This window comes from Pomacea canaliculata, linkage group LG8 (genome assembly GCF_003073045.1).
Source record: "Pomacea canaliculata isolate SZHN2017 linkage group LG8, ASM307304v1, whole genome shotgun sequence".
NCBI lineage: Eukaryota > Metazoa > Mollusca > Gastropoda > Architaenioglossa > Ampullariidae > Pomacea > Pomacea canaliculata.
The window spans coordinates 5,216,721-5,333,334 of NC_037597.1; the positions used below are offsets into that span (position 1 = coordinate 5,216,721).

Here is a 116,614-nt window from a genome sequence, read left to right on the forward strand (position 1 = left end):
ACATTAATTCAGATACATCGATGATCGATGTCGCCCACACACGGGGTCAGATTTTTTCCCCTGCGGTTTTGCTATTTGCGCAGAAAGTAGGACATCATCATCATCATCCATCATCATCAATAATCACACCACCACCACCATCATCATCATAATTCATCCATCGATATCATCACCATCATCATCATCTCTTACATAAAGGGGTGATGAAAACTATGGAAGCCGGGGTGTCCAGAGAAATTCTTTCACCCCTTACTTCTCCCTTTCCCACCTATCCCGCGCACACATACACGCCGGCCAGTCCTGAGAACAGATACTACTTCCAGATATAGGTGTGCCCCGAAACGATGTCTGAACTTCACGATCTTTGATGCAATGCAAAAATAAATAAATAAATAAAGTATACGGGATTTCCTGGTCAATTTCTCATGTCAAAAGTCTCATTACCATTTATTATTGATCGTATCATCACGATCGGCTTCGCTGTAGACATCATCAACTGTATACTGGTCTCCGGACCATGAAGACACCGAAAACGAAAGTACATAAAAAATTATGTATTGAAGAAAAATACTTTGGGACTAACCATAAGGCCGATAAGAACTATAACTGAGTAGGAACGCTGACCAAGAAAATTGCGTATCTTCGTTATTTAATTATACTTATTTATTTTTATTGGGCTTTATCCAATAGGGTGCTGCAAGGAGTGTGAATATGCGTCTGCGCATCTGTGTGTGTGTGTGTGCGCGCGCGATGTGTTGAGTTTGTGCTTATGTTCATATATGTTTGTTCATGCTTGTTTGCGTGTGCGTATGTATCTGCGTGTGAACATTTGTGACTGTGTGTGTGTGTGCGGGCGCGCGTGCCTTTGGACATGCGCATTCTCTGGATTATGACATCGTCCCTTGCGTTCCCTTTACCTTCCACTGCACTTATTCTCCTCGATGATCCTCTGGTGAAAGTCGGAGAGTTCCCGACCTGTCCAAGAGGCTGAGGTAGCAGCTACCTCCGACATTAAGAAGGAAGCTGCTGCTTATATTGTCAACTCCTTTTTCCACCTCTTACCGTCTGCCTTTTTGTGGAATTGTGCAAGATGTGTTGACCGAGAACAAGTGCACTTGAGCACCTCTCAAGGTCAGGTCCTCTGGGGGTTTCATGCTCCTTCTGCGCCTCTCTTTGGCTCTCCACATTGTCAGAAGCGTTCATCTGCGAGTCTTCGGTTTCATTCCGGGTCATCGACCTTCATGGTCCACGTCAGTTATAGCTGTCAGTTAAGTCTATGTATCGTTTTCTGGACACACATTTTCTTCATCACAGTCACTCTATGCCTCTCCTCAGGTATCATGGACTAAGTCTTGTACAAGCACACAATTCTAATTTTGCACGTGCAACAATTTCCACCTTTATAGAGAGATGGTGCAACGTAAGTAGCAAGTACAAGCACTTGCCGTGAAAATATTTGACAAGGAAAGGCCTATCCTGAATCCGAAGTCCTATGTTCACCAGCTTTAATTATATCCACAGCAAATGTCCAGTCTTTACCGAAAGTTTTTTCTTTATAATTTGTTTGACATTAATTTTCCAAACAACAAAAAGGAAATCCCTCCTCACCACCACCACACATGCACAGACACAGGCGTAACTCACCACCAGATGAGGGGACACTACTCTCACATCGTTTGTAGCAGACGAACATTTTATGGCGGGTGGGGGAAAGAAAGGGAAGCACAAACGGAAATGGTAACATAATTGCTTGCAGCTTCTTAGACTGCCCACAAGGAAGTAAAGAAGATTGTCAGAAGCAAAGTAAAACTTCCTGTGTGACTCTAAATTGCCGTTTTTTAAAAGGCTGCTGAAAACCGTTTCATTAATTTCTCGAATACGGTAAATATTTACAATACTATGCGCGAGCATCAATTTATCGTATTAAGTATTGTTAAGCGCAGTTTGTAGGATTGCTTAGAATTTATAAATAGTGCGCCTGGTGCGTAGTTTGCAGGGTATAGATATAAATGACTGTGAAACATTTGGTCGCTTACCTGTAAGTGACGGAAACTAGTGAAAGATTCAGTACATTCGCTGTTCTTTGTATGTGTGTGTGTGAGAGAAAGAGGCGAAGCTAAGAAGTTGCAATCATTTCCCAATATATCATTTGCCTTTTTCTGCTTTAGTTTAAAAAGAAGCGCTATTCCTTACTATTTAATTATTGTCAAGTTTGACATTTTCCTAATAACCAAATTCTTTTGATTTCAGTTTATTTTAAAATAATAAAAGTTATTGCCTTTATTTTGTAAAATCCCTTTATGTATTTGTCCTTTACAAAGTGAACAAGTATTTTTATCGGTGGTGACCAGGGCTTCGATCTTTTGCTTGCCTGTCTCAAACCCTATACACTGTCAACAATTTCAAAGTGCATAGACAACAGACAACTTATATATTAATTGTATGTGTTCATGCTGTTTGTTGATGCAGACAGTTTTCTTAATTTTGGAGTGTAAGCAGTCACTAGGTTAAGATGAGCAGAATATACGATGACCAGAAACTAAAGAATTTGCCTCTCATTACTAAACTGTGGTCATCAGTTTGGACTCCAGATACATGGACACGGTAAGAATGACTTAAAACTATGAACAAGTATGGTTTTACATGGTTGACTGTTTAAAGTGATATTTAATCATAGCTCTGTTTTCTGGTTACTTGGAGTATTTTTAAGTTTTACTTCACAAGCACTAAATTTTTTTGTTATATTTATGTTTTGAGTGTCTCTAATCATGAATGCTCATGAAAAAGTATCATTTTCATAATTTTTTAACAATAGTTTTATGCAACTCTTTATGACCTATTTTCTTTTGTTTATTTCAAAAAAAAAATCCCTGCTAGCATGATCATATTACCACTGAATAGGAGAGACTGATTGCCTGCCCCTTACCATTAATTGTTGTATAAATATATGCTTCAAGAGTATTAATATCATCTAAAGTCTTTTGAGCATGTGTTTAAGCATCTAGTCTGTGATTTTGCAGTTAGCAACTAATCAGTGTGTTTTTACATCCAGGTCATTTTTTTCCATTTCAGAGATGGAACAGGTGTTCTGTTAGAAGGGATCATTCAGTCTAGACACAGAGTATGCATCAGTGATAAAAGTCAAGAAAAGGTCAGGATTGGCCAATATCTGTATTTGTTAGAACTTTTTCATTACATTTTTTGATTTTTGCATGGTTCAGAAAGCAAGTTAGTTTAGATTCTGTTCTTCAGATATGCATTTTGACTAGTTTTACTAGATGTAATTATTCTGATGTTCTTAATAAATCTTATTTTTCAGTTAATTCATTCATATATATATATATTTATAAGTAATATAAATCATTTTCACTTTTATTTTATTAGTTGTTCTACTTTTGTTGCTTCAGACACGATATTTACTTTTAAAAGTGAAACCCATCCGTGCTCATCGACGTAAATTTGATGCCAGTGGCATAGAAATTGAACCAAATTTCAGTGAAACAACAAAAGTGTCAACAGGGTATCTGAATTCTTCATACAGTAAGTATACCTACACAAGCCCTGTTTAGGAGTAATGGATTAGGGTAAGAAATTCCAACTACTGAGAATATACAGGGAGAGCAGTATGGATAGCATTGAGAGTAACTTAGTTCATAGGCCATCAACATTTCTGTAAACATGAACAAAAAGTGAGATCCTGATATGTTCAATCAACCTGATTTTGCAAATGAATGTTTATTTTGCAGAAGTTGCAGCCAAGGGAACTACTGACTGTTTATCTAATCAGGAGTTGTTTTCACTCATAACAAAGCCAGATCTGGATGCAGTGACAAAAGAATTTTCAGGTCCAGACTCTGTATTGCTCTGGTTGCCTGAGGCTTTTACTGAAAATCTGGAGATAGAGTGTGAAACTAGCTTTAGATTCAAGACCCAAGGAAATAGCCCTTTTGTGGGTAAGCAGAAGTTTCACATATAAGCATTTTTTAATTCATTTGTTGGCAAAATTCTTCCAAGGAGGACATGGGAATTAAATACTGAAGGTAAACCTAATTGCTGCAACAACAGTAAAATTTAAGAGGTTGACCATGTTTAGGGCACTTGATTTGAAAGGTGGAACCTGACCTTCGATCCCTACCTTGTCTCTGGTGAATTGGTGACACATTACTGTTAGGTGTGCAGATAGATTGTTTTTTCATTTGCAGGCTCAAATCAAATCCAGTACACTAGCCTTCAGCATAAGGAACCTTCTGAATTAGACATTAAATAAAATTATTTTAAGATTGTACAGCAGAAGAAAAGAAAATTGTGTGGCTTTTTGCAAAGTAGTCTAGGTGAGGACAAGAAGGTGTTTTGTCACAGTTTGATTGTGTGTAAAGATACTTAACTAACCTGCACTGAAAGAACATTTATCCATAAGAGTTTCCATTACATAGACTATTTATTTGTGACTTTAGCCTCTCTGACAAGAATGGAGGGTCATTGGAGTTCAGTCAGCAACTATTCGGGTGGGGAAGCAGTTGGAGGATCTTGGACAGACAAAGTTCTGGCTGCAAAAGCCTCATCAGTGGAGTCATCTGACAAAGCTGGAGATGATGTGATTGGAGATGATGAATGGGTATATCTGCACTGCTCCACTAAACTACCAGCAACATCAGAAAAAAATTAGTACTTTATACTGAAAAGGGAAAAGATTGTATCCATTCCAGAAATATGCATGACCAGATTGTAAGACACTGGGTTAGGGTTGAAGGGTTTTTGTATCCATCTGCACTCTCTCATGCATATTATTTAAGATTCTATTCAGGGAACTTCTTTTAGGCATTAATAATTACTATTTACTTGTTTAGGTGAAAAACACATTACTTTGGTATTTGCTTAACTGGATAATTGAAAATAAAGTCATTTTATAATTTCTGTCCTCTGTGCAGGATGACTGAAAGATTTATTCGAAATGGTGCTGGATGGAAGAGGCAGAAGGGCAGCAATGAGAACTTGGACCCATTGGTGCATGCTATTCGACATTATCATAACAACAGTTTGTATCTATTTTGTTAATATGCACATTGATCAAATATATTATACAGTTCAGTTGTATATACACCGGTATGAGCATCTTCCCTCTGTTTCCAGTTCCCTTGTTTGCATAAGGATCAAGCTGAAACAGATCACCATGACTTCTGCATTATACTTTCGTGCTTTTGTTGGTTTTAAAGGAGTTATTAATCTCCTTGATATGTGCTTTCATTAACCATAAAATTTAGACACAATCTCTCTTTGTCCTTTAACTGCAACCAGTTGTAGGGGGAACATGATGAGAGGCAGCTATGGTGAAGGTGTGCCAGTGGGGCCTAAACTACGCCTCTTTAGCCTGACTACTCCTTAATGTTTGTCAGCTACACTTTCTTTCGTTTCCTGTCCACACACCTCTGGAGGGCTGTCGAGTAGTGTCATCCCTAGTGACATGCCCAAACCGAACCAGTTTTTGCCACTTGATGGTGGTGAGCGTAGGTTCCTGGGGACTGACTAGGGTGCCAACTGCATTGCAGACATTTTTTTTCTCTAAAGGTATTATAGCCCATTACTAAAAGGCAGCAGTGGAAAAACATATTCTGTTTTTAAAGACCATTATGTTCACATGGATTTCAAAACTGCTAGCATGCATATCTAATGTTCTTCACATTACAACCCATTTTAGAGAAATGTTTTTTCTTGCAAGCAGCAAGAATTGATTTCCATTTAGCACCATCCTATAGCTTGATTCTAGTTAATTAACTCATGATATTGATGTAAAAAGTCTGTGTGCTTGCATGCAAATGCCATTAAAGTCACATATGCTTAGACTTTTAAATATAATCTATTGTCCAAGGAATAAACGATTGTCCGTAAGTTTTCAAATGTACAAACCAGTTGTTCTTCTTATGGTGGCTTTTAATGAATGCTTGTACAGGACTGTAGTGAATAATTGTATGCTATTGCTAGGTAAGAAGTGGCTTGACAGGAGTAAATGAATAACAATCACATCACTCTTTTTTCACTTTCATATTTTATCAAATAAAGGGAGGTATATGCTGCATTGAATAAACTCACAACTTTTTTCTTGGTGAAGACTACCAATCACCATTGTTCTTGTGCCATTATTTGACTAAAGATGTGTCAGCTTGCCAACTAAACAACAGCTAGACATAACCCGCAGAATATCAGGCAAATATATGATATTTCTTACATTAGTACTGTGAAAAGCAATGCAATTTCAGCACAACTCTGCTTGGTCTTCTGCTTCACTTCCATTTATGTGGTTACTCCTACCCCTCCTACTCTCACACACACACACATCTTTGTTTTTCATTTTGGTGACAACCGACAAGACAACTGTATATTTTTTTGTCACCTTTTACTTGTCAAAGATACACCTTGTATTTCCTGATTATGCATTTGCACCATAAACTTGTTTTTGCTAAGACATAAGACTAACCATCTGGATTCAGATTTACAATCTGCCAAGGTGCATTCATGGTTGCTTGAAAAATTCTCCTAAACTTTTTAAACAATATGAAACAGAGGCACAGCTAAACAAATAGCACAGACCAATCAACACTAGACAATAATTTAGCATAGGTACTGATGGGTTTCTCATCTTTGTAGAGAAATCTGATTTCAAGAGCATAGATGACTTTTGTCCCATGGCCTCTACAGCCGCTTAATAATACATATTAACAAAAGTGTTGGATATATTTGTGTTTCTACTTTTCAAAATCTTTTACAGCTGACTGGACTAGACATGTATGTACATAATAATACATCCACACCATCTAAAACATATATAGCAAACTTTCGTCCTGATAAATCAAAAAGATTATTTCCAACAGTATGCAGAAGCATGCCCCATTACTCCATGAACTACTGCTACTTGCAACGTACTCAGAGATTCCCAATGAAAGACTCAGACATGCATTTTTTTGTTAACAATTCTTGACAATAAGCTGTCTTTCCTGTTCAGTTCTAAAAGTATTTTTTTCAAATTATCTGACAGCATATTTATTGTATTCAGTTTTATCTTGGCATAACACCATATTTGAATCCAAGAGATATTATCAAGACAGCTGCTACATTCACAGAAGATCAGTCAAACAAGAGGTCTTCATCCCTGTCATCAGCCACAAGGTTAGGAACATATTCTTCTTCCATTTTAAGCTGCTCCATACGAGCTGTCTTCAGCTTTGCTTCCTCTGCTCTGACCCTTGCTTTCTTGTTCTGGATTTTCTTCATCCTGCATCACAGCGGGCAAGCAAAGATAAGTAAACAAAAATATTCATAAGGGATGTCTTGAAACAGTGCACTCTTACTCTTTTTTACCTTCAGTATTTTGTTTTGAGGTCACACACCTCAGTACAGAGCATATAAATCCTGGATAAATTATTAAAGGGATTAAGTGCTTGATACTGACACTCTAAAGTCTAAACCATATCCAAGCTAAACTTCTGGTTGCAAAACAATCGCACATAAAACACAGTGTCATACTGACAACGGCCACAATGCCTGCCTACTCTTTCATGAGAAGAAAGAATCTGACTCTAATCCATGACATATGCGGACCTGCTGGACAAAAAAAAAAGTGTCAAGTCATGCTGCGATACTGTAAGCAGTTTTGCCAACTTGCTAGCATGAGCTTGATTTACAGGTTGCAATATGCAAGAAGTATGAAAAGCCGGCAATCTACTGCATACTAAGAACTCTAAACAGACTTGTCTTAAGTGTGTCATACCTTTGAAAAACCAGGGTGCATGTGGATAAATGGCTTTGTTTGTGTGAGAGGATCTGTATAAATTCTACTGCCAGTCCAACCCATATCGATGCAAGTCATACTGAAGAAACCAATTGAATTTTTGCAGTGACATTTTTTTATACTTTCCACACAGAGATCGTTGGTTTGAAGACTGTTTTAACGATGATTGCCGTGTACAAACAAGTAGTAGCAACATTAAAACTTAATGTAATTGTAACTCTATCCTCTGTCATGCCATTATACTCCAATTTGTTCAAAGTTTCATTTCTGCATGATCTCTAAATTTAGGATGGTAGCCTTTTGATGACTCCTCAGGAGACTGACAGCTCAGAGATGTCACTCAGCAAGACAGCATGTGGCTGACTTAAACCACTTCAGACCAACATTTTAAACAGAACTACAAACAAGCGATCATTTTTCAACAAGAAATTTTGTTTGCATATGATTCAGAACACTAGCACATATCGTTTAAGGCTTTAAGCCCTACTTATCATTTGACTTGCTTTACTTTTTAAGATCATTTTTAAGATGTCTACCCTAAATAAAAACTATTGAATGTGATGTTTAAAAAAGTGCAAAATGAACTGAAAACATTCTTTCAAATACTAGAAATATAAACGAGTATGGATTAAACAGATCATAAGAAACTTAAGCATGCTAATGTTTTGGTAAGATTTAATGTTATTTTACTATCTTGTAGTTTTTCTGCATTTTTGAGGGGAAAAATTGTTTTAGTTTGCTACAACTTTCAGCTCCAAAGGGAAATCATGGAAACTTCTCAAGTCTTCTTCATTTTATGGAATAATTTCAAATTACTTAATGATGCAACTGCTAATAATGTTTTAGGATTTAATTTTAAGCTGTGAAAATGCACTGCAGCTGATCACTACCTCAATGTGTAATGCATTTCTTTAATTCACTGAGGAACTTGTATCACTCACCTGAAAAATTCTTCTCTCTCTTTTTCTTCCAACTCAGTCATGATGAACCGTATAGTTCTCTGAATCTGAGGAATGATCACTGAAAGACACATGAAAATGACTGTTAATAAGTCTATATGCATAGTCACATAATAATTCTTGCCCAACAATTAAAACTTTAATAAAGGACTTAAATATAACAAGTTATTTTTCAAAGTCGTTGATGATAACTGACTTTAAATATTACAAGTTAATGAGTTATCACCCATATAAAAAAACAACAAAAAAATTCTTCTCTCTGTGAATATTCATCATTATTACAAAAACTGGTTTTGCAGAGTTTCCTGTCTAAGGAATGATACTGACCATGTTCAATAGCATTGACACGGCGATTGGTAATCTTGATAACCTCATCCAGCGTGACAAAGGATGTCTGGAGAGAAGCCAGCTCAACTAGCAGTTCAATTGCCTTGGTATAGTTTTTCTTCAGCTTGTCGATTTGTTGTCCACCTCTTGCCAAACCATACAGCTCATATGCTGTCATTGAAAAGATTTAATTATTACAGGACCAGAACTCTAGATATTAATATATGAAAGACAGAAAGTAATCACACCAAATCCAGGTAAAAATTTGCGTTCTCAGGCATATATATGGATAACATATCTATGTGACAGGACTATTTAAAGTGTCTCTTTAATTAACGCATGTTTGTGACACAACTAAGATGATAAACGTGATTCAATGATTTGATGAAATAAGTCAGTTAAACGTTATATTAGGAGTTAAAGTCGGTGCATCATAAAGAATTTGTTCTGCTTTTGAATGCAGCAGCTTCTTTCCTAAAATAGCTAGTTCTTTAGGAAAAAAATTCTCCAAATTAGTAGAGAAATTTCTCCCCGTTAGTCTAGCTGTTGATCAACAGCAAATGCTTAGGCCTACTATAACTGGCATTTTTTCCTGTACCTAATGATTAATATGTTGTGCAACAGCTATTCATTATTATTATAGATAAATCCTTCTGCTCTCTCACATCCAAGCAACCTTGTTTTCGGTCTCTGTTTTTCGGTCTCTCTCTCTCTCTCACACACACAGAGACTTACTATCAGATCCATCTTGGTAATGCTCAAATATGGGTAAACTGACACCTGTATTTATAAAGAAAACCAAATTTGAACAATTTCCAAACTGTTACATTTGTTTACATGTTCAGAAATTATAACATTATATAAGATAAATTTATTATTGTTTATTACTAAATTAAACATTGGAAAATAAAATAAAAATCACTTTAAAACCAAAACTACTCAATATAGCTAAAATTGTTCATCAAATAACAGTATTTTTACATGCCAATGAAAAGGTTTAGCAATGAAAAATATATGGGCTCCATATATTTTATTAAAAGCTTTGCATAATACTAACACAAAACAGAAGACTGCTTTCAATGCTACAGTTTCCCCACCTTTCTTCACTCCCTTGGCATAGAACAGACTTTACTTTCTATTAACACTTATTTACAACAAATATTGTGAAAAAAGGAAGCTTTTACAGACCAGCTATGTTGTCCTTTTTACTCTTCACTTTGATCTGTGCCTTGGTTACATTCTGAAGAACCATGTGATTAAAATCACCAGAAGTGAATTTAGCTTCTGCCAGTGAGAATGCTGCCTGTTTCATGACTTCTCCCATAAGCTGCTTTGTCTAGAAAGACAAATGGTGTTTGTTGCCATGTTGCAGCTAAATTTTTTTTTTTAACACACTGCAGTATTTCATAAAAATCTCATGAAATCTGGTTATTTAATGCTTTGCCATTTCTTCCATTTTAAAGTACAGGTTGAATACATGAACATCATGCAGGTTAATAAACTAACTATTTTATAGACAAAAATCTTTTAGATTTATCTTAATGAAATGTATCCAGTGGCTGCTAAACAAACCTCAATGATTTTTTTCAGGATTGCTCTGAATCTGAGGGACAAAGCATCAGCCTTCTTCTTCAATAGACGGTGACCTCTCTCAGCAGCTTTTTCCCTTACCTTCATGCCTTGTAAGGCCCTACATAATTAGAAACTTGACTTAAAGCATGTGTACCGTTAGAAATACAAATATTTTCTATAAAAGGCAATAATGCTGCACAGGTCTCTGGCCTAAAATAATGTCTCATTATACTTTATTATATATATATCACATCAATGCTAAAGATGACACAATAACACTAAAGCCCAGTAATCCAAAGATTGGTAAGGTAAATAATCACAATGAACAAGAAAAACATTTTATACAGTCTACGTTATTCCAATCTACTATGGTCTCAAAAGTGTTCACAGTGCTTTTAGATTGTAAATTCTGATGGACGATAGTGCATAAATATAAAGCATTAGGAATTGTTTTAATAATACTAGATATCTTAAAAAACCCCAGTAAACTAATGCAATGCTTTCAGCTGAATATATTCTTTACGCAATTTATTTTTAATGAAATTATGCTCGGCAATCAAAATAAAATGAGTAATGATATGGGCGATAGCTGTCTGTGTTTGGGTTTCTTCACACATGATTGCATCGATTCTTCGCCCTTCTACAGATCAAGTGTTTAGATAAAACTGTTAACTTAAGTTTCATCTGTAAAACTGTAGTCGCTATTTTATACTATTTCTTCAAGAGAATAATTAAATATCAATGATATGTTTAGATCTATTGGCTCAAACTTACATTCGAGAAGGGAAAACGTTGAGCCTGTCTCGCGACGACATCTTGCTTTTTTCAGAATCATGTGAGTGGTCATGTGACTAGAGGACTGCCTTCGGCATAAAGGGACGCTACACAGGTCGGCTCCTGAATAGCATTTTCGCTTGCAATAAGTTGCTTCCCATTGACCACTACGAGAGTTTAAAAAAAATATATAACAAGAAATTCAACACCCCCTTAAAAAAAAAAACAAAAAACAATTGCGCTGTAGCTGGGATGTAGTGGTGATGATGTGAATGTACGATGAAGCATAATTCCCAAAGCTGTTGCTATTATTTTCTAAAATAGGTCATTTCCCGTCAAAACCACTTATAAGAGCAAGGGATATATATATTTTTTTCTTTCAAAGTATTAGATATTATGTTTGGGTAGGAAAAGTTTTATGAATATAAAGTCAATTTTAAAACTTAGAACATATGCAGTTTGACAGTGTCAGTGTCTGTTACTGTGTAGTGCCTTTACTGATGTAAAATGTGTGGTAAGGGGAGGGGCTGGCAGCAACTAAGGTTATATCACGGCAAACAGCCGGCCTTGTAAACAGAAGCCACACGCAGGTCGAGAAAGAACAGTGTGCCCGAGATGAGATCTGAACCCAAGGCAGACCTCTCTAATGAATTGGTATTTGTGTGAAGGACATAAATATTCGAGACAATATGCGGTCGGATATTAACCATTTTTCACGCTTTTCTTGATTATTTTCTCTTTGGCTGTTTAATTCCCACCCATGCACCCGTTTCTCTCTCTGTGGGACATTGACCTGATAGCCGTTTTCAGCTACACCGATTATGCACACATCTACCTGTTTTATTGACCATTTGATAAAAAGTCTTCCCCATACACATTGTAAACCTGAGACCTGTAAAACAGCGCCGTGAATAGACAGGGTTAGGGATTAAAAGAAAATCGGAGACAGTTAATGAAGTATAGTTAAGGGTACAAAATATCATCGAGTTAAGACCAAAATCAGCCGTAAGAGGGGGAGAGCATGACAAAAAGATGAGACTGGAATAACCTTAGTTATATTGTAATATGATAGTGCGTGATGCTGTTAGCAGGAAAAAAGGACAACCCGTGGTTCAAAATTCGATTTATTTTCTTGCTCTCCATCTTAGACGACGATTCCGTTGGGGAGAATGAGTCGTCAGCAGACGGCAAGAAATTTGATGTTTGTAGTTTTGGTTTGCTCTAAAATCTAAACAATAAACTAAGTGTTCAAGTTTATTTCTGATTACCAAGGATTAGCTTTCACAAAAGCCTTCAGTAAATGATGCTCGACTTGTATTTCACGTTGCAGCTTCAAAATATACTTTCTTGTACTTCTCATGCTTTGTATAGTCTTCTAAAGCAGCAATCATATCACGGGAAATCACGTTGGTTTTCGCGCTGCGTTAACTGTTAAAATTTTGTAGGATGAAGAGCTCAGAAGTGAGGAAACAGTAAGAGAAAATTAAAATTGAAATATTCAATCAACAATTAAATACCAGCACCACACACACATGTACGGAACAGGGCCGCCGAGAGCCATCACGGGTCCTGGGGTAGATGACCTGGCCCCGTGTAATTGTAATCGTGTAAATTGTATATTTTCCCAGTATATAATAATATATTATGCTTACAATTCGATTGTCAATAACTACATTTCCCTCAGTAATGTAATATAGATGGAAATCATCAGGACAAGTGCACAACCTAAACACAGTCACAGGCACACATACATGTTCGCGACTTGCATTCCAGTCAGTGCGTGTGCGTGTACTCTCCATTCTCATATAATTTATTACACTTTGTTACCAGACACCCTTAGAAAAAATCACGTGAACTTCTTCAAAATCAGTATAAACACATTCCTTCTACAGCCTACAGGCATAACGAAGGTGGTTCTACAGCGAACTTTAGAGTCAAGTGTAGCTGCTTCCATATCTATGCTCAGCAAAAGTATGATTGATTCGGTAATATCTCGATTTCACCGCTAGTTTAAAGAAAGAAAATTCAGCAAACTTGAGCGGGTAACGGCACACGGCGTGTCGAGTTAGCGCGAGGCCTCGCAGCATTTTTGCCGCGAGAGGGCGCTGAGGCACCTGTCACAGGTGTATGGGCCATCGGTAGGAGAGGGCCGCCGAGTGTGAACACACGCCGCGATACTGTGACTCACTCCTTGAGCCATTCGCGCACGGATTTGCATTGTGGAGACGCTTCGAGTGCCCGGCAACTTTTTCTTCCAGTTCAGTGCATGTTTGCATGAAATTTTGTGGATGAATTTGCATTCTCCCGCCACGCAGACGTTCTAGCGAGAATTTGTGTTTGGGACTACACGGAATAACGGCGTCGTGGTGTGCGCGCGAGCTTGGATTTAGTTGAGCGAAGCAGAGGTGAGTGAACTTTCTGGCATTGTCAGTGATTGCCGGCTTAATTATTTTTGAAATGCGTGCATAAGTTTCAGTTAGAGAAACTCTAACAACATGTTATGATTGTGCAAGTGTAACGAACTGATTGGGCTTCAACTTCTGATTTTCGTCGGTCTCCGATCTTGAACTCGGTGGTAATAGGTGTACGTACATTGTACGATATTAATGACACCGTCAGGTCCGGAATATTCCGTCAGGTCCGGAATATTCCTTCAGTATTCCGTCCCTTTTTCGTCTCTCTTGGGTAGGTTACACTCCCATTCAACCTCCCACCCCAGCACACACACACGTAAACTCGCGCGCGCGTCTTCACGCACCTGTGAGTGTTTGTCGGTAAGTTCGACTTCTTGTACCCAGCGGCAGCCTTTTGTTGTGACTATGTCTCTTATTTAGTAACTCTATGACTTATCACATTTGTACGATTGTTCTTTGAGACATGTCGCACGTGGCTTAACCCTCCCCGCGAAATTTGGCATCGAGCTGAAGTAGTTTTCTGAAACTTCACATGTCGTTTAGCATCTGCCTGACCTGTGTGACCCACAACTTGTGGCACAAATAGTCTCACGGTCAGAGAAGGACACCTACAATGGGACATGGTTGTAAAGATCACAACTGTCTGCTATTTAATGATAATATTGCCGTGACACTCCCTTCCGGTAATGGACACTCCCATTTTATTTCCTACTGGCTGCTTGGGAAAGGCAGGGGAAAGGCAAAGCAGGCCCGGTGCCCTTTGTGTGAGGGGGTTAGATCACTGGGAGGCAGTCCCCGGAAGCATGAAGCTAGGTCTCGTGAAATGTGCTTTGGATTATAACACATGTAGTTGTTATCATTGATGTTTACATACTTCAACAAGGAAAGAAACAAGAGAAAGAATGTGCGAGGTGGTAATGAGATAAAGGCTAGTTTTGATGAATTTGAAAGGGAAATTATTGGAAAATGTCTTACACACATGTGCATACATATATTAATACACATAAACACACATGAACTGTGACTTAGTAACATGTAAGAAATGTACTATAATCCAATGCATATGCATAGATTTGTTTATTGGTTTACTGTTGTAATGTTAATAAATTTTGTATACATGTGCCAGCATGTGTATGTACTTGTATGATCACACTGTTGAGAACAACTTGAACTTTCTACTACCTTTTATTTTTAGATTCATCCTAGAGAAAGCTTTAGTTACACATGTAGAATTTTACTTAATATGTATTTTAGCTCAGATTTAGAAGGGACATGACTTATTATTCTCATTATGTACTTTAAAAATTGTTTACAAAGGCATTAATAGTTTCTGCATGGTCTGTGTGTGCATCTGTGTGTCATATGTGTGAGCCTTTGTAGATACACCCCTCTTTTTAAACTAAATATTCTCAGTAGGCTGCACGAGACACTACTATTAAGCAGGACATTTGAAAAGGTCAAGGTTAGAGACATGTAGACTGCTACACACTTCCCATGGCGGTTAAAAAAAGGGTCTAGTACTCTAGCAGAATGATGGCCTCTTGAACTTATCAAAAAGTAGACTCAATCTGTGGACTGAAGTGGCCATCCCTGCCTTCCTGATTAGTACCCACTATCTGCATGTGTGACTGTTTATCTTAGCTCTTGACAACCACTAGATGGGAGGGCACATTCCAGCATCACTTGTTGAAAGGGAGGATACTAGTTCTTGTATGGCTGGTCTGAAGGGTCAACTCAGCAGGGTTTCCAGAGATACCCAGACACCCGGTGGAATCTAAGCTGGTCACAAGATAAAGATTCAAAGGAGACCAAGCTTGCAGTTAAAACCATCAAATCATATACTTGAAATCAGATATGCAGCTCGCTCTCTCTCACATACACACAGACAGACATAGTAGGTTGTAAATATTTAAAAGCTGAGCTGTCACCATCAGAGAGGGTAATAAACGCTTACAGCCAGGACACAGAACATTTTTAGTACCCAGGATGTAAACAGTTTATTGGTTTCTCATTCAGAGGTGGCTACAGTCAAAAGATAATATTTGATATTTTGTGTAATATATTCCTCGCAGTCCATAAAGGTAGCCGATACAAGTCGAAAATACAGCCGCGTTCGCTAGCTGACATGCCGGCTGCGCAAAATGTAGGTGTGGCCTGCGGAATGGTGGAGGACTGTAGGTGGTGCTTGTGAGGTGGGGTGGGGAAGTACTGGGGGTAAGGAGGTGAGGTGAGGGATCGGGTGAAGTGACACAGACATTGTTTTGGAGCGCATGCGTACTGACAGGTACGAGAAAGCAAATCATACACATGCAGGAGCGACAGGGATAAAGCAACATTCCACGCCGCGTCGATTGAAAAGGTCCGGGTGGATTGTGATTGTACCCGACCACAGCTTGCCTGCCGACGAGTGACAAGTACTGCTGAGTCGTTCTGTTGGCTTCAATTACCACTCTTGATATGCGTGTTTTGGAGCCACCACATGTTTTAGTTGTGGGTCAGTCTACGACCAGTCTAGATGTCGTTAACCTGCGACCTTGTGGTGAACTAGGCGCTCGTTAGTGTCTTCACGTGTGTCGTACACAGAGTCGGTGGTCAAAGTGCGTGTTCACCAGTCTGAAAAAAACGTTGACATCCACGTGATCTTAGCAGGCAACGGCTTGCAGAAGAATGGCTGGAGTTCGATCAGGGTTGATAATGCCTCTCTCGATCGTTTTCCTTTCACATAACTGATGCCTATAAGACCAACACCCAGCAGGTACGGTTGTACTGCGTAGATGGACCTATCATCAGCGTGATGGTAATGCTAATGATGTTTAGCACGAGCACTCGTCATCGTGTATGTTAGTAATGAGGATGACCAATCATCAGGGTGTGCGAGTAGGGCACCACGTCAGTGATGACAATAATGAGGATTTATGGGGAATGAGTAGGCCATGGCAATGGAAGAAAACATTTGAGTCCGTAATACTTTTGTGAACTACCCGTTGTTGTAAACCCTCGCACACCACCTCAAGTTTACCTGTCATAGGTACTGATTGATACCACTCTCCGGGGCCGTAAGGGTTAAAGGGGATGGGCATTTTACAGGAGCAGTCTGTGGAGGAAGGGGTTTTTTTTTTGGCACTTCTAATTGTCAGCCAGCCACTGATGGATGAACGTGGCACGACGCAGAGCTTGGAGGGGCTTGTGAGCCGAGCGTGATTTAAGAAAGTACATCGCGAGGGTGTTAGGAGGGGCGTGACTTGGAGCAGCTATGGCTGGCGTCACAAGCAGAAGTTTTACCGCCCTCACCGAGTGGTCATTCGCTGCCTGGAGACTCTGCCACCTTGAGCTGTGTCGATGAAAAGGAGAGACAATTAGTCAACCTGCCATTCGTCATGACAGAGAACACAAAGTCAAAATGCTGCTGGTTCATGTTTGTTCCCTCTCCTATTTTCTCAGACGCTGTATGCGTGCATGAACACACGTGTAAAATATTAGGTTTTAATCTCTGATCTTTGGCATGGTCAGCTGCAGATTGTGAATTTATCGTATTAAGTCCAGATTCTTAAAATATGTGTTGTACCACATTACAAGTGTAATAGCTCACCATAATCTCACCGGGTGTTTGTGTTACTGTGAGCGCCACCTAATCCTCCCTCCCTCCCTCCCTATATTTATCAGTGTTGATGATTGCTCTTTTATCGTTGTTACCAAGGTAGGTTCGTCGCTTGCACACTCGAGACTCTGCTCTTAAACTGTCAAACTTGTTGTTTGAAGTCTCCGTCATCGGCAAGAAACTCGACAGAAATCGAAGCTGGTCACAGCTGCTCCTTATTTCGCATATCACACGAGAGGCTCGTAGCATGAAACTGATGTCTAATGGTCAGTCACTCTAGTCACTCACATCCACCCTTACCCGGGAAATGATCTGAGCACCGATCATCACACCCGACTTTGTATCAACTGTGCCAGGGAGCTATCTGGTGGAGGAGAGCAACAAATACATGGCCACTTGTAATTCCTTGATTGCTTAATAGCACGTGCGAGGGAGGTCGTTGACATCTCGTGCCCGGGGCTGGAATTTCCTGCATTCCTGGCTCGTGGAATACCAGAGCTGTGTGGACCGAAGACCAGTCACAGACAAGTTCAAGGTCAGATACGTGGTAGATAAAGAAGAACACCGAGATGTGGCTGTTGGAATTTTAATTTAGACATAGGTAGTAGCCAAATTCATTAGAAAAAATTCTTGAAAACTTATATCGTTCACACTTATACCGATTTAAATTACTTCTCCGAATTTGACAAGTTTTTTTTTTTTTTTTTGGGGGGGGGGGGGGAGAGGGGTTGTTTACACTCAGTCTGATGTATAATCTGTTTTTCTCACGAAGCGCAATAAATAATAGAGATTTTTCTAGTCCATTGTTTGTCACGGATTGATTTTACAGATGAGTTCAGCTGGTCTTGCATTGTCGCCTTTCAACTGTCGGCGAGTCTGAGTAACACGTGTAGCACTTCGATCGTGCCTGGTTAAAACCCTCGTATCCAACCCCTGACCTCAGCCTTAAAGCCAAGCTCATTACTTGTGGGCCGGGCAGGAAAATGGTTTTGTGAATCGGGTTAATAATACCCCCACCACGGTCGCCAGTGTCGCAGATGTTCTTGATACTACTGCAGCGTTTCTTGAAGTTGCCTTCTAGTGTATTCATTCCTGCGGAAGAACAAACTGCGAAGAGCAAGTCAAAGAAACCATAAAGGACAAATTAAAAAGCCTAAAAGGGTGTCAAGTATGGAGTGTGGTCGCGAGGCTGGCTGCGCAAAGACATTAGCCGTGTTTTGTCCACAAAGTTAGATCGCGCCAACACTGACGAGGGCCGGCAAATCCCTCACGTGCGCCAATTATCCCTCTGACAGTTTTGAGTAGCAGCGTCCCCTAGAAGCGCCTTAGCTCCCCTTGTTCCCAGGGCAAATGCCGCCTCGCTGCCACCGTGTGGGGCTCCTGTTTGAGGAGCCGTCTGCTGTGTTTGTACGATAATGGGAACAGAAGTTGAGGGCGAGCGCTGGAAATTGTTTCCTTGCGGGGAAGAAAGAGACACGAGGGTGGAGAAGTCTCAAGAAAAGTCTTCGTTTTGATAATGGATGACACACAGGACTTTGAGCAAAACACAGAATGTCCGCGAAGACATTTTGATTGGCCACGTGTCCGCGCAGTCTCAAACAATGAAATGTTCGAAAACTTGTCCTGTGTTTTATGAATGCAAAGGATTGGATTTTAAATAAGGATTTACCTTCATATTTTAAGGAATCTACAGTCAAAGTTGTGGTCAAAGTGGAACAAGCTCCAAAACGGAAAGAAATCATTTGATCGATTTCTTATCGCCTCCAGCGAAATGCGGAAACTGCCGTCGAACGTTTTACCTGTCGAGGAGGAAGGATTTTCGGGACGACCTTGTCCTGTGTCCATGCTGAGGGTGTTCTTGCATAGAAATGATTAGCAAACTATCTTTCTCTTTATCAAGGTCGCTGTTCATAACCAACATTTTTAATCTCATGAGCTTTGCTAGATTGGCTTTTTTGTCGCTTTAGTGACATGTTCAAACCTATATGTTCATAGATAAAAAATATAAAAAAAACTTCGGTGACTTAGTCACAAATGTTTTTTTTAAAAGCAAAGCAGTTATCATTAAAGGGCAACTAGCCAGAAGGAATGCGGTGCTTAAACCATATCTGACTGTCGTGGGACGTAGTAAAGATAGTTTAAGACCCTCGTTCCCACAAATCTCCGTTGTGAAACCTGACCCAGAATATTATTGATGTGAAAGGGACTCGCCCAGACCCACTGTTCGCGAGAGAGGGGATAAGGTGGAGGGATAGTGATGGCCATAACATTGCCAGACGACAGTCTTGGGGAAGCCACGTGGGGGTGCGGCGTCACATGTGAATGTGTGTGGCGAATTCCCCGCACGCACCCGCCAGTGGCATGTTCTGTAGGACCAGGCGTGACTAAGTCCTCTTTTCGCCCCTCCACATACCGAGACCTGTCCCTTTGAATATGGCCATGTACAGTGGTGCTTGCACTGCCCCCTCCCGCTCTTTCTGAAAAAGAAGAAGCCGCAGTTGTCAACAGCGTGTTGGGACGTCAAGGTCGCGGCCTGCCCTGCCCTGCTCCCCCGTTCCGCCCGCAGGCACTAACGTGCTGCACGAGATTCATAGAACGTTTGAACGAGGGCTGCGTGCAGTGAATGAAGTGCTCAGCGCGAGATTACCGTCATACCCTCCACAGGTCGATTGACTGCAGCAATGGGAGGAGTGTTCACTGCTTTAGGAACGCATTGGGGGCTAACAGTTCTGACTTGAATATTTCTCCGTCCTTTTTTTCTCTGTCTCAGTCCATTGGCTTTTGTCAGATATTTTTAGCAGCAAAAAGCACATGGTCTTTAGGATATATATATATAGATGAGTAATATATTTCAGTTTAAAACATGAGATCATTCTCAATGTGTGTAAACATCAGCTTGTCAGCCAGTGCCAGGGGTCGACTTTTGTTATGCACCATCGCTGTTGATGCTGCAGCTGGTGTTGATATTAATATTCGCGTGGTGTTTGACCTGTTTGAAACTACAAGATCGATATAAATACATCACCAACGTACTTTAATTTGTCTTGATGTCAGTGTCAAAGACTAATTAGTCCCTTAGTGTTGGGGAATGTTCAATGTGTTTTAGTGCGCGCGTAATGAGAGATGATGGGGAGGTTGGCGGGGAGAAGGTGAAGGTGGTTGAGACGGATATGTAGGAGTGAGAACAGGTGTAGTATGGCAAAATGTTTTGTCACATGAACCAGCAATGTTACTTCCTGAAAACAGTAAGTGGTTTGTATAGTGGTGTGACATTTCTCACAGTTCTCATGTTTACATATCTTGTTGCTCGGACCTGCAAGAGAACATTTATTTATCGCAATCGATCTTTTAGTATTGTCTTTCTGTGGTTACTGACTGACAGGAGCACTTGCTGCACGGGAAACATTTACACTAAAGACCCGAGCACACACGCATGACATCAGTATTATGGGCCAAGACTAAACACATCGATCTGTGCATTTTCTAGATTGGCACTCGTCATGTTAAGCTTATTTTCGTCAGGAAGACATTCGTAATGGTCGGGCCTGACCGAGGCTTCGTCGAGACGAGATCGTTATCTCTGAACGTTGCGCGAAGTCAGAACAAAACGTACAAGCGCCATCTACAGTCAGCCAACGGCTACCCACCCGCATTGTGTCGCATGATCTTACACCACACCCGCCTGCATTCCACACATCTAGGTTAGGTCATATCGCTGTTTGCAAGTGGTTAGCGGCAAGAAATTCGTGATCGAGACATGCGCAGCACGAAGGGTAAGTTATCCTTGTCCGGGTGAGAGAGCTTATACCTGTTCTGATCATACGACACTTGCGGCGACTCACGTAGGTAGGTAGCTAGGCATGAAGTGTACACGCCGTGGGAGAGCCACTTTAAAAAAAAATTCTTTTCCGGACCACTTTAATGGCCAGTAAAGAACCCTGTGGCGATATTATTTTAGGAAGTCCATTGTTAACCCTCTTAGCCCGACATTAAAATATCGCATTTCAATGACGGGCTTATAATCGAAGCCTGTGAAGACGACAGTGGGTGAAGTTTTATATTATTATTTTTATATGTATATTTTTTTGCTGCTCTGAGGTAAACACTAGACCAAGATACCTATACATTTTTAGAATGGAGAAAACTTGTGATTTGCAATAAAAATAAAAATTGCCTTCCCCGTGCTACCCGGCAAAGCCACGATCGTGGCCCATCGAGGGCTAAGAGGGTTAAACAGGACTAAATTTTACATGTTTTAAATCTCCTGTTTAGTGTGCTAAAATTAGAGTTAAGATTTATTGCAATAAAATATTCGATGCATTCTAGAAGCCACGGCAGACAGTGTTCACAGCATGGTGGTCCATTGCCTCAACAGGCAGTGACGAAAGGTCGCTTTACTCCTGCAGTGGATGGTTGATTCCAGTCTGTCAATAAATATCGTTGGCCAGAAGACAGTTTCAGTTCCTAGGCTAGTTGTCTTGTGGTTTGTGTCATGATCAGAGGGTCAGGTCATGGCCTGTAGATGACGCATCGGCGGCGTGTGATTTTCACTTCATAAATTTCACGGCATAAACAGAACTTAGTGACATGCACAAACAGGACATACATACAAATATCTCATGCAGACCTTTGTCGAAAGGAACCGAGGATAATCAACTGGCATTTTTTAAACGCATCTAATTGAGGTGTAGATCGGTGTGTCACATTTTCTGTCCTCGCTTCCCACGCTTCGTCAGGTGTGTGATGGAGATGACCCGAGTTAACACGGCTGTGAGATAATTTTTTTTTTGTTTACTTTATGATGAGACGGATGTCGGAAGAAACTCCCGTTGGGCATGTTTCGTGTCTTGATTTTCATGGCAGCCCTCAGCCTCCTAGCCTGGTGAAGATTTGTGTTCGCGTGATAATGGCCGACCTTGCTCTCCTGTCGGCAAATATGATGCAGTCAAGGCCACAGCTAGTTCAAACAGACGGTTCCCCTCTCATATTGAATTGCTTTATACTAAGGTCGTCTGAATCAATACGCGTGTCATCGCCATGTCATCCGCCCAAATATGAAAGGTGAAGAATGGGATGAGTGTGTGTGTGTGGTGGGGGGAGGAGGAGGAGGAGGAGGAGGTATGACTTCAAGTCTTTTTCTCCTGAACCGATGTTCACTATGTCATATTTTATTACGAAACATCTTTATAACTTTTCCCTTCCCTTTGTGGAGCAACCATTCGTAACTATTTCGATACTCTGTCTCGCAAAATATCACGAGAAAGTTCACGATAAAGTTCACGAGAAAGGCAGTGATCAGATCACCGGAAGAGCATGCAGTCCTCAAGTGCTCGCCATTATGTGAGTTGTTCTTTCGCGCCACCAGACCGTTTATTAAAAACACAAATCAGTCCTGAGCTGAGTTCAGCTCGCATTTCAAGTGTCCATAAATTTCAGACACGAAGCTGGACCAGGACTTTAGATGGTTCAATACTTGGTGTGTTGCAGGGTGAGTTCTTACTCTGTCCCGAGTTGTACTCCGCTGCACGATGGGACAAGTGTATAACAAGATGTCTTTCTTCATGTGTGATTTCTTTTTAAGCGAGACAAATACAGTTTTTCCACGAGATTATTATCATAATTCCAAGAATGGGAAACTCCAATGACATATCTGGGGTGGCGGGTCGTCGTCGACCGCTTATCCCAACACACCCTCACCGTTTACTTACAGCTCTGTCCTTTTATGGTTGGCGAGCAAACGTGGGGGTCGGAGGTCACCGGTACAGTGCGGTTGCAAAGAGCACAATGAATTCATTTCACTCGAGGCACATCGCGTTGAAGACTTAGTCCTATGCCGAGCGTTTAGCGAGGTTGCATGTCGCACTTGTCCGGGGATATCCTGTTCTCTGTCAGGGAGGATTCATTATGAGGGAGGACAGGTGGACCACCCGGTCCGCATTGCTATTGTCGGTTTGTAGCCTAACGGGATCACTTTCAGGACCAAGTGTCTAGCTGACTACAAGGCACTGTACCTCGCTACACATGCGAGTTTTTGGAGAAGATACGGTGTAAGCCTTTAAGGTCTGGTGACAGTGATGGAACTCGACCACTCTCAGACCCGCACATACGCGTGTCAGTGTTATGGTTCAAGTCTAAACACATCTATCTCAGCATTTTTCAAGTTTTTATTTCACCTCAGCTTTACCACCGCCCCTGACATGTAGTCTTCCTGATCCTTGGGAAGTAATAGGAAGTTGAACAGGTACCACAGTTCAGGCTAGGAGTGTCAATACGCCTAATGACATACGATAGGCCGCCTGGGTGTGTCAATACGCGCAAATGACAAATACCACAGTCCGGCCGACAACAAAGAGAGAGGGTGTGCCTGTGTGCATGAGGTCATTTATTTTTACGACTAATAATATCAAACAGCTACCACCATATCATTTGTAGACCAGATTTTATTTCAGTTACCTAGCGGTTAATCAGAATTTGAAAGTTTTGTCACCGTTCTCGTATTCGTTAGATTCACCGTAAGTGTAACTGTCAAAGGAAGTAAAGGGCATCCCGCACGTGAACAATGCAAGTACGCGCACTCCCTCCCACACACAAACATTTACATTTCCTCATTCCCGTTAGGTCGGGACCGTTATCGACGTTAACGCACCCACGCACGTACACTGATAATCGACAAGTGATCAATGCAGAAGCATCTACTCTGCATATCGCATGCCAATGGCGGACTTGTTTCTGACGAAGTAAGGGGCGTGAAAGGGATTCGATTTAAACCTTTGCTCTCTAACGCTTATCGACCAAGAAGTTAAAAAAAAAAAAAAAATCCGCGCTGTGTTGATGTAAGCTGTGAAGACTGTGTGCATGTGTTTGAGGAGTGCTGTGGGAGGTGGTCGATGCCGCTTGGCGCCAACATGTGTCATAGTCATTCAGCCAAGCCTGTAACATTTTCTCTGCGTTGTGTATTGCACATTCATAGGCAAGGTCCGATAGACAGTGGGTACAGTTAGGATTGGCATCGGTGAATGAACTGTTTGACCTGACAGCGCGAAGGTGCGAGGGGAAACCCCACCAGCATACTGTACACTGAGTACACTGTACTACATGTTGAACACTAATTGGTCCCAGTCCACTCTACACCGTGTATGTGGAGCACCCTGTCACCAGTGTACTACTGCACGCTGAGTACACTGGACTCCACGCTTGAGCCCTCGTCCGCTAGTGTACTGTACACTAAGTACACTGTACATGTTGAAACTTGGCTTCTCGTCATTTCTTTCCGAACAAGCAGTCCGCGATAACAATGATCGCCGTAATAATGAGTGCAACATGTGGTGAGGCCTGCTCCACAGAATACAGCTGCTGGGTGTCAGACGACACCATCAAGGCCTGCACATAAACACACCTCGCTCTCAAGCTCTCTCTTTCTTTCTCTCACACACACCGACTTTAATAATGTACGTTCAGCAAATTTCGGGTCAGCAGATTTGTCGAGTGCCTCTAAGAAGAGTTCAGCACGTGCGAGATTCTACATTTGTACGGGCGTTTCCGTTCATTTCGTGAATGGCGATGACCTGGTTATATTGGTTTTTGTTGCGAATTTTGCATTTGCCCGTCACCAATAATCACATTCGCTACCGATGAATTTATTGATGACAGTCGAATGAATAAGAAATGCTCTCCGCTCGAGCAAGAATTTTTACGCATAACCTACAAGTCTTTATTTCATGGACTTTAATTTGCATACTTCGGCTTCGAGGTTAACGAGGACTGTCGAGGTCGCAGAGGTCACAAAGCTGTTCTCGTGTTTGCCGTCCAAGTTTTATTGTAGTGGGATTCTTGTGGTGTAGCTAAAAGCCCCAGTAAATGCAGGTGTCAACCACACCCAGACCATCATAAGACAACTAATGTTACTTCTGCTTATCAAATTTACAATGGTGTCAACGTGTGAGTTTCTGTAAAACTTGAAGGGTATGGCGATCTCAAAAACTTTTCCTTCAGTGTCTGCATGGAGTAGAGTAATTGGAGGCCAAGAAACTGTCAGTAGTTTTTGTGGAAACTGATCCTTAGGAAAAAATACATGCCCGAGATTTATTTACCGATTGGAACAAATGCGAGTCCATGAGCTTTACCTGCGGGGTCTAGTTTTAACCGTCACTCTCAATTTGCTCAGTGGGATCATATTCGACACTTGTGTTAAACATGGCGTCACGCATGCCACCCGAGTAAGGCATCTGTGCCTACCTGTTTCTAGAAATCCTCAGTAGTTGAACACATATACGCTTTCGGCGATCTTAATTTTTCTCTCTCTCTTTCTCTGATTTTGCTCTTGAGTTAATCGGTTCATTAAATTTTTATAGGCAAATTTTCATTCTGGTTCGGCTGAGAGAATGATATACTTCTGGACATGTTGCTTTTCTTTGTAAATCTTCCATCATAACACTGACACTCTCAGCCTATATCCCACTTTAGCAGAAGCAGTCGAAGCTAGTTTCCGCACGGCGACGGCTGACATGCATTCAGTGGCAATACTAACCGACGAAGAGGGGAGACTCACAGTAACCTACACGTGCAGCTCGTACCTCCGCTAGCAGCTTGAAACAACACGAGGGCCGTTGATTCCATCAAGGGGAGCAAAACTTGGATCAAGACATCGATTTCACGTAAGGGAGGCAACATAGGAGTTATTTTTGGTGTCTGGACAAGGAAATGGCGTGGTTCATCGACATCAGTTTTTGTAACGATCGGTATATGTCATCAGCTCCTTTGTTTCTGCCATCCCTTCCTCTGTTCCCTCTCACTCACGTTTGTCAGCAAGGGGCACTTAGTTCCCTGTGATTTCCTTTCAAGCTGTGTGCAGATTGGTTGCACGTGTGGCACCAAGGGACGACACCAGTTACCATTCCCCTCCCCCTCATGGCGGTCTCTCGCCCCGCCGTTCCCTCGCGCCCCCGGTGGTACACACCTTTGATTCCAGCGTGACGAGAACCACGGCCTTCCAGATGCCATTGTGCCTACGAATCTCGAACTTTCCACGTGTACTTTTTTTTAAAACTCTGTGCAGCCCTACCCTCACTCCAACTGGCGGAAGTAGCGGAAATGGAGCCGTGGGGCCGAGACTTGTAGCAGCTGTGCTGCTGCCTGAAAGGTGGCAGGTTTTTTTTCCTTTGAGACGTTGTATGGGACATAGTGTTAATTTGCCTCGCAGAGAGCCAGCCGAGTGTTGCCATGGTTACTGCATTATAATTTACCTTTTTGGTCTGTGTTTGTGTGTTAAAAATAAACGCTTTCTTCATATCCTCCACCCTGTGCTCCTGTGTAATAGAAGTTTGAGAAGCTGTGTTCTCGTTTATTTCGCGAACACTAGGGTTTATCGTCATGACAGGGAGCCATTAACCCCTCTAACGTAAAATATTGCAAACGATTTTTTAAAAAAGGTATGAGAGGGTAAAAACTGAATGTAGTATTTGAGTTTTGCATCTATTATAAGAATGGAAGACGTAACAGTGGTTTAACTGTCACTGTCATGTAATAGGAATGGAGGACTTGTCAGAAATGGCTTTGCTCGCTTTTTATGTTGTGCTCCTCCCTCAACACCTTGAAAAAAATTGAGCGGATTACATTTCTTAGGCTAGTTAGTTTTTCCGACAATTAAATATCTTTTTCTGTTTAAAAAATTATTTATAACATTCGCACGTCTTAACAGTTGTATCATAAGTAGTATGTGTTAAAATGACAAAAACATTTTTCTGGCTACCGTCGATATCATACAGTGACGAGGTTTCAACAAGAATCCCGTGAGAGACGAAGGGAGTGGAGGGGACTTAGAGAATCAACCCAAAAAGAGAACTTATCAGGTCAGGGTTGTAGTCAACAAACCATGTTTACCTCATTTCGCCCTAAGCTGGTCTAAAACAAGACAACAGCCGGCGACAGTCGCGTGCTAACGTCAATATTTTCTAACGGACAAACCAGCAACTTCATTATCTCGTTATCACCTGGACAATCGCAAGACAAACAGTAAGCACAGAAATGTAAGCATACTCAGGTCTCCAAGAGTTCAGAGGGCAACAAAACATTCCACAAAAGGGGGTTGGTCTGCATTGTCTTAGAAACAATCACAAGGTGATCGCGCTGTGTGGTGAAGTGCGGTAGAGGCAGAAGTCAGATTTATTCCCTCGCCAGTTCGGCTGTTAATGAAGGATGTTCGTGGACAAATCGTCAGACCTCCCAAAAGTTCTAATGACCGTAACATTCGCTCCAAAACCATTGTTTCATACGACTACACAAACGACTTTTCCAGACTTGTGAAAGGACCTGCCTAGCGAGGGTTTTGCTGATCATACCTCTAAAGGACATTGTTAGTTGGAGACGAATTGTCGAACAGCAGGACAGTCATAAAAATGCCAAATTAGTTTTACATCAATGTGTTGAGAAATTCCTTATGCAGTTTTTCTTGTCCTTCCGAGCTGTAACAACAAGAATGTTGCTCGGCTAAACACTAGACGATGTCTAACCGAGGAATGTTTATGATGACTATAACCAACTGAGTAGCCAGCGCCGCTATGCTGTAGTAAAAAGCCCTCTAACTGACTTTATCTGCCTTACTGTTCGTTGTTGACATGCGAAGAATAATTTGCCGGTGTGTCTGCCATGGATTAAAAAAGAAGTGTGCATTACCTTCTATCCCCTCAGGTGAAAAAAATCTTTAGTCCACCGAGGGCCATAAATAGAGTCACAGAATGTTTCTCCCCGTTTGGCTTTTATGGTCGTTCAGGGCGGGCTTTTTGTGACCACATTCTTTTCCCTTTGAAGCTGCGAATAACTGGTGGTAACAAAACTAACACGTGTAGGAGAAGAAGCCATGGGAATGCTGTCTGAAAGCCAGGATGGCAACAAGGACTCAGACTCCACATTCTTGTGGCTTGACATCAACATCGAGCATCACCTGCATGCAGTCCACCGGTGCCGGCCCTAGTTTTGTTTTCCCACTGACCCTTGTTCTGTGACATTTTTCTCATTTGACCGTTACAAGTTCGTATATGGAATATGTATATGTTTCTTTTCTATATTCACAGTACGATGTTCATTAAACGTCAAGGGGTCAAGGTTCGTTAAATATTTTTCCATATCGCGCGAGGACATCTACATGTTGAGAATCTACGCCCACCTGCATGTTGTATAAATGAAATAAAAAGAAACAAACAAACCGCACCCATTGTTTTCGCAGGCAAATGACACTACCAATGTAGATAACATGTATCCTCTGTTCTGATATAGCCTTGTTTATCTTTGCTGCAGGCCTGTGCACGTGACCCCGATATGAGAGGCTCGATGTAGCGTGGTGTGGGGTGACCACCTGCGAAATGGCCAAGGAGACAGCCAACTTCGAGAAGGGTCGCATCAAGGCCCTACAGGACGAGCGAGTTTTCATCCAGAAAAAGACTTTCACAAAATGGGCCAACGCCTTTTTGGAAAAGGTGAGATAACTGGGAGATAACACTGTAGGTGCCCCTGTCCTCCTCAAGTACAAAATTTTTCTAAGTCTGAAGTTGACATTATTGATACGGACATGCCGAGTGAGATCTTTAAGTTTACTCGTCTGACTTTCTCTTTTTCTTTTTCTTTCTTTTGTTTTTTTTTTTCAATCATTACCCTTATCGATTAGTCCTTGAACACTTTCCCGTATCCACTTCTTATGTTCCCGCTCTTCCATTCTCTCTGTTGTCTCCCTGTCTGTTCGTTCTTCTGTCTCCCTTTTCTTGGAGATCAACCTGGTTATCAGTCAAAGCTGTTATCTAGTGAATTTCTTAATAATCAACTTTTTTATCAGTCGAAACTGTTATCTAGGGAATTTCTTGTTGTTGCCTGTCTGATTGTTTTTTGCTTTAGATGTTCTTAGTTTGTAACTGCCGTAGATAGTTTCTTCGTGAATGAATTGAACCGAAGTACCTAACATCAATCAGCTTTTCATTTCTTATCAAACAGCAAACGAGAATACAGATGTATTTTAAACCGTGCAAGTTGTTCACTAGGTTTTATTAACCGTCGTAAGTCTTATCTATGTTTTATCGGCTCGTAAAAACTCATCAAAACTGTACATTCAGCAGAATTGTGAAACAAATATTTTTAAAAATCTGTTGCACAACTCAGCGTGAGTTGCAGTGCACTGATGGCTGCTGTCCTATACTGATTATTTTTGTACATACAGTCTTATCTAGCACCGTCTGCTGCCAGTGCCCGTATGTGTGATTTGCACCATCTGTCCCGCGGTGACCTATGACCTCACTAGGTTTCTGTCGACGTCTGATGTTGAAGGCTTTTCTTCGCCTCCTACACATTTGACAGTTTTTCCTGTCTTCATATATTAGAGAGGTGTTTGCATCGTCTTCACACGTTAGAGTTTTGCCCACTCATCAATGTTCGTTACAGGTGTTAAAGGCTTTGTTATCGTCGCTAGATGCTAGATGCACCTGTCGTTCCATTCGCGATTTCTTTCCTCTGCTAATCCCAGCTGGTTGTCGCCTGCTACACCTCAGGCGAGTCTGATCTGACACTGGGGGAGAAAAACCAAAGGAAACCCCTCGCGCGTTCAAAAAACAAAAATCGATGATAGCCTGTTAAGCACGTGGTGGTGGTTGTTGTGGTTGTGGAGCTGGCAGCATTCAGACGGCAGGTGTGGAATGCTGACAGCCCGGCCTTGTGCTTTGAGCGCAAATGCAGTGCGACAACAACCGCCCGCCAACGGCCAACTTTTGTAAACAGCAGAGAGCACATGCAAGCTTTGCTTGGGTTGTCTTCCTTGTGCTGGGCTTGACCCCTGGATCGCGAGTACAAGAGGGCCTAATGTTACCCACGTGACAGTTGACCTCTAGCTGTCTTCCTAGATTCCTTCTTTGGGTCCTTTTCTCTCTTGTTTTTTTAACATTTCCCTCTTCTCTCTTCCCCTCCATCCCTAACTACATTTGTGTGTGCGTGAGAGAGGTGCAGAAAATGAAAAAGACGGTAAAGAGAATTAAAATAGCAAATAAATAAGTTCATTTCATTTAAAAAAAATGGAAATACAGGTTTGTTTGTTTTACACAGAGAACTAGCTTTTTATCATAACCAGACAATCATGTCCTGTTGTGGTGGAGGACGTGGTTTAGAGAGCACGACTCTGGAAAGAAAACAAATATTTCTGGCTGCTGCTTTGCATAACATGTTGAGCAAAATTTACAAAACATCTCCAGTCAGCCGACAACAGGTTTGCTGGTGTTGTTGACACGAGCGGCATCGTCACATCTACACACCCCCTACTTACCCATCCACCCAACCCACCACCTCGTGTACTTAGAAATCCAGCACGAGTGCAGTGATAAAAGGACTCGGGTAGTGTAGCAGGCGAATGAAAGCAGAGGACAGGTCGGGTGGCCTTGCTTGTTCTCTACTGTGAGCGTGTACAATGGAGACACGGTCATCGAGACAGTCGGCTGTCATGTTGTTTGTCATGTTTTGTCATGTTGTTTGTCATGTTGTTTGTCGCGTTGTTTGTTATGTTGTTTGTCGTGTTGTTTGTCATGTTGTTTGTCATGTTGTTTGTCATGTTTACTGATGTGTCTGCCAAAAACACGCAAAATATTTATTAGCACACCCCTCCCTTTCCTCACCTGGCCTGTTTCTCTGTCGTTTGTGTTCGTGCTTACACGAGCATGCGCGCGTGCGCAAGTGATTGAGTGAAGTTTGTAGAATAATTCTAAATTATTCTTTGACGTGAATGAAATAAAATTCCGAATTTCTCACCCACCCTACAGTTTCGACGAGGAGAACTTGTCTCTTAATGCCATAGACTGGTCGGTTGAACAGGTCGAGCTTTAAACGGGTTTTTGACAGACTATACAGTACTGGGTGGATTATCGGTTCGTCTACCCGTGTTTTAAATGCTTGTTGTACACGAATGGATGGCCAGTGACAACAATTTTTTTTACACAAACTGGGCGTATCCATCCCACACCATCGCAGGTAGACAATCTTTTACTTTTAAGGCCGGAATGTTACTGCCTACTGTATTGACAGTTATGAGGAATCGTGTTCTGGCGGCACCATGAAAGTGTGGTTGTTTGTGTTTACCACTCTGGCATTCATTCAGTGTGTGGCAGTGACAGGTGTAAGCTATCCAGCCAGCTGGAAGGGAATGCTGGGTCAGTTACAGACGGTGGTCCCCGTAAACAACTCTGTTCTCTGTGACAATGACAAACTGTACCACAGGACTGATGTGTCATAATCAGCGAGGACACGACACGTGTTTCACCACAGACTTCTGTGTGCAGTCAAGCGTGTCCTGGAAGCCCGTTCCGTGTGGCTGGGAGGGATGGAATGGGGGAGAGTGCCGGTGTGCTTCATGGCCCACAAGTCTTGGCGCTCCATACTTCAACCCCTCCCTCCCCTCGTCAGGTTACGTCTCGTTCTTGTCAACCCTCGCCACGTACAAAAGGGCACAGCAGGGGTCGAGGCTGGACATTTCTAAAAAGTATAAATTAACGGTAGTATTGTGTCGAGGGGTTACACTAAGATTATTTCAAACATTTGTTCCTTCCCCTTCCCCTCTTCGCTCGTTCAGCATTCAAGGATTTCATGTCCTTGGAGTAGTGGATGTCATGTTACGAAGTTCAGGTTCAAAAGTCTTCTGAGTCTACTTGCTCCATTACGATTTTGTCATTTTAAACGAGTCTTCAAGAGTCTGTTAAAAATAGCCGGGTGTCTTTGCTTATGTAAAAAAGTGACACTTGCCTCCCCTTATGCTCGTCCCATATTTGCCATGATCCGTTTCAGTTACATTCCTTGGGAGGTGTGGATTTCCAGCTACTTTGCATGTCACGAGCGTGATGTATGCATAGTGTTGTAGCTTGTGGAGCTGGCAGGTCAAGGGTGACCGATTGCGCCAGCTCCCTTGGAATATGCTTGGACTAATGCTACGTGCGGTTTGATGAAGGTATAATGTACATTTCGTTAAGGTGACCACACGTTTCGGGGGCGAAAGCGGGACAAGTGCCGATGATGGTGTCGTCACCGTCAAAGAACGCCGAAAAAAGTGATTTTTAAAGACAACCGGGACATTTGATGGACTTGCCAGAAAGCCAGAAAGCGGGACATTGGGCGTCCTGCCCGATGAGCAGGCGGGACACGAGGTCAAAAGCGGGACTGTTATCTCCCCGCCACAAGGAGAGCGGGTCCTCAGCATTCAAACCCCGAAAGACGCCAGTACATGGCGAGAGGACAGGATACATGGTTTTTTTTTACAAACCCACACGGACTACTTTCCCTCTCAAAAAATGGTGACAGACAGCAAACCCACATAGCGCAGTAAAACATCACACCCTAGGCTTTGTAGAATTTGATTAGAATACATTTGTTGAACTACACATATGTCTGCATCTCAATAAAAAATATTTTTACACCGTTACATGTGTCCTGGACACTCGTGGTCTGCCAGATGGCGCTGTTGTCATATCCAAACAAACAGAGGTTGGCCACGTCCACCATTACAACTGTGGTATTCACTGGGTGAGGCGCATGCATGTGTCATGGGCTCCAGTGATGGGTGCGTGTGCACACAGGAAACCCTTTCAATATTTTCTTTTGTAAATTATTTAATAAAAATCCCTTTTGGCCACGGAGGCTGTTAGAAAAGCGGGTGTTGGTCGCAGATTGAGAATTCATGTTCCCTTGATGATTGAGGCAAACACCTTTAATAGACAATAAACCCCATTCTTCTCTCTCTCTTCGTGTCTCTGTCTCACTCATAAAGCTGAATGGAAGAGACACTTTTGTCGGTTGTATTTTTTAAAAAAAGCAGGCTGATGTTTGTGTCTCGCTTCACTGCACATTAGAGGTCACGCAGCCGAGGCTAAGACGATGTCTGTCCACAGCTTGCCAAGCTGGCTAAAGCAAAAGTGTCAGAAGTGTAAGAAGGAGAGTTCTATTTTCACTTTTATTATCTTTTTTTGTGACCAACTTTCCCCGAACCTTTAGCCGCTTCTTCATTCTTCACATACATGACCATTTCATCTTCAAGATTTTTTGACAAAAGATGAGGTTATGTTGCAAACTCAGCTTGAGGTCAAAAGGTCATGTAGCATGTCTTTATAGACATTTTGGGTGCCTTCCACTTGTTCTCAGTTGCCTTCATCCACGATCTGCATATTTTTTCTCTCTCTCGACTTCCATCTCTGAGTATTAATAAAGAGACCGTAACTGGTGAATATAATTTGTTGCAGCACATTGCTTCGTGGACTGATTTTGTTCAGTGTAAATTTTCAGAATACATTTGAGAATCTTTAGTTTTCTAATTTATAATTTTCGTATATGTTTTTTTTATGACCACAGACATGACTGCACATCTTTATCTTTTAATTTTCGTTGAATTCCTTTCATTAGTTTCATAGACCCCTGCGCGATCCCAGACTTTGCAGGTGAATGGGAACATCCTGCGGTCCACTTGCTCGCCCCGCTGTCTGGTGACACTTGTCCCATCAGGCCTGTGTCTTTGGCACGTGCTTCCGTGTAATGGTGTCATAATCGTGGTGGGTTTTTTTCCAGGCGCGGATGGAGATCCGAGACCTGTTCACAGACCTGGCCGACGGCAAGATGTTGATGAAGCTGCTGGAGATCATCTCCGGCGAGAAGCTGGGTACACCCAACAAGGGTATCATGCGAGTTCAAAAGGTCGAGAATCTCAACAGGTGCCTCAAGTTCCTCGCCACTAAGGTATTAAAGTTGTTGCAACAAAGTTTAAATGGATTGTAATCCATTCATTACTTCATGCAACACACCACCGCTGTTACAACTTTTAAGAGCGCGTTTGAGAATGTTCATTGTACGGGGATGAGTACTGTGTAGGCAACGACTTATATAATGTTTCTGCTCTGATTCATCATTGGTTACTTGTTTGCAGGTGTATTTTGAGAACATCGGCGCTGAAGATATAGTCGACGGAAACCCTCGCCTTATCCTCGGTCTCATTTGGACCATCATCCTGCGCTTTCAGATCCAGGAAATTATAGTGGATGTGGTGAGTCGAATGTTTCCTTCAAATAATAATCAAAAGTGTGCTTTTTGAGGTTTATAAATAAAATTGTTCTCATTGTGAATATTTAAGTAATAGCTGTGGGAGATGACAAACAGAGAAGCACCCAAAATAATGGAACGAGTGTATATTGATTCAGCTAAATCAACTTTAAAAAGGTTATTACAATAATTGCTTCAACAAACTTTGGAAGCGACTATGGTACTGTTATTTTTTAATGTGCAATTAAAATACTTTCTTACCCCGTTGTGTGGATGGTGTATTTTCATTAGTAACTTGGTCAGTACTCTAGCGATTTAACATAATCATGTTGGTTCTTCTGTCTGTCTCAATTTAAAATTTGCTTGCAGGACGAGGAGCAAGACAACAGTGAAAAGAAGTCAGCAAAAGATGCACTTCTGCTTTGGTGCCAGAGAAAAACAGCAGGGTGAGTGGCAACACTTAAAATAATAGAGATTGGTGTCTGGGATTTCCTAGAACTAGTGTGTTGGGGATTACCATGTATGACTGATTCCCTCGCTAAGAACATCTGACCAGCCTCTCAAGACAGAAAATCAATCGACACAGCTTCCCTCAGAGCAGAACGATCGGCTGCTGAATTATTTAAACACACCTGCGTTTGTTTGTGTCGGTGATGCATCTTACTTCGGAAGTACCTGGCTGTCAGTGAGGCCGAGTGTCTGGTGAACTGACACGGTGTGTCTGCAACATTTCCTCAAATGCTGTAAAAATGTCGAAGAATGAATGTCGTAAACAAAGCAGGTTGTGGTTTATGGATGTTACAATGAGGCCCACGGCTGTCGCGGCCCGCTATCGATACAGAAGCAGGTGAGAATGGAAGACATTACCTGTCCAGATTTGCCTTTGATGTGCGCGAACAATGCCACCTGATCACAACCGTCTTACTGGTCCTCATATACACAGTGTGTAGTTTTGTTGCTGCCCGTGTGTATAGTGTGTAGTGTTGTTGGTACCCGTGTGTATAATGTCTAGTGTTGTTGGTACCCGTGTGTATAATGTGTACTGTTGTTGGTGCAATTTACATGACGCGTGCTGATGTGTGTGCTGCTTGTTTCAGCTACCCTGGTGTCAACATACAGAACTTCACCACCAGCTGGCGCAATGGACTGGGCTTCAACGCCCTCATTCATGCTCACAGGTATTAATGGCCGATATCGTGTCGGTCAGTGTGATTGACTGACATTCACATCGAGGCTGTAACCCATGCAGGCTGGTCAAGCCGACAGACCTGACCGGCCACAGAGCAAGTGGGCGACAACTTCTGATGAATTTCAGCTCAGTTCTTTAGTTGATCGTGACATTCATTGCAAGTATTTACACATAACCTGTCAGATACATTCCTAGATTTGTTCATATTGTCTTTGTCAGCTTCAAGTTTTAAATCAGGTAGAAACAAAGACATTTATCCTCTATATAGCAACAACTCAGAAAAATAATTGCTAAGAAAAAATGTGATATGATGCATATTAGACATTCTTATGTCTTGATGGTCAAGAGAAACTAAGCTGCAGCAGCTTAGCAGGACTAGTTGCATCAGGTACAAACGGTTGAAGGTGCTTCACAAACATGGCCTCCATCATACGAGCTAAGTCAAGAAGAGAAGAATACGTATTCCTTGTTTAGCTTGTTTAGGAGAGAAAAGTCGAGCATTCAATTACACCCACATGCAAGAAATATTGTGTGTGTGTGGATGTAACTAATATGACAGCAGGGAAGTGTTTCTCTGTGTCCCAGCGGGTCATTTTGTTCTTTGGTGGGTAGTATTGCCAGTAGAAGTGCTAACACGCTAGTCTGGTGAACAGCTGGCTTTAATAAAGTCGATCTTTTTCAGACCTGACCTGATAAATTATGACCGGCTTGAGCCAAGCAACCATATGGGTAACCTTAACAACGCCTTTGATGTGGCTGATAGCCAGCTGGGAATACCCAAAATCTTAGACGCTGAAGGTAAAATAAAAGAGTATTTGCTGACATGAGCGCTTTTCAGCATAAATCTGACTTTAATGTGTTTTTGTGTCTGTCTGTCTGTGTGTCTAATATGCGGACATAATACTATACTCGTCCCCTTCCTTCAGGTATTCACTGCTGTCTAAGATTTTAAGTCACACCTCACAAGACCAGACTAGCTCAAAAAAACAAACAAATCAAGCAACCAACTATCCAACATATTGAGCAAGAAGACAAGGAAGAAAACAAAATTAGTCGAACATCTGAATGATCCCACTGATATTATCAATTTATTTATTTCATTATTTATTTCCCAGATGTGGACGTGAACAGACCTGATGAGAAGATCATCGTGACATATGTGGCATCATACTACCATTACTTTGCCAAGATGAAGAATGAAATGACTGGAGGCAAGAGGATTGCAAAGGTAGGCTGTACTAGCAAAAGGTGTATGTATACATATATTTGTGTGTGCGTGCGTGCGTGTTTGTAGGTGATAAGAAGACGAGGAAGAATCAGCAGACAGCCAGTCACCTGCAACACTTGTCATAAAGACAAAATATTCGAGAGCCATTGCAGGATATCGTTGAGCAGACAGATAGAAACAGACAGCAGGTGGACATCTTGGACACTAACAACGATCCAGCTACAGCTTGCGAAAGGCATCGCATTCCTTTATTTTACTTTTTTCATCATATTTCACCTTATTTCATTGGCTTATTTCACCTCTGCAGAGGTGTGTTGACAGGTATCTTCGCTCATAAGCGCAATGCAGATGTATACAACACAGGCGTTTACTTTGAAATTCAGATCAGTCTTCGGCTTCATTTGCATACATAGACGACTGCGGTAGGACGCAGGAATATTGCACCTGTGCAGTTATATGGTTCCGCACCTGATCGTTTGATAGTAAAGGGTCTTCTCTTAAAAATATTGATAAAAAATAATGGAGATTAATTACACGCTTCTACATTGTTGAATACAAAGAATGATAATCGCCGTGGACAGTTTTGCAAGTAAAGTGGACCTGAATGCGGCGAACACCATGATCAAAGGGTTATGGAAGCTTCGTGCATTTAGTTTACATCTATAGTTCACCGTTTGGTGAGGGGGGTTGTGGGGTGTCGCGGTAATGTGCCCTTGGCCTCTTTCGCCCACTGCTGACAGCGCGCGCGAGGTAGAGGGTGATGGGGACGGACGGTAAGAGATTTAACGCTCGGCTTTACATTGAGTAGATGTCCATCGCCGGTTCCACCCGGAAATTGGCATTGATTTCACTTGGGCCCGTAGCTATAAGGTGAGAGCTAGTCGTTTCCTCAGGGCGAAATCGGGACCTCGAGAAGAAGCATCTTGTTTCCGGTTATCAAGTGGTGTCCAGACCCTGTGGACACTTTGTTTCTCTACTTCAGAGCACCTTTGTCACAGGTTTATATCTACGGAACCATGGGTAAAATATCTTCGCTGTCTGGTCACCGCTTTGTAACTTCGGAAACAAGACGCTTGTCCGTGAGTTCCCCATGTTACCCAAGGGTAGCGACTTACCCTCGCCTCATAACTACCGCCCCTGCAGAGACCAGCATGTCGCTGGCAAGTCAGTTGACCGAGCCATGGGGACGCAGGGTGCTTGCACTGACATCCCAGTCAGACCTGACCTATTGGACCTCTAGCGCGAGGCAGTCGATGAATCGATTTCAAACGAGGAGAACTGTTACCTTGTTACATCACTCGTCCTGATCCTCGTGGACCGGCTACGTTGACACGACGGGTGGCTTCGTGTTACACCTGCCTACCACATCAATAGAAGCGGATTTAGCATAATATATTGTTCTTGTCATGGTATCGCAAGCGGGTACACACACACACTTACACTTACACACACACATATTTATATACGCATACGCACACACATTCACATTGTTTCTTCCCTTGTGTTACACACAGGCACGCGCGCGCGCGCACACAGAGTTAAAACAACTACCTGTTCCCTCAATTTCCAGCGTTCAATAAAAGCATGTTTTCGGATCCTCATCGCAGTCGCCAGGGGTGGTAGTGCATCGTGAATTATGCCGGCGACTAGAAATAAACAGGAGAACCAACTTGGACTCGAATGGTAATTGCCGTCATCAAAGCCAGCCGCTGGATAGACTTGTTCAGATAACTGGGCATTTACTGCTGGCCTGTTAGCCTGCTCCTTGACCCGCAGGTCGGGGTTCATAGCAGATAATGCGTTTAGGGAACCGATTTACGTCACGTGTCCTCCTGTTACAAACGAGTTAACTGCACCACCAAAACTTGAAGACAAGGGGATGGGTTATTTTAGTGAAGGGGGTTGTAGAATAAGGCAGCAAGAAAATATGAGGGATTACACGCATTTACAACTGCTGGGTGACACGGCTCGTTACCTGCGCCATCATGGCGGCTACTGCGTCAGAAGACAAAAATGTTGCACGAGCAGAGGTGGCCGTTGGTGTAGCCCGTACTGCTCGGCACCGTCAACCCTCCTGATGTTTCCTGGGAACCTAAGCACCTCAAGGCAGCTTTGTGTGTGCACCTGCAAGCAAACGATCCGCGTGTATTAAACTGAATCATAATCCACATTGCGGAGATGAGGTTGTAGATGTACTGATGTAAAAATATCTGCAGTCTTTGATCCACCCTGCAGTCAGAATAATGATGTCAAACCGAAAACATGTTCAGTTGGTTTGTAGAATAAGTAGTTCAGACATTAAAAAAACAGCAACAAAACCCCAAACTATTATTGATGGCTGGGGTAGCCTGATAATACTAGCTTGTCGGTGGGTGTAGCATTGAACACAACGGGCCTTTACTGTGCACGGTGCAGGCCGCTTAAGCCTGCTGCTCAGAAAGAAACATTTGTTTTGAAGAGTACTGTCAATAAGGGGCCGAATTTTCCTTCTTTCTTTGTCATAAATTTGAAACTGTGGCTTGGGGAAAATCATCGGGTTTTCCAGTCAGCGGAGTCAGTTTCGCCGGTCTCTTGACAGCAGTGTTATGTGGCCATTTTCTCACAGCGGTAGACCGCAGGACCATCATTAATTCCGCACTGAATATTATGGATGAGTACACATGTAGCTCTAGTCAGCCTCTGGGAATAATGCTTTCGAGCTCTTATTTGCAACGCCTGCCATGTCATGACAGTTTCTGCAACCCTTATGCACAGCTCCGTCTGCTCGCCGAGTATGTTCAGCGGTGCGTGACTAGGTTTAACACTAGCTGCTAAGGTCCACTGACCATAAAAAAGCCTTCAGCGCCGGTGACAAAGGAGGGAAAGAAACGTGCCAGGGTTATTTTTCAGATTCTGAACGAAGGAGTGGAAAATGGGTATAGCAGGGGAGCAGTGGGAGAGGACAGCATGTTTATGACCTTAACCAAGCTTCATGCTCCGCTCTCCACTTTCCCTAGCATCCACCACCCATTGCCTTGTCTTTTCTGTCTCGGCGTGTAAAAAAAAAAAAATATTAACCACTGTTCAGCATATGATTTTTTTTTTTAGGTGGTAGTGGAGGACCAAACCAGGGGACAAGAAAGACAAGGGCAGCTAATGTGTAACGCTTTTAGCCTACACTCAAGTGTTAACTTCATCTTCAGTCATACTTTATGCTACTTTATGTTACAGAAAGACAGGAGAATTTCCTTAACCTCCGATTATTGTGGAACAAAGAAAAGAAATAATATTTTAGACATGCGTTCACATTAGGCATGTGGTTTTAATGACATATAAAAAATAGTTACTGCAAACTTTAGAAGATAAACTTTTGTACTTTGGAATATGGAGAAAATTTATCATTAGTGGAGTGTACAACACTGAAGGATGTGCAGCATCGTAACCTTGAGGAGAGATAATCATTTGTGAACTGTAGGGTATCAAGCTGTAGGTACAGCTGTGCAGTTTTGCATGTCACAGTGACATTGTATCAATGTTTACCAAGTAACTTAAGGTGTGTGTGTGTGAGAGAGAGAGGGTGAATGAGAGACAGTTGAAAGTGGGAAATCATAGACCATTTGTTCTTTTGAAAATATTGATATTGGTGAGAAATACAATATGCAATATGCATATTTTTTATTTTTATTGTGCAGTCAGACTGAGCTTGAAAACATAAGACAATCTCTTTTGAAATGTAAAAAACTAATCTTCAGCCAAGCAGTCCTTGATATCCTTTATCTATTTTATAAATGGGGAAAAACCTAGCTATATTTAGCCCACTTCCTCTGATCTATCTCCCTGGAGTGGCTGTCCATGATGGTATTTCCAGATCCATAAAAGCCAATTATCATCATTTGCCTTTAAATGTTCTCTTGACATGTAATAGTTAGGGAGTAGAAGATTAAGGCAGCAAAGTGCTTATTAGTCAGATTGCATAAGTGATGGGATAGTCATGGCAAATTTTGTGATGGGAAAATCTACTTGACATTTCATTCCATGATTACTGTCATGCTGATGTGCATGTTTTTGTGTGACCATTTATATTCATGAATATACATGCTAACAACATATGTGTGTTTCTGAGAGAGAACTAGAGAGAATAAGGCATAACATACTTTAGAGAATCTCATTTATTCCAGTATTTTCATATCATTCGCAAATGTCTGTGCTTGACTCAGACATTAACCTGAAAAAACAACTCACTGTGTCCAACACTAAAAGTCTTTTGCTTTAAAACGATTAATTCCTACTGTTATTAGTATAAACTTAAACATTTTACGCGTGCTGTATGCAGCTATTACTGCAAGGGAAGAAACTGAGGTTGTCTATCTAAACAGATATAAAAGAGTTATGTACCTTTACCTGACAGTGAAGGCCATGTATTACCATAGGCCATATATAGTTACTTGCACAAGATTTTTATAATAATCTGAAACAGATTCTTTTTTAATTAATGATTTAAAGTCTATGATACACTTTTATATTCTATACAGTTTTGAAAAAAGTTGCACAAATCAAACAGCTGCTGTTTTGAGAATTTCTTTTGTTATTGTGTCCATGCAGTTTTTTATGTCATTAGGTTCGATTTCTGTGCAGTGATGATTTTGAATTTTTTTAAGCATAGATTTTTTAAATGTTATTTTATTATGTGTCTCTGTAAGGAATATATATTTTTTTTAATTCTGGGCCTTCTCCCAACCACAACTTGTAGAAGACTAATTTATTCCTGTGGGAAAGACTGAACTCATTTATTTCCTATCCTGTCTGCCATCAGTTAATTGATGCATATTCATGTTGCTGAAAACAAATTAGTTTTAAAACCCAGTATAAATTAAGCTATATTCTATTTCAAATTAAGTTGACTATCTGCTGACAGATTGTGGGCATCATCAAGGACTTAGAAAAGATGCAGGATGATTATGAGGCTCTCACAACTACTCTACTCGAGTGGATCAACAGGACAATTATGACACTGAATGACCGAAACTTGCCAAACTCCCTGGAAGGCATTCAAAGAGAGCTGCTAGAGTTTAAGAAGTACATGACTGTTGAGAAACCACCAAAGTATGTTTTTTTGTGTGCCTTCTGTGATGTTTTGAGATATCTGGAGACTTTTAGACGTAATAATTTTAGTGGCAAGATTGCAGGGTTAGTGATTGCTAAAATGAGAGAAAAATATTGTTTTGGAAGCTGTATGTGCATTGTCAGTGTCCACGAAACTGACAAATATAAGAAGGCATTTCTTGGGACAGGGTTGATGACCTCATCAAACTAAAATGTTTTTATAAAGTTGCATGGTGATTCTGTCATTCATCTTAACAGATCATCTTAGCATGTTTTACAAAAGGTATACTAGCAAGGCCTGTGTCGACGTTTAAAAGATTTCTTGGACACATCCTGGAAAATATATGTAGCAGCAAATAATGAAAAATGTACAGTTTGAAATGTAAGGATCATAATAACCCTTATCCTGACATTTTATTTTCAGATTTGCTATGCTTAATATTCTAGCAGTTAGCAATGTATAAATGACTGTTCATACTACAGGTATCGAGAGAGAGGGAACATAGAAGCCCAGTACTTCAATATTCAAGCTCGACTCAAGGCAAATGGTCAGAAGATGTATGTCCCACCTGAAGGCAAGCTCATTCATGACATTGAAACAGCATGGCTGAAGCTGGAGAAATGTGAGCATGGACGAGAAGTAGCACTCAAAGATGAACTCATCAGGTACATACTGATTTGGTGATGTGTTTGTCCCATGCCAGGTGTTGGTTATGTAGTTTGAAGTCTTGTTGAAAATTTGAAAATACATTTAAAGAAATGTACTAAGTGCGATAGAAATCTTCGGAATGGTACATATTTTCATGTCAATATATGGCTTACCTGATTTCAGTACGATTTGAATTTCAAAGTTTTTTATCCAATGAATTACCTTTTTTGTGCAATCCTTAAGGCAAGAGAGACTTGAACAGCTGGCAAGAAGGTTTTCCCGAAAGGTAATTATGACTGCTGTATGCTACTATTGCTATTTTGTTTACAGGTTTACTGTGTAATAAAAAGTAATTATGAGTGGTTGATATTTATTCTGCTCTTTTTTAAATGGTTAGAAATTCAGTTTTACAAATACAAACAGCAGTAAAGCAAATTACAAATCACTTTCAGATACAGTTTTTTAGCAGTAAAGTTAAAATCCTAAAACTGTAATAAACATGTTTTGATGCTTGTGATAATCTTCATTTGAATGTAGTTTACTGGTTTAAATTTGTGTTGATCATACTTTAAATCTTGTTGAGAGAGAACATGAGCTTGTGCATGTGCTATGATATTACCGGTTACAAAACATAATGTGTTAACAGGCAACCATCCGGGAATCGTGGTTAAATGACATGGAGCAGATACTTGAAGAAAACATGGTTTGCAACAATGCCGCACAGACTGAGGCAGCCGTCAAAAAACACGAAGCCATCAGTGCTGAGATTCTAGCCAGGGTAATTCTTACATTTCTCCAGTTGTAACTTCTTTAAGCTTGCAATTTTTAAAATTAATTTTAAAGGGTACATCTTAAAACAGTTGTGATGCATGCAGAAGAAGCGGTATTTTCTAATTTACATCTGCATCTTTCATACTGTCATCTAATTTCATGTGTCATTTTTGTCTTGATCATATGCAGCTTAAGATAATTATTTGTAAACACAGACATATGAATTACTTTAATAAGCAAAATCACTAAAGACTGATTTACTAAAGGAAATAAGTGGTCTGAATGCATGGTGCTAGGGAGAGGGAAAGGTGAGAAAGGGATTATGAATACAGAGATTCCAATACAAATGTCTGTTCCAGTTCGGACATAGCCGAGAGCATGTTTGTGGGTGATATTTTGAAGTGCAGGTGAATAAATCATAGTTGATTTGAGGAAGAATATCTTGAAATGTTTGTGCAGAAAGACAGATTCCGGGCACTCAATAATCTGGCCAGTGAACTCGTGCAAGGAAATTTCCGTGCCAAAGAAAAAGTGAAGCAAAAGTAAGTTGCGCATTATCCACATATTGGTTGATAGTTTGTACATGCTACATATTTTGTTGACCGTCTACATTATGACAGCTAAGTTGTGCCCATGCATATATTTTCACTGGGATACAACAATATGATAACTAAGCACATCGACCAGTTTCTGTTATTATTAAATTTGCAAATGACAGATTATGGTATGTGATCTGTTTTTAGGATGGTGTGTTTAGTTTTACAAAATACCTACATAATGAACCATTATATGGATTATATCTTTTTCTAGTATCATGTCTATTTAATTAATGTATACTTCTTATAATTAAGAAAATAGTTTCTTAAAAACTAGGAAAGTGCTTATTGATCTTCTTGACTTCTGTATTATAAAACTAGGGCGAGATAGAGCCTGTTGTCCTCACTTGCTTCACACAATGTTTTCCAGAGACGAGGAGATCATGGCGCGGTGGAAGCAGCTACTGGACAAGCTGGAGGGACGGAAGACAACACTCGCCGGCTACAACAGCCTTATGGGCATGTTTCGTGAAATCGAGTCTATCCAGGAGGAGCTGCGAGAAGTTCAGGTGCACCTTCACTACTTTAGTTGGAAACTTCTAAATTTGTCCAACGTTTGGTTTTGATATAATAATATTTCAGTTTGGATGTCATGAGTGGCAAAATTTTATATGTAATTATTTGTCATTGACAAAGGAGTGTGATATTCATGCATCCACGTGATGGAGGGCAGTGAGAGGGATTGTCCTTAAAATGAACATCAGCACCTCGTTATTTTCTTTCATAATTGGTAATTAGTATGTCAACATTCATTCTTGTCTACATAGGGCAAGGTGGCAGGTGAAGACTACGGCAAGCACCTGCAGGCTTCGGAGGACATGTTGGTGCAGCACAATCTGCATGAGGCCCAGCTGCACGCGCTTACTCAGCGTGCCCGCAAGCTGACCCGCCGGTCGCAAGCTTCACTACAGCAGGCGCCCAGCCTGGACAAGCGGCTGGATGCCCTCAACAGCGAGCTGAGCAAGTGAGCAGACTTGTTCATCTTTTGAACACTATGAAAAGCCATCTTTGTGTTCATTAAGTTTTTGTCAATTTAACTGTTTTGTTTTTGTATGCCATTTGCATCTTCAATGTAAAATGGTTTCGCGATTGTCACACAGAGTGCAGGCGCAGAGCGACAAACGCCGGAAGGGTCTGGAGACGGCCCAGCAGTATTACCAGTTCCTGCAGGACACAGAGGAGGAGGACCGCTGGGTGGTAGAGAAGATCGAGGCCGTTCGCTCACCTGCTGTGGGCAAAGACCTCAGCAGTGCTCTCGCCATACTGAAGAAGCATGAAGTGGGTGTACTCCGCAAACTTTTGTGAATGTGTAAACAGCATGTTTAGACATGTCTAGAAGAAGTAAAATCGTAATCAAGCACGGGTTCTCCTGGAGTTTTCATAACACTTCTATGTATCCCTAGATACCTTCGTGACAGAATAGCTGATACTGAGATCATATAATTATTCTATAATTTTATGGTGGTAAAAACCCATCTCAAAGTAAGACCTACACCCACATGACCATCGTCAGCAGGAACAAATATGCAGTGTATATGCATGTATAGAATGCCATACTTGCACATCTACTTGAAAAACTTCAGTGTTAGCCTTATCGTCTGCTGTTTGGCTCAGGCTCTGGAGGCTGAGATGCAGGGTCGCTGGCCGCGGTGTGAGGCGATCTGCGGCAAGGGACAGGACTTGGTCAACCGCGGCCACGAGGCCCGCCAGGAGATCGGCTCGCGCATCCGGAACCTGATGGACAAGTGGAAGCACCTTCAGGAGGGCGCCACCATCCGCCGCACGCGCCTCGAGGACGCCATCGAAGCACAGCAGGTCTTGATTTCCCACTATTGTTGTTTAGGGGAAAAAACTGCTCTCAGCACGATTTCATACAAGGTTCGGCTAAAGTCACTTTGAATTAACAACAAAGATAAAATGTTTTGACTACTTGTTCGTTGTTGCAGTATTATGCGGATGCTAACGAGGCCGAGTCGTGGATGAAGGAGAAGATGCCGTTAGTGTGTAGTGACGACGTTGGCAAGGACGAGGCTGGTGCACAGGTGAGTGGTGCGACAACTCTTCTTCCTGACTGCTTCCTTCTTTCTCTTGTCTCCCCTAAGATCTTCAGAGGAGTTTGAAGTCACCGATGTGTGTAAATACTGACCTTCACCGAAGAATTAAAGGTGGTTGTAAAAGAAGGCTTAGGCTGCTAGAACTTCCCTGAAAATGCTGTCCAGTAATTTTATTCATTGCCGAAGGTAAGAATCTATAATAATTTTAGTAATAGAATAATGTACAATGTAGCCCGTGAACTTCTTGAGCATTTGAAATCGTCGCTTTAACTTTCTGCGGGGTTCTGAAGTAACAACAATTTAATATCTCATCGACTAATAGTGGCATGGGCATTCATGGGTACACTTGCATTCTTCACACAACTGATATTAGGTCTTGATGTTCCCATTTTTCTATATTAAACAACTGTCAATGTGCGTGCTTCTGTGTACTTAGGGCTGCTGATCAAATATTAACTTACCTGCGATGCGCAAGCAACACCAGAAACAAAATGTATTTGTCATACATCTCAACAAGCTGAGCTGTCAATGCAGGTGCTATGAAGACCTTTGAAGTGAATTCCCGGTACTCATTAATAACCTCCATACCTGCAGGCGGCTGGCCTGATGGCACTCATTTAAAATTAAACTAGGCAGAAACTAGACAATAACTAGGCAGAAACATGGCGGGAAACAATCATTAACTCGGCAGCTATATATATATATCCTGGAACTTACAAAAGTGAAGGTTTGTTTGGAGAGTTTTTGTGAGATGTGCTTGCTACTGAGAGAGTATGTTAAAGAATCGTGCAGTCGTGCGACGGGGGAGAAAATACCCTCGGTTAATTAAGATCGAGATCGAGAGTATCAGTGCACGGTCTTCCGTGTGCATGCAGGCATTATGGGCACCTTGGCTATTTCAGTCACTCATCAACAGAATAAGAAGACATCAGCACGTGATTAGAACATCGAAGCAGGCTGTTCATCACCTCAGTCGTTTGATCTTCTTCTTCGTGTAAAACCTGAAACTTTGTGAGCGCCAACTGACCATGCCAAGTAAATAACATGCACAGACAGGAAGGACCAAACGGGGGCGAGAGAATAAAATATCATCGTCGATGTCAATGATTTGCTGGAGCCTCACATGCTAGATGATTATACGAGGGTTATTTTTGGTGTTGTGGAAAATAACAGAAAATATGTCCACACAGGTAGAGCGCCACTTAACAGTTGTAGACTAAACGGTTTTAGAAGGCTGTCGACATTTTCCTCTAGTTTCCCTGCCACTAGAGGCCCTATTAAGCCAGTAATAGTTCTAACACGTGGAACAGGGAGAGTCGTTATCACCCAGTCGCTATTTGTGGTACTTTGAGGAAGAAAATTAGTCTTCTGAATGGCTGACAGGTTGAAATGTGAAGCAGCGAGGTGGGTTTTTTTTTCTGGCGAGAGCGACAGTTGATCGGCCGGAAGCCGTGGGAAGCGTGGTGAAACTGATAGCTCTGTGGCATTCAGTTAAGAGACTGAATGGTGACAGAAAATGGTCTGTCTTTGTTTCTGCAAGGATTACATAATGATTTATCTGACTGCCAGGTGTTACAGGCAAGAACCGGACACTTATTAGTTCTTTTGCGCTATTGTTCTCACGCGCCAACCTTTCTTTCCTTCCATTCTTTCTACGAACATTGCAGCTTATATCTTCGTCGATGTCATCTTTACTAATATACAACAACGATGACCATAACACCTCTCACCATCTCCAGTCTTTCATAAAAAAGGAATAAGACCTACATGAACATGCGCAGTGACAGATGTAGAAAACGATTAATAAATAAATCGATAATAAAGCCGGGTGAAAGATGCTTACCAGCAACCAGATGGCGACAGTCCACTTGAAAACAACCAGCAACCCGTTACAAGCAGTTGGTTTTATTTGTGTGCTTACTGTGGACGGTCACTTGGTAATTCTTGTCATGTGTTCACACCACACACGGCTGTTGTGGATAGCAAAGAATGCGGCGGTTAAACGGTTGCTAGGAGAGAACTTGTGACACTGCAGCTGAGTATTTAGTAGGTGAAAATGATCGATGACAGAGTTGACGACGAAGATGATACGAAGATCACTAGATTTGATGTAGAAGGACGATTCCATCTACGGCAAGCAGGGGTGTGGCACGTGCATTGTCAGGTCAATTATTTGAAACAAGCTTAAACATACACATCGAATTAAAAACATGGTTTTTCGTGCACTATTGCCATTACATCTGGCGGATCTTGTTTTCTTCGCTTTTTAACAGCGAGGCACTTTGCATCCATTTCCTTGATTAGATTGAAAAAAAAATGTCCTGATGTCTGTTTTCGAACTATTGTAATAAAACTTTGCTTCTCGTCGCGCATCGTTTGCCTTGTATGAGGTTCAGTGGTGATGCGGTTAAAGAGGACATCAACAGTGAAACCAGACTAGAAGTTGATTGGGTTTGGTGATGGGGATTGAAGTGACAGTTGTTTATCAGGATAGTGCAGCCAGCCATACAGACAGCAGTCAGTCTCGCCAGCCCCTCATGTCATGTGATCAGGGACGTTAGGTCATCGTCAGACCAGGCGGAAAGCGAGTTGATTGGAACTGGCAGGGAGAGGGCAAACACCTGCCATGTGATATTTTTCTCTCGTGTTGTCCTGGCTGTCTCGTGTGTGCTCCACCTCTCATATTTCCTGCTAGCAAGTTCATCTGTAGGTCTTTCTGACACTTCCTTCCCCACACACTGTCTACTTCAACTGTATATGCGTGCCTAGAGCTACATGACTTGCAGTTATTGAATCTCAACCACTTTGCACGCGCGCGTGTGAAGGAAATGGGGGTTTGTGAGAGTGGTTCAAGAGAGGGTATGAATAAATCTTGTTGAACTGTTCCCCACCCTATATGCTAGTTTTCACCGGTATGTGTAGCCAATGGCAATGCAGCTAGTACTCTACACTCTGCATGTGAACAGTCGAACAATCCACCCGAATTAGAGCTTCTCGTCGTCGTCGTTGTTGCTGTTGCACATTTGTAAATTGCACTGTCACAACATTAGGGTTATGGTCTGAGCGCTAATAATAATAATACGACCAGTAGAAGTTTCACAACGAATGAAAACAGTGAAAGCTCGACATGATATAAAGAATTGTAATATAGAGATATTTTATTTTATTTATTTTAAGCAGATGGGCATTCAGAGAAACAGTGCCAACACTAAATATAATCAAAGAGTTTGATATAACCGATATTTTAGTTTTCAGAATACATTAGTAGACTCAAGTTAAGTTTCTATGACGAGTTGGTGTCAAATGTTGCAGGCACTCTTGTCCCGCCACAACCGCCTGGACATCGACATCCGCGCTTTCAACACCGAGATCAAGAGACTGGACGAACTGGCCATGCTGATGACCAAAGCCGCCAGTGAACACAACGTAAGGGCTCGCGAGTCACGTGCTCCATGGGGAGACCATCGTGTTTATTTTATTCCTATCTTAAGCCGACATCGGCTGACAGCCAGAACGAACACGCAGACATAATGTTTGTGTTCACACTAGTATTTCTTTAAGTTTTGAGTTATTGAAAAAATATGTTAAAAGTGCACTCACGTTCATTGTCTCGCGAATTTTCGTTTGCTCACACTTTTGAATCCCCGCGAGCACACTGTGTAGAACCTTAGGGTTACTCCCCAGTTGGACGGTACCAAAAGAGACAGGAATAATCACACTTCGCATCTCTTGGAGAACTACGGGGCCGGCAGAGGGCAGGGGTGATAAGTGATTCCTGTGTGGTCTGTGGGAACCAAGACCGAGAGTGATGGAGCGGCCAGGATGGAGGGGTGTAGCCGGGCAATAATTGGTGGCTGTTAGCTGTGTGTGAATGAGGGGGTTGTTCTGAGACCGGGTACTTGAGGGTTGTTACAAGACGAACATTGTCCGGAGAAAGGATTTACGGTAATATAACAGGAGATAGACTATTTAATTGTGTGTGTGAATGTTGAGCGAGAATGTTCCGCGAGCTCATTAGCGAGGGAGGTGGTAGGCGGGTTTCATAGATACAAGGTCTTAGACGGCTCTCGTTTTGAACTACAAATAATGTAGATAAATATAAAAGAACAGAACAGAATGTTTTTGTTAAAAATGTAACAAGCTGCTTATGACTGATGGTGCTTTGTAGGAAAATAAATGGCAGCATCAATGTTTCTTTCAGATTTCACCTGACAAATTCCGGCCGATGGAGAACGGTGAGGAGGAGAAGGAAGAAGAGTATGTGGAGGAGGTGGTGGAGGTGCCGCGGGAGGTGGAGGTGGAAGAAGTGGTGGAAAGAGAAATCCTTCAAGATGTCGTGGAATCAAGACAAATCCCGCAGGTCAAGGCCCAGTACGCTTACAAGGGGCAGGGAATGAAGGTGGACAAAGGGGAGGTGAGATCAATGTTTCTTATTGTACAACAGCTTGCTTTTTTTAAAAACCTTTGTTACTAGTTGGAATGTTTTTGGAATACTTTTATCATAAATGACCAATATTTAAAAAAAGACAGGTGTGAATGTTGTTACATGAACCAGCTGCATGATAAGAAAACATCCTAAATCCCAAACACCCATAGGTTAAAAATATCGATTCAAGCTGAGTGTCTCCAACTTAAAATATTTCTTCTGTGTATAAAGTGCAGTCATCTGATAAATGATAAGGACGTAGCTACAAACAGACTTCCTTCGCAAGCATGGTACACATCCAAGCTTCTAAATAAAAACACACTCCGGATATGAGCAGCTCAAATGGCGGCCCCAAGGGTCTGCCCATAATCAGGGTGCACTGGTTCTAACTGGGAGAATACGCTGCAGACGACAATGGGACGAGCAGGCAGTTATAAGAGTGAAAAAGTGACGTGGACGCCTACTCAACCCATCCCAAGTTTATACTTCACGGATCGTTTCTTACCGCATGTGGACACGACAGAACTTCCGCAGCGTTTCTTCATCGCGTTACGCGAGCTGGAAGTTTCTTCCTGGTCCTGGCTAACAAATCAGCAGTTTCATATTTACTCACCCAGCAATTATAACAGTGAGAAAGCAACAGAAGATGGACGGGAGATGAACCATAGGTAACATGCTCGTGCACGCTCAGCCGACACAGCGTCACGCAGGCACGAGCGTACTTGAGCGAGCACGAATGTATTTGCACGTGGCACAACACACAGAGAGTTCACCGCAGAGTTCAGAGACCAAAGATGTGTTTTAGTTCAGATTGTTCGTGTCGGAGGCGCTCACAGAACGCGCCAATCTCTTTATTCAGTATGACGCATCAGAAGCAGCAAACAAACGTCAGCGGCGAGCGAGTTGTATGACGTATGACATGACATCTGAATGACGTATGAAAGTCGTGATGTCTCTGCTGTATGACGTATATCATCTGAATGACGTATGACTTATGTCATCTGAATGACGTATGACTTATGTCATCTGAATGACGTATGAAAGTCGTGATGTCTCTGCTATATGACGTAAGAGGCGTGAAGGTTTGAACTGTATGATCTTAGATTACTCATCGTCAGCGCGTCAGTCGTCGCGGAGTCAGTTGGCGTCACATGAGTGTCGTGACGGCATCAGCTGTGTGACGTGGAGGTGACGACAGAGGTGGTTGCCGTGTTTCTGTTCCTGGCCATGCGCCAAACCAGGTACAAGAAAGCCTTTTGAAAGTCGCGCCGGCAGATGCCGTAGATGAGCGGGTTGACGACGCTGCTGGCGTATTGGAAGAAGGTGGCGACCAGGTTGATCCACCCGGGCAGTGGCTGAGGGTCACGGATGCTGACTTTGTACAGCTTGGTGACGCTAAAGGGTGTCATACAGATGAAGTAAGCCATCACAACAATCAGGAGACTCCGCACGGCCTTGGAACTTTCGTTGTACTTCGCCTTCCGCTGCGGCAAATAGTTCTGCTCCTCCAGAACAGGAGGACTGGCTTCGCCGAGGGTTCGTATCTGCACGTGGGGTCTTGCCTGAGGGTCGGATCTTGTTGGCCGCACGCAGCACCTGGCTGTAGGCCAGCACCAGCACAATGCCGGGCACGAAAAAGCAGATGATAAATGCGACTACGACATAAATGATGGCGTTCGGCTGTTCCTTGTACCATTGGATGGCGCACACGGCCTCCCAGTAGTCGTACTCGACCCAGTCGCACAGATAGGCGCCAGGCCGAAGGCAAATCCCTGAAGCCAGGCGTAGGCGATGAAGGCCAGCACGCGCCGGCGCGTGACGTAAACGTGGTAGTACAGCGAATGCACGATGGCCACGTATCGGTCGAGGCTGATGAAGCACAGCGTCAGCATGGAGACGATGATAAGGCAGTAGTTGACCCCGCACACCAGCGAACACCAGCCACTTTTCAGCGGCTGCATATCGGCGGCTGTGGCGGCCAAGGACGTTGTCATGACGATGCTAGCGCTGCTGAGGTCAGTGACGCTGAGGTTGACGAGGAAGAGGTTGGACACCTCGTTTTTCAGCCTGTGGTACATGAAGACGGCCAGGATGACCACCGCGTTGCCTAGGAGAGCCACGAGGATGAGCAGGACCAGGAAGAGGCCAGTCACGGCGATCTCGGCAGCAGTGCGCCCAGCGGAAGTGACGTTGTACCCGGTAGCAGTTACCTGGCTTGCGTTCTCTTGAACGTGCCCCATGGACATGTTGGTGACAGTGCTGCAGAGAACAAAGTCGGCAACAGTGGTAGAACGGCAGCTGGCTATGTCCGTTAGAACGACTACCAGTCAATCATCCGTCTACGTGTATTTTTGTCTCGCCTCCCCACTTAGCTCAAGATTCGAGGCATTTTTTTAATAATTTCATTTCATTCATTATTTTTTTCACTGTCTAGGAAAATTGAGATTCTTCGGTTGTCTGATAGGAGTAAGAATAGAATATATACTATCTATATATAACATAATCTATTTCATAAGAACTCACGTGCACTTTCTTTTAGATATTTGTGCACGCACTTTGAGATTTACATCCAATTCTCTGTCACGCATGCATGCACACACATATTGCTCGTTCACTAGCACCCGTTCCATTCCTCCTAGTGTAGTATGCTGTACTGTATGTAGGACGACTCTCGGACAATACTAAACTTATCGGCACCTGTCTTTGCCAGGTAACATGATCTGTCGTCAAAGGAGAATTAATACACGCTGTCAAGACTATCGCTGTGTATGCATGCGTGCAGAAAATAAAATCGTCGTCATAAAAACAAAAGACAGAAAAGCAAACGAGAGCATAACCCATAAAGGAAACAAACTGTGCGATAACCTCATTGGGCACCGAGTGAGTGCCCTCCGCTGGACCAAGGCTGCTGAAGACGGGTTGGTCACACTATGAAGCCATGATGAAAGGTCCTCGTCAACACTCGATCCTTCTGTTCCCGATGTCGATGGAGCTCTCACTTACCACCACTGGTGACCGCCCTCAAGGTGGAGAAGAGACGAATCGACATGCAGAGGCGTGACGTCACCAGGTGGCGCGACGATGTGACGACTTCGATCCTTGCCGGTTGGCCAAGCACCAGCTGTTAGTGTTCGCACTAGAAACTGATACAGATGACTGCCACAGTTTTAGCTTTGCCGGTAGATGCTTTCATTAGGCGCTGTGATGCGATGGGAGGCAGGCAGCTGAAGCAGGACAGTTATGTTCTGACCGTCACGTGCTCTGGTTTGCGGGACTGTGCCGCTGGTCGTTGCATTTTGTTCTTTTTGGGTTCTAGCCAAACTGATGTCAAGCAACAAGGAAATCTGTCGGTGTTACTTTCTGTTTGTGGGGGTGGGGATGGGAGTCAAGGTGGAGTAGTCACCGGACATTCCTTTGTTTTCTTTACCGTGTCGGGTTGCCTTCTGTGATTGTGCAAACATTCAAAATTTTTCAACATCTTCCGTGTTCGTTTCCCACACTGTGAACACGAGGAAAAAAGGCAATGCAGATGAAGGGTCACGAAATAATCCTTCTAGAACAAATCTGCTATTTCGCACCGATGGCCATTTATACGATCTTGAGTACGCGTTCAGCAACGTTGACCTCCACTGAGCCAGCACCAATCATAGAATAGTAAATCACTCTCGTTCACCCACCCGCTCGTGGTCTGTGCTGTATGATCGACACTGAGACACAGACACCAGAAGAGCATCACGACGATGATAACAACAAACGCCCGATGTTTGTAAGAGAATTTTGTTGTTTGTCGAGTTCTCAAAATAATACAGCTATCAGAAAGTTTCATAAAGTTCACCTTTCCCAACATTACCAAGGGATACAATTGGAGAGAATTTTAAAACGTGCTCTTATTTTTAAAAGGTCAATCACACATCATACAGATGTCGCAACAGGTCACCTCGTCAGTACAAACACAGAACCTGCCCATTCTTTGAAGTGGAGAGTCTTCCGCCCTCAGTAGTACTGCACAGTAAGTTCCCCGAGGGCAGACAGTGTCGCCATCTGTCGATGTCAGTTCATCTACAGCGTGCACGCGCACACTGCCACTGTTATACCGTCAGCCTTGGCGGTCTGTGCGCATGCTCAGCCTGGAGCCGAACTCTTTCCTCCCTCTCGCCGTAAGCAGCACCAATACATCACTGGCAATGCTGGATGAGGTATGAGGAGGAAGCCGCGCGCGCGCAAGACTGTGCAATAGTACGCATGCACGTGAAAGCCAGTCATAGCCAGTCGATGGTGTTGAATCCACAAATTACTTAATTGAACCATAAGGAAATTGGCTTCAGATGCCTCCCGTGTGCCGAGTGTTGACCAGAAGCTGTCTGTAGCAGCTGTAGGGTTAACTAACCGTGCGGACCGTTCTACTCTCCACCCATAAAGATGCTTGGGTGTCTCACTGTCTGCTTTCCTTCCAAGACAACGGCCACAGCTATTTGATAAACGAGGGTAAGAAGCATCAGAAACTCATGGGCATCAATTCCGGTATAGATAAAGAGAGAGAAGGTAACCCCTCGGTAGTCTTATTTCTTCCGTCACCAAGGCAACCAGACGTGGCTCGTAACAGGTCATCGCGGAGTTGATGTATATGTTGCCCTCGACTGTCAACCCAACAACAAGAAACCGTTCAAAAGTGAGATAAAGAATAAACAACAAATCTTCCAGTCACTGTGAAATGTAAATTCCCAGGAAGACGGGTTCTCTGCCGCAATGATTCATGGTCACGGAGTCGCCCTCGCCTCAGTTGATTATCGCGCGCTGCCTTCAGGTGCTGCAGCTTCATCGCAGATCACAGGGACTCGGTAATCGACAATCACTTCATTTGTTTACGAGTTCAGCAGTTTACAGAAAGCTGAACTCCCGTCGTGGCGAGGGAGGCACTTCAGTGACCTTTCACCGAGATCAACAGACGAGGGTGGGACTGGGAGACAGGAAAATGTTAATAAAGCGGTTTTTTGATGCTCGCGAAAACATGCGCACGCGCAACACAGGTACGCCGAGTGCACAGGTTATTTCCACACGCAACAGAATAAAGCCTGTAGGCTGAACGAAGAAATAACCGCTGTATATGTTGCTGCTTTGGGTGATATAGATGTGGGTGTTGTAACGGTTTAACATTGTTTAACATGTCACTGTATAAACACGGGTTATTTGTGGGCGGTGTCAGCCTACCTGTCATGCAGGTTGGGGTAGAGGATTGGCTTCTAGAAATTATGAGCTCAACTCGCCAAACATGGCCTTCGGGGCACCACTGAAGGGCACAGAGCTCAATCAGAGTGTTAACGAGGAAAAATAATTTCTGGGTGTTGCATGGTTAACTCGGGTGGTAAGCCTGCTGCATGAGAGATCGCTGGCGGCTGCCATTGTCTTGGTCACTACAACTCGATAGCCAGCATGTTTTCAATATTTGCTAAACAAAACAAAACAAAACAAAACAAAACAAAATCGGGGAAACATTTAATTGCTGTACATTGCCATCAGAATTCCTTGAACTTTACCGTATCCAATAACCAGCATTTATTTCCTGGTTTTTGGCCAGGATCAAAGTTCATTCCTTGATAACAACTAAATATAACCGGGGTGTTGCTGAATCCAAATGACTGTGTTGTTGGCAGGATCTGGGTAGTGAAGGAAATAAAGGTTTGGGGTGGGCTTTCTTGTCCTTTTGGAAACTACGGACCGTAGATATGTAAATTAAGGCGAATTATAAAATAGAACTGTGGGTCATGTTACAAATCTCATCTCGTGAGTAGTGTGTGTAGTCGCTCTTACTGCGCTGTTTTTAACTTCGACATTTATTTCTTCCTGCTTAACACTTAGTCAACCGTTGCTCTACCCCAGCTCCCACCCTAACACATGACCGCAAACAACAGATGTGCTTCCTCCTGAGATGACACAACTGCTAGCAAATCGTTCAGTTCCAGGCATCATACAGTTTACTGTAAGATGCCTCGCTAGCCTTCAGTGGGTAATTAATATCATGCTCTCTGATTTGTGAGTGAAAGAGAAAAAGAAGGCACCTGGGGAAGAGGGTGGGAGAAGGAATGCTGAAAGTGAATGTAAACAACAAAAAAAATCACTTGTTTGTTTTGCGCTCGCCCACGCGCACATGTTGTAGTCTATTAAGGGGATCATAAAGATTGTAATATCGACTTTCAACTTTCATTTGTTTTCTCGGCCCAAGCTTGCCTTTCAATGACACATTTGTGACTAAGGTGGTCACGTGATCACATCGTTGGTGTTCAGTCCGATCTCGATGCCCCACCACTACCTTCCTTCCTCGGTCTGCTCGTCTCATATTTTCTTTATTTTGATAGCCGGAGAGGGCAACCTCTCGGAAAACAAAATGGTGTATTCTGTGGCGGGTGTTTTTGAGCAACCAATCAAGACTCATGGAGATTTTCTTTACAGAAGCGCGAGACTAGTATCTGAGATAGTTGTTTTACATTTTTTCCCACATTTTTTTTATGGTCGTGTGTATTTAGACGAGGAAAAGAAGATGGCTGCTTGCTCGTAATATATAGCCTTAGCTGCTGCTCGGCACAAAACACTAATTTGCAGTTTAGGGGAATGCAATTTAAGGAGGCTAGGGGACTCTTTGGAAACGAGAGAGAAATGAATTAGTGGCACAAACAGAGGATGAGATTGGAATAATTGGAAAATTTTCTTCTTTTAGGCTTTGCGCCGAAATCCGTGAACGGGATGTCTTTATGTCAGTTTTGAATTAGGTTGATTGATTTCCCGAGATTCAACAGGAAATGAAAGGCAAGAGCACATAAGACTCGAACGTCTTTAAAAAAAAAGGCTTTGTCGTTAAAAAGCCATTAACAGATTGAGTGGGGAGACTGATGTTTAATTTTGATTATGTTAAGATTTCCTGTTTCGTTCGAAGCCTCTATGATGTTTTTTAATCATCATCATCAACTTCATCATCGTCATCATTATAGAATTTGTAGAGGGCATTTCCATGGTGGAGGCGAGCTGAGTGCGCTGTACTTGTAAGAACAAGAACCACATCGCACGGCCATTTATTTCTTCCTTCAGGTCATGATCCTGCTGGACCGAACCAACGGCGATTGGTGGCACGTGCGCAAGGCCGACGCTACGGAGGGTTTCGTTCCCGCCAACTACGTCAAGGAGGTGGAGCCTAAGGTGGCGCAGAAGGTCGTTAAGCGCCCGTCAAGGTCCCCGAGCGGGTCAAGGTGAAGAAGACAGTGATGAAGAAGGAGGTGGTGCGCAAGAAGAAAGAACGAGTTCCCAGTCTCCGGAGAGCGCCTTCAGGTAGGAAGAGGGTTTTCACTACGGTTGACACCTTTTCTTCTTTTTTTTTCAACTTGTTCCACTCCGAGAAGGCAGTTATAACACGGATATCAGATTAACGAATATTGTATGTGTGACTTAAAAAGAAAATGCCATTCAAAATATTAGCGGGGTGGACAAAATCGAAATTAAAACATAATTTTTCAGTGTAGATTAAATATATGCTGATGGCATTCATACTATTTTCAATATGAGTAGTAGCTTCAATAACCGGGATCGAACCAACTTGCTTTTGAGACTAGCTGTCTTTTATTTATTTTTTTACAGCTCTTTGAGCCTGCGTTTTATGGTGATAAGGGGTGGGGGAGAAGCTCTATATACATCCTCTTTATTATTACTTCAGGAAGCTAAAGAGCTTTTCTGCTTTCTGACAGGATGAAGGTTTTCTGTCTCCGATTATACATGTTGATAGGCTGGACTATCTTGAAAAAAATGTTCGATTGCCATACTCCCTGACTATAGGAGTATGTTTCATCTGTCAGCTAATACCACGAAAGTCATCTGTCACTACCTTTACTGCCTGTAATGAATGCGATGGAGGCTTCGTCGAGTATTTCTTCTTGTTTTGAACTAAGTAGGACTGATTCTCGGCTTTGAGACAAAACTATCTTGTGAGTATTGCAAATAGGTAGCACATGATGCGTTGCTTCAGACTATTGTTGCTGAGAAGGGACTGAAGATTACTCATTTCCACCATTAGCAGTAGTCTTTGTCCTCGGGGGCATGGGTGAGTGGCCATCAGGCAGGCCGGGGCAGGGCGATAGATCGTTAAGTAGTGCTGTAGAGCTGCTGGTGTTATGCTTCATCAGACGGAGACATGAAAGTAATTTTGAAGCGGTTTCGCTTTTTTTTTCTTTTAACTTATGACAAACAGAATGTTTTCTTTCGAAACTGGAGCAGTCTCCCTGCAGGCTCTCAAGGGAGCTTGGTCCTAAAGGCTGTGAGCATGTGCGTGCGTTGGTAGAGAAATGTTGCATGACGGGGAAAGATTTGGGTCTGTTTAAGGTCTTCGGAGGAAACGGATGTGATTTTTAAAAAATTACCCAGATTAACCTGAGAAGTTAAAAAAAAAAATGCATTGGTGCAACGGTTTTGCCTTTCTCCGTTACTGTTGTCAACACCGGTAGGTAAAATGTTATTTATAGAAAACTTGTGATTATAAGCTTCGTGTTAGTCATCAGAGCTTTGTTATTGATCAGATATGCTGTTCAGTTTACAGGAATCTTATTTTGTAAGAATCCTTTTTGCTGTGCAATATTTGCACAGAAAGTCTGTTGATTTTCTTGTTTCCCCATGATCAGAGCCTTTGGGTAAAAGGACAATAACGTGTAAATTATGAGGTTTTGTTTTTTTTTTTTTTTGTTATTGTTGTTGTTGTTTTCTTTTGGCGGGGAACTATCACAATCATGCTAGAGATCATTATCAGTCCACCCTCTGTGTGCAGCACGCTCTAAGACCAACCTTCACTTCGACAAGGAGAATGTGGAGACACGACAGCGCAGCCTGACCACACAGTATGCCAAGCTGGCCAAGCTGTCACAGGTGAGTGGTGTGTCCAGTTCCAGGTGATTCCACTGTATCCTTACACCTCTCTGCTCATCTGATGTATGTACAGTTCATCTGATGTATGGACACTTCATCTGATGTATGTACAGTTCATCTGATGTATGGACAGTTCATCTGATGTATGGACAGTTCATCTGATGTATGGAAAAATATATAGTATACAGCCGTTTCCTTTGCCATGAACCTGATAGCGGCTGTACATACATTATCTAACAACAGACGAGCACACGGGTTCACTAGGTAGAGATACAAGCATTCACACGCGCGCTCGCATGCATGCACATATACATGCAGATAGACATGCTTCGTGCGACAAAATGCGTACTTCGTATTATATGGAGGCAAGGTCCGTGTGCAAAACTTAGTATGGTGATTGCGAGTGTTTAAACTCTGTTATTGTGGAGACTTCTTCCTTGTTTCTTGACTGCTCATGGGCAGGCGTCGCTGCCTCCTAATCCATATTTGTTATCAACTGCAGCTTTTTGCCGCAAACAGACCTTGGTCAGGCGTTGGGCTGTCCGTGGTTGCAGGCTGACACGCACACACTCACCTGAACTCGAACACTGCCACCTAGACATGGTGGGAGGCAAGTGAAGGGAGGGTGGTCACCCGCATGGCAGTTATACGATAGTCTTCAAGGCGCGTGAAGGGCGTGCTCAGGTTCTGCATGAGGTGCCAGAACAATTAATTTACGGGCGGCTGCTTTGTAGCACCAGCAACCATAATCGTATAATTTTCAATCATTTCGACAGCCAGTCTCAGTCAGCACTCCCAGAGTAAGCTGTGGAACCAGACATTCATACCTTCCATTAATACATCGTTATTGGTATCGCTTCAGAGGTATACTTCTGACAGTTAAACAAATCGCTCAAAAGACACCCAGCGGTTACGGTCGGTTGAGATTTACTGAAAGCTGACAAGAAGGAAATAAATAAATAAACAAAACCGCACGCATTTGACTTCAAGCAACGATCCACTTCTTCATTAATATTTACACTGCTTCTGAGAATTAATTCTGTTGATCTTTTGTTTTGTATTGGTAATGTGCACTGTCACACATTAGCGCTGCTGAGCGCAGCTCAGTCTTTGACTACAACAGGAGTGGATGCTCGGCTTTTGGGGGATAGTTGGAGGAGTTCTCTGCTGACAGTGAACGACCAAGCAAGACTTAACATCCCCCTCCTGGTTCCTCCACCACTGCGGCAACCAGACGATTTGTGTTATTGATACCTACTGTCGACGACCGTCCACCGCGCCGCCTGATTAATGTCGCCTCGGAAGTGGGTGGTGGAAAGGAGTCTAGTTCATGCGCTCGCTTTGCAAATTGATTGCGAGTGGACGGTCGGAAAACATCTCCCATGCCTAATAGTTGGTGTGTGTGGGAGAGACGGGGCCCGTGGTGAGGGACACTGGCCGGCGCACCACGATGCACGGTCGTTAGCAGCGCGGCGCGGGTGGCCGTTAATGGATGGGTTGGCGCCCACTTGCCGCGGCTAGCAGCGGCCATCTCGGCTGGGGCCGAGCCTCTTCCCACCCACACCCCTGCTTCAGAATCGCGTGACGGGGAAATGGAGGGAAGGGGTTAGTAATGATTTTCACCGAGATATTTACTCCCTCTCATATTTACTTGTCTAATCTAACCGACTTGCACTGTCTCCCTCCTTCAGTCCCGCCCCCTACTGCACATGTGCAATCAGTGTGAGCACCCACGCACGAACGTGAAATTGCACTCAAGGGAATCAACAATTCTCACAGCTCTTCCAGTGTTTGGACCAAAATGATTGGTCGCTGCTAAAAGACAGGCTTTCTGATATAAGCGTAAACATCTGCAGCATCTAAGTAAATTACTTACTTCCATGGGAGTTGTGGCAATGTGTTTTGGAGAACAGTTTGCATTATTGATTGGAACATATAAACAAATTGCACAAATGACGGCTGTTTGGGAGACATTTTAAGCCATTGCTTGAAGGTGGAGTGGTCCATGTTTATTTGGTTGGAGTGTGATGCGGAAAAAGCAGATACTATAAACCCAGCGGTTAAAGGAATTCACACTGGTAGAGATGTGTATGTTGGAGGGAGAGAATGAGACACTTATGATGTGAATGACCATGGCTTTGTAAGATGCCCTTGAAGCCTTCTGAATGGTGTACTTCGGCAGTTTTGTGGGAGCATATGTTTTTATAGTTCCTTAAGCCCACATCCATTTGTAGAGCCTCTATGACTAAATATTATTATCAATAATCAGATGTTTTAGAACAGGAAATTAAGCACAGAAACAGAAAGCTACCTCTGTCCACTCTTCCCTCACTCTTAGTGCGTATGTATGTGTGTGTTTTTTGCATTTTGTGTGAGCCTGTACGTGCTACATTGAGAGGTGTGTATGTGTGTGTGCATGCCTGTCATACACGTTCACTTCATTGCACATCTTTATTAGAGTCACAACATGTCTTTATTACAGTTGCACCATGTCTTTATTGTTTCAAATTCATTCAGTTTAGTTTTGTCTTATGGCAGGCCCGCAAAGAAAGGCTTGGAGATGCTGCCAAACTGTTTCACTTCTACCGTGAGTGTGATGAATTTGAAGTCTGGATGCAGGAAAAGGTACTTGCAGACAAGAAAATGGTCTTTCTGTTCTGGAATAAACATTTATATTTGATTCCTCAAATGCTTTCTCACAATCTATGCAATCTGTTCTTTAATAGTCTCTGAAACTGAGGTCGTATTATAGATATTACTGCTAGGCAGGAATCAATGTTTACTGTAGCCACATGCTGTTATCTCTGTGTTTCTTTGCATATTTGTGTGTTGTCAGTCATAAAAAATATTTTGGGTCTTCTTCTAGGAAATTGTGCTCAAAAGCAAAGAAAGCCTTGCTGACAACATGGAGGCAGTCCGAAAGAAGTTTGAGGTATTTGTGTCTTTGAGTTTGTTTTAAACAAATCTGCATACATGTGTGTGTGTGTGTGAACAAAAAGGAAAAGATGGGGGATAGAATCTAATGTGCATGTCATAAACTTATCCAGTACACCTAAGGCCATCGCTGCATATTTGACATAATAAGACATGATAGAATGATAATAAAAATATATAAATGTAAACTTTGCCAACTTTTATTTCAATTTTTGTTAAACTGCCTTAAAAGTTTGTGGGTATGTTTGATATTTTTAATATTGTATTTTGGATCACCTTTTCCCCCTTCGAGTGTGCATGACACATGGGAAATGTGTAGCAGGAAAACTAGATAGTATTTTGATTATAGAAGTATTACAAATAAACTAGTTTTTTTGGGAAAAGCATTAATAAATCTACTCCCATGAAACCTCCTCGAGAGTGTTTTCATCTTCTCAAGATCATCTCACTCTTTCCACCTTTTGTGCGTGTGTGCATGTGTGTGTGTGTGCAGGCAAAGCTGGTATGTTTATATTTTCAATTTCTTACATATGGGTGGTAGTATATGCAAGTAGCCTACTTACGATTGAGGTGTATGTGATTGATTATATGCTCTAAATAATTTCTTTACTTTGTAAGTTATTTTTATTTTTATGAACAAAGCATTATCAATAAAACTGAGACGTCTTTGAATGATTGTAATATTTTTTCTTAACTCAAATAAACATTGCCTATATTTGTCTGAATAGTGAATCATGCTGAAGAAATAAACCTTTGAGACTTTACTTGTGTAAAAGGATCAGATTTGCATTATAAATTTCTTGCAGCTGTAATTGTCTTAAAGAAATTAACTTACTTTGGTTTGGTGAGCGTGTGTGTGTGTGACTGTGAGAGAGTGAGAGCATTGCTGCAGAAGCATAGTTTTCCTCCTTTGCATGATTAGTCTGCTCACTCATAGCTACAGCATTGCTCTGTAGCCATCACCTATTCTTCTCAGGCCTTGCGTCCCCTGCTCTACCCCAATCTTTTGCATTCCATTCATCATTCATTCTGACTTTAGATGCAGCTACATTGCTACTGTGTCTGCCTTGTTTGATAGAACATTTTACTATTCACGTTGCTGTGAAGAGGTATTTCTGAACCAACCTTTCAAATCCATTTATAGCTTAGTATTATATTATGCGACAGCTACATATTGCGGCAGAAATATGATTGGTTGTTCAGTGCTTTCAATATCCATTGGGTGATATAGGGTGTGTGCAGTGTGCTGCAGGTGTGCAGTTGCTTCAGTTTTCATAGCAGCTGTTTATGATTTTGTAAACTGTGATAAATCCTGAGAGAGGAAAATGAAACAACAGAAGTTTCTACCAGGTCATTATAGTATTTTATAGCATAAGAAAAAAAAAACCATGTGTGTCTGACTTGAGTAATGTTCGATGCTATAATGTTCCTAATGCAGCCAATAATGCTCTGGACATTATATTGAAGTAATAATAATATGTTGAATTTGCATAGCGCTTTCTTCCCACCAATTATAGGCAGGCTCAAAGCGCATACCAAAAATAAAAATTAACGAAAAAAAAAGTGACTACTACATGACAGTTCTGAGTATTTTATAGCATGAGATGACAAACCCATTTGTCTGATGAGTAAATTTTATGGTGTCTGGAGGCTTTTGCTGTAGTATTAGTTATATTTATAATGTTTCCAATGTAGTCAGTAATGGTCTGAGCATTACACTGGACAGACTACTGTGCATAGGAAACTGAAAGCATTACAAGAGCATTACTAAATGTTAAGGTGGCAACAGTGAAGGTTCTTTTTTTCTTAGTCAAGTTTTTTGCCCATAAAATGTTGATCTTGATGATGGTACACAGTCTTACTAGCAGACAAACGTATTGGATTGAAAATGCATAATTGCATTTTCATTTGAAATGTTTTGTAATATAGTGTAGCATAATCATCTGCATTGATACTAGTGTGTTATGGTTCAAAGCAAGAGTTCTTTCTATCGGTTGCTTAGCTGCAAATTTAATAAAGTAAATGTTTTTGGTACCTGTAGAACCTGCTGACAAGTTTGGCAGCAAATAAGAGCAGACTGGATAACATCAATGCCCTGGCAGATGATATCATGAAGAGTGGTAGCAGCGAACAAGATACTGTTCGCCGTCGTCGAAAAGAGATTAATGACAGGTGTATTGATTTTTGTTGATTGAGACAGTTAAAGGGAAAAGAATTGTGTTAACACTGGTTAAGCTTTTACCTGTCAATTATTCAAATATCTTAATTTCTTATTAAGACTCATTGCTTACTATGAATCAACATCTTTCAGCGTTGGTACATTGGTTCACTATTTTGTCAATGATCTATATTATACATTGGTTCTCTGTTTTGTCAGTATTATTTCTTTTAGTATATATTATATAGTAGATATTAATATTTAAGTATGTTTGTTTCAGATGGGACAGTTTAAACAAACTGAAATTGGAAAAAGAAATGAGTCTAAAAGGAGCTTCAAGGTAAATAATTTTCAATATTGTAGAAATTTATGTAACCATTTTTATTTCATTTTGTATTATATCTGGGCATATACTTTATTTTTTATATGATTTTACTTGCAGATGTACCAGTACTTTGTCAAGGTGTATACATTTATTTTTTATTTTGCATATTTTAGACATGAGTTCTTCATGTCTTTATGGTAAATCAAGGTGTGTAGATTTACTTTTTTGCATGTTTCAGCATTGAGTTGTTCAAATCCACCTGTGACGAACTGCAGGACTGGATCAAAGAGAAAGATGACGCATTGTCAACTGATGACCTCGGCAAAGATCTGAAGGCCATTCAGGCTCTCCAGCGCAAGCATGCAGTAAGCCACTTCTGTAGTACCACTGAAGCCTTAATTATTGTAAACAATTTTTGCCGAACTTCTTAATTGATGTGCAGTCTCCTCAAGGATTTAAGTACAGCATGTAATATTATGTGCTGCCAATTGTAAGCAGTTTCACACTATATAAATAATTAGGTGCTTTAACTGTCACTCTTGCAGAGTGCACATACATTGTGCATTTAAGTGTTTTGTATCCTTGCAATGTGTTGTAGTAAATTCTTAAGTTTAGTTTAGCCTTTTTTTTTAAAAAAAGGTGTCTTGTACATATTATCTGTATATGGCATGTGCAACTTGACCTCCACTTGTACATATATATTGCCATGATTGCTCAGCATACCAGCTTACTGTTATTCTCATGATCAAATTCTTATTTTCTTCCAATGTAGTACTCATCCTTATTATCAAGGTGTCTCATTACGAGTATGTTGTGTTTGTAGCAACTTGAGCGTGAACTTGTTCCAATGGAAGAGAAGATGAAAAGAATGGACTACCTGGCAGATTCGTAAGTATAGTTCTATCTCAAGAAAATCAGTTGTGAAAAAATTACTGAAGAAAATAATTAAACATACGTTTTTAAAAAAAGTAGTGTGAATGTTTGAAGTAATGAGCTTGGATGAATGAAAAAGTAGATTGTCATTATTCTGCTTTTATTAATTGTGCATTCCTATCAGAAATAAAACTAGAACTCCTTACATTGCAGAGTGCGCTCTTCATATCCAGATGAAAAGGGATATGTGGACCAGCGACAGAAAGAACTGCACCAGCTTTGGAAAGACCTGAAGGTACATCTGATTGTTGTGAATTAAGCCATCACTACATACATAGGTTTTTGTGTTGGATTTTAGGGAAATTATTTCTGATTACTCTTTTCTGTGCATTTTTAGAAGTTGATATAACAAATAACAATTGTGGTTTCCTTAACAGACCTGCAGACAGAAGCAGAGAAGTGTGTATTACGGAATGTTTGTGTTAATCATGCCTTTATGTGTTGGGGCATGGACTATTAACTAATCAGGAGTTTGAACTTTTCTTATATTGTAATAATTTCAGACAAAGGCCAACCGTCGTAAGAGCCAGTTGGATGGTGCAGAAGACAAACAACAGTTCAGTGATGAAGCCAAAGACCTAGTATGAAAACTTCTGTGACATAAAATAGTATTTAAATATTACCATGTTAAAAACTCTCAAGTTCATCAAAGAAATCTAAACATGAACATTTCCAGTCAGAAATTATTTTCTTACCTGTTACTGCTTTGATTGAGCATTCCTTCCTGACCCTCATTGCTGATATCTTGCTAAAGAAAGCCTAAACTCACCTCGGAAGAACCATTTGTTCTCAAGATAGTTGACTTGTTGTGCACTTTTTTATGTAAATGTTGTGACCAGAATCAAAATTACTAAATCAAGACCATGTGATAAAAAGTACAGTTAATGAATTTTAACTGCATATTAAGCTGCAGTTTGATTGCTAACAGCTGTAAACTGTTCCAGTGCAGATTGGCATCAACATCTCAGAGTGCTGTATACTTGATTGGTGTTGAGTTTTTTAACATAAATTTCAAAAGTACAATACAGAATATTAGTCATGGGGTAGTACATATGTGCATGAAGACAACTTGTGTATCTTCTGGCTTGGCATTGAGAATATGAGGTATGATTGGATTGTAATGATGTTTGCTTCAGATGCTGTGGTCTAGCTCTTTGCGTGCTCGACTTGCTACTGCTGAACTGCCCCATGATATTCAAAGTGCTGAGGCAATGAAGAAGGAGCATGATGACCTGCTTGATGACATCAAGGCCCACAGAGACAAGTGAGTTGTTTTCCTTCCTCTTTTGCAAATGTCTTCAAGCTTTTAGTTTTATATAATATTTGAACAAATTTCTTGCAACAAATGTGGTAGTACTATTTGAGAAATGGTTTATGATGGTGGCCTTTTGAAATAGATTGAGCAACAAAAGCTCGTTTTTTTCTAAGTTTTCTTGATTCATTGCTGCTGTTTACTTTTAGGCTTTTTTTTTGGTGAGGTATGCTGCAGACTAATATAAAGCGTACCCAGTTCCTTACGTAGTTATGCTGTCAGATGATGGTTTATTACATCCTGTATCTGTTTTGCTATGTGACAAGGTTTGCCAAGCTGAAAGCACTGGGACGTAGCATCTTGGAGAAGAACCCTGATGCACAAGATGTTAAAGACAAGTTACGTCGACTGGAAGAAGAAGAAAAAGCTGTGGAGAAACTCTGGCAACAGAGGAAAAAACAGTTGGATGATGCATACAACTTGGAGGTATTGTATTATCGAGCAGCTTGTTTACTGTTAAGTACTACTCCATATTGACATAAAACATTTGTAGTATTTTTAGCCTTTTCTGTTTATTTCTTTTGGAGATATGTTTTGATCCTTCTATTTGCTCCTCAGCTGACTTCCTTTTAGAATTCGTTCTGCTTTGGAAAGACTAAGATTATTATAAATATTTTGTGATTGACTGGAGAGTTTTGTTTTTGGTACACAGTTGTTCAATCGTGATGCGGATCAGCTAGATGCAATGACAAGTGGACATGAAGCATTTCTTGATTATGATGCAACAGGGGTAAGTGTGACTTCCTCAAATATCCTCAAAGAACCCCCTTTTTTTTTCTTGAACTGATTTCTGTACATTCACTTTGATCAGTTTTGTTTCCTTAACTCAGAATACTTCATTCAGACTGCATGGTTACGCATACTTTTTTAATTCTGCAGTCCTTCCTTTTAAAGCAAGGGGATTTACTCTGCACAAGAATTTTTCATTGTACATATTGACATAGTAAAGCTGTCTTATCTTTGTTGACATTATTATATAGTGGTTCAGTAAGGTGACCAGACGTTTCGGGGGCGAAAGCGGGACACACGCCGATGATGGTGTCGCCAACGTCAAAAAACGCCGAAAAAAGTGATTTTTAAAGACAACCGGGACATTTGATGGACTTGCCAGAAAGCCAGAAAGCGGGACATTGGGCTTCACGCCCGATGAGCAGGCGGGACACGAGGTCGAAAGCGGGACTGTCCCGCCTAAAGCGGGACGTCTGGTCACCTTAGGTTCAGCATCAAGGATATGTACTTAGCCTTGCAGGGGTGGGGAACTCTCGAGGGAGGGACATGTACCAATCACTTATTTCTGCCTGCTTTAATGTGTGAAAGAGGCTTCAAAACAGATTTCTGTTCTTTAACATTTTATTAATCTCAAGTTTCATGTTTTCACATAACCCCCTACTTTTGATTGAAATATAGTTTAAAATTAGGAATGATTTATTTGTGGTCTTAGTCTTTTAAAGTTCCCTTCGTCTTTGTCAAATGAACTGTTCATGCTGGGAGCAGCTTAATTCTGGCTGCATGTGTTTCATCTCATGTTGCATTCTGTGTTTGCTGCATGTGTCCATGTATGTCTGTCTGTGTCTTTTTTCTGTGAAGCACCGTGAATCAGCCCACATGACTGGGATATAGCACTGTATAAATTTACTTTATTATTATTGTATGATATAAACAAGTATTTTTAACTGATAGTGACTGAACCCACAGATTGCCACTGACAGTATCCATTGTCATTTGTTTGTTGAGTAAGACTTGCTGAGAAACTGCCACACAGAAAAATTATACAGAACATTATGTTGGCACATTGCAAAAACAAAGGAAAAAGAGGAGCTCTCTGATTTGAACTTTTGTATGTTCCCAGAGTACTGTTGATGATGTCGAAGGGCTTCTCAGGCGCCATGATGAATTCCGAAAAAAGCTTTTGGCCCAGGAAGATAAGATGAAGGCCCTCAATGACCTTGCAGACCGATTGATACGAGAGGGACACCCAGATGCAAAAAAGTAAACAAGTTTTTTTTCTGTCATTTCTTCATTCATGTGCCCTCGTTTGTCTCATTTCATTTTGTGTCATACTGAGGGCTGGGCTTTTTCAAAAAGTATAACCTGTGACCTATTTTTATAGACATTTCTATGCCTTCTAGACAGGTAATAGTGTTTGAAAAGGAGGCCACTGATTTCAGACTACAAGTTGATTAATGTTAACCACGGAATTAAGTCTTTTATTATTATTTTATCATTATTTTCATAGCATTGATAAGCGTCGCCGAGAAGTGATGGAACGGCGGCAGAAAGCTGGGGAAAAAGCTGACAGTCGCCGGGATGCTCTTGGAGATTCACTAGCCTTCCAGGAGTTTAAGAGAGATACCTCTGAGGTGAGTTAGTAAGAATGTCACAGCTTCTATGAATACATTTATTGCATCCTAGTTGAGGCATTATCGAGGCTTAGCACTGGGAACCAGAAATTACAACTCTGTTTTATTGAGTTTATGATAATTTTTGTTTAAATCTTTAGTAATGTCAATTTATAGCATGTCATTATGCTATATAAGAATTAGGTTTAAAAAACTTTAAAAGTTTAAAAAAAACTGGAGAAAAGCACTATGTAAATCAACTTGACAAGAGAGAATTTTATGAAATAAAAAAGTAGAATAAAGGTGGTATTTTTTGTGAAACATTAATAAAAGTTTGTCAACATCATTGTGGATTGTGAAATTAGTTTCAATCACTGCTTTATCCTTTCTTTATCCTTTTTACTTTCATGATATGCATTGTTGACAGCTGTCACAGTGGATGAAAGAAAAGTATAAGACAGCCACAGATGAGTCATACAGGGACCTGTCCAATATTGTTGGAAAGCTTCAGAAACATCAAGCTTTTGAGGCTGAATTAAAAGCTAACAATGACAGACTCAAGGACCTTAACCAGGTAAAATCTAGAATTCTACCTTTATCTGAAGATACCTTGAAGTTGAACTACTCATCCATAAACATGCCATCAGTTTCATTCAAAATAGTAGTTAAATATTTAGCTTTAAAATGCTGTTTATCATCACATCCTGTACATATCTTTTTTTGGAACAGAAGGAATTCCACTATTTGAAAATTTAAGCACATTACTACTGTGGTTCCAGACTGGACAAACTCTGATCAAGGACCAACATCCAAAGTCAGATGAGGTTGGTCAGATCTTGAACAAGTTAAACAAGCAGTGGGCAGAGCTGGCAGCCAAGGCTGAGGATAAAGGCATCAAGCTTCGACAGGCCGCCCAGCAACAGATGCTGAATCGAGCGCTTGACCATGCTCAGGTTAATAGTTCTGCATTAAATCAGTCTGGAAGTCTTAAGATAGCTGTTTTGAAGAAATATTTTTTATCTCAGTCTCAGTCTTTCCTTTAATAATGTCTTAATAATTAATAATGTCTTAATAATTTCCTTTAATCTTGTCTTATTCCATGAATTAGACAGACATTTCTTGTGATAAATATTTCCTCAGTGTTTCATTTCTTTCTCTCTTTAATGATAGCATTTTTATTTTTTTATTTATCTTTCATAGGACAAGCTTGATGAGATGGAGAAGTCGGTTGCAAACCCAGATGTTGGCTCAGATTTAAGAGGTGTGAAGGAACTGCTTAAGAAGCATCAGGTAAGTAATGTCTCATTATTGCACTAATGTCTTATAAACTGTACCATCATTTATCACCTGCTGTTATAAACTGTAGTGTCTAATGCTGTTTTGTCATATTGTCCAGTTGTTTGATATTTGTTGTGGATGTTTACCATTTTTAGTTCTTCTGTTTCACCAATTGTGTCCAGAATCTTGAGATGGACTTGAGTAATCTGGCAGACACCATCCAAGCATCATCTCCCAAGGAAAAGAAATGGCAGATGCTGGTCATTTCAACAAAGCAGGCATCCTCTCTGCTGTGCAAAACTTCAACAAGAGGTATTGGAGGGTCTTTCTCACTTTATCACAGGCACACTGTGACTAAAGCAACCTTCAAGCTGTCCTGTCTTCAAGACTTAAGAATAAATAAAGAGAACCATGGTTTCCTTCTTTTCTTCTTCTGAGTCTGTTAGTCATTGTGAAACTTTAAGCTTTTAAATAACAGTAAACAGTGGACTTTTGACAAGCAGAGAAACTTCAGCACTGTATTTTCTTCTCCTTTGCTGTTCCAGATTTGAGCAGTTAAAGCCAGCTGTGGCAGATCGCAAACAGAAGCTGCAGGAATCTCTCCAATGGCATCAGTTTGCCTTTGATGCAGACTCAGAACTGCAGTGGATCAAAGACTATCTGCCTGCTGCAGCCTCCACAGATTATGGCAAGAACCTTGTTGATGCCCAGAAAATGCACAAGAAACATCAGGTGGATAGCAGTTGTGTCTGCAGTTTTATTTGCCTACCTATTTTCTTCTCTTGGCTATGCCTATCCCATTTTCATCCATTGGTTGTAGTTTATTGCTTTTGCATAGTTTTTGTAAACTCTTTCAGAATCATTCTGCTACACAAAGATATGCTTAAGACACTTGTGCATATTGAGGGACATTAGGATCATTTTAGGTCAATAAACATATATGCACACATGTAGGTATGAATTCACATGCATACATGGTCCTTGTACATTCATGAACATTACCTTACCCCTCGGTACAGCTTTGTCACACATATGCAGTTACACATGCATGCATACATGCACATTCCCCTACGCTGTGCATACATTTCCCCAGGATGGACCCTGAACATCTTGCCATGTAATTTAAATAAGAGCACAGATGTTTGTCTCATGATTTCTGTTTTATAAAAAGTCGTGTACATACAAAAGCCATCATCATCAGTAATCTGAATTATTCTGTTTTCAAGGACTTGGATCGTGAAATCCAGGGTCACCAGCCTAACATTGAGCGAGTTCTGGTCACAGGGGAACGTTTGCTGAATGATAAGCACTCCAATTCAAAAGCCATCAAGGACAAATGCCAAGAACTGCAGCTGTCATGGGATGACTTGCTCAAGAAGTCAAAGAACAGGAAAAAGAACATGGATATCTCACTTCAGACCCAAAAGGTGAGCACTGCTTGAAGGTGGAACGTGGGTGTTTTTTTAAATGGTTTTGCTTGGGTGAGGAAAGGTAGGAGTACTCGCTGGGTAGTAATTGGAGACAGCTGACCGCTAGTTGTCAGCACCATGTGTGCTCCTATCTTCCTTTCACAGGCAAAACCATTCTTTTCCTATGGTCCGAAGAAGTTCTGCCTTTAATCTGCTCTAAGGTCAGGTATTTTTATAAAGCAGGATAATGCAGAGCATGTTTACACCAGGTGAACACAAATGAAGAATCTAAATCTCTGTTTTCAGTACCTCTCAGAAGTAGCTGAAGTAGAAGCCTGGATTAACGACAAGATGGCACTGGTCACCAGCAATGACTTTGGCAAAGATGAGAATGCCGCCGACCGACTTTTGGCGAAAAACCAGGCAAGTTACAAGATCTTTAGATAGTAATTATTTTAATTTAAAGGGATGTTTCTGACATAAGACAATAATAGCATGGTGTAATTAATTCATGTAACACAAATTTGGCATCATCTATTGAAGACATACATTTTCATCACTGCATTATTATCTCGCACCAGTGTTATATTCATTCAATAATGTGGAAATATTTGTGTGTGTTCGTAAATTCAGGTTCTTGAAACAGACATCCAGACCTATCAAGGCATCACCAACAGCTTAGCAAAGGAATCATCACGTCTTTTCAAACTAGGTTACTCAGATCCACAGATACTAAAGAAAGCCCAGGTAATCCATCAATTTTGAAAGAACATTGTCTTTGAAGTTGTCCCACAGATTTTATGCCTTTATATGACAGTTTTTTTTCCCCATTCTTGAGCTACTGTATCTTTTAATGTAACCTTGATTACATAGTTCAGTTTAACTCTGACATAAACAGTAACCTTTTTATATTCTTGAAAGTAGCTTACCAAATACTGATAATCTTGTTAAAATATTTGGTATTACATCTGTCTTGTCTTTGTTATATGATCTCTAATCTTTCAGCAAAATTTTCTGCCTTAAGAACTTGTCAGATCTGGACTTTATTTCAGGACAACCTTCAGGATAATTTGAGCAAACTAAAACGTCTAGCAGCAGATCGAAGTCGTAAGCTGGAACGCTCCAAGCGCCTTCATGCCTACATGCGAGAGAGTGAGGATTTTGAAATGTGGATCGAAGAGCAGATGCAGACAGCCAGTTCTGAGGAGTATGGACAAGATTTTGAACATCTCCAGGTTGGTGTTGAAAATCATGACAAAAACATATTATTAAAATGAAGATTTAGACTTAGATGCTGGTGGCTGTGGAAAAACTTGCTAAATTTGATCTTCCTTTTCTCCCAGAGGTCCCTGTGTCCCTACTTCTGTATCATAGATATTTTTTGACGGTATAATATTGTAGCCTTTTTGTCTACTTTAAATAAAGGGATAGATGTCTGAAGAGTTAAAACAAAAAAGCCCCTAAAAAGTGGCATTCATTGCTTGTGAACACAAATCAGCTTTCTCTTCTCCAACGTAGATTCTCCGCAACAAATTTGATGAGTTTAAACGCACAGTGGAGACAGGAGCTGAGCGGTTCAATCTCTGTGAGCGGATGGCCAAGTACTTGTTGGATGACAGAGGTGATCACACCTTGCAAGTGCAACAGCGCCAGGAGGAGCTTAAGTAAGTATTATTCCTTCAAAGTCATATTTTTCCACTAGAATACTTATCAACTGGAAACTAGGGGAGACGAATCACATGCTTGTTATTTCAGTTATGCATAGCGCAAAAAGAAGTTGAGAAAATTCCTAATCACCCCTAGGGGAGCATAGGGCTGCAAGACTCAAAAAGAATGCATCCTGATTATTTATATATATATATGTCATTTTCATAAATTACAACTCCACATCAAGTATTAATTTGGTAACTTAGTCTCTGCCCATCTATATTGGTCAGATCTAAGCACAAGACAGGGGTGTTGCATGTAAATGTAATAGTATTACAGTTCTCTTGATAGATATGATAGGTAAGAAATTATGCTTTTTTAAACATTTTGCAGGGATTCTTGGAATGCCTTGCTTGAGCAGATAGAGAATCGTGACCAGAAGCTGCTGGGTGCAGAGGAGATACACAGATACAATCGGGATGTTGAAGATGCTCTGTCTAGGATCCAGGTAATTTAAACTTGGAATGTCTCATGATACAGATTACTTTAAGTTCAACCTTTATTACTATAAAACAGTCTATTGACCTGACTGATTTTACACACAAAAATTTAGACACATTACTCCAAACTTAATTTTGAGTCACACCATGCAATGGGCAGGTAAGTTTGAGTCAACAGTATCCTTTAGCCAGGTGAAGGTGATGATTGACAGAGAGAGGGTTAGGAATGGTAGGGGGAAATTGTTTTACATGGAGCTAACAATGGAAGAGAAGAGGGGGAGAAGAGAGAGTAGGTGTGTGTATGTGTGTTTTGAGTCCTTATAATGAAAGAAGATATATGTTTTTGGTTTTGTGGAGGGCTGGTCTAATATAGCAGCAGCAAAGTTGTCACCAACAGTTCAGATTGCCTCTAGCACACACAGAGGCTCGATTATGTTACAGTGGTAATGTCTTACTTTGGAGACATGATTTTGAAATGTGTAGAGTAACATTGCTTACACAAGGAAATAACATTACAACTGTTTAGATAATAATCAGTAAAAAATATAAAAATTACACACAAGTAGCTTAACTTCTTCACCTGAAATGACGTGACTGCACCAGTGGTTTTTTTTCTTTTGCACATTTTATTAGGAAAAGTCCTCTAGCATTCCTGATGATCTAGGGCGGGACTACAAGACCACTTCTTCCTACTTAAAAAGGCATGAAGCTTTTGAACATGAGCTCATGGCCTTGGAAGCACAGGTACTATTTGTTCAAAATAAATCTGTATAACGTTTTTGGTGTTGCTAAGAAATTACTATAAAAGTGTTTAAATGCACTCAGTGCTGTTAGATGTATTTTGCTGCCCAGTTGTCTACATAATTTGAACACCCTGGAACCAGACAGCAAAGGCCAAAGGTCATTTCAATTGTAGTCAGTAGACCTTTCCAGTGTATTCAATGTTTTGATGGCAGAAACATAAACTTGCAACCCTTTCTTTTCTATCAGTTTACTGCCAAAATGTCATCAGGCCTTTCCCATAATTTGTAGTTTGTGATGCTGAATTTGTAATACCACGTTTATTCACATTCCCTTGTTAAATGCTTGTGAAATTTAATCTGACAGTACAATTAAAAAAAAAAGAACTTTGTTTCATGCACATAAACTTATGCTTCACCATGTGACTAAAGAAATATCCATTAGTAAATATCCATGTAACTTAATTAGTGAATGTTTTGGGCAGATCCATATTCTAAAGGATGATGCTCAGAGGCTTCAGGCTGCTTACCCAGGGGAGAATGCTGATCAGCTTGCTCAGCTGCAGGGTGTTGTTCTGGAGGAGTGGGCACGACTGCTTGAAAAATCTGAATCCAGGAAGACTCTCCTTCTTGATGCTGCAGACCTGCACAAGTTTAATGCTGATGTAAATTAAACAGGGTTGTGATCTTAACGCATGAAAGAGAGTGTGTGTGTTTGTGTGTGTGAAATAGAGATTGATGATTTTGTTACAGTGTGAGCTCAATTCAGAAAAAGAAAGGAATTTAGAATTAGTGTTTTGTGTTTATGCTTTCCTTTCTTATAAGGGGTGGCACCTGTATTTGAAGGCCTTGTTAGACAAGTTTTTCAAAACTATTTTTTTTGCCCTAGAGAACAATTGTATTTTCATAGAATAGAAGGCTAAAAGATCTCCTGTTACTTTCTTGACAAGCAAAAAAGGCTTTCCTGTACATGTATATTATATTATCATTCTGGACTTTTCAAGGCCTGGGACCTCCTCAGCTGGGCAAAAGAAGTGGAGCGGGAAATGTTGTCTGAAAAAACTGTTCGAGATGTGAATGGAGCGGACCTCCTTAGAACACGCCATGAAGAAATTAGGGCAGAAATTGAGGCCAGGCAGGAAACATTTGACATTGTCATTGAAACTGGCCATGTTTTGGTGGAGAACAAACATTATGCGAAGAATGAGGTATGTGATATGTTCTTTAGTTTTAGATTTCTTTCAGAAAATTTCTTCTAAATGTTGACTGTAATATTTTCCTTAAAATGATTACAGTTTTCTGTGTGTATGTGTGGGAATAAGAGAGAGATCGTGCACATGACTGTGTTTGTGTGAGAGGGAGAGAGTGTACGAGAAAGAGAAGTGGTGCTGCAAAGTCTGCACATATTTTTTAAGGATGTAACTGCAGATCTGAAGATCACTTTGTCTGTTTGAAAACTTTGCAGTGGGTTATGCTGATCATCCAAGAAATGCTAATGAATTAATACTTGGTGTCATGAACATCGATACTTTGTCATTAATATCGCAGATTGAAGACAAAGTAAAGGATGTGAAGGATGCACGAAGTCGTCTGCAGACAGCTTGGCTGGTCCGCAAGAGGTTCTATGACCAGATCTTTGACTTGCAGATTTTCTTGCGAGATGCAGAACAACTTAACACAATCAGTGCTTCCCAAGAGGTGACTTACATTTCAACCCTTTGACAGATCTGTACATTTCAGTTTAGTCTTTGTTATTCTTGACTTCTGTTTGCTGTAATGCATGGTTTACCTTTTTTAAGGGAAAAACTTACAGATACAATTTTCTTTAACTTCAGTGATACCATAGCATGTTTTCAACCTGTGTTCTTAAGGCTTACTTGAACAGTTCCGACCTGGGCAACTCTGTCAGCCAAGTGGAAACTTTGATCCGCAAACACGAAGCATTTGAGAAAGTCCTTGATGCTCAGGAAGAAAAGGTTTGTTATATTACATGTTGTATTACACAATACATATATTGTGACATTTATATAAAGAAATGTCCTTTAGTGCAGGAAGTGAGAAAAAAGTTGAACAGTATGTATAGATAGATGTCAGCAAAAGTATTTAATCTGGAAATTATTTGAGGAAGACATAACAGATGATTTAAAAAAGAATGTTTATCAACTTTCTACATTTGACAAAAATTAAAAGTTTTTCAATCTCCATATATGTTTTATGTATGTGTTCAGCTGGCATCACTTAGAGAGCATGGACATCAACTGATTGGAGATAAGCACTTTGAGGCACAGAATGTTCAGCACACCTTGACTGCTGTGACAGACAGGTAAGGACAGGTGCTCTGTGCTGCAGTGGAAGAAACTCTGAATATCTTCTAGTAAAGCCTCTGATCATGAGAAATTCTACTTACATGCCTGATTCTCAATTTAATCTCAAGGTCTTCTGTTTTTAACTATTGATTTGTTCTATTGGCTTTTAGGAGGAAAAAAGTGAAAGAGCTGAGTACAGTCAGAAAGAACAACTTGGCAAATTCACTCCTCTATGCTACCTTCAACAGGGATGTAGCTGAGGTAGGAGATGTTGACTTTTGGGTAGTGCCTTATACATTTAAAGATTAGATACATGTCTTAAATGGATTTTATGAGAAGATTTTGATAATGCAGGAGCATGAATAGGGATGTATATTGTGCTTGTACTCATTTCTAAGAAAGTTCTGGGACAAACACATCTAAAGATGAAAAGCAATTTTCTTAAGTGTCTAGTACAGTATGTGTATCTACAAGCAGTTTTCTAACAATAAGGTGCCCCCCTTGATCTCGACTAAGCAAACTATGTCTTGAATGATGGATAGATTGTTTTTGTAATAAAGTTGTTGGATATTCTGTTCAGTCATAAATGTAGTAGAGTTTCAGTAGAAAGTTTATAAATATTCAGTACTCTTATGGTAAAGTTAGTTTGGTAGACAATAGTTGAGTATGTTCCTCCACCATTGGATGTCATTAGGCAGAAGGCTGGATCAACGACAAGCTGAAAGTAGCCAATGAAGATGACTTCAAGAATGTGACAGATCTCCATGACAAGATGAAGAAGCTTCAGAAACACCAGGCCTTCCAGGCTGAGATTGTGGCCAACACAAATCGTATCAACAGGCTAAAAGAGGTGACTTGGCAGAACTTTTCTTCTGATTGTGTTTGATGCTTTGTGTATGATCTTCATGTAGGCTACTAGGCAGGCTTGCTTAGATATTTTCATTTCTGTCATTACCTTGAGACCAGAGGTGAGATGGGAACAAAATTTGCCATATTCACAAGAAGTCAGCATAGTTAGAGATAGAGAATATTCAGCAGTATGGTAGTTTTTACAAGGATTATAAGGCTGCAACAAAAGGTTTGAATTGCATTTCTTTAAGGTAGATTTGAAACCTTCATTTGTTTCCCAGTTAGGTGAGTTGCTGATACAGAAGCATCACCCTGCTAAGAATGAAATCCATCAGCGGTCGACACGACTTATGGCCAAGTGGGAAGAACTACTCAAGGCATCAAATGACCGTGGCAAAGGATTGGAAGAGGCTCGTGACATCCTGGAGTTCAATGAACAAGTGGAGAAAGTAGAGATGTGGATCAGAGAAAAGGTTGGTGACAAGAGAGTGAATGTGTGTGTTCAAGAGAAAGAGTAATGTGGGGAGAACTCTTTGTACATTAGTGTATTTTTATTACATAATCATGTAGATTGTAAATATATAGAGCCTCCATAAACCACATACTAATGAGCAATTTACGTCACTCGAAACCACTCTGATATAGGAGTATGCATGAAGTGGTTGATACAAAACTAGATAGAACTAGTAGTACACAACGGAAGAGAACTGATGAACAATGATTGAGGAAGTACAGAAGAACAGGGATAACAGTAATGATGAATGATTCGCTATAAAGTAATTAAGGGATATCGGGCAAGAAAGACAAATCAAGAGATATAAAAGGAGAGGAAGGCAGGCAAGAAAGAAAACAGGTTGTTAGTGGACTGTGTTTAGGAGGTACATTTTTAATACACATTTAGATGACTCAATGTTGGGTAAGTGGAGGATATAAAAGGGAAGAGAGTTTGTCTGCTTAGCACCATAGCTAAAAAGCTGGTGACATTTTTATCTCATCTGTCCTCCATCACAGGAGTTGCTTGTCAGTCAGAATGACCTTGGCCGGGACTATGAACACTGCATAGAACTTCAAAAGAAAGTCAACAATCAGGAATCAGCAGTAAGTTCCTAAATGAAGCAACATTTGGCAGAATTATAGGACAGATGAAGCTGTGTGTGAGAGAGAGAGGGTGTGTGTTTGGAAGCATGTTTTTACTACCTTATATTGATATTAGTGCATTACAAAAAAACCCAGAAAACATAATAACTTTAATTTGATATTTCAGATACAACACAACAAAAGGATAGAAAAATAACGCATAAAAGTATTAATTCACTTGAAATGTGCCACAATGGTGCACTTTTTGTTGATTAATTGCTTATGTATGTCCTTGGTAATTTTGTTTTCCAAGCACAAAGAGTAGGAAGGAAAAAGGTAATACTTTCATGTTAAAAGCATGGCACCAGTGTTATCAGAGTTGGTAGCAGACACTGCCTATGTGTGATGCTTACTCATCAGTAAGATGAGGACAGTTTTAACATTATTCTTTGGAAAAAAATGGAGGATACATATTTTCTTCCTGTTTAAATTATTTAAATATTTGTGTTTATTCTCTGAGTCACACATGTACTTATGCATGACAGCATGATCACTGCAGGTAACCATAGGTGCATAGCGAAGATAAAAATTGTACACTTAATATAAAATCTTTACATGTTTCGTTGAAAAACCTTTTATGCTTATGCAGTTTTCTATGTAAACATAGTGGAACTTCACATGACATCTTTTAGTATAGATTTATATATCTGCTGTTGAGTTTTTGTCATCACCTTTATTTTTGTGCCAGTAACAGTAAAAGTTTGAAATTAACATTGCTGAAAAAAGAATCGCTGTTTCTGAGGGAAGGGAAATTCCCTTTACCAGATGATGTAACTATGTTTCAAACATGTTTATGTGACAGGCTTACAGAAATTTTTAAAGCTGCCTATATGTATGACATGCATATGTTGTGTGACAGGGCATTACTGTTGATGAAAAGCGAATTAAGGACATCAATACATTGGCAGACAAGCTTATTGCTCAGGGCCGAACTGATATTGTCCAGGTCAAGGAGAAACGAACAAAAATAAATGAGAAGTAAGTCAGTAGCTGGTACATTTTTACACCAGAGTGCCAGATGCTAAGGAAAATAAAAGGAAAACTAGAATCAGTTAAAATGAAGAAGAATTTTTTTTTTAATTTCAGTAGAGATTCCATAAATAGAATTGTGCAAACCCTGTGTTCATAGACAGATGCAGTGTGATGTTCCTGCTGACATTAACATCTGGCCAACGAGGCCACTGTCAAAGAGTTACCTTTTTTACTTATTGGTGTTTGTCATTAAACCAAAACGTTCAGGCTTCTTGGTTTTTTAAAATTTACAGACGTGTTCTCTCTGTAAGTTGTTTAAGTATATATTTATATATGTTTAAGGTTTATTTTAAAAAAAAACCACAAAAAGCAAAACTGTGCGAAGACTGAGCATGACTTAGCATATGTTAAAGTATTGTACAATGCTTCTTTCAGGTGGAAGAATCTGCAAGGAGCCCTGAATGACTACAAGAATCGACTTGCAGCTGCATTAGAAATCCATGCCTTCAACCGGGATATTGATGATATAAATGAGAGAATCCATGAGAAAGCCAAAATGTTGTCTATTGATGACCTGGGCAAAGACTTGGCAGCTGTGGAAGCCTTGCAACGGAAACAGGAAGCCATTGAACGAGATATGACTGCGCTTCAAAACCAGCTTGAGGTGGGGACATTTATAAGATGGCTGATCTTTTATAAGATATCCTTAATACAGTATTTTTTGTGTCTTTTACAATTTTTATTTATTTGGTGCCGAGTCGGTAGGTAGTGGATATGAAGATTGAAAGCAGTAAAGTATTTCATGTGATGAGGAAATTTTCAAATAAAATCAATTTTGGTAATATTGTATATTTGTGTGTGCATATTTTTGATATATAGCACAATATGAATTTCTTTGTTTTGAACTTAGAATGTGCATATTTGCTTGATCTAGAATGCCTGGCTGTTGATTCAAGAATCCTGTCAAGAATATTAACCTAACATTAAGAGCCTTTTTCTAGATTCTGATTTTTTTTTAATTAAAGTTTTAAAAATACTGTCTGAACCTATTATTGTTTAGATGCTTAGTAATATGATGAATAGTTCTTATTTTTAATCACTTTTGTGATAGAAATTGGAGACTCAGGCAACAAAGCTGAGCAGCAAGTACCGGGACCATGCAAGATATATTGAACTGAAGAAACAGGAGGCTGAGGACAATTGGGAGAAACTGGAGACCTGTCTGATCAAAGGTCAGACATTATGCAGCTTCTGAGACACTTTCATTCTCCTCTTTCTTTTTTTTTGAAAAAAAAAAGCTTTTTAGGTGGTAATAGAGTGTGATGAAGAATTTTTTTAAAAATGAAGACAGAAGAATATTTTACATAAAATGTTTTCTTGTCTGAATACGGAAGTGTTTCTAAGTGTTTTTTGTGAAGTGTTCTCGAATCTGAATACTGAAGTGTTGTAATGTCTCCTAACAGGAAGGCCAGATTGAGAGATTCCTATCAGTTACAGAAATTTCTTTCTGATGCACGAGAACTGGTAAGATAAATCTCTTTATGCTGCTGTCATACATGTTTCTCTACGTCTAATGTTCTGGCTTCTATAGCTACTTCTATTTTATTGCAAGATGTCAGATTGTACAGAGACGTTGGTCATTCATGGAAAAGCTGTTTTTTTGTGTTCATAAGTGTTATCTATCCTAACATTGAAGAGACTATTTTTTTTTTTTGCATTGTGGTCAAAAATATTAATGCAAGTTGTGTTATGTATTCTGTTGAAGGAAATCATTCTGATTCTGAAACTCAATGGCTTTTACAATTAATTTGCTTTATTGTCTCTTGTGAAAGAGTGTCAGCTTCGTCACCGTGCACTACACAAATCTCATTCTTATTATTGTCACTTTCCTTCACTCAACTTTGACACTTCAACTTACTGCTTGCTTCCTTAGGGAAACAACTGTGCTCAAAGGTAATGTTCTTCTCAAAGAACATGAAGTGTGTAGATTTAATGAAGAAAAACATGCTTTATGGTGATTGCAGATCAACTGGTCAAATGATATGATCACGAGAATGAATTCTGGTGACCTTGCAAAGGATGTGACAGAAGCAGAAAACCACCTTCAGATGCACAATGAGAGAAAAGTGAGTGTAATTTAAACAGAAAAATTCTCTGCACCAGTTTTTCTGAGCTGTTACATTTTACTTGTATCAGCAAACATCTGTTATGTAGCAATTACGTTTTTAAAACTTATATTGTAAGGTGACTGCTTATTTCATGAATATCTTTCTGTAGGCTGAGAATTGATGGTCGCAAGGCTCACTTTTCTAATGTCCGTGAGCATGGGATGAACTTGGTGAATGACAAACATTATGCAACGGAGGAAATCCAGCAAACCATTAAACAGCTGGACATGATAAGGTTGTCTTTGAGTGGAGCCTGGGACAAGCGCAACCGCCTCTTGACACAGTGTCATGATCTACAGGTGAATGTCATTATTTTTGTTGACTGGCAAACACAATTCACGTAATTTTATGTCTGACCATGACAGTAAATGCCTCTTTACTGCAAAAAAGTAGAACAAGAACCGGTACATCAAACTGCCTCATCAAAGGTTCAAAATGTTTATATTCTTTTGTAAAAACTGCTTCTATTTTGCATTTGCAGGCATTTAAGGAGACTGCTGAACAAGCAGAGAACTGGCTCAGCACAAAAGAAGCTTTCTTGGCAAATGAAGATTTAGGAGTGAGTGTTGCTTTAAATACATAATTCTTTCACTGCATTTTTTCCTCTTTCATTACATAAGGAGTTCACAGCCAGCACCTGGAAGCAAGGGCAGTGTAGACGTCTTATGTCTATCAGATTTTAATTCCTTAGAAAAGGAAGAATAATCTTGTTTGGTCTTGTGTCTTCATTTTAGCATATCTACATTAGCCATTGAGACAACACTATACATCATCTTCGTAAAGATAATGATAAAATAACCAGTCAGCTATTAAATATATTTTTACAAAGAATTTTTCATCTGATTTCAGAATACTTTGTACAGTGTGGAAAGTCTTATAAAAAATCATGATGGCTTTGAAAAGACTGTGCGTGCTCAAGAGGACCGGATCGAAGAGATGAAACAGTTTGCAGCTGACCTAATCAAGCAGCAGCACTATGCTGGTGAAGAAATAAAATCCAGGTGCCAGGCAGTGCCTTGCTCGTCAAGAACGCATGTGGGACTTGTCCAAGCAGCGGAGAAAAATATTAGAAGACTCTCGAAACTACCAGCTTTTCTTGCGAAACCTATATGAGGTTTGTCATTCTTTTTAATTTTCAATTTTACAGTATTAATAGGTCTCATCTAACCTAAATCTTCTTGATATGTTTATATATATATGAGCAGGACACAAGACAGGATGTCACTCTATGAATAGAATGGAACTGGATGACATGATTTGTTGGTGTTTTGTCTACCATCACAGGTTTCAGGATGGATTAATGAAAAGCTGCAGGTGGCACTGGATGAATCCTATCGTGACCCCACCAACCTTCAAGCCAAGTTGCAAAAACACCAAGCATTTGAGGCCGAGCTTGCAGCTAATAGAAACAGGGTGGATGCTGTTGTAGAGGTGAGTGGTGATGCTGAGGCAGATAAAGCTGTAGGGGAATTGAGTGAATCAGTGGCTGAGGGAGAAAAGAAATTATGGAAATTACATACAGGTGGTTGAAAGGGGAAAGTTTTAGTTACACTTACAGCATATGAAAGTGTTGCTGATGATTTTAGAAAATTGGTCCTGGCATGGAAATAAATTGCATAGTTGAACAGAGATAGATATGTACCACAAAGAACATGTCACATAATGATCAGAGATGTTCTTCCAGGAGGGAAGCAGTCTGGTGGAGGCAGGTCACTATGCCCGGAAGGACATTCACAGACGTCTTGAGGAGCTAGAGCTGAGTTGGCAAGCCCTGATTGCTGCAAGTGCAGACAAGAAGGACCGTCTTCAGGATGCTCACCAGGTGAAAACTAGTATACATTTGTTGTACAATACACGTTAACATAGTTTTTTGGCTTTACCAGTCAGTCCAACATGTTTTGCGAGTGATAAATGAGTAGTTCATTTGAGACCATCAGGTAATTATCAATCTGCAGCTTGTGAACTATTACAGACGGTTTTATGTTGCTTTGTCGTTAACTCTGTTCCCAATGTGCTTTGTGACAAGGCTCTGCTGTTCAACCATGTGGTTGAGGATCTCAACACTTGGATGGATGACATTGAGAACCAGCTCATATCTGAAGATCATGGCAAGGATTTGTCCTCAGTCAAGAGTCTTCTCAAGAAACATCAGGTTTGGCATTAGGCCTGGAGTTAAACAGCTGAATTAACTATTTATTAGGGGTACTCATATATCATCATTTGATTAGGTGATGAAGTAGTACCGTTTATTGTGGTGATTTATGGGGGCATAAAGTGATAGTTGCGCACTTCTTTATCCAGATTATTGAAAGTCATCTGTGTCCCAAAGTGATGATGAAGTTATCTTTAAGTTTAGCCATTAGTGCTGCAGAAGCAAATCTATAACCTTTTTCTTATTTCTTTTCTTATCTTTTCTCTCTCTGTGGTCTTTTTGTTGGGGAAGTATGTTATTGTCTTCTCAACAATGGACCATTGATCAATTGATCTTTGATGTTGTATTTTCACATGCTTACGCATTTCTTTTCTCTGCTGCAGCAAATGGAGCAGGACATTGCAAACCACCAGGAGAAGGTTCAAGAAGTGCTTGATGCAGCACAGGTCTTCAAAGAAGCCAAGCACTTCATGAATAAGGAACTGCAGAGCAGTGCCAGGACAGTCTCTGAACGGTAGGGATTTTTTCTTCCTTAATCATTAAGAATTAACGAAGGCTGGGTCATAATCATTTTTTTCTTTACATAAAAGTGCCTCTGGGACAAAACTTACTGTGACTTTTATGGTCACTTTTATTTATGAAAGAGAAGACTTCATAGTCTGGTAATAGTGCACTATAAAGAGAAGATTGCTTGGGGCTATGACTAGAGAACTCCCTCTGGCCACCCAGTACCTTTCCAAGTGGAAGAATGACAATAAGCAACGTTTACTGATCCAAGTTACTGATTAAACATTGCTGATCCATTCTAGTAGACTACTAGAGTAACACTACTTTTCTTTATGTTTTAGATATAATGGGTTGGCAGAGCCATGTCACATACGCCGAGATAACCTGGAGGAAGCATTGAACATGTACCAGTTCTTCAGGGATGTGGAAGATGAATTGTCTTGGATCCAGGATCGCAGGCCAGTGGCTGAGTCTGCAGATCTGGGCAACTCTCTGACCTCAGTCCAGAATCTGATGAAGAAACACCAGGTTATTTTACCCTTCCTTTTGTACTATGAATTGACAAGTGTCCAAGATATTTCTTGTTATTAGACAGTTTTGCTGCTCTGTGTAAGTTTAATATATGATTCTATGGTGGTGGTGCATAGAACCTAAATAAGCTTAGTTGGTTGGACTTTCACCTTTTCAACTTTGATCAGAAAAGCAGCAGTCATTAATACAAAATCTTGTCTCTTTGTGGTATCATTTTGCTATAAATTTGGATGCCATGGACCTTAATTGTTACAGGGAAGCCTCACTCAGTGACCTCAGTGGCTAAACTGTAAATCAATACCACTATTAGCATTGTGCTTTTTCACGCAGATAATAATAAATGATTTATATTAGCACTTTAGACAAGCATTAGACTGGACAGCATACAAAGAACAGAAGGATAAAGAACAGTACTGATGACTAACAAAAGACAAATACAGAAAATGCGAAAGAAGAATCAGTTAGTAAGAACTGAGGGTATCATGATTTTGCAGGAGACGAAGTAGGGAAGTAGCCAGTAGATGAAAAAAAGTTTGGGGGAAGTGGGGGAACAGTTGAAGATGGACTAGCATTGCGTGGACTGTTATTAGGAGTAATGCTCAAGGAAGGGGTGAGTTTTTAGCGCACATGGAGACATTTTTGATAAATAAAATCAGATCTTCAAGATATTTGAGGATGTCGCCTTATTTTTTGCACAGGAAAACATATGGGGTCTGGAAGACATTGAAGAGGAGGTATTTTATGTGGTGTAGCATGCTGTGTTTCACAATGTGATCTCTGGTTTCTTTATGTCAGAGCAATAGATGCATACAAAGCTGGATACCATTTTCGCTTTAAGATGGATATATTTATATATTTTTATAAATCACAGATCACCTCAACACAGAACATCACTAGAACTTATTTTGCTTTATCACCTTTTATTTTTTTCAGGATGCAAAGGAATGCAATTTTCACTTTTTTGTTGAGTTGAATTGAGACAGATGTATGATGGAACTTGCTGATAGAATTTTTGAAAACTTTTAGTTTGATTTTTGCTCACATATTCGTGTCTATAGTAGTTGACGTGCGTGCAAAAAAGAAACTGATATTGACTTTTAAAAGGTCTTCAAATTGAAAATTTTATGGAATTATTTTATTACATATTCCTTATTGTCTGACAAATGATTATGTGTCTATTACATTAAGAGAAAATATGCTCCTGACTAGATCTTTACAGTTTCATTATTACTTATCCTGCTAGTGAGATGAAGTCACTCATATTTTGAATAATATTTAGAGAAAAAATTGTGTGATGGGCTTCTGTCTGTAAACTTTTTGGACATACCTTTTATCTTTTAATCCAGGAAAACTCAATGAGAACCCATCTGCCCACTCATAAGAATATCACACAGGAAATGTTTTGTTTTTTCCATTGTTACAGGAATTTTTAGTTTATATTTATAAAGCTCCTTGCATGAAAGAAAAGTCGCTCCACAAACTGGTCCATTATGCAAGCTGTAATTTTCTGTTGTAACTTCTGCAGGCATTGGAATCAGAGATCATTGCTCATGAGCCTCTGATTGATGCTGTCACATCATCAGCTCAGAAGATGATTCGCACAAAGCACTTTGCAACACAGGATATTGAAAACAGGCTGGAACACTTGACTCATGAACTGCGAAATCTCAAATCATCATCTTCCAACCGCAAACTCAAGCTGCAGGCTGCACTGGAAGCTCAGAAAGTAAGGAGCAGGCTCTTCTGGATTTGGTTTGCTGTACATTTGTATTGATGCTGTAGCACATTTTCAAGAAAGGGCACTTTTTGCCTGATTCTTTATAAATAGAATGATTGCCATTTATTTGCATGTCCCACTCAAGGTCATCTAAGCTTATTTCTTGATTTCAGTTCTACACAGAAGTAAATGAACTGGAACTTTGGATGAATGAAAAAATACCCCAGCTTACAAGTTCAGATCTAGGCAAAGATGAAGATTCAGTGTTGGTAAGTGATTGCTGTATGAGGATTAAATTAATCTGCTGATAAACATTTTTTTTAAGGTTTGCTGATGAATAGTGTAATGTGTGGAAACTAGAAAGAGATATTTGTGTTTTCAATACCTTACAAAGTTAAAGACTTCATCCACATTGTCAGAAGCATTTTTTAAATCAATTTTGTGCAGGCTCTAATGAAAAAGCTGGATGCATTGGACCGTGACATTGACAATTTTAGCAACAGCATTGGGGAGCTGTCTGCACTAAGTCGCAGTTTGGTTGACAGAAACCATTATGACTCAGAAAATATCCAGAGAACACAGGTTTGTGATATTTCAGGGAAATTTTTCATGCAGCTGTAACTATAGGCTGGTTTTTGTTTTTAAATTCATTTATTTTCATTACCTTCATGATCTTAAAGATTCTTTTTTTGTAAATGGTAGCGAGTGGGAATTAAGTTATTGATCCCTATAATATTGAACAGTCACAAATAATTCTTTTTTCCTTTTCTCTTTATGAGCATTTATTTTAGGCATCCATTGGTATAAAGTCATGATAATTTATTAAGGCTGCAGTAGAAGATATAGTATAGAATTATACTTCAGTGGTTTACATACAGCCAGGACACAATCGTATGAAGCATGATGAAAAACGATCAAAGGATTATGTCATTGTTTGTTCAGGGAGAGATAGAACGTCAGTACAGGAGACTTCAGGACCTTGTTAATCAGCGACGGAAAAAGCTCAATGACAGTAAAAAGCTGTTTGAGTTTTACCATGAGGCAGATGAGACAGCCACTTGGATCTCTGACAAAAGTCTCATAGCAGGCTCTGAAGACTATGGCACTGATCTGGAACATGTTGAGGTTGGTTTCCACATAAAGCTCCAAATAATCTTATTCTTGCTATGTAAATCTCTACAACTTCTTACTAAAGTAACAGAACTTCACAGTTTAGCAGAATGTACTGCACTTGATGTTTTCTCAGGACATAAAAATTAATCTAATTGAGGGTGGATGAATGCCCCAAATGTTTGGAGATGTTTATTTGGCTGTTACAGTAGAAAGGCTGTATATATTTCCATGCCTTTCATCTTTTTTTCAGCAACTTAAAATTCTTTTTGATTATTGTTAATAATTGTGTAATAACAAGGGGTTTACAGAGTCTTGATCTTTGTTTGAAGTTGCTGCAGACAAAGTTTGAAGACTTCATGCATGAGCTGGACACCAGTGAACACAGGGTGACACGTGTTTTTGCTATGGCTGATTCCATGCTTAGTAATGGCCACTTTGAGGCAGACAACATTCGGCAGCGCCGAGTTGATATCCAGCAGTTGTGGGCAGAGTTGATTGAAGTTGCCAAAGCACGGCAAGAGGTTTGTGTGTATCTTATATGTGAATTTGTGCATAGAGTTATGAAGTATAATTTTCATTTGTAATCTTTCTCTTTTGAGCATCAAGTGATGAAGTGTAACAAACTAATGTATTAGCGCCATGAAAGACAACACTGTGTGTGCATGTGCTTGCATGCATAAATGTATGCCATACTTGCATATGGAATCGTCTGTTATGTTCTCCACTTTGTTTTCATGCCAGGCATTAGCTGGGGCTAAAGAAGTGCATGTATGGACGAGATGCTGATGACACGCTGGATTGGATCCAAGAGAAAGTTGGGATTGTCAGCAGTGATGATTTTGGACATGACCTTGAAAGTGTTCAGGCCCTAATCAGCAGACATGACGGCTTGGAGGTAAAAGCTAACAGGCAGAAAATGCATGCTTACTGTGAAAATATAGGGGTTTGGAGGAAAAGACAAAAAATACTTTTACTGTGTTTGAAATTTTACATGTAGAGATATATACCTGATAACACCAATATGAGCTGATTTGAGAAAATTGAGATGGAGATGTAGTGTACAATAATTTATATCTTATGATGTGCACAAGGTAAAGTGGAGGAGTCGCATAAAATGTTTATAGATGTATACATATTCACTTAAGTCATGAGTGAATCATCAAGTTTAGATGTATGCAAAGAAAGAAAAGAGACAAACATTGAAGCAGAAAAATAGTGAAAACAGTGAGGTCAGAGTAGTTGATTTCATTTCATGTGTCTCATACTTGCTTCATGTTTGTTGTATAGCGGGACCTGGCAGCTATCAGTAAGCAAGTGGAGAGCATCACACAGGAGGCAGAGCGACTTATTGTTCATTTCCCAGATGCTCAGCAGCACATTGCTGCTAAACATGAGGAGATGGTGAAAGCATGGAACGGCTTGGTGGAGAAGTCCACGATTCGAAAAGAAAAGCTGGTGCAGGCAGAACAGCTTCAGATGTACTTCAATGACTATCGTGAACTGACGTAAGTATGACTTGTGTTGAGGTACTTACTAAGTGTAATCTCACATAAATCATCTTTTAATGAACTTTATTAATAAAAAGTTGTGAGATAGCAGTCAGTTATGGTGAATCAAATGTTAAGCATTTGAAATAAGTGTACTGTCAGGATGAAGTACTTTTGAAGATAAATCAAAGATTTATATTTATGCACATAGTTGAATCTGAATTTCCTGGCTTAAATACTTATTTGTCTATTATTTCTTTCTACAATTTATTATCACAGGGCCTGGATCTCAGAAATGCAAGCCATTATCACAGCTGACGAACTGGCACGAGACTTACCAACAGCTGAAAGCATGATGGTTCGGTACAAGGAGCACACTGCAGAGGTGGAAAGCAGGCAGGATGCTTTTGAAAAGTTCCGCAACACAGGCAATGACTTCATTGCCAAACACCACTTTTTGTCAAAAGAAGTGAGTCATACCTGTATTCAGTAGCCTTGAAGTGGCTGAACCAGAGTGCAAAGATTTACATATCGATACTTATTAGATAAACATTTGATACTTTATCATTACAAGCCTCTTTTGTAACTGGCTGTAAGTGAGTGTTAAAAATATTTGTATACAGATTGAAGAGAAGATCAAACAGCTAGACAAGTCACACGAAGGCCTGTTGCGGAATCTGGAGCACCGTCGAAAACTTCATCAACAGAATCTGGAAGCACAGGTAGTTCACTAGGGAAACTTCTGTGTATGTGAAAAATATTATGCCACTTGCAGCATCAAGCAGAACTTGATTCTTGAAACACATGCAAATGTTCATCATTGGCCATACACTTTGTTTCAATAACTTGAGCAGTGAAATGTATTTCAGCATGAAGAAAACATTTACAAGGCAAAGAAAAAAAAATCTGTAGTCTTTATACAAACTTTTTTTAGCCCTTGTAAATTGTTAGTGAATGTTCTTATTGTTCATGTCTCTAGATGTCCTCATGTATGGTCTGTAGAGGGCAGAAATAAATATCTGACTTCCATTGCAGCAACTTCGACATGAGATGGAACAGATAGAGAACTGGATGACCTTGCGAGAGCCACAGCTAAGAGAAAAGAACTTTGGCCAGTCCATTGATGGTGTGGAACTTCTGCTTCGTAGGCATGCAGACTTTGAGAAGACTGTAGCAGCACAGGAAGATAGGGTCAATGCTCTGAGTCGAAATGAAAAAGTGAGATTAACACAGAAATAAAATGTTGGATAAGATTATCAGTTGTATGGATACCCATTCCTCTTAAATGTTTTCTATTTCTGGATGTTGATTCACCCCATTTAGGATTGCCCAGCTTTGATTTTGTATATGTGAATTTGAGTTAACAGTCACTTATAATAATAATTAAGGTCTTTAGAAAGCGCCCACTCTTGCTACAGCTATTCATGCAGCACTCGTAAAAGAACTTATTCTCACATGCACACACATACCTTCACAGAGTATCAGACAGATCCAGAGCAAGCCGACTTATTGCTCAACAAATGTGCCATTAAATGGTAAATTCGGTGTATCCTTTTTGTTTCAAATTTCAGACTGATTTCTGGGCGAGGATCATGTAATTTGAGGTACTGTACAGAATAACTTTCCGGTGTTCTTCATCTGGCTTTTTTTTCTTCCCTGCAGGTGAAGAATGCTTTTGCTGAGCAGAAGTTAAAAGAGCAGCAGCAGCAGGTGGAGGATGAAGCCAGGCGTGAGCGTGAGCGACTGGAGGAGCTGCGCAAGAGGGAGCAGGAGCGTATCTTGGAGGTGAGATCTTGTTAGCGCTGTATTTTAGGTTTTTCTTCTTTTTTGTTTTTTGGCTTGTTGATAGTTTCATTAGTATTACTTCATTTAGTGCGGACAGTTTAGTACTTAATATTACAGAATGTTTTCTAATATATTCTTCTGCTGAATGTCTAATTAGCTAAAGGCATAGAGTAATGTTAGACATGGAAGAGCCGTCTTGTAGAAGCACAGGTGAAAGCTTCCTGCTCTGATGTTTATTTCCTGAAGATTCACAGCATGTGCTGTTTTGTTTGGGTTTTTTTTTTGGGGGGTGGGTTGGGGGAACAATAAGCCACAGTACACTTGCATGAATGATGACTTCATAGTATTTCTTGTATTCTTGAGGTAAAAGACATGTATATATTTACACCTTTGGAGGTCAGAATTCTTAAGAGAATAAAGGTTTTTACATTTTCATTTAAAACAGTGTGCAATGTTAAGAACAAAACTTGTTGCATTTTCTTAAAAGTCCTGATGTAATTGTGCATGCCTGTTGAGATGGGCAATACTAACCCTGACTTGGTGGAGGTTGTCTCATGTGGCACTATAGATAGAATCTTACAAGCTAAGTAGCTGCAACCGTAGAATGTTGGTTTCATTTGCAGCAGATTTAGTAATAGCACATGTTTTTGAAGCATTTCCAGCAAAACACTTGTCTATTTCCCTGAGCATTATAGTGTCCTAAAAGTTTGTTTTCATCTTTATTTAATGATCTCCTAGGTATTTCTAACAGCATATTCCAAATCCTTTTTATATTTAATGAATTATTTAGTGACTTTATAATTTTCATACAAAATTTTGACATCTTGAAAATATACTGGAAAAAATCTCAAGTGACTTATTGAATTATCAGTCATTTAATTTATCTATTTATTTAATTTATGAATATCTCTCTCTTGCAGACACAAAAGGCTGTATGTCGTTTTTTAAATGTTATTAAACCCTTTTACCTCTATTTTGCTGCATAGACATTTCTAATTAGCTGCTGTTTCCTTGAGTAATTGGATAAATGTGTGCTTACAAATTTGCTTCTGCTTCTTTGGAAGTGCTGTTATATACTGTTTAATTTCTTTTATTGTTCTTTTGTTGGGAAATATAATTTTCATGCTTTTATTCTTGGTCTTTAGAATCAGCTACAGGAACATTAAGATTTAAAACTATTTTGATGCTTTTTTTGTTGTTGTTGAAAGGTTTAATGTAATTACAGCTTTTTGTACTTTAAAAAAAAAATCTGTTGGATTTTCAAACAGTTTCTTACCCCTTTTTTTCTCATGGGATATGGTGTTCTGCTGCATCATGTTGTAAAGTAACACAGCGTAAGACATTGAGTAATATGTAGTGATAAAAATAATAGTTAAAATAAACTTCAAAAGAACTTAGCTAAATAAGGCTGAATTTTCACCATCTGGCAGGAAAAATGGATAAGATCTGTCAAAAGGTACTTGTCAGGCCAGATAAAAGCAATTAGCAAAGATTGACAATTAGGGTTGCTAGCATTCAGTGTGCTTCTCACCTCCTTTGGCTTGAACCATTCTTTCCCACAAAGTTTGGTCTATGAAAATGCAAAAGTTGATTAGGTTGATATTTAACAGTCTCTCTCTCTCTCTCACAAATGCACACAACACAATCTTTAGCTGATTAGCCTAAAATAGACAACAGGCCACCAAAAGTATGCATCTTTGTTAGCTGTTTTCTTAAATGTTAAATTGTATATTTAAAATTACTTGAAAGGCTGAAAAGTTAAGTTTGTGTTAATTTGTAATGGTCATATAATTATGGTGGCCATTTGTCTTTCAGTGAAGGGTTATACTATTATAAATGACAAACATCTCATTTCTTTAATCTTTTTTATGGTTATGTTGCATGATGAGTGGCAGTTATCAAAATTTAGTTGTATATAATATTTTCATTGTTTCTGAGAAACACTTCTTTAGTCTATTGGTAGGGTAAGTGTTAATAGTCAGTCATTTCTTTATAAGCATTTAAAATTTCTTTGCAGAGTGCATAAGTTTTCTCCACATTAAATGATTTGCAAAGCTGTTAATTCTGCTCCATTATAATTTAGTTTTTGCTGTCAGGTTAAACACATAAATGTAAAAATTGTCAAGTTGAATAATGGATGCCAATTAATAGGAAGAGTTAAAGAACAGTAAACAAGCAAGTTAGTCAATAAACTGACAAATATATAATGGTAGAATAAGTGAAAATGTTATTTGAAGGTAATTATGTTCATCAATTAATATAAGCACTGCTGCACTTAACATCTGCCATTTTTGAGGTTCTGAAACATCAATCTAATTCTGAATAACAAATGTATCTAATGTTAATACTATACATATTTAATTAGGGCTTTGTGTCCTCATTAAAAAGTAATTGTTGGAAATCTGGAGGGTTTTGAGCTTCCATGCTAACAGCTCTACATCCCTGTGAGATCTTGAATTGCTAACAATGTTACATCCGTGTGAGATCTTATTGCTAACACATAACTTGAGGGCCTCCTTCACCCCAGACATGGACTGCATGAGCACTTGTACCTCTTGCCATTAATAAAATTGTCCACAAAGCCTCTTTAATGTATGGACACTTTTATCAATAGAAGATGAGGTAAGATTGCTTGTGAAACCATGCTGGAAGCTGTAACATTAAAACTGGCAGAAAACTGTTTTGTGGTGAGCAGGTTTTACCCCTAACTCTTGCAGTTTTTTGCCCTAACCATCACAATCAGAGAAGGTGAAGGTCAGTACGTGGTCTATAGCTGTGAGTGACAAAATAAAATTTGTGGTCTTTGACTGGGAACAAGTTGGAAAATACTTAGCATTAGTTTAAGGGTAGTGGTTATTTCAGTTAGCTTTTAATTTAAAACTTGTATAGGAGAGAGAGAGAGGGCAGATACCAAGGATGTGCATGTAAAATTGGTCATTGATGGATTCATTTGTAGTTGATTGTTCTTTGCATCCAGGGATGGATGTGCGCTTGCACATGAAAAGAGTAGAAGTGTGAAAGTGGAGTGTGTCTGTGTGCATGTGACTGTGCATTTTGCTTCAGAATATCTGGAAAAATTGCAAAGCTGTGCTGTTTTATTTTTTAAATTTTAGTCATGTCTACATGCTCTGTAACCATAGATCATTTAACTATTCAAGAAGCGCATCATTTAGTGTGCAGTCCTAAAACTACTTTTCTGTTTTAAAACTGTTTATTATATCTTAACACTTATAACTTACTGCTGAATTCATACATTAACTGTTTTATATGAAATGGTTTCATGGGCTTACATGATTTCAAATACACATCTACAATAACTGCTAAAATCATCAACACGTATGATCAGATTCAGGATCCTTAATATTCATGAGTAAAAAATAGAGTCTAAAAGAAGTAAGAACTCTCTGTATAAAGTTGCAAATAATATTTTGCAGCTTTACCATGTACTGCCTGTTCTGAGCATTTTGACCTTTCTATGCATTTCTGGTCTTTTGATCATAATTCCTTATATTCTTATCTAACTTAAAACCTCTGTATCTTTAGGTTTTTCTTTCTTGACTGTGTAATTTATTAGAAGTTGTTTCAAGTGCTATATTTTACAACTTTAGATGTCATTTTTGCATGTATACTTCCATCTGCTTAAATGAAGACAAATTGCTGTGTCTGCTGTTTTGACATAGCCTGTGATTGACTAGGTATATTGTTTGGTCTATTTGTTGTGTATTATGTTTGACACTTTAAGATGGTCTTTGCAGGAGCGTCGAAGAGAAGAAGAGCAGCGCAAAGCTCGTGAGGTTCTGTTACGGCGCCAGAGGGAAGGGTCTGATGAGGAAGAAGAAAAGAAGTGAGTGGCATTCACTCAACCACTCTCTTAGCATGAACTTTCCTTTGGTGCCTCCAGAGATTTTCACTCAATCACTCTTTTAGCATGCACTTTTCTTACGTACTGTTTTGCTAGTCGATAGGAGAGATCAATTCTTTCATGTTTCTTGAAACTGCATGTTAACATTTTGCTTACTTGAAAGCAGTAACACAGATGCACAGAAAGACTCAGTTGTCTTTGCCCTCTTCAATCAAATCATTGTTGGGAAATGGGAAGTTGTGTTTTTAAGGCAGATTTTAAAGTTTCAGAAATATTGGAAGAAAATATCAGAATATTTCTATGCCTTGTTAATACCTTTTAAATGATATAATGGAGTTTTCATTTGTAGCAGAATTATATAACATCTTTTGATAGCTTTATCATTTTCATCACTTGTTAATGTTTATTTTTATAACATGATCACCAAGCTATTATTTATTTATTCATCTATTGGATACTGTGCTGTGATTACTTTCTGCTGTATTCAGCAGCTGTAATGTATGATGGAAGACATTGTTCATTCAGATATTAGTAAGACCAACATGGTTTATTGAGCTTTTTATTCATAATTGGATTGTTGATGTTTATCTGTATATATATATATTTTTTTTAAAGCTAGCTTTGCATGGTTTGTGACAGGGGAGATGACAAACTGGATCGCTCCACAGTAAAGAATTTGATTGGTCGCTCTCAGAGCATCAAGATAGTTCCTCGAGGAGAAGGCACCAGTACAGATGTAAGGCGAGCCATTAGCTTCAAGCAGTCAGGTACATCAGCTCCTTCTGTTTCATTGCAAAAAGCAGCTGAATTCAAGCAAACTTCTGTGGAAGAAACCCCGCCTCATTCACCTGAACCTGTCACAGAAATGGTATTAGCAAGACGACCTTCAGAATCATCTTCTAATGAAGAAGGAGAAGAAGCTCCTCAGTTACCACACTTACCTCCCCCACTCCCAGCAGCACCAGCAGCAGTAGCTGAGAAACCAACGGATTTGGTATCACAGCTCCCCATGTCACCATCTTACACGATAAAAGGTGGATTGTCTCCCCCTGTCAGCCCAACCCAAAAGCGTCCAGAACAGGTAAGCAAAGTAATGTTTTCTCTTGAATTCAAAGGTAAATGATTTCAGTTAATTCCCCTAATTTATTTTAAGTTTTTTTTTGTGTTTGTGTGGGCTGTCTCGCCCTCCTTTCTTACATTCATAACTTCTTTCTGAAAATGAGTGAATCATGAGATTATGATGACTTTATGTTTCTCCTTTGCCACATAACCAGGTTACCAGGTAACATGACAGTAGGAGTTAGGGGACTTGACTGAGCAAACCTGAAAGTGCCATCATTCCCATTCCATGGCTGTTCTGCAGACTATAATGTTCATGCAGTTAGCAAAATAAACAAAAGTAACACCACAACTCATAACTCTAACCCCTCTGGTCATGGACTGCAAGTCTTAGAGAAAGAAAATTAAATAAAAATTATGTTGTTAGGTCAATATCATAGAGCTACTTAACAGCTGTGGCAATAGCCTTAGTTTGGCACACATTTCAATTGCAAGAAAACACTATCACTCTAAAGGTTGTGACAACATGGCATTACTGACTACTGCATTGTTGCAACTTTTGGAGCACTCCCACTTACATGGTGGTGAGTCATTTCTGTTCGCTGTCAAACTTTTTTTTTCAAACTGTTAAATTCCAGGTGAAAGACACAGATGAGACTAAGAAGTCTAAGCGTACACCAAGTTTTAACCTCCGGCGCCGCACACGTAGTTTTAAAGACAAATACAAGCTTCCAACGAACCTGCCACCAGCTGTGATGGAAAACTTTGTAGATAGGAAGCAAGAACTCCAGAGTGGTGGCAAAAAAGCTACCATACGCTCATGGAAGACTTTCTACACAGTCCTGTTTGGCCAGCTGCTTTGTTTCTTCAAGGACAGAGAAGGTAGTGAATACAGATGAAAGGGGCTCAAACCACATATTTACATATCAGACCTTGAGACCTGCCAGTTATGATTACCATTTTTATTCAGCATACTGATGTTTTAATGATGAGAAGATTAGGGTTGAGGTAATCCAGCTGCAAAATAAAGGCACTTGAGAGGCCAGGTGAAAAGTAAACATGGAATACATGTCATGACATTGACAAGTAAATAGTATTTGTAACATAATCACATGAATTATACGTGCTTCAATGATATATTGGTATGTCCAGCATTCTTGGAGAGTCAGGCAGCAGCTCCCCCTGTGAACATTCACAAGTGCATGAGTGAGGTGGCTACAGATTACACCAAGAAACAGAATGTTTTACGGCTTCATCTTTATGATGGTGCCGAGTACTTGCTAGAGTTCCACACAGCTGAGGAAATGCATGATTGGATGACCAAAATTCACCATTATGCAGGTACTGTTCAGCTCCATTCTTTAACCTGTTAAAACTTTAACAAGACTTCACAGTGCTAAGTGAGCGTTGCTTTAACAAGTAATTTCTGGCTTTCAGTAATCTTTTCACGCAAGATTAAATCTTTGTATTCAAGCAGTTTAAGCAAAATGTTAATCATAAGGAGATTACTGACAATTATAGAAAGTGTATCTATCATGATAATAATACTTAAAACTCACAGTCATTAAAAATAAATTTTGGCACACAATAATTGTCAGTTTAAAGGACCACTGTGACTCCTAGGATAACCCTAGAGAAGTGTGGCTTTCCTGTGGTAGACAGGCATTGTGCTAACTTTGAATATGTTACTAAAACCTGAGCTGAAATTATCACTGGTATATCCAGTTTTATTCTTTTGTGTCAACATGCTGCCTTATATCTTTTCTTGTGTATTGCTGCTGAGATTAAGATGCCATCACCTGGTACTCGTCTCCACAAACAGTATCCTAGAACAGTGCTGGTGATAGAGCTTTGCATAATTACATGCTAAAGGTTTTTACAGATTTGCATATCTGAAACTAAGGCCATAGCGCCTTGATAGAGCCTTCAGAAGAAGAATGCTTTTTGCACTCTGGAGGTAGGTTAGAAGTGTATACATCTCAGCTGTTACTGAAAAAAAAAACCCCTGCATATTTTGTGCTGTTGTTGCCTTCCAGAGGAGCCCCTAATGATGGGCCATTTGGAATTTGAACGTGTTGAGGCAGATGGTGATGAAGGTGACCTAAAAACTTTCCATGGGTTTTGGTTTGATTTGAGACTTGCTGTGCTCACTCTGCATCAAAAATTCCTATCTTCTTTTTTTGGGGGAAAGGGGGAGAATCATTTTTATTTTTATTCTTCTGTTTGCATCTTGCTGAGTGACTGCATCTTCGTGCCATAAGAGTAAAAAATAAGTTTATTAAATTTTCTTGCATATATAAGATATGCAATAAATGCAATAAAATTTAATAAACAAGTTTTATATACTGCATATCACTATGGTTTTTTTTTTTTGGTTTTTTTTTAAACTAAGGTCAGTTAAAATATTGGCGCATATTAAAGTGATGATGAAACCAGATTGTGCAACTTCAAGTGAACAGAAAAGGGAATAGTCCTTAGGAAGCAAAGGAGTAAATACCTTTTTTTTATTTCCATTGGTACTTTTAAGAAGATTTATGATGAAAGTTGCAAATTGTCAATAACTGCCATGATTAGCCACAAAATATATAATGACATGGTGAAGAAAGCAATTTTGTGTCCTTATAGTGCAGAGTTCTTTCACAGAGATGGCACAAAGATGACAAACATAATCTTTGATGACAGTGGATGTTATTCACACTTTCACATTGTTCAGTTGTAGAAGGCATGGTCATTTTCTTAGACAGCTTTCACAGTAGACAATGCTGCTGCTTCTTTGGCTCCACTTAGTTCATTTGGTCATAGTCATTCTTGGACTTCATTGTCAAAGTGAAAACAGGGCATCTCTTCTTTGTAGTTGATACATTTGTCTTATGCCAGGTAATAGGAAAAAGAACATGAAACTTAAAATGATTCTAAAGAACTTTAATCTTTATATATATATTTGTGGGGGTATAAAATAATAATTTGGATTTAATAAAATTATCATTTTTATTTGTGGGGATCAAAATAAATGACCAGTTTGGGGCTGTATAAGATGTTCATGAGAGGGTCATAGCCCAAGAATTTTTTTCCAGGGAGTTTGTTTCCAGTATGTGATTTTATGGTGAAAGTTGTCTCAGAAAAAATGTTTGACCACTGTCTCTCATAGTCACTTGTAAATGGTGCCAGTGTGAATAACAGTGTTTTTCTAGCTCAGATTGCTTGCTTACTTAGTGTAAGCTGACCTGCTATTGTTGCTAGGATAATAATTTACTTTAGCTAATCAACAGGTGTAAAAGCACCATACACATGAGATGCTTATTTTTTTTTATTTTGTTACATACATCTATCACCAGCTTTTCTTGCATCTTGCAGCATAAAAAAAAAATGTTGTCTACCAAAAAAAAAAAAAAATTTTCTTGTCAGTGCACAGAGCAATGCCATTTTGAAATTGATGGTTATAGTTTATATTTTTTTGTGTGTTTGTTTCTTTGTCCAAAATCTTACTGAAGACATTGCTGAGAACTGCAGCTCTTCAGTTCTCTTCAGTCATGCAAATCCATTCCAATCTTTTGCCAATGTTTGCTCCAACACCAGCCTAAGTTCTCTTTACCACAAATGCTCTCAGATTTATCTGTCGTCTGGACTGTATCACAGTTTATGAAACTTACGAGTTTATGAATCATTTAAATTCTTTAGAAAAATTCACATCAATATTTTTTTGCAATGTAAAAGGGTAGTCTGCTACTCCATCTATAAATTTCTTTTCATGTTCATGTGGCTATGTTTTGGGGGGATTACTAAGGCTTGAAGGAGTGATTTATGAAAAAGTTTTTTTTTCCAAATGTTTTTTCTTTGAAAATGTTTTTATCAGCCAACTACTAAAAAATTGCATTATTCTTTCTGATAGAAGATTGTTAAAAGTCTAACGACTCTGAAGTTCAAAATAGAGGCTGTGAAGAGATGGGAGGATTAATTTTGTGAGGTCATATGGAAAGAGCTGCTAGTGCTGATTGCCCCTCTCTTCCTAACTCATTGTTCCTTCATCTTTGCTTTTCCCTTGCTTATTCCTCCATTCCTTCCATGATGAGGTGTTTACATCATCGAGACTGGTTTTCATGTTAACACCACAATCACCTTCTCCAGTGTGTGTGTGTGCACACATGCATGTCTCTGCATATTTGTGTGAATATTTGTGTGTGTGTATTTTGCATGTGTGTGCACGTATGTATGTCTGTGCATATGCACTTGCGTGTATGTTACATTAATATTTGCATCATGTGTATGTGTGCATCAGGTGCATGTTCATTTGTACATGAATACTTGGGGTAAGGTATCAAAATTCTCAGTGTTTTCCTAAGATTCCAATATAGGGTGCTACATGCTTTTAGGAGTAACTATCATCTTCTTTCCTTTGACCGGAGCATAGTAAAAGGTTTCTGTTTATAAGCATTTGAAGACTTTGTCCATTTAGGATGTCATACATTCTCATTTTCAATGGTATAACAGTTGAAACTATGTCCAGCTTTTGGGAGGTTGGACCAACAGTTATAATAATACTGCATGAGTGAGTTGTGGGCATGCATGAGTCTAGCATGTAGAGTAATGCTTGACAGTATGAAAGTATAATGAATAAAAGTTGTTGTGCTGAAGCTAGGATATCTTAGCTGCTCAATAGTAACTGAAGGCTGCTCATATGGGGAATGTAGCGCTTAATATCTAATAAAAATGCACTTTGGTAGTAGAGCAAAGACAAGATGGGATAAATGAATTACACATTTATATTTAACATTTATAATTCATTCATTTATTCATTTAAAAAAAATCTGTGAATGGGTCAAAAAATAAGTAAAACAAGGAGCATCAATTGATATAATAAAGAATTAAAAATGAACCTAAATAACAGTTTATTTTGAATATGCATATGTAGTTGAAATCTATATATAGATATAATGTGTTAAAAATTATCAGCTTATACATACATGTTTCAACATTCAATTATATTTAAAAATGATTATTGTACAAGGACTGTGTAAAACAAAACTCCTTGGTTATCTCCATGATTTCTCTCCCTAGCTCTGGAACCATCAGACCAGTTTGCTCGTGAAATAGAGGGTTCCCAGCAGGAACTCAGTGAGGAGCATGAGGCTGAACAAAGGACAGAAAAGGGTTTGGCAGTGGAGCTGGAGGTGAGTGCAAGAAGCAGTGCCAGAGATGATGACTGGCGCTCACAAGAGGTCGACCTGACTTGGCACCAAACGCCTTCAAAGGAAGAAGAGGAAGAAGTCTCATTACAGGCCCGAACAAGCATCTCAGGTAAGCACAAATCGTTGATAGACGTGTACATTTAAGTCACCACACACACATTTTCTGCTAATACATGTTCTTAGTTGTGACAGTTATTATTCGTTTAGCTTTCATTGTTTGTCTCCCACTTCTGCCCCTTGACTCTGTTTGCTTGAAATTGTCATCAGCATGGCATAAAATTGGATGCTACAGGCAGGAAAAAATAAATCTGAATAACAGCATAATCACCATTAATCATCATTAGTCAGACATGATATTTGTAGAAATGAACAAGTGCAGGAGGAAGTAATGAAAATAGCTTATTTTGTTTCAGATGATGAGCAGAATGATCGTTTGTCACCAGACAGTACTGCAGTGGACAGTGAGCATAGTAGAGGTAAATCTTTTAGATTCATTTTTATTTTCAAGTAACACTTTCAGTTATATTTTTGGGTTGTATTTTTTACAACTTTTAAATGCTGTCTTTTCTGCATTGTTTATCTTCTGCTCACAGTAAGATAGTTTCCTTAACTGAGTTTTGTTTTTTCAAATTTCCAGATCAGTTTGATGACTCAGGGGTACAGGTTAGTAAAGCAGCATTTACCATTAATTAACTATGACCTGATATGGTCTGTGGACGTGTTGATAAAATTATGAAGTATCAGTGATTTGCTGTCGTGAGATATCCACCTCTAACTCACCAATTTATCAAATCATCTGTGTGTTTCAGAGCATTGTCATGATGTGAATATTCATCTAATGTTAGGATTGTTTACTCTTGCATTAATTTTGATCATATGAATTACAGTTGTTGCCACTTCATTAAATCAAACTTTTTGGAGTAATTTGACTTACTGTACGTTGTACTTGTTATTTGTGCAATAGATGAGGTACCGTCCTTCCTCCAGCACACCTAGCAGACGACCAACCTCAGAACCAGTCAACACAGATGACAAGCAGGACAAAGACAAGCGTCGCAGCCATGGTGTCTTTGGGTTCTTAAAGAAGAAGAAGGATAAAGACAGCAAGAAGGACAAAGACAGAGCAACACATGTCTGACCTTTATTCTAGCTCCTATGCAATGCACTCCTGACCAAACATTCAACATTGCTATGCCTAACCGTTTTTGAATTAAAAAAGAGTGAACTATTTTTCTAAAAGTTTTCTTTCTATGCATTTATTGTTATTGTATTAGGGTAAATGTTAAATGGTTTTTAGTTTGGAATAGCATTCCACAGTTGATAGGATGAGTATTTCTTAGGGAAGTCACATTATGTATGCTCTTAATTTCCCTTGATTTATTATAATTGTATAATTTATTGTCATCTTTGAGGTATCCTTACAAGCCTGTGGTGTCACAGTTGCATGATGGCATGATATTCACTTCTTTGTTGTTTGAAAGCCTGTATTATTCTGTATGATGGAGGTGACTGCAGTATGTAGGGTGGGTGAAGGACAGTAGGTCTTCAAAGGTTAAAATATCAACATTGACTTGAGAATTCGGCAACCAGAGAAAATCTTTGTACCAATCAATCTAAGCATATAATTTTGTAATATTTAGTTTAGGAAAGCTAGCTGAATATAAAAATATTTCTGTTCAAATATGTTAAATAAACAAATTTTTTTTACAATCGATACTCATGGCAATATTCATTTATTGTGAGTCTAAATATTAATGGGTTTGGTTTTTTTTTATTGTCCCAGACGCACGCAGCTGATGTGTTGCTTTTGGTTGGCTAAACAGAATGCTAACACAGAGTTGTTTAGCTTCAATATATATTCATTTTTTTCAATTAATATTGTGACCCTTGTTCTATCATGGACATTTTGTTTCTGTATTTAATGGAAAGACCAACACCGGGACGTTGAGGTTATTTACTCTGAGCTATATTTTATGTAGACTGTTGACTTCCTTTGCAATAAATCCATGAATTCTCCTGTTACTTGTGTTGAAGGATTCCTCCGTGCAGTTTCTATTATTAATAACCATTTTTAACTGCATTGTTGATACTTCAATTCAACAGAAAATAAAACTTTATTGAACATTTTTCACTCATGTGATTACACAGAGGTCACATACTCAGCAGATGATGATTAATAAATGATACACATTTTTTAAAATATTTTTCTGAAAGGCATTGTGAACAAGTCTAACATTTATTTCAGACAGGTGTGGTGAGCACACACATATATATAAATGCATCTTCTACCGAAAGATCTGATCCTTTTTTGTCAGATATTCACAGACCACATTCAATATCTTTAAATTGTTGCGCGTATTATTCCTTCTACACCCAACATAAGAATATCTTCTACTTTATTCTTTGTAGTTCATCTCATTACTCACTTTCAATTTGCACCTGTTGACATTTGCTGCACATTTATTGTAGAAGGTGACCATTCCATCACCAGAACTAAACCCTGACTTTCTCTGCTTCAAGCGAGATGAGTTCACACTCCAGACAAGAACATCGGCCATCTTGTGTGCATTTCGCTTCTCTTATCCCCTCGCTCCCACTCGCACATGAACAGGGATGTGTAGTGACAGGCTTGCACACTGTTCAATGCAATTTGTGATGCTGTCAAAAGCATTGACGTGCACATGCAGTTTTGTCCATTTTGGTCCTGTAAGTAGTAATCTCCACTCATTTTTTTGTTTTTTTTTTTTTTTGCATCAGTATGAAGGGGCATTGCTTGAAGGCTGATCAGCTGATGTTGTATGATTTATATTTGTTATTTCCATGACATATTGTCAGCCAATATGACGAAGCACAAATGATTGAGTGATTTAGCAGCTTTCAACTAAGCTTAAAAGAAAAATGAACTGGTTTTTTTACAATTTCTAGACATTAGTTTCACTTGTTCTTGGCCAAAGAGAAGCTATAGCTTGATGAACTTCTCAGTCTAGAAATTATAAGTAGATGATTGTGTGTTTAGCAGTTAAAAGGCGGAGGCTTTATGGAGACATTCTTGTGATATTTAGTTTTTTTAATTTAATAAAATGCCTAAATGTTAATGTTGACATATATCAAATGTAAATTTCATACAAAATTAAGTTTTTGTTTTTTTCCTCCATTGTTTGACAATGTTCCTCAAATAATTCACTGATCTATGTGCATAATTCTTATCAAACCGACATGTACCTGATCACTTGTGTTTGATGCATAACAAAATAATTTGTGTTTTCTGACATTTTTTCTGCAAGTAGTATTTCATTCATAAAGTGCACAAGGATTTTTTTCAAACTATTCTTGACTTTAAAAATCTGATATCAGCAAGGATCTCTCAGATAAAAATAGTTCAAAATACATAAAATATTTATAGTAACATTTTGAAATGATTATAAGTTACACTGTTTCAGAAATCATGAAGCCTTTGTGATATCAGTATGGTGCTGACTGTAGTTTCATTTCAAAGAAATATTTTAAATAATATTTATAGATGTCTGTCACAACCACTTCCCACTTCCAAGTGGTTCTGCTGACTAATTTGACTAATTAGTGTATTATTCATATATTTTGGTTAGGAGTTATAGACAGGGAGACAGTTTAATTTTCACTTTAGTTTGAGCCATGATATGGAATTTCTTTCTTGCACGGTAAGTTATATTCATAATTGTCATCTTAGCAGCAGGCTGTTTGGGTCAAGAGTTTATACCTGTGGGCTTTAGACTCTCTTGGTGATCTGTGTTGTCTTTCAGGATGCCCTGTATCACTGACGGATCAAGATCCAGAGACAGCTCATCTTTAGGATTCTTGATGCATAATAGCCACCAGAAGCAGAAGACTTATTGCTGGCCTTTTTAAGTGTTGACAAAATTCATAGTAGTGATTGCAATGGAAAAATTAATTTATAACTGTCTTTTTTTTTTAAACTTGAATGCTGTGACGACTGGTATTTGAATGTTATTGAGCATTTATATGTCTATAAATACTTTAATGATATCTTTGGTTGGTTCTCCTCATCTCATTATTTGCTGGTGGATTCACACAGAAGAGGCTGTATCAAAACACACTTAAAGGGCTTTTTTGTACAATTGATATGGCGGTCCATTCACCTTAGCATCAGCTCACAGTTTGCTGAGTTGTGAAGACTGAGATTAGAAAGTCGCAGTCATTGCGCTACAGTCAAACTGACTGGTTCATTCATGATTTATTTCTTTTCAGCCATCATGTCTTCTGAGCATTGTACTTAAGTCATTAAGTCATGACATATGACCAGCTTTATTAACCTTTTGCTTTAAAAACTTTGTAGCAAATGTATTTATGCTTTTCAAATTGTAGCCCATTAAAGACCAACCACACAGTGCACAACATTTTAATGTAGCAACTCTGATGTGGCTTTGTTTACTTTGCAACAACTGCTGTGTGTTGAATACGAAATATTTGATCTTGTAATGGAGTATGTTGCTGCATTCATAGGGTCTTGCACATTGGACAACTTTGCTTCCCACGGTTGTGAGGATGAGGTTTGTTGTGGCATACAGAAGTCTGAATTATGTGGCCTTGGTCTGAGTGAATGAAAAATGCTCCATTTTGTACTTTTACAGTGTGACTGCACTACACATTTCCTAATTAATAAAAGCTGAAGTGTGTCCATAGTTCTCGTCATCATAGAATGAAGACAAGTATGTCTGAAGTGCTGAACAATGTTACAACACAGTGGGAAAAATGTGTGTATGGTTCAACATTTACCATTCAGCTGCTTGTTTCTCCTAAACAAGGAAACATTCCACACATTAACATTCATCATTCAGTTATGTCAGCTGTTTTGAGGATTAATGGGTTTGAGAAGTTTTCATAAATTTCACTATGAGACATAATGCTGAAAATTTTCATTCTTGATGAGCAGTTTTGATTTGAATTTCCTTGATAAATATTCATCATTCTCCCTTGCAGCTGCCATGTTTTGCATTCATAACAACTCTCATCATGTGTATGTGCACTAGGAACCAGTATGATTGAGTTATTTTGTGAAAACTGTAGCCATGTTGCATGTAATCAAGATGTTACTGCTGTCGATGACAAGAGTGACAAGCTTTACAGAGACGTTGCCAACTGTTGATAAAGTTCGGTCTTGTTGGACTGATGCTGGCGACTCACCCCACTAACCCATGTAGATAACACTTATATCCTCGCGTCTGTAAAATGTTACAGGACTACTCATTGATTAAGAAATATGTAACTTGAATGTTAACAGAAAAGCTAAAAATAAAATATTTATATTCGTTGACCTTTTTTTCATTAGTTGTGGTTTGTCGCTTCCTACTTGCTTACCTTCGTGTGTGTGTGTGCGCGATCTCAGCTCATGCATGTATGCACGTGTGAGGTTTGCACATCATGACTTGTTAAACAATCCCGTGATTGCTTCATTGTGACCGCAAGACGACCTGTGATGAGGATGAGTTTGATATGACGGACATGGCTTGGTTGACAGGCATAATCAAAAACCAAGAAAGCTGTATATAATGTTGCAAAACTTAATTCTAGATTATAAATTCAATGGCAGTCGCGTCTCATATTTCACAATTGTGGGCTTGTCATTACAGTAGGGTAAGTGTCTTGTCCTTCACGCCCGCTACTCACCAGCAGACATTTCATGTGAAGAATTCATTTATTCACCAAGTGATGTTACACCAGGAACATGTCTCGATGATAGCCGCCACTCACTAGACACTAATCTCACACGCAGACACACTCGCAGACAGCAAATACACGCACTACTACATGTAAAGCTACAAATAAAAAAAAAAAAAAAATAAATTCTTGCAAGCAGGCGTCAACGCTCACTCACCTGCACTATACATAGAGTTCAAGCAAACAGTCTCTGTTCAGGTAATCTACATTGTTCTTATCAGGATGTGTTAGGACGCGGGTGTTGGCGTGCAAGTGTGTGTGTTCAGAGAACAAGCAGCTAGAGAATGCTCTGTTGTGTGTGTGTGTCCTTAAAACTTATTGGGAATAATGAGCCCCGCGTGTGGTAGCCTGTCAGACGTAGTTGTCATCTCTTTTTGTCCTGAGCTCTCGGCAGTGGTCTTAGACCTTGGTGTTCTTTGTCCGTCTTTCTTTTTTAGTTTCTTAACACAAAATCTTTTTTCAGACTCTTTAATTGTCTGGTTTTGATTTTAAACGTATTCAACATTCCGCACTCCTTCCACTTAAAAAAACAACAAAAAAGTAAAGGTGGTCCCATGACCTAACGGTGTACGCGAATGAGGTGACAGAGGTGCCAGGTTCTGTGAGGGTGGTGCCTGTTCCTCTCCCTCTTTATGCTTTACCTTTCCCCAACCATCTATGGAGTCCGGTATACTGTGCAGCTGGAGAGGGAGTGGGGCGCTGCTTAGTGACAACGTGGATATCGAACCGGCTAGTTCCGGACGCCGCTGCTGGATCCACTGATCGAGCTGTTCATAGTTCTTAATGAACACCACACGAACATGTGAACACAGGGCAAAGATTACAATGGCAGATGATGCCCTCCACCGGTCGCATTGTGTTTGACTCGCTTAAAACTTCCAGAACGAGTTGAAGCAGCAGGGCTACTCCACAAATCACGTGACGCATGTCGCCGGCTGAGGAGCCAGGTCGTGGTCATTCTCTCGACAAACAAATATCGGGTTTTTATCCCGGCATTGAGGGCGCCGTGACCGTTGACCTGGCATCCACCTCATTATGATATCATGCCCTGCGACTGTGACAGCTGATGACCTCCAGAGGACAAACACCGTGTTTACCGAGTTCCGAACCTGTGATGAAAGAACTTGCATGGAGTGTTCTTGTGTTCACGAGTGGATGCAGTTAATTTTTTTAAGAGCTGGCGTTCGATAAATGTAGGATCTGTCTGCGATTTACTGCAAGATCTGACCAATGAGGCCACTTTATTAGATTATAATTACCCGATAATTTAAAATGAAGAGCTTTAATTCGATCCACTCCTCCATTCTGTATACTAGACCAGTTTACCAGCATATATATATCCTGCAGTACTGCACACCTGTCATAGTTTTACTGTACATGGACTTGAAGCTTATAGAGACTGAAAGCTGGGTGATCCTGTTACTTACATTAATTGTTTTTTCTGTTTTCCCAAACAATTGTTTTGAATATGAATTATGTCTTAATTTGATAGAATAAACTGTGTAGGCAATATTTTCCTTCTTTTGTGCAAGATTACACGTGTAAGCTGACACATTTTTAAAAATTAAGATTGCGATTTCAAGGTTAGAAATAACTTAAAACTTATTTACAATGATTTAACCTTTTCAGAGTTTCTATTTTCATCTCCTCATTCAGTTTAGTCGATTTGAGCCACCCCAGTATGAACGTTTTTAAGACATTGACATATATATCCTCTTAACTGGTATTTTCAGAAAGCCTGCGAATTATCTCCTGCCAGATGTTGAAACTTGATAAATATCTCCACGACTCCCTCTCTCTCGCTCAAAGTGCGTCCTCAGCCCTTGTCGAGGTCGGGTCAACACGCTGCAAACACCCGGGTCTGTCCTCTCCGTCTGCGGTCCCCCCGCCATCTTGACAGGACTTACACAAAATTTAATGATAGCCTGTTGACCTGATGTTCGGTGCTGGCGTCCTTGGAAGTTGATAGTTGAAGACGATCAGAATAACAGCCTTTCTGGTTCGGTGATCACAGAGCGGCGAATGCAGTACATTATTTACAGGCACTTAGGAGAGAGCGCAGTAAACGATCGACGCCACGAACTGCGCACGTGTTATTAAACTTTTCTTTTTGTCATCTCATTTCGTCTTCTGGAAAAGTAGTAGCCGAGTGGTCTGAGCTCTGGCCTCCGCACCCAAGCATACGAACATGTTTGTGTGGGGCAAAGAACTTCCCCGAGTCGACCCGCGACTGTCGGTCGGCACTGGCACCTGACTTTGAAGAGGGACGAGGGAAGTAAAGCAAGGATCGAGGAGATGGGCACTCCCTTCTTTCTCATAAACATATACAAAAAACAAAAACTGCCGGCTCCGGGAAAAGTAGTTTTTAAAAAAGTTAGGGGACAACCTTTACATTTTTCTTCCTCTGTCCTACATTTCTCTTTCCTGCCCCTTCTCTCTCACACACACGCACACACATTGCGAGGTAAACATGCACTGCGTATCCTTGTTCACCTATTTGCCCTCCTATTCCCCCACCCCCCACTTTAGCAAAAAAAAAAAAAAAAAAGAAGAAATCGTGCTAACTCCGTACCTCAGAGATAGATGTTTTGATAACTCGTGAACGCTTATTAGATGAGGTCTGGTGATAACGGTGGATGGTCAACTTACCTTAAAGGGCGTTGGGTTAGATGTGTTACAGGTAGAACTCACGTGCAGGCTGGCAATGAAACTTGAGCGGATGTCCTCTGTGACATCAGTGAAGAAAGAGCTCAGAAATCTAGAGTAGCACACATGATCCGCTATAAATGTTTTCGTTTATTCCGCCAAAGCAAGTTATTAGCTCGGTAGCACGATGGTTGCAACCCCTTCGTCCCATCTTTATTTCGCTCTTGAAACGTGTTTACCTGCGCCATTTTTTTAAAGTCCTCTTCTTTGTGCGTAAAGACTACTCGTGCATGAAAGCTCTACATATATATATTAAAACTATACACTTCTTAGCACTGCTAGTTGAGTGATATCACTAAAGACTACTAATATCATTATCGCGTACAAAGACTGTCAAGGAGCAGGAGTTAATAGCAGAGAGAGAGAGAAGCTGGTGCTGTTGTTGATGTTGTTATCATTGTCTTAATAGTAATAACAGCAACAACAGAATAACAGCAGCATTTTAATTCATTCGCCGCTGGTGCTGTGTTTGTTTGAGAAGTATTAAGCATCAAGTACACACATTTTAGTAAAGTTTCTCCCGCAAACTGCTAAGAGCAACATTTTGAGTGCCTGGTCAGAGGGGATCAAGTAAAGGATGGTGTGACGATCTGTGTCATTCATCAAAGCTGTCTTCTATAATAACTACAGCGACTGTGGCTGTGCTTTACCAGCTGCAGTTCACAACTCATACATATTACACGATACATAAATGCAGACGGTCATCTGCCCTCCCGAGCGTTCGTTTTTATTTAATACGTTGGGGTTTTATTGTGTTCAACTTAGTGTATTTATCTTTTAGTTTTCCTTGACATATTTATTTGGCAATGTAATGTGTACAGATTTGTATACTTTAGTAAGAAAGACTGAAAGTGCCAGTGTAGATGATTAAAAATAGAACCGAGACGGTGACGGTTTCTTTTGTTATGGCCGATGATGGTCTTTTATATCGACGGACTAAGTGCTTGCAATTCCAGTATTCACATCACTGAATTTTTGGGTTTACTTTTGTTTTTAAAAAAAAGAAAAGAAACGTACTTATTGCCTTGTCAAATGCAAGATTTTATGGATAAACATTGTAAGTGTGACGGCACACGCAGTTTGAAACATTGAGAGAATTAAGCTTACAGCCAGTTACACGGTTCATCGGTCATCCCTACGCATGCGCACACAGCTTGTGTAGAAACAGAGACCAAAGTATCACTCAACGGGCACACAGTGCTGAAACACCTTTCTTGGAGAATTAAATGCCAGTATTTCTTGCAAGTGCGCGTCCTGTACGCACACGTGTTCGTGCGTGCGTGCGTGTGTGTTTGTGTGTGTGCTTGCGTGTGTGAGAAAACGTCTATTGTGTTCTACTTTCTAACAATATCACCATGCAGTCACCAGTCAAACAGTTATAGAAACTGAAAAATAAGATGTTCAAAAGCGGTGACGTCATGGTGGGAAGAACCGTGGTTATGCAAATCACCAGCGATGCACGCAGTAACACGTCACAAACATTTACAGCCATGTTCAGCGAGAGATTCAATACATATCCGGGTAAACCGGAGCGTGATCCAAACGTGGTATAGAACTCCTGCATCCGTGAAATATAGTTTCCATTCTTCATTTTTGCGTTTGATCTTCGCGGTGTGTGTAAATATAATTATATATATTTGTCGGGTGAGCGTTAAACTGTAGCAGGACTGTAGCGTCTTCAGCGGAGATTGCGGGAAAAAATATGGCCTGTAGTCGTTTTTTCAGAGCAGTTAGAAGCGCAGATAAGCAATAAAATATCTGGCTTATGCCTCGCATGAATTAATTTCAATTCGACGTAAGACATAAAGAGACTAGTACTTTTTTGAGAGCTTTATCTGTGTGTTTGTGTCCTGTTAATATGCCAGCATTACATGCTACACGTGAAATGAAATGTCCCGCCAACGCCCAGCACAGGATACTGCTTATCCTGACATTAATATCCCTGAGCAGCAGGGGCTTCAAGCTATGGCCCCTTCCCCTGACTCCACACTGACCTCTTAACCTCCATCGGTGCATCACCCACCAACACTGGTGACACAGTCTTTCGCGAAGATTCTGGGCTACTCACCATGCGAACTTGCGACTACAACTAGAAATGAAGTCATAACCCTGTGAACAGTGAACATGCTGTACTCAGCTCTCATGGCGCACCTGTGTCAGTGTGTATGTGTGTGTGTTCCTTGAGAAGGGTAAGAACTGTGTACTCAGTTCTTTTAATCACTGTCGGGCTGGCATTTTTTTCGCTACGAGCTGTAGGGGACCAAAGGTAGAAAGGTGAGTAGTGTTGAATGTCACTTTTAACAACCCGAGTGAAGGATATCATGAAGCACAAGACCCATTGCCTAAGCCTTCAATCCCTGTGCCTAGTGCTGATGATCAAGACAGACATTTGCACTCTTCTCTCTCTCACACACACGTATGCACGCACGTGCACATATATATATATACTCTTTTTCATATACATATATATGTAGCGTGCAGGTACGTGCTTCCGTGTGTGTGTGTGGGCGCGCGCGCGTGATTATACGTGTATCTATCAAAATTGTGAGCATGAATTTAAGAATGTGTCTCTATTCAAAGAAAGTTGAAGTGTAATGGTAGTGTGCATACATTTGCACACACGTGTACTCATATGAACACCCCCAGTTCCCATCCTTAATCAGCACGACAGACAGTACCCGGGTCAGCGTATTGCGCATGTCCGCTGTGGTCGAAAAAGGATTCTTACAATTCTTACTCCATCACTCCCACCCCATCCCACGTTAACACACGAACACACCCGTCATTCAGCCCCTGGCTTTTACCCTAATCGAAATTTCAACTAGCACGTAGTCACGTAGCTTTTAGACAATGATCGGGACCTGCCACGCGATCAAAACCATGGAAGAAAATTGTGTCCCCAACCTCCCATTGTCTGCATTTTTCGGCCGCTTGTTCCGGGTGATGCCTCGTCTGTTGGTCCCTTTGTAAGCAGCACGCCGGATGCAGACTAGGAGACGCCTGATTGGTGTTTCTATGCTGTGCATCTGAATGGTATTTTTATGCTACGTGAGAGGTGTTTAGTCACAGCAACGGAAGGTTTATTTTTTATTCTTTGTTTTTCAGTCCAAGGGTTTTGCCTCATCCTCTCTCTCTCCCCTTCTCTCTCTCTCACAATAACGCGTATGTAGAACATCAAGCTCGGATAACGTTCTACTGTAAATACTGTATTCCAAAACACACACACAACCTCTACAAGTAGAGGTCTTGGTCTAGTTGACACTCGACAAAGCAAGTTGTGGTTGACCTCCTAAAGCGGTCACCATGCGCTGCATGACTGCAGTCAGATAAAAGTTGATGAGCGGCGGGCGAGGTTGATGTTCCGTGTAATGTTTCTTGCGTGGGAGCCACGTGCCAGGATCCACTTCGCTGGCGTCTGCGTCCGTTGCGTAAATCGTTTGTTTGAAGACTGAAAGTGCGGAGAACACGATTCTACACTCGTGTGCTCTCAAATATCGGCACTCGTGCCGGCGTGTGCGGGGTCAGAGGTTACAGTTGCCAACCGTTGCCAGACGACTCGGGCGTTCGACTTCCTCTGTGGGTGTCCGCTTTCGGTCTTTTGTTAAGTTAGACACCCTCATCTATCCAGCCACTTCAGTTGTAAACAAAAAGTCGTTGAAATTTGAAGAAAGCTGTTGACATCCGGCCGCAGGACTATGTATTTGAAAAGTCGAGCACCTGCCCTCCTAGAGTCACGGGCTGGGCAAGCCTCACAACTGCTGAAATAGAGCAAAGTGTTGGAGGTCAGAAGGTCGCCGACCCACCAAATGAATCGAGAATCAATATAGAGTTAAGTTCAGAACTAACGTAATTTAAATTAAGTGACAAACAGAAAAGTCTTGTGTCAAGGGTTTGTGCCGCAAACACGACACACGGACGGTGAGAAAAATGAGCGGCGGGTAGGTCGCTAAACCTGACGGACACAAGGAAATACCCGGATTAACGTATGAACAATTCAGGTAAAACATCCGTGAAATAAACTCTCTGTGACCTAAATTTTTGCAATACTTAAAAAAAAACGCAGTTCGTGAATCGAGGTATGTAATAGTTTGTAAACGTTAGAGGGACTCTAAACCCACACAAAGACAAAGTGACTGTTAAGAAAGAGTTTAAAAATTAAATAAAAAGAAATGTTGATTAAAAAATAAAATAGTTCAGGAAAAAAAATCTTAGCCTGTTGCAGGGGATGATGAACGATAAGTGAACCAGAAACTGTCCCTTGCAGTTGAATCATCGACTGTGAAATAGTCTGGACTAGATGAGCGCAAGGAAGCTATGAACTTCCCATGTAGTACAAATGTAACTTCGTGTTTCTAGTGAAAGATTAGGCTGGCTGTACAACACCTTGTTACAGGATCGGACTTCGTTTGTTCCATTCTTGACCGCCAGGTGAGGCGATGAGATAACGAAAGACTGTGGTTAGGGTTTGGGTGCGTCAAGCGAAAACCTTTCTGAACGATACGGTTGGTATGTTAGGTACTGAACAACATTCCACACTTTTATCATCTGCCAGGTATGTCAAATAATGAACAATATGTACACTTGTACAGCCCTCTCCCCTAGTCGTATGTCGAGTGTGTTTGTAGGCGAGCACAAGCGAGTGCTGTATTATGTATACATATTCGCCGGTTCACAACTCCCGGGATTTTGCACTAGTGGCTATCCCTGCTGTCATCCCACCGATATCACGGCCACATTGTCACCACTATTACAATAGTCGGCGCCATTTAAACAATTTATAGCTCCATATTATTATAGTTGTTTGTACAGCAACACTGCAGTATCATTAAAACAGAGTTTCTGTAATCTTTGATGTGATCATAGCCCGCAGGCTCATACTGTGTGTAAACAACAAACAATTCTCTCTTTACAAGTGTTTGAGAGGGGCTAGAAGCACCCATAGAGTTGGGGAAGGGGTGGAAGCAAGAGTAGGAGGTGGGCTGGGAAAAAAAGAGATCCTTACAAGGTCTTTGGTACGACTGAGTCTCAGCAGCTGCTTGGTCCTGGCTAAAAGATCATCTGTAGCAGTGAACAGGCACTCACGCTATTCCTCCATATGTGAGGGTCGTTGACACTGAAGATGACATAAGAGGCTATGACACCAAGGTAGGTTGTCACAATCGTTGCTTCAGTTGTAAAGCCAGCTCCCTTCTACTGACGCTGCAAGAAATAACTAGAATCCATGCATTAGTTGTGCGGCCAGTGTGGTTCCAGTTGTTGCACACATCCTATGACCCCTAATCTTATACCTCCCATCAGGGCCTTCAGAAGTAACCATACTTCATTCCCGTAACCATACTTCATACACACACAGAGGTAAGCAGCCAGGCTGTGACGTCAGGCGCAACAGACACATACTTCAGTTGCTGTGTTTTACTGCACTACTGACTGCCGACACGCGGTTTGTTTGACAGAAACATTGGTTATCAGCGAGTCACTCGAACGAAACAAGATGGCAGACAACATGAGCATATGCTAACATAATTTTCAGATTATTTCGGCACGCTGTCTTCTTGTAATTGTCGTACGGATGATGACTGCATTACCGTTGCTCTTAGGGCTGGGCTGAAAAACAAATGAGAGACATTAAGGCCGGCTTTTTCTGTGCGAACTTGGGTAGAGTACGTGATGTGGAGGATGTGGGTGGAACGTACGATTTACGTGCTTGTTGACTGGCTTCGTGTGTCAAACTTATGTTTCCACGCACGTCGCCTCAAATAACAACTTTAGGTGTCAAATCGCCGATAATATTACACCCTAAAGCATCCGGGATTGTTTGTGTATTACAGAAAACATTCTTAAACATCGATTGACAAGGCGAGCATGGAAATGGAGAAAGAACTGTGTGGATGTGGTTTGTCTGCCTGTCTGTATGCATCTGCATACTTTTTGTATGTTTGTGCGCGCGCATAGAAAAGGTATGCATTCGTTTGCGGAAGGAATCAAATTATGTTTCCACAAGAGTCAAACAGACCACAATCAGAAATACTCATGTTCACCACAGATTATTTTCTACATTATAAGCGTTTCCTCTTAGCTTACAAATCAGTAATGACACTATGTGGTATGTATATACACATTGAAATTATTGAACTACCGTTCAGAAATGTCCCTGGGGCAAAAAAGTGGAAACATAAACTCCTCTTGTGAAGGTGTGGCGTCTTAAACTACCGAGTATTTATATCCATGCTTCATTTTATCTGTCAGGTGTTTGGTGCGCATGTGATTGATGTAAGCACCTTTAAATGATTTGGCGGTTTTAGTGAGAGAGATAATTAATCTTAATAAGACTATAAAAATGCCACACATTTGATTTCAACACACCGATCAAAAGGGTCTTACTGTCGACATGCAACTGTTTTTTTTCAAATTTGTTATATAAAGATATATA

At 40.2% G+C, this 116,614-nt stretch overlaps 4 protein-coding genes across 5 annotated transcripts; 2 read left to right on the plus strand and 2 right to left on the minus strand.

Moving 5' to 3' along the window:
• The first annotated feature begins 1,679 nt into the window (after positions 1–1,679).
• LOC112570528 (arpin-like) lies at positions 1,680–6,117 on the plus strand. Of its 2 annotated transcripts, none has more exons than XM_025249012.1 (7): positions 1,680–1,881; positions 2,470–2,604; positions 3,073–3,151; positions 3,408–3,540; positions 3,747–3,953; positions 4,455–4,615; positions 4,929–6,117. In XM_025249012.1, the coding sequence occupies exons 2-7, from the start codon at positions 2,513–2,515 to the stop codon at positions 4,935–4,937; spliced, it is 681 nt and encodes a 226-aa protein (XP_025104797.1). In that variant the 5' UTR covers positions 1,680–1,881; positions 2,470–2,512; the 3' UTR covers positions 4,938–6,117. The 2 variants fall into 2 exon arrangements, with proteins under 2 accessions (XP_025104797.1, XP_025104798.1); XM_025249013.1 differs by lacking the exon at positions 1,680–1,881 and adding an exon at positions 1,918–2,038.
• A 257-nt stretch (positions 6,118–6,374) lies between these two features.
• Positions 6,375–11,522, minus strand: LOC112570527 (V-type proton ATPase subunit D-like). Its single transcript, XM_025249011.1, has 7 exons — positions 11,416–11,522; positions 10,642–10,759; positions 10,258–10,405; positions 9,805–9,849; positions 9,070–9,240; positions 8,725–8,803; positions 6,375–7,267 (listed from the first exon to the last, which is right to left on the minus strand). The coding sequence occupies exons 1-7, from the start codon at positions 11,454–11,456 to the stop codon at positions 7,120–7,122; spliced, it is 750 nt and encodes a 249-aa protein (XP_025104796.1). The 5' UTR covers positions 11,457–11,522; the 3' UTR covers positions 6,375–7,119.
• Positions 11,523–13,524: 2,002 nt separating this feature from the next.
• On the plus strand, positions 13,525–107,074 carry LOC112569819 (spectrin alpha chain, non-erythrocytic 1-like). The gene is given in 94 exon segments (XM_025247810.1): positions 13,525–13,820; positions 28,720–28,898; positions 33,997–34,164; positions 34,352–34,468; positions 34,834–34,910; positions 35,562–35,642; positions 36,336–36,451; positions 36,769–36,881; positions 41,776–41,963; positions 42,447–42,629; positions 42,856–42,898; positions 43,259–43,390; positions 43,843–43,925; positions 44,350–44,488; positions 44,747–44,943; positions 45,080–45,257; positions 45,594–45,794; positions 45,926–46,021; positions 49,346–49,459; positions 50,235–50,447; positions 57,540–57,672; positions 57,675–57,776; positions 59,260–59,357; positions 61,896–61,982; positions 62,224–62,289; positions 64,333–64,463; positions 64,730–64,789; positions 65,013–65,139; positions 65,598–65,662; positions 65,861–65,942; positions 66,211–66,288; positions 66,844–66,971; positions 67,286–67,445; positions 67,672–67,749; positions 68,869–69,008; positions 69,256–69,379; positions 69,786–69,932; positions 70,138–70,311; positions 70,559–70,648; positions 70,819–70,855; positions 70,858–70,948; positions 71,182–71,368; positions 71,863–72,063; positions 72,352–72,468; positions 72,679–72,792; positions 73,098–73,280; positions 73,564–73,709; positions 74,086–74,200; positions 74,826–74,936; positions 75,418–75,597; positions 75,937–76,140; positions 76,481–76,630; positions 76,804–76,908; positions 77,161–77,255; positions 77,409–77,499; positions 77,933–78,088; positions 78,369–78,560; positions 79,099–79,185; positions 80,084–80,202; positions 80,632–80,860; positions 81,308–81,416; positions 81,647–81,720; positions 82,221–82,323; positions 82,476–82,663; positions 82,846–82,923; positions 83,214–83,378; positions 83,380–83,478; positions 83,649–83,795; positions 84,049–84,186; positions 84,391–84,516; positions 84,900–85,030; positions 85,365–85,551; positions 87,080–87,280; positions 87,445–87,540; positions 87,719–87,853; positions 88,214–88,396; positions 88,714–88,905; positions 89,126–89,151; positions 89,153–89,279; positions 89,672–89,889; positions 90,151–90,340; positions 90,495–90,593; positions 90,907–91,089; positions 91,534–91,656; positions 92,577–92,588; positions 95,412–95,500; positions 96,158–96,599; positions 97,216–97,459; positions 97,730–97,918; positions 98,614–98,673; positions 101,633–101,872; positions 102,177–102,239; positions 102,401–102,426; positions 102,728–107,074. Coding segments are annotated over 93 exon segments (12,390 nt in total). The 5' UTR covers positions 13,525–13,820; positions 28,720–28,784; the 3' UTR covers positions 102,902–107,074.
• On the minus strand, positions 51,974–55,872 carry LOC112569817 (D(1A) dopamine receptor-like). The gene is made up of 2 exons (XM_025247809.1): positions 53,325–55,872; positions 51,974–52,718 (listed from the first exon to the last, which is right to left on the minus strand). The coding sequence occupies exons 1-2, from the start codon at positions 53,327–53,329 to the stop codon at positions 52,115–52,117; spliced, it is 609 nt and encodes a 202-aa protein (XP_025103594.1). The 5' UTR covers positions 53,330–55,872; the 3' UTR covers positions 51,974–52,114.
• Positions 107,075–116,614: the final 9,540 nt, after the last annotated feature.

What these genes read in the sequence shown, in the direction of transcription:
- LOC112570527 (XM_025249011.1), bottom strand. Translation starts at nt 11,456, where the DNA reads ATGTCGTCGCGAGACAGGCTCAACGTTTTCCCTTCTCGAAT. An exon ending in TAAAAAGGACAACATAGCTG is followed by an intron (nt 9,850 to 10,257) that starts GTCTGTAAAAGC and finishes TTATAAATACAG; the next exon opens with GTGTCAGTTTACCCATATTT. An exon ending in GAGAGAGAAGAATTTTTCAG is followed by an intron (nt 7,268 to 8,724) that starts GTGAGTGATACA and finishes GCTGTGATGCAG; the next exon opens with GATGAAGAAAATCCAGAACA.
- LOC112570528 (XM_025249012.1), top strand. Translation starts at nt 2,513, where the DNA reads ATGAGCAGAATATACGATGACCAGAAACTAAAGAATTTGCCTCTCATT. An exon ending in ACTCCAGATACATGGACACG is followed by an intron (nt 2,605 to 3,072) that starts GTAAGAATGACT and finishes TTTCCATTTCAG; the next exon opens with AGATGGAACAGGTGTTCTGT. An exon ending in GTATCTGAATTCTTCATACA is followed by an intron (nt 3,541 to 3,746) that starts GTAAGTATACCT and finishes TTTATTTTGCAG; the next exon opens with AAGTTGCAGCCAAGGGAACT.